The 129,502-nt window shown below is 37.6% G+C and overlaps 7 protein-coding genes across 11 annotated transcripts; 4 read left to right on the forward strand and 3 right to left on the reverse strand.

Annotated features, from left to right (window-relative positions):
- The first annotated feature begins 19,616 nt into the window (after positions 1–19,616).
- LOC123316856 lies at positions 19,617–20,997 on the forward strand. The gene is made up of 2 exons (XM_044903116.1): positions 19,617–19,700; positions 19,757–20,997. Exon 2 carries the CDS (start codon positions 19,861–19,863, stop codon positions 20,995–20,997), a length of 1,137 nt encoding a protein of 378 aa, XP_044759051.1. The 5' UTR covers positions 19,617–19,700; positions 19,757–19,860.
- A 181-nt stretch (positions 20,998–21,178) lies between these two features.
- On the forward strand, positions 21,179–22,309 carry LOC123316858. Its single transcript, XM_044903118.1, has one exon. It carries the CDS (start codon positions 21,179–21,181, stop codon positions 22,307–22,309), a length of 1,131 nt encoding a protein of 376 aa, XP_044759053.1.
- Positions 22,310–22,377: 68 nt separating this feature from the next.
- LOC123316859 lies at positions 22,378–24,477 on the forward strand. The gene has a single exon (XM_044903120.1). The coding sequence runs from the start codon at positions 22,378–22,380 to the stop codon at positions 24,475–24,477; it is 2,100 nt and encodes a 699-aa protein (XP_044759055.1).
- A 17,122-nt stretch (positions 24,478–41,599) lies between these two features.
- LOC123317125 (E3 ubiquitin-protein ligase ZNF598) lies at positions 41,600–46,185 on the reverse strand. The gene is made up of 8 exons (XM_044903510.1): positions 45,830–46,185; positions 45,400–45,743; positions 45,097–45,335; positions 44,863–45,001; positions 43,863–44,065; positions 43,653–43,800; positions 43,262–43,545; positions 41,600–43,102 (listed from the first exon to the last, which is right to left on the reverse strand). Exons 1-8 carry the CDS (start codon positions 46,010–46,012, stop codon positions 42,225–42,227), a joined length of 2,418 nt encoding a protein of 805 aa, XP_044759445.1. The 5' UTR covers positions 46,013–46,185; the 3' UTR covers positions 41,600–42,224.
- A 726-nt stretch (positions 46,186–46,911) lies between these two features.
- On the forward strand, positions 46,912–77,702 carry LOC123317414 (prominin-like protein). 5 transcript variants are annotated; one of them, XM_044903932.1, is made up of 18 exons: positions 46,912–47,201; positions 65,926–66,256; positions 66,474–66,745; positions 67,308–67,572; positions 67,627–67,814; positions 68,036–68,200; positions 68,258–68,379; positions 68,769–68,934; positions 69,292–69,589; positions 69,832–70,270; positions 70,691–70,891; positions 70,949–71,083; positions 71,139–71,297; positions 71,531–71,652; positions 71,801–71,842; positions 72,775–72,906; positions 73,106–73,204; positions 76,366–77,702. In XM_044903932.1, exons 2-18 carry the CDS (start codon positions 66,180–66,182, stop codon positions 76,397–76,399), a joined length of 2,916 nt encoding a protein of 971 aa, XP_044759867.1. In that variant the 5' UTR covers positions 46,912–47,201; positions 65,926–66,179; the 3' UTR covers positions 76,400–77,702. The 5 variants fall into 5 exon arrangements, with proteins under 5 accessions (XP_044759867.1, XP_044759870.1, XP_044759871.1 ...); XM_044903935.1 differs by having other exon boundaries at positions 76,863–77,702; XM_044903933.1 differs by lacking the exon at positions 46,912–47,201 and adding an exon at positions 51,152–51,441.
- Positions 51,461–54,491, reverse strand: LOC123317415. The gene is made up of 2 exons (XM_044903938.1): positions 53,184–54,491; positions 51,461–51,804 (listed from the first exon to the last, which is right to left on the reverse strand). Exons 1-2 carry the CDS (start codon positions 53,244–53,246, stop codon positions 51,502–51,504), a joined length of 366 nt encoding a protein of 121 aa, XP_044759873.1. The 5' UTR covers positions 53,247–54,491; the 3' UTR covers positions 51,461–51,501.
- Positions 77,703–86,136: 8,434 nt separating the features above from the next.
- On the reverse strand, positions 86,137–117,130 carry LOC123317412. Its single transcript, XM_044903931.1, has 15 exons — positions 116,816–117,130; positions 102,602–102,912; positions 91,460–91,753; positions 91,092–91,402; positions 90,891–91,031; positions 90,564–90,832; positions 90,058–90,503; positions 89,870–90,002; positions 89,380–89,813; positions 89,076–89,302; positions 88,441–89,022; positions 88,209–88,362; positions 87,889–88,150; positions 86,753–87,056; positions 86,137–86,697 (listed from the first exon to the last, which is right to left on the reverse strand). The coding sequence occupies exons 1-15, from the start codon at positions 116,830–116,832 to the stop codon at positions 86,419–86,421; spliced, it is 4,164 nt and encodes a 1,387-aa protein (XP_044759866.1). The 5' UTR covers positions 116,833–117,130; the 3' UTR covers positions 86,137–86,418.
- Positions 117,131–129,502: the final 12,372 nt, after the last annotated feature.

A 129,502-nucleotide genomic window follows, 5' to 3' on the forward strand; every position in this document is an offset into this window, starting at 1 on the left:
TACAACCAGCTTCCTAAAGTACTCAGTAGTCAGTAGACTGATCCAATGATTTTCCCTGATGCCAATTATATTCAACTAGCAGACCAGTATTTCTCAGAGTTTAATTTAACTTTGAATGAATTAGATAGGATTATTAACCTTGTGCTGATTATATTCAACCAGCTATTAACTATAAGGGCCTGCGATTATTAGATTTGTAATCCTTCAGTAGGCAGGTCCATAGATTCTTACTGATGCCAATTATATTCAACTAGCAGAGCAGTATGTCTTCGAGTACTTTACTTTAAATGTATATAGGTGAGTTAACATTGCACCGATTATATTCAACCAGATGTTAATTGCAAGGGCCTGCGATGATCAGCTTCGTGATCGCTCAGTGGCCAGTTCCATTGTTTCTACTGATGCCGATTATATTCAACCAGCAGGGCAGTAGTCTTTAACTGCTTACATTGCACTGATTATATTCAACCAGATGTTAATTGTAAGGGCCTGCGATGATTAGCTTTGTGAACGCTCCGTGGCCATCAGGTCCATTGTTTCTACCGATGCCGATTATATTCAACCAGCAGAGCAGTAGTCTTTAACTGCCGTTTGATTCAAAGATTATGAGTCTATAATCTTTGGTTTGATTTTTCACTGTTGCACGATCTGCTCAGAGGTAAGGAGTTTTATGTCACATTTTCTGAATTGTTCTTGCGTTTTTGTCTATCATATTTAGGCCCGGTACTTTCACCTTCGAATAAATTTTATTCAACGAATAATGACGTACCGACATTCGATCTATGACAAATAAACTCTTCTAATTAAGTTTCAATGACAGATTTATTCGATGAATAACACTATCTGAAAGTGAAAAGACTGCATTTTTACTAATCTCACGAATAAGACTTAATGAATGCGAATAAATTTATTTATTCGCACGTGAAAGTACCGGGCCTTAAAATAATAAATGCAAACAGAAAATTAAAAACTTGAATGAATTATCGAGTTTTACTGATAGCGAATTCCATTGGTATATAGTAGTATTGCACTAGATCAGGATCAGGATATTTTAATTATTTAATTTAATTATTTAATTAATTTATTGTTGCACTAAGTTTATAATATGCACTCAATACTCAGGTACCAGTCCATCTAATGAAATCTGCGATAATATTGAATTCCATTGGTGATATTAGGTTTAAATCTTTTGGAATTTTTGTTGTGAGTACCAAATATTTACTCAGCAAGCATCAGTTGTAACCATGAAATTCGGTATAAAACTCCAATATTCAGCCAACGGTTCGGTCGAAAAATCAATGAATAAACATAAACACCTCCACCGGCAAATTTAGATTTGGATTTAACACACCTTAACTCCGAGATCCTGATATAAATATTTTCATTGAAACTTGAAACATCATTGTATACTGATTTTCTAACAAAGCATATACAAACATCACAATTAGTCATCCATGCATGTGTTCAATACTGATAAGAAGTCCCGTTTGAATCGAAAAATAGGTAAGTCTTTTTACTGAGGCCCGGTACTTTCACGTGCGAATAACTGAATTTATTCGCATTTATTAAGTCTTATTCGTAAGATTAGTAAAAATGCAGTCTTTTCACTTTCAGATAGTGTTATTCATCGAATAAATCTGTCATTGAAACTTAATTAGAAGAGTTTATTTGTCATAGATCGAATGTTGGTACGTCATTATTCGTTAAATAAAATTTATTCGAAGGTGAAAGTACCGGGCCTGAATGAAATATGTTTATTTCTCATTTATACCAAATAAACAGTTCGACTGACATAAGGTGTAGGCAACGTTCGAGTTGAAATAAACCATAGATTAACGACAACTGTAAATTTTTCACCGCATTTCTGACTACTGGATTAGCATTCTAGAGTAAGTATATTGTTATATTCCTTTCGGAACAAACTTAGTTTTTTCAAAAAACTAACAGAAAGCAAGATCGCTGTCATCAGGGCAGCTTTATTGAGGTAAAGCTCCGTAAAACCTCTAGTTATGAACACTATCATATTGTCACTTTACGAAGGATAACACACTATTATTATAATTAATTTATTTGGAAGGCACAAGATACAGAATAGATCAAAAGATCTGAATAATACGAAAATCAATTTGAACTATGCGATATGAATGAAGAATTAATCTGAACGGTACAATCTGAACTGAACTGAGAGCGTCATGCTGCTACTTATTTATTGTTTCGGAAAATGCTGACTGGAGTAAGAATATGTTAACAATGGAATGGGGCCCTTGTATACAGGGTGGCAACAATATATATTATGAATTCTATGGTTCTGAAGGGACATAACCAAGAACAAAACCAGCAATAACCGCGGTAATTACCGGTTATTCGCTTGAAACCGATTATAATTTCAATCTATACCTACCACTGAAACGTTTGTGAAACATGTTTTCCAAATATTTCAGGAGCATTGACTCAGTTCTGCATTTGTAACATTTCAAAGAAATGTATATGCTGTATAAACTTTGTACTTTATCAAATACATACCATGATAAAAAAACTATACCCACATTATACATTTGATACAAATAAGTTTATTGGGTCAGCATGTGCACCATTAAAATACACATATATATATATATCTGTACAAGATCAACAATATATATGAAAAAAGAAAAATAAAAAAATATTTTCTGAAAAATATGACAAATTTCAAATTCATGCATTATTTTCAGCTTTCTGTCTCAACCAGCTGCCCAGGACACTTTCGAATTCTTTATCCGTTGTTGAGTAACCTGCTTATTCTTGCTGCCTCTGAAAAGCGTTCACTTGTTAAAAACACGAATCGAAAAAATGTCAGTGCCGGCTGTATATACAGGGTGTTTCATCATAAACTGGACAAACATATATGGTCGGTAGGAGATACCGGGAGAATCATTTTTGCATTATGACATATATATATATATATATATATATATATATATATATATATATATATATATATATATATATATATATATATATATATAAATCGCGAACATTGCAGAATTAGAATATTAGAATATTGCTCAAGTTGTATTTGAGCAATATTCTAATATTCTAATTCTGCAATGTTCGCGATTTTTTTTCGGTTGCCAAATTGAATTTCATTATCTTAATGAACACAATAATTTCCAAGAAGAAATTTTTCCATAAATCGAACACAACTTTTTTTTTACATGTCTACAGCGAAAAAAAACTTGTTTAATGTAAATTGAAACTAATGTAAGAATATTAATTTTCGCTACCAAGCAATTCACATAATTTGATAGTGCATTCGAATTACCGTTGCTTGGTAACAAAAGTTAATATCCTTAGATTAGTTTCAATTTACACAGGTGAGGGTAATAACACAAAATCGCGAGTTCGACTTCCAACGAAGTTTCATAAAAATTTTTTTTTTATAAATTCAAATCACCATCTGGAATGTTTCGACAGCTTAATTAGAAAATTGGGGGCCTCAAAGCGCAACCAGTTTTTTTTTATTATGTTAAGCCCGTTTGCAACAGCCGAGAATTCTCTACGCACATACGCACCTTCTGTAGAATGCAATTCAGTTGCATACAAAATAATCTCTGCCGTTTTCTTAAACAAATTTGGTAGAGAATTCTTAGCTGTTGTAAACGGGCTTTAGAGGTTCCTATACGGAATATTTGGACGGCTGCAGTAAAAAAATTATGATATTTTTCGATTCTGTTTTCATATTCGTGTTGGGTGTAACGTGGTTACCTCGGAGAAAACTTATCTCGAGAGCCAGCTCTTCTTTTCACTAGGAAGAATAGCAAACCTACCAGAGTAGCTGCTAGTCGGAGACAGAGTTCGCTGTTATCTAGGGTGGTAGCGATAACGAAATAGTCAAAATCAAATTATGTACCAGTTTATTCACACCTTCGGAAACTGATTATATATACAACGGAAATATGTGTAGGTATGAAATATGAGCGAATCGATCAGCAAACATACATTCGGGAAATTTGATCCGATCACGAGCACTTTATAAAGTTTACACCGGGCTTGCTATAAGGCATCGGGATGTAATTAATTGTATTTGTCCAGAAATGAAAGAAACACAACCAGGGCGGATCTACTCGAGACTTTTACTCGCTACCCCAAGGGCTAACGCTCCATGACTGATAGCGAAGAAAAGGTCTATTTTTAGCGCAACTACGGGATTTCACTGACGACGAGCGGTATCTCTTATTATCTACCCCAAGGGCTTACGCACCATGACTGATAGACAAGAAGAGATTTCTATTTCAACACTTATGACGCGGAATGCGAACAGGTGGGTTGACGGGACTTTCCCTTCAGTACCCCAAGCGCTTACGCACCATGACTGATAGCGAAGGGAAATTCAGACTCGCGAAACAGGGTAAAGTACGGCAAAAGATAACCGAAAGCGATACCGTACAGCAGTGTCAAAGAAGTAACCGGTGTACGTCTAATGAAGAAACTGAACGGTAAAGACGGGGACCTACCTCCTTTATTTCAAGCACTCGCAGAAAACAAACGAAAACTAAAAATTAATTCCTTAGAGCACTACTCCTCGCAACACGAAATTATTTCTAAATTCGTTGAATGGGTTGTCGTGCACACAATTAAAGTAGAATTGCAGAGAAAAGAGAGTACGGAGCGTAAAAGTGACTAAAGAGTAAAAGAGTCAAAGTCAAAAGTCGAAGTAAAGAGACTGAAGTAAAAGAGAGCGTCGCGGGGGAAAATCTGCTTTTATAGGGAAATCCCCCCACACGTTAAAAATCTGAAAATTCCAGAATGAAAAACGTCGTCAGCTCCGGTTTATGCCAGAAAAACAACGTTTTTTACATTTACTCTCCCTATCGGAATGAATGTACTGAATATTTGAGAATTAAATATTTTAAAAGGCGGAAATGTAAAATGAAATGCACTAAAATGAACTCCATAGATACATATTCGATTTATGAAAAAATTTCTTCACAGAAATTCTTCGAAAATTGTATTCATTCAGAAAATGAAATTCAATTTGGCAACCGAGAAAAAAATCATGAACATTGCAGGTTTTCCGCCGTTTTGTAAAATTTTTTTCGGATTCTTCATCTCTTCTGAATTGGCACTCGAAAATACTCAGATGTGACCAGAAAACCGTTACTTTGGGGTTTATACATAACTGACCACACTCATTAGAATATTGCTCAAATATGACGTTGAACACCCTGCATGTATCTCGCTTATGCGTCGATAACGGGATATGTCATAAGGCAAAAATGATTCTCACCCAGAATAAAATACCATTTAATGTATCTTTTAATATCTTCAACCACTGCATATCATCAATGGGAAAGTTTCCTTTTCTTCCAAGAAGAGAACATTTCTTCGCCAACTTGTCGGTCAGAAATTTTCTTAAACCTCGCAGAATATTTTCTTTTCTATTACTACCCCCTGATAATCTGAAGACAGATTTCTGAAAAATCAAACAGATGAAAAATTGTAATAACTCAGGCATCTATCATTTACCAATTGTTCCTGCATCCTGCACTAAGTTATTCTCAATAATATGTTTGTCATATTTCAATATATCCGCAAATTTTTTGAATGGTTTGGCTGGTGCTGTGTCGAAATTGTGACAGTGAACAACGATGTTTTGGTTGGGCAGCTGATTCAAAATTCTCTCAAGAATTATTCTGCTACCTGCTTTAAAATATTTTCTAGTGTTTCTGAAATGCATTACATTCGCACAAATATTATAGTATGTGTAATGTTTTAAATGAGTACTCACCAGAGTTTGTAGCAATATCAATCTGTAACAAACAATTAATGGATATGTGAAAAACTGAGACTTTCAGTCCTGAAAATTATATACGATTACCTCCATGTGTAGCGAGTTCAAAATCAGTTGGATTTCCAATCCCATCATCAGCAGGTTTATCTTTTTCTGTATTTCTCCTTTCATAAGGAGCTGGAGGTGGTAGCATCAACTCCGCTGACGTGAAGGATACTAAAATGTTGAATTATTCATAAACTCACATCCGATTTAAATAAAAAGCAGATGAATGAACCAGTATCAACAAGTGATTCATGATCTTCATCCAATGTGAAATTGGGAACATTGGGAATAATATTCCCTTCTTCATCCTCATTAGAAGAATATATGTGAAATATGTGAATGAAGGAAATCGCCAGTCAGATGAAGAAAAAAAAATTTCAACTCAAAATTTATTTGTATTTATTTATATACTCACATGGTGAAGTTATCAGATCAACAACCTTAAATTTTTCCCATGTACATCCATTTTCATTGGAGAGCCATTTTGTAGGAACAGTGGAAAAATGGTTACATCATCTTCATCCGTGAACTCTACAACTGTCCACTGGGACAGAAATTGAATAAAAATGCAAATATTGAGAAAACAATGAAGCTTGATTGAAATATATAATGTTGAATATATAGAAATGAAAAATATTTGAATTAAGTAACTAATTGTGAATGACAATATAGGGTTTTGAAATGCATTGAATGAACATTAATTAATTGAGTATTGAAATTTAATTCAATTCATACTCAATATGATTGAAAACAATTATGATAAAATGAAAGCACAAATATGGTTATCAATTTGTTGTTTCATTATGAATTAAAGGAACAACAGTTTCAGGAAACCTCATACACTTTCGCCAACCTTCACTTAATAAAACTTGTCTTTTATCTTTCCTATTAGATTCTACAATGCCTATCTTAAATGTATCCCAAGAATTACAAGATTGCATATACAGGGTGATTCAAAACTCGAGGCGAAAAATTAAGGGACATATAAAGACTGATATTGTGGATTAAACGTAAAAAAAATTTTTGGCCGATCGATGACGCTTCATTTCCGAGTTTTTGATATTAATGTTTCTGTATGCAACCAATTAAATTTCATAAATTACAGTTAGCCTAGAAATAAATGAGATGAATATCACCTGGTGACAGAACACTTATTGTTTGCCAATTTAGGAATTGCTTTGCTGGTTTAGTCCTTCTGTTAAACATGCAGTTTTCTAATGAAGAATATGCAGATATTATTTTTGTGTACGGTTTTTGTTTTGGCCACTCATTGAAAGCTTGTCAGGAGTACAACATGAGATTTCCAAATAGACGACAACCAGTACAACCACCTCGCCGGGTGTTTTCTGACGCTTATCAAAGGTGCTATGGCCAGCGAGATCACCCGATTTGAATTCTTTGGATTATTTTGTATGGGAATATTTGGAACAACAAGTTTACGCAGTAGAAATTAATGATAAAGAACAATTAATGGAAAGAATTATTAATGCAGTCGAATCCATCCAATAGGCAAAACATGCATTTAATGTACAATCTCCTTATTCTGCGTTGCCAAGCATGTATCGATGTTAATGGTGGCATTTTTGAACATTTGATTTAATTTTTTCTGTATTTCTATCAGCTATTGAAGTTCAAATCGATGACATGCAGAAATTTGTATCTCGGAAACAAGGCAATATCAAAAAAATTTATTTAACTTTTTCTACCAAAAATATCAGCCTGTATACGTTCATCAATTTTTCGCCGAGAGTTCTGAATCACCCTGTATAAAGGCGAAATTTTATCATAACTCTCTCCAATCTCCATAAAGGATGATTTGTTGATTGTCTTAAAAAATTCTTTCAATAATGAATACAACTATCTTACAGCAATACACAACTATCCTTTTCATTTCCAGCTAATGTTACATTTTCTAACACCAGCCTTTTAAAGTTGTTAACACCAATAACCAAACCAATATTACTTTCAAGTCTGGGAAATTTGAAATTAATAGGTTCTTTCAGCATATCTCTTTCTGTAAGTCTATTGATCACTTGTTGAAGATGATTTCTTGAAAATTTTACCAGTTTTTTTAGTTGATATAGGTTGTTTGCGCCGTTGGATATACAGATAATTGAAAATTTCTTGGTTTTAAAATATATATTCGTAATTACAATCTCTTGGCTTAATCTAATGTGTTACATTCGATGTCGTACAGCGCAATTAATTCAATATGCGTTATCTTCCGCACAGAAGTCATATTACACATGTTTATAATATAAAGGCGTTCACATGCAATGTACAAACCGCGCACAGGGTGTCACAAACTAAACATCTTCCCCCCCCTCGAATCCCTTTGGACTTCGAGGAACTTCCGCTGTTGGTGGTACCGGCAGGGAGCAAAGATTGTGCACAGCTCTTCGGATGATACCCTTGGATGTGTAAAGCTCAGCCACTCTTGAAACTCCATCCGATCCGGGAAACAATTTCGAAACTCGGGCCATACGCCATTTCAAAGGAGGAACGTTGGCTTCCTTGATGACAACCAGATCGCCTTCCTTTAGCCCTTCTTGCTTGATGCGCCATTTGGACCTTTGTTGTAATTCGCTGAGATATTCATTCCTCCAACGATGCCAAAAATGTTGACGCATGCTCTCGAGGTTCTGAAATCTGCTGAGCCTGTTAGGATTTGCTTGTAAGAGATTTTCTACTGGCAATGAAGTGAGTGGCCTGCCTATGAGGAAATGTGCTGGAGTTAAAGGATTAAGGTCTGTAGGATCAGAAGAAAGTGGGGTCAATGGTCTGGAATTAAGGATTGCTTCAATTTGCGTAAATAATGTTGTTAGTTCTTCAAATGTCAAATGTTTGTCTCCTAAGATTCTAGTGATATGGTATTTGGCGGATTTAATGCCCGCTTCCCAAAGCCCACCGAAGTGAGGGGAGTATGCTGGTGAAAACTTGAAATTAATGCCCTCATTTGCTGCAAAACCTGAGATTTCTTCGTTATTTGTTTTTAAGAATCTCGCGATTTCGTTGCCTGCGCCGACAAAATTTGTGCCATTATCACATAACAATTGAAGAGGCTTTCCTCTTCGAGATATAAACCGTCGCAAGCATAAAATGAAAACATCAGACGTAAGGTCGCTTGCTACCTCTAAATGTAAAGCCTTAGTGGCAAAACATACAAATAGACATAAATAACATTTTGTTATTTTGCAACCGCGACCCTTTCGGTCTGTGATGTAAAATGGACCGCCAAAATCGACACCGCTAACCTGAAATGGAGAACTTGGGATGACTCTAGAAGCAGGTAAGTTGCCCATTAGTGGATTTAAACATTTAGCTTTCATTATTCTACATATCTTGCAATTATTTATGGTGCTTCTAGCTAAGATTCTACCTCTTAAAGGCCAAAATTCATTTCTTAAATCACTCAACAAAAGCTGAGGTCCACAATGCATAAGTTTGATGTGATGATAGGAAAATAGCAATTTTGTGAAGTTATGATTTATATCTAACAAAGCAGGATGTTTTCTATCATAGCTAACCTTCGACTTCTGTATGCGGCCACCAACACGAAGTATGCCATTCTCATCAAGGAACGGACTGAGCGACAACATACGAGAATAAGAGGGTAAGTTCTGCTTATTACTTAAAATTCTGATTTCATTTAAGAAGCAATCTCTCTGGTGCAGTTTTATCAACAATTGGAGTGAAGAATGTAACTCAACAGTGGACAATGAACTTGAAAATTTATCGACCTTATTGCGCGAATTTGAGATGAAACGTAAAACGTAGGCTACAGACCTCTGTAAAGTTGAAAATCTTGAATATTTATCGAAGTTTATCAAAGAGTTAACATGAATAGTAGAATTGAGTGTAGTCGTAGCGTGTAAACATTTAGCAGTAGTTTTCTTCTCGGGTAAATCGAGAATATTTTTTGTGTTCATTGTTTGAGGCCAGCTACAAGGATCCTCAAATAAAAATGGTGGACCTTCCCACCAAAGTGTAGCTGACTGCATACACTTAGGATTTACACCTCTAGAGGCCATATCCGCTGGATTTTTATCGCCTGGCACATGCCTCCAAGTACCAGATGCAGTCAATTCTTGTACTTCACTGACACGGTTAGCGACAAAGGGTTGCAAGTTACAAGCTTCAGAGGACAACCAACCTAAAACAATCGTTGAATCAGTCCAATGATAGGAAGAAGTTATATCACAACGGAGTGATTTCGCAACCTTTGAGCTCAGTCGTGCTGACAGTAATGCCCCGCACAGCTCAAGGCGTGGTATTGTCGTAGGTTTTACTGGAGCGACTCTGGTTTTGGCGCAGACTAATTTGACGAAAATGTTGCCTGAGCTATCTATCGACCTGAGGTAAATAGCTGCAGCATATGCTGCCTGTGAAGCATCTGAGAATGAATGTAATTCTATAATAACGGGCTGATTGATGAGTATATGTCTACCAATTCCGACCTTTGATACTGTGTTCAAATTAATTGTAAAATTCCGCCACTCTGATTCTAATTTATCATCTACTGGGTCATCCCATCCCAGTTTGGATTGCCATAATTTTTGTAGTATTATCTTCGGCACGATAGTACAAGGGCTTAGCAAACCCAATGGATCAAAGAGTTTAGCAGAATTGGACAAAATAGTACGTTTAGTTACATTTTTGTTTAAGTTGATGTTTTCAACTGAAAACTGCAGAATGTCATTTAATGGATCCCATTTCAATCCCAAGACACTGGATGGTGAAGAAACATCTAAGTCCTTAGGTGTAGAGATATTTGACTGGAATTGAAAGATAGATGGGCAGTTTGTACGCCACCTTCGTAACGGAAGACCAGCCGATCTTAAAATTTCAGTGATTGATTGAACTATATGGATCAACTCAGCTGGGTCATCAGTACCAGAAAGTAAATCATCGATGTAAAAATCGTCCTTTATACATTTTGAGACTACTTCATCACTACAATCCAATCCAAGTTGGTGAAGACATCTCGTACTCAAAAATGGTGCTGATGCAGTACCATAGGTTACTGTATTCAAACGAAATACCCTAATGGTCTGGGTCGGATCATCGTGCCACAAAATTAATTGTAGTATTCGTTGCTCGGGCTCAACGAGGATCTGACGGTACATTTTTTCCACATCAGCTGACACCACAAACTTGTGCTGTCTATACCTCAGTAAAATTGAGAACAAGTCGTTTTGTACTACTGGTCCGATATATTGTATATCGTTCAACGATATACCCGTAGAGGTTTTTGCAGAAGCATCAAAAACAACTCGTAGTTTTGTTGTTTCACTAGTTTCCTTCAATACTGCATGATGTGGAAGGTAGCAACCAAATATAGGTTTAGGAATTTCAGTCATGTGTCCCAATTGTTCATATTCTCTAATAAATTTACGATACTCCTCTTTGAAAACAGGTTTGCGTTTAAATTTTTCTTCCAATTGCATTAACCTTTTTTCGGCAATTTTATATGAATCACCTAGAACTGATGAGCTCTCTTTTAGTGGTATTCGAACACAAAATCTACCATCATGTTCACGATGAGTAGTTCGACTGAATAAGTTCTCGCAGTAGTTGTTTTTGAGATTTTTATTATCTCTAGGAATTTCCTCCAGTTCCCAAAATTTTGCTAATTGTTTACTTATTTCCTTTGAGAAGTGGCAATATATTTTAGTATTTTTGTCTTTATCGTGAGTATTCCCCCTCATGGGGCCAGCTACTATCCAACCCAGGTAGGTTTCCTGTAATATAGGACCTTGATGTCCCAGGATAAGCCTATTTGGCTTAAGCAGATCCCAAAAGATATCAGCACCTAACAGTAAATCTATTACTGAAGGTTGATGAAACCCTGGATCGGCTAGGTGCAAAGAGCTAGGGACTCCTAGATTCTCGATACGCAAAGTACAATGGGGCACATTATCAGTAATTTTAGGTAGAATAAAGCAATTTATGTTCATATTAAAGTTGTTGTGAAGCGATTGTATATTTATGTTGCAATGTTCATTGACATTTAGTAGCATATTTCCCAAACCAGAAATATATTGATGATATTTTTTTATTTTGTAGATACCTAAATTTTGTTGAGCCTTATAGCTAATAAAAGATGATTGACTGCCGCAGTCCAGCAAAGCCCTAAGAATAAATGTTTTGTCCTTGTTTGTCACCCTGACCAACGCCGTGGAAAGAAGAGCTTGATTGGTGGAGACAGCAGACATAGCAATAGAAGTGCCAGATGAGCTTGCTACCGTGGACTCGACTGCAGGATTTGAAAAATTCGAATTTTCACTTGTATTTAAACTATTGTTATTAGTATTAACTGCAGATTGTTCATTTTTTATTTGTTGTATTGATTGTTGTAAAGGTAATTGCTTATGTAACAATGTATTATGTCTTCGATGGCATATTCTACAACCGCCCAACTTACATTGATAGGATTGGTGGCCGCCTCGAAGACAGTTAATGCACAGTTTTAATGAAGAGATTTTAGCGATTCGCTCTTCTATAGGCAATGATTTAAATTTAGAGCACTCATGAATTTTATGTTCTAGTTTACATATAAGACACCCTTTAGAAGGTGAAAGATCATGTGAGGACGCAATGAAGGATTTGTTATTTATTTTTGGTAAGCTATGACGTTTCTCATTGTTCTTAACAGATTTACAAGCATTCATAGTTTCTAAGACAACAGATCTCTGACGAAGAAATGAATAAAATTCTTCTAAAGTAACTGAGTCTATATCACTCCTAAACTCCTCCCATTTTCTCGAGGTTACGGTGTCTAACCTTGAAGATGCAAAATAAATGATTATAGTATCCCACTGATCAGTAGGTTCTCCCAAAGACTTTAAAGCACTCAAATTTTTATTTAATGAATCCATAATATACCGCAATCCACTGTCAGTTTCTCGCTGTAGTGGTTCAATAGCAAAGAGACACCTTAAGTGTTCATTGATAAGAAGACGTTTATTGTTATAACGTTGGCTCAGTAAATCCCAAGCAACAGCATAATTATCATGTGATACTGTAATAGAACTGAGTATAGACGATGCTGAACCTTCTAAGAAGGATAAGAGATAATGGAATTTACTGACATTGTCAATACTGTTATTATCGTGAATTAATGACGTAAATGTATCTCTAAATGATATCCATTTGTTTTGATCACCATTAAAGGGTGGAATTTTCAAAGGTGGTAATTTAAGACTATTGTAATTATTCGACTTATTACTTATGTTAGATGAAGATTCATCGATAGCATTATTTTGAAAGGAATCTAATAGTGATTGAGCTTGAGCCATTAACTTAAAACACATATTCTCAGTGATTTCACGCTCTTCCATTTGTTTAGATATATCTTCATCCAACAGTTCTATTTTTGATTGAATATCTTCAAAACTACACGACAATTCACGCATTTTATTCAATCTGATATTGACCTCAGTTAAAATCAAATCTGATAAATCCTTGCGATTCATTAAAGGCGTTAAATATTTTTCAAAAAGTGTTATACGTGCTCTTAAACTGCCTCTTTGTTTTATTAAGTCCTTTAAATCACTCATCCTGTCGACGCAGAAAACGTTTCACTCAAATAATGATGGAACAAAAAAACAACGGAATCAAATAATCAAAACAATGAATACGTTACGGTTATTCCTGATAACGCAGCTGGGCTGATAACGAAAACGGTTCTGCAGCAACGAAGCGACTTCAAATGGTTATTAATCGAGATTAACCGTTACTGGATTTTCAAATAACTGTTATGCAGCCTTCAGAGGTCAACTTCACCTGAAATGATATAGTATTTGAATTAAATCGGTCAATAATTTGAGTTAGTTGTTAGTTGAAAAATAGAATGTAATGAATTACGCAAACTGAATCATGTGAAGGAAAAATTACAAAGGAATAAACAATGCACTTCCCTCTGCTTCGGAAACGATGAATTGCAGCAATGTGGCTCGCGATTTCCCAAGGTGGATCCTCCAGAAATCTGTCGTTATTCTTGAATTTCGATGTTTTTCCACTGATTTCAAATCACGTCGGGGTCACCAAAACTGTTTGCGCCGTTGGATATACAGATAATTGAAAATTTCTTGGTTTTAAAATATATATTCGTAATTACAATCTCTTGGCTTAATCTAATGTGTTACATTCGATGTCGTACAGCGCAATTAATTCAATATGCGTTATCTTCCGCACAGAAGTCATATTACACATGTTTATAATATAAAGGCGTTCACATGCAATGTACAAACCGCGCACAGGGTGTCACAAACTAAACATAGGTAATTTTCAAATTCGAAAGCACTGAAGTTGTCAAGGCTTCCATGTATTTTATAGTCTTCACATAAGTGCAACAAATTATGCACATTATGTGACATATGTTCTTAGCCATATAAAGGCGGAAACACATTATTAAAACGCTACGCGACCCGATAAAATGTGATTCTTGTTGAGTCGAATCAAATGTATTGTTTTCTATAGAACAGAATCATACCAAAGAGTTAATCTTTGATCATACTATGAACACCTGACGCGACGCGACGCCACTCGTTTCAGACGCGTCAGCTCGCGTCGCGTGTTGGTGTTAATAATGTGTTTCCGCCATAAGTCTTCATAATATTTCACATAATGTAAAAAGTAATGAGGAAAGCTTCTTGTGATTTTTTGTTCACTTAAATTCTCAGAACATAATTATCTGATTGATACATGTAATGACATGAAATGAATATATTGAGAATGAACAGGTGAAATAATTTCTGATAAAAGTAAAGGCCCCGTATATAATAGAAGAAGTTGAAATTCTGTGGCTTTGAATCGATCCATTTCATGGGAATACATTTTTTCATTTTATTAATGACCTCCTCTGATTTGGATAAATTCTTCTCGGAAATTCTGATCTTTTTATTCCCCTTGATCCAAAATTGCACCAGGCGTTTTATCGCACCCAGAAATACAAGGTGCATGTAGTCAAGAGGAACTTGATTTACTAAATCTATATCAAGTTCCTCGAAAAGGCTATGGCCCTGATGATACTCTTTGTCAACTTCATTTCTGAAATCAGTATTAGTTCTGAGTTGTGAATCCCAGCGAGCACAAAAACATCTCAGAGATGTTAAAAGTAAGAGATTTCGAGACATTGAACATCCACTGCGATGTTCTGTTTATACATGAATAGAACTTTTATAGAACAGCCAATGTCCGCCGCAGGCGGCTATTATATGGATGTCCCTGGGATGTTACAAAAAGAACTACTCAGAAGTTTTTTTGATAGCCTTTTCATGTACACAATAGAACATTTTTAAAGCGCTTTGCGCACACGAAATCGCTGTTTGTAAGACTTTGTATGAAATTCTTTTGCGAGGCCTTTTTTCTTTCATTTGAAAGTTTGAGGATACCACATTCTATTTTAAATGAACTACAAAGTTTTTGAATGAAATACAGAATACTATATAAGAATAAAAATATTTTAATGATACTTCAACAGGTACAAAAGGAAAAGAAATCACATTTCACATAAAAAAATTGAACAACAAAAAACAATTGATAAATATTATGCTACAGAAAGGGAGAATAAACAAAAAAATATATCACATTCTATAAAACAAACATAAATAACCAAAAAGAAATATCACATTCAACATAAAAAAAACAGAAATAATAGAAAATAAACTGATTATAATATTAGATGTAGCGAAAGGGAAAATGCAAAAAAATTTATGAAAAATTTATTTTCCCTTCATTTTATCGTCCCTCCTCCTCTGCCTAATATGACTAAACCAATCTGTGGCATAGAGTTCAAATGCTTTCCTAGTGATTTGGAATTTTTTATGGATCACATCTACAAAATAAAAACAATTCAAACAATTAATTCACAAAATATATGAAGGTTAAGATGATTTTTTCCAATTAAAATAGAAGAGAAAATAGCTGCATGAAAGGATCTGGAAGATTTGAGTTGTATATAGCTCCTGACCAGGTTGATTTGCGAAAGCATTTTATTTATTTAATTATTTGAACTCAGGCCCGCCGTAAGCGGGCGTGCAAGGCGTGCCCGGCACAAGGGCGGCACGTCCAGGGGGGCGGCAAATCCAGTGAAATAAAAAATTTTCTTGGAGGTGACAAACAACGTGGTAAGCGGGGGGATAGAAAAAAAGGGGGGGCGGTTGTCCAACTCCAACTGCTTTAAAATTTTGCCAACTGTCATAGAAACATAGAAATTTTGCCATATGCGATCGAAACTTTGCCAACTGCTTTGAAAATTCTCCAACTCCGTTAAACATTGGGGGCGGCAAGGTCTCCCCATCCCCCTTAGAGAGACTTTTTCTCTGAAGGATCGGGAGGACAGGCGGCCAACATCGATAATTTTCGTATATCCACGGAATTCGGTGAATTCACGGCAGTGTTTCTTTCAGGTATATTTCCGGGAGGGGCACTGCCGCCCCCCGAAGTTCCGCAGGTGCCCCCCCACCGGCGAAATACTGAGAGCGCCTAGATCCAGTTATGGCGTAAAACTTCAAGATCGAAAAATTCACATAATCCGATAAATTGCCCTACCGGAACTTCGAATTGAGCCCTCGAGAAAAATTTTCTGAAAGAAACATCGATTCAGAAAGTTCCTACGGCATCTCTGATTTTGTTGAATATTCTACGTGAAAAATTTGCAGATGCTTTCTAGAGAAGACTCAGCATATTTAGGGCAGGGGAGTATTTACGGGGAGGGGGGGGAACTGGTGGTAATTAATCCCCCCAGGAAAGAGTTTTTCACACTAAATCCTTTCCCCGCTTTTCACTCAAGATCAGTTCAGGTCCCTCGCTAAAACTTGCCTGTACCCCCCCCCCTCGAATTGCTCTCTCGATGTAGCGCCCTATTGGGGGCGGCATAACAGTATTTGCACGCGGGCGCTCAGACAGCTAGCGGCGGGCCTGTTTGAACTGGTATTTAAAGATGGAACAATTTAAAGGAGTTTTCAAAAACAAGAACTTTTCTGGGACAATTTGAATTATTTTGTGATTCACAAGTGAGGAATGATTATTATAATCGTCGGAAGAGTAATCTTACAAAATATTCTGGGAATTATCAACGGCAGAGATAGATTATCGAAATATGTTGAAATCCTCGATGATATGGCTTCAAACTTTATAAAGTTATTTCTTGAATAATTATAATAACCTTCCATATACCATTCGATTATTCCAACCAAAAGACAATGATCTCTAGTCCCAAATACACAAATAATATTAACCACGCAGCGTGGATTCTTTTGAGGTTATATGTATGTTTCTGGACATTATGCTATACATTTAATTCATGTAATACTTACTTATCAATTGTATTTGGTTACTATGAAGAGATCGATCCTAAATTCACAATCAAAACCAACACAGAAGTAGTTAATATTATACAAATCACCAATCAACTTTAACTACGAACAGTCCACAGTCCAATCTACGAAGAAAGTGGAAATGGCGGCAAAATGAAATAGGTGAATTGTATATTGTTTATTTGGAATAAACCTCCCAAGGCAAACTATGCGACGCCAAGAGAAGATATCCACACGTTTACATTATTTTCAACACGACAGTACCTCTCAGTAGGTAGACGAAGAAATGCCACAGATGGCACAGATCACAACAAATAAAGATTTCCAATAGCCTTTGGAGACCTCTTTGGGAAGTGCATATTACGTTTCAAAGAAACATCCTCATGCCAACATTTTCGAAACATCCCAGGGATGTTTGTGCTCGCTGGGTAGGCACCCTCCTGTGTGCATTTCGTACAGCTGAAGTATCCAGTATGTCCCTTGACACACAAAACATATGCTTTTGCAGGTGCATCGCAGATTATTCTGTTCAAAACAGGGTAAAACATAATGTAACGTTTTCTTTACCGAATTTAAACTTGCTTGCTGCATTTGATTGCGGACTTTGTCATGAATGTGATCCAGCTTGTTTCTCGATTTACTAACGTAGTCCTCCTCAGCTACGTCTTCTCCAGGCTTACATCCAAACTCCAGGTCGCAAGGCAGCCTTAATTCTCGGCCGAACATTATACTGGATGGAGTTTCCTTGGTAATTTCTTGAACCGAAGATCTATATGCCATGGTGAATAGATGTAATTAATATTCATCCCAGTCCCGCTGGTGATCAGAAACTACTTTGGCTAGATTTTTTCCCATGGTCCGATTCATTCGTTCGACCATGCCGTCTGATTGTGGATGAAGAGGTGTAGTCCTTATTTTGTGAGTCCCCAATTGCCTACATACTTCTTGGAATAACTTCGATTCAGAATTTCGGCCTTGATCACAAAATGCAGCTCTAGAGGTATTCCAAATCTGCAGAAGAATTCCATGACCAATTTATCCACTACCATACTTGCCTCTTGATTAGGAATAGCGGAGGCTTCCACCATTTTGTGAAATAATCCATCGCTACCAAAATGTACTTGTTTCCATGATCTCTGTTTCGGTAAAGGGGCCTGCGATGTCGATAGCTACTCGTTCCATGGGGTATCCGACGTTATATTGCTTCCTTGGTGCTTTTCCTTTGCCAAAAGGTCCGTTAGCAGCAGCATAAACTTTGCATCTTCTACACCAATCTTCAACGTCCTTCTTATAATTTAGCCAATAAAATCGGTGCCTGACTTTTTCCAACGTCTTAGTTATCCCGAAATGTCCACCTGAAGTTTCATTATGTAGTACTACGTCTGGTCTGAATGTCTGTCACACGGCTCTTCGGCACAATCAACTGAAGTCTCTGCTCAGTTCCATCTTCATTTTCCCAACAACGTTTCAGAAGACCCCCATCAATCACCAACGTTCCTCATTGTGCCCAATACGACTTTATATTCTGGCGCAGTCTGGATACTTCTTCCGAAGTAGGTCGTCTACCGTTCTTCTTCCAACTCAGAATTACTTTAAAGTCATTATCTTCCTCTTGCGCTCTTTGAATTTCTTCAGGTAGCTAGTCGTCTTCGATTACTGTGGTCCTCCTTGAATCGATCTTTTCTTCCAGGCGCGAACAATTGCTGCAATTCTCTGAACAAGGTCTTTTTGATAACGCGTCTGCATCGCGATGGCTAGTCCCTTCTCTGTGTTCAGTGTCGAAGTCATACTGTTGCAGCCTCTCAATCCATCTAGCCACTTGTCCTTCCGGGTTTTTAAAACTCAGGAGCCATTTCGAAGCAGAATGGTCCGTTCTTAGTAAGAATTTCCTTCCGTACAAATATTTGTAGAAATGTTTTACGGACTTGATGATTGCTAAAAATTCTCTCCTGGTCACGCAATAACTCCGTTCTGGTTTGGACAACACCTTGCTGAAGTACCCGATGACTCTTTCCCGAACTTGTGATAGAACGCCCCCAATGGATGTATTACTGGCATCGGTGTCGAGCACAAATTTACCTTCAGCCCTTGCGTAACTCAGAACTGGAGCTGTGACCAGAGCCTTTTTCAATCGTTCGAAGGCTTCAGCGCAATCATCGGACCATATGTGCTCCAAACAAGAATACAAATCTTCTATAATAAGTGCCAAGGCCTAAGAAACTTCGCAACTCACTCTTGTCTTTCGGTATAGGCCAATCCTGCACTGCCTTGATTTTATCCGGATCAACTTCCACACCTCCACGTGAAACTACGTGCCCTGAATATTTCACTTCTGTTCGAAACAGATTACATTTTTTAGCTTTAGGTTGGCATCAAGAAGTTGCTGGAAAACCTCGGATAGATTAAAATGGTTTCTATGTCACATGCCAACAACGACGTCATCTTTCGTAGCCAATATTCCGCGTCTTCCTGAAACAACATTAAAAGTTTTTTCAAAAATTAGATCTCTTTGAAATATGAAGCCAAACTTAAATCTATATCGACGATATTGTTCAGAATACTAGGTAATTGTATGTGCGAATGATCTCGAATGAAAATTTTAATGTGTTCAAATTTTTAGCCTTGAAAAAGAAACAAGTCGTTTCGAAACGTCGGCGTTGTATTGAAGAACAATAAATAAAATTAGTCCAAGAATCCCAATATTCTTTCATTTCATCTAACTAAATGGACGATAACCTAAGAACAATTAATCAAGCCAGGGGTTTCTTCCAGACGATAAGAGATCAAATGGGCACACACGTGTGTAATACGTGCAAATTATTTTTGACATCACGGGTAAAACTGGCATCACTATACAACCGAAGAATATTCCTGTTAGGCTGCCGCAGCAATCGTGTATTCCCAAACCACATAATAAACAACATAAAACAAATTCTATCACTACAAATCGACGAACATCCATACAGGAGTAATGTAGACCTGATCATGAAGACATTCCGAAAATCAGTCCTAAACGTTGAGATCAAGATAACCGCCTGGAAGATCAGACAGTTTGAAGGAAGAATACAAAGACTCCGAGACCAGCTTACCACTACAATCGACAACTCAACATACGAAACACTTGTTGACATTGCTAACACCAGATTCAGAAGAGAATTCAGTAACATAAAATCCAAAAATGTCAACAAACTCAAGACTCTCAAGAACCAACAGATTCCCCCTCTGCCCATCACAACATGTGACAAATACATAGCCAACTACACGAATATTACTATATCTAATGAAGTGAAGACGATACTTGGATTAGGCCCCAAATTTGGCCTACCACCCAAACATATACCAATGGAAACCATCATAAAAGACATAGAGAGCTTCATTAAAGTTCAACCAATAACCGAAGAGGAGAAAAACACATATAGATCCAAATCCGTCAACATTGTCAGTAATTATAAAAAAAGGGAGAGACACACAAGAAGAAATAACACAATGGACAAATATTTGAAGGATACAACCAAATTCATACGAGAACACCAAGACATCACCATTAGTAGAGCAGACAAAGGTGGTGCAACAGTACTTATGTACAAAGAGGAATATCAGTCCGGAGTAGAGAAGATGTTGAGTGATGAGAATACCTACGAAAGACTACAATCAGACCCAACTCCAAAAATCCAGAGACACACCAACAAGTACATCAAAACACTTAAAGATGAAAACTATATAACAGAGACTGAATACAAACATCTAATTAGACACAACAGCATAGCACCTAAATTATACTGCCTACGTAAAGTCCACAAGAACACCCTCAGCTTGAGACCCATCGTTAGCTGCATTAAGTCCCCCACTTACAAAACATAGGCAAACACGTACACGAGATTCTGAGTACGTACACAATATTCAGCGTCAAAGATTCTTTCTCACTAGCCTCAACCTTAAAGGATATAGAAGTTCCACCAGGCTATATCCTCATATCGCTAGATGTAACATCTTTATTCACTAACGTTCCAAAAGAACTTGTGCTTTCCATCATTAAAAAGAGATGGCCATACATAAGATGCCACACGGACGTAAGAAAAGATTCCTAGAACTGGTCAACCTGTGTTTCGACACTGGATATTTTGTCTACGAGGGCCAGTTCTACAAGCAGCTCGACGGCACCGCCATGGGTTCCCCAGCCAGCCAACAATTCGCCGAACTAGTAATGAACGAAGCATTTTACTATGCCCTGGACAAATTAGGTTTTGACACCCCACTCCTCAAACTATTTGTTGTCGACACACTAATACTAGTTCCTTCCAACATGGTACAACACACTATGACAGTCTTCAACTCATATCACCCAAAAATCCAGTTCACTCTCGAAGAAGAAAAAAACATGTGTATACCTTTCCTTGACCTGTTAATAATTAGAGAAAGACCGAATTTGATAACCGACTGGTATACCAAACCAGTGAGTATCAACAGATGCATCAACTTCTATAGTAACCATAGTATGCAGCAAAAGAACAACATAATGAACAACCTCATAAGGAGGTCATTAAATCTCAGCCACACCAGGTTCCACGAGACCAATTTGGAAAAAGTGAGAGAGATTCTAACCCAAAACAACTACCCAACATACATAATAAATAGAGCGATAAGGGCACACACTCAAAATATGACTGACAACGACCACAACACTCCCAACAATGTGATCTCAAGGTTCAAGTTCCCGTATATACCACACCTATCCCATCGTGTTAGCAGACTATTCAAAAATCTAAAAAGTGGATGCGCCTACTACAATTTAAGTACTACTAAAAGATTCTTTACCCAACTCAAGCACAAAACACCCAGTACACTTGAATCTGAAGTAGTATACAAGATAGCCTGCCAAAACTGTCACAAGTGCTACGTGGGTCAGACTAAACAATGCCTGAAGGAAAGGATAAGACAACATAAGAGGGACTGTGAAGACGTGGCCAACTACAACAAAACAGCGGTTACACACCACCAGATGACTACCGGCCACAAGTTTGATTTTGATAACGTAGAGATCCTAGATAGAGAGAAGAACGGATACAGAAGGAACATAAGCGAGATGATACAGATCAGACGCAACAACACCGTAAACCACCGAGAAGACGTTGAACACTTAAGTATCATCTACAGCAACTTAATAGATGACTAAATAGATGGCAGGGAATAACAGCTTTCGCGAAAGCTGTTATTCCCTTTAAAGCTTCCCAAGAGCCAGAAATGGCCACAGTTAGTGAGAAAGTAAATTCGGAAGTGTATAACCTGGAGGCTTTGTACCATGACAGCACCAGATATCTGTACCAAACCAGATTAGATCAGAAACTGGACGAGAATTTCCTTCTTCAAGACTCTAGAAATCTGTACGGTCACATAGTAGACTCAATAAGAAAAGCAGCGGAAGAAGCTCTAGGGACACAATGCCCAAAGAAAAAGAACAATTCGATTACATGGAACGCGGAACTTGAACGACAGCAAGAAGTAAAACAAGAAGCATATCTTCGATGGCTAAATGGTAAAAAGAATTCTGATTACGAAGAATATAAGCAAAAACGTAAATATTTTAAACAAATGATCGCGGAAAATAAAAACAAGACTTGGGAAAGAAAATGTAAAGAGCTGGACACGTATATAGGAGGTACAAGATCGTCCGAGGCCTGGAAATTGATAAGAAAACTGAAAAATGAGACGAAAAATGAGGGAAATATCCAGCTGATAAACATTAGCAAGTGGAAATCTCACTTTCAGGAAGAACTATCAGAGACGAGAGAAAAATATACAACCACGTCACCAAGGAAATATGAGGTCCAAGGATCTCCTGTGCAAATAAGTGCGGAAATCGTAGCAAAGTTGGCCAAGACGATGAAGAATAACAAGGCGAGCGGTCCGGAAAGAATTCCGGCGGAACTTCTGAAGAATGGCACCAAAAAATTAATGTCTATGCTGGCGAAGCTATTCGATAGGTACATCAATGGTGATGAAATTCCCGAAAGCTGGAAAGAAGCGTGGATTACCCCAATACACAAAAAAGGCCCAAAGGACAACTGCAATAATTACAGGTGCATATCAGTCACTAGTACTATGAGTCGGCTTTATGGAAAAGTGCTGAAAACATTAATTGAGGTAGAATATGGCCCCTATGAACTTGAGGAACAGGCTGGCTTTAGAGCAGGACGTTCCTGCACAGACCACATATACACATTAACACAACTGAATGAGAAAAAAGTGGCTCGTGGGCGAGACGTACATCTGGTGTTTGTGGACCTTACTAAAGCTTATGATAATGTGCCCATAAGTAAGCTCTGGAATGTATTGGAACAAACTTCAATAAACAGCACACTTATAAAGGCCGTACAAGCATTCTATAAGAATTCAACGTCCAAAGTCAAAGTGGGAAATGAAATCTCCGATGGCTTCCCTGTCACGAAAGGATTGCGACAAGGCGATAGCCTCTCTCCAACTCTATTTAAAATCTACCTAGACCGAGCACTCAAAACCTGGCGAAGATCATGCAAAGATATGGGTATTCCTATAAGCGACGGAAATACGCTATACACACTGCATTTTGCAGATGACCAGGTCATATTTGCTCAGGACAAAGACGATATTGAGTTCATGACCCGAAAGCTTATAGAAGAATACCACAAGTGGGGACTCACAGTGAATATGTCAAAAACCCAGTACATGTGCGTTGGAGGAGAAAATGAAGATCTGATGTTGGAGGGAGGATTGAAGATCAAATCCTGCGAAGACTACGTATACCTTGGAACTGTAATAAGCCAAAATGGAAGGACTGATAAGGAAATTCAACAAAGACTAAATAAGGGTAGGAAAATAATCGGAGCATTAAATTCAATACTATGGTCAAAAGAAATCTCTAAACAACATAAACGAGATATTTACAACGTTACCCTAAGGAGTGTTGTGTTGTACGGTTGCGAGGCCTGGCAGTTGAGTGTGTTACAACAGAATCGTCTTCTGGCCTTAGAAATGGATTTCTGGAGAAGGTCAGCTGGAGTCTCTAAAATACAGAGAATACGCAATGAACGTATAAGAGAGATTATGGATGCCGAAACAACAATAATAGATGACATCAAAAAGGCACAACTTACTTGGTATGGACATGTACAGAGGATGCAGGACGAACGTATTCCCAAACAAATGTTGAACTGGATACCCCCTGAACGACTAAAAAGAGGAAGACCAAAAACAACTTGGATACAGGGAATACAAAAGGCCATGTCAGAAAGAAATTTGGCACCAGGAGACTGGTTGGACAGAGGCCGATGGAAACTAGGAACCGGAAGGCGGTTAACGCTATGAACCCGGATATATGATATGATGAAATAGATGGCAGGAATTCAACTAAAATAGTACCGTTACTGAAGTTTTATTGATGAGTCTGTGATTTACAACGTATAATTGAGAAGTTTTTTACATGTCCTTGCATATTTTTGTATGTTTTTGTGTATTTTGTGTTTAACCTTCATTGATCAGTCGATACAGAATTTCCCGATATAGAAGAGTACACCCCTGACAAAGACTAGTGGCGGCGACAGATGAACACGAACTCGACGAACGTCAAAAATTTCTATGTCACATGCCAACAACGACGTCATCTGTCGTAGCCAATAGGGAACTCTAACGATTTGTCAAAATCAGCTAAGCCTTCGTTGCCGTGGGGCACACAAGCTTTTCCCTCCATTGATTCGCATGCTGTTTTGGTCGAGTATTGTATGTTGTGCCTGTACTTTGAAAAAATGTTCTTCCCGGCGTTTGATTAGAGTGATTGAACTATAAATTTCTCAGATATGCCTCTTTGCAGTGATAATAAAAAGCTTTGTGTGCCCCACTACAACGAACGCTCAGCTGAGTTTGACAAATCGTTAGAGTTCCCTATATTCCGCGTCTTCCTGAAACAACATTAAAAGTTTTTTCAAAAATTAGATCTCTTTGAAATATGAAGCCAAACTTAAATCTATATCGACGATATTGTTCAGAATACTAGGTAATTGTATGTGCGAATGATCTCGAATGAAAATTTTAATGTGTTCAAATTTTTAGCCTTGAAAAAGAAACAAGTCGTTTCGAAACGTCGGCGTTGTATTGAAGAACAATAAATAAAATTAGTCCAAGAATCCCAATATTCTTTCATTTCATCTAACTAAATGGACGATAACCTAAGAACACTCGGATAGATTGTGTAAGTGATCTTGGAATGATTTTCCCACTACTATCACATCATCCAGATATAACAGACAAGTTTTCCAGGAGAGCCCTCTCAATATTGTCTCCATCAGACGTTCGAATGGGGCAGCAGCATTGCATATAAACCGAACGGCATAACTTTAAACTGCCACAGACCCGTTCCAATACCGAAGGCAGTTTTTTCTTTATCCTCTGGATCCAAGCCAATCTGCCAATATCCACTCTTCAGATCCAAGGCGGAAAACCAACGTGATCTCGAGATCAATTTTCAATAAGGGATAGCTGTCCTTTTTCGTGGCCTGATTGAGCTGCCTATAGTCTACGCAGAATCTAGTAGTTCCTTTTCACTAATACTATGGGCGATGTCCAGGGGCTATCGGACGGTTCGATTACAGCTTCTCTCGCCATGCCTTCAATAATCTTTTCAGCTTCTTCTCTTTTTGCCAGAGGAAGACGTCTAGGATAATGTCGGATAGGTTGTGCATCACCAGTATTGATTTTATGCTGCACAACATCGGTCTTATCTGCTCTTCCGTCCGTAGCAAAAACGTTTGAACCGATTTTCTCACTTCGAGTAGTTGGTATCGTTCGAGCTCTTGACATTTTAAGTGAGAAGAGACACCAGTTTTTCAGAATTCCTTTGCGATTTTGAGACTTCTATCCTTCTTCAGGGTGACTGGAAACATGTTGACATTGAGCAATCGGATGGGAATGCTGTCTCTTACCCTTGAAAGGTCTTCCCGAGTAATAGTCCTAACGTTGTATCGTCACAGGGCCTAATTACTCTCACGCAGCCACTCCTCGTTACATCGTCACATCTACCAATCACTATGCCTTCAGTTCGCCCTGGCAACGTGATGTCCTCGTTCAGTCGAATCCGATATATTTTGTACTCCACATCATTGAATGGAATCTCTTCACTTCCTAGCCGAGGAACATCACTCATATTGTAACCAGTCCGGCCCTTGCGGTCGGACCTTTCGAGAACCAGAGCCGTCGCGAAGTTCTCGAATAACCGCGAAGGTACCTGAATGTTTCCGGCGCCTATATAAGCCCAGCGGAGGAGCAGGTAGAAAGTACAAGTACAGATATAGTTCACAGTGCAAGCGACTAGTGGAAATAAATACGAGTGGAAATAAATAGTTGTGTCATAGTTAGTTTGTGAGTTATAAATGTATTAAGTGTAAATAAATAATTTTAATAAGTTGGACGTTTGAATCAAGCGAAGAAAACGTTACATTGGTGTCAAGTGTGGGGTTCAACATCGCTCGAATTGAATAAATATTTTTGGTTATTTGAAGTTCATGCCAGTGACCACAAGACTGCAGAACGCGATGGAGACTCAAGCGGTAATGGACTTTTTGAGAAAATTAGATGAGAAAATGGACGAGAATTCTTGTAAGTTGAATGAACAAATGGAAGAAAATTCTCGAAAATTAAATGAAAAAATGGACGAGAACTCTTGTATATTGAATGAAAAAATGGACCAGATTAAGGAAAATTGTAATGATGTGGTGAGTCAACTTACAGATAAATTGGATAAGAAACTGGAAACCATAAATGAAAAATTTGATAAAGTAGACGAGAAGTTTGAAAGAGTTGATGAAAAGTTTGACAAAGTTTATGACGATGTGAATGGAAAATTGGAAGAAATGGCAGGAATAATTGAACATCATGCCAAATTGATAGATTCCTTGAAAAGAATGCCAAACAGAACAGATATTCTGGCTTCATCACCCTACAGCACAGCGAAAGCGGAAAATGACGGCGAAGGTAGTAGAATGAAGATCAAGCCTCCAACTTTTGATGGAAAAATACCCTGGTCGACATATCAGAAACAGTTTGAAGCTGCTGCCCTGGTGAACAATTGGAACGACAACGAAAAAGCCACGGCATTAATTATAGCTCTACGAGGAGAGGCACTCAACATTCTGCAGACGATCCCAGAGAGTCAACAAGCCTGTTACGAAGTTCTTACATCGAAACTTCAGATGAGATATGCTGATGCTCATCTACAACAAGTATACCATGCACAAATAAAGAACCGAGTGCAGAAAACAGGGGAAAATCTCCAGGAGTTTGAAGCTGATGTGGCAAGATTAGTCAGGCTGGCTTATCCATCTGCTCCAGATAGCTTCCTGGAACAGCTATTAATCCAGACATTCGTGGATGGGATAAAGGATAGTGAAATACAACAAGCCCTGAGACTAGCACGCCCTAGAACCATTGATGATGCCTTAGCCCAGGCTTTGGAAATTGAGGCAGCGAAGCAAGCGTCGCATAGAGGACACCTTCGTGTTAGACAAGAGCAAGAAACAGATCGATCAGTTGAGGAGATTGTCAGAGAAAAAGTCCGCAGAATATTGCTTGCTAGGAAAAAGGATGCTGTGTGCCGGAACTGCAACAAAATGAAGCATTTCAAGCAAAATCGTTCAGAATTTGAAAGGGCTACAGCTGGGAAAATAAAAGGAGTCGCTGTGGTAGACAATGGCTCGACCAAAACCATTGAGTGTCCCCAGAATTCCAGCCATTGTTCGCTTCTGGAAGAAAAGATCAATTTAAGGCGGGCCACCGTAATCGAAGACGACTGGCTACCTGAAGAAATTCAAAGAGCACAAGAGGAAGATAATGACTTGAAAGTAATCCTGAGTTGGAAGAAGAGCGGTGGTCGACCTACTTGGGAAGAGGTATCCAGACTGAGCCAGAATGTAAAGTCGTATTGGGCACAATGGGAAACATTGAAGATTGATGGAGGTCTTCTGAAACGTTGCTGGGAAAATGAAGATGGAACTGAGCAGAGACTTCAGTTGATTGTGCCAAAGAGCCGTGTGACAGACATTCTGACCAGACTACATAATGGAACTTCAGGTGGACATTTCGGGATAACCAAGACGTTGGAAAAAGTCAGGCAGCGATTTTATTGGCTAAATTGTAAGAGGGACGTTAAAGATTGGTGTAGAAGATGCAAGGTTTGTGCTGCTGCTAACGGACCTTATGCTAAAGGAAAAGCACCAATGAGACAATATAACGTCGGATACCCCATGGAACGAGTAGCTATCGACATCGCTGGCCCCTTTCCCGAAACAGACCATGGAAACAAGTACATTTTGGTAGCGATGGACTATTTCACGAAATGGGTGGAAGCCTACGGTATTCCTAATCAAGAGGCAAGTACGGTAGCTGATAAATTGATCAGAGAATTCTTCTGCAGATTTGGAATACCTCTGGAGCTGCATAGTGATCAAGGCCGAAATTTCGAATCGAAGTTATTCCAAGAAGTATGCAGCAAATTGGGGATTCGCAAAACAAGGACTACACCTCTTCATCCACAATCAGACGGCATGGTCGAACGAATGAATCGGACCATGGGAAAACATCTAGCCAAAGTAGTTTCTGATCACCAGCGGGATTAGGATGAATATTTACATCTATTCACCATGGCATATAGATCTTCGGTTCAAGAATCTACCAAGGAAACTCCATCCAGTATAATGTTCGGCCGAGAAATAAGGCTGCCTTGCGACCTGGAGTTTGGATGTAAGCCTGGAGAAGACGTAGCTGGGGAGGACTACGTTAGTAAATTAAGGAACAAGCTGGATTACATTCATGACAAGGTACGCAATCAAATGCAGCAAGCAAGTGTCCGAATGAAAATGCGCTACGACATCAAGGCTATTGAAGGTGGATTCACCACTGGAGATCTGGTGTGGCTACATAATCCACAAAGGAGGAAAGGTTTTTCACCAAAGCTGCAGAGACAGTGGGAGGGACCGTATGAAATAATCAAGAGGATAAATGATGTAGTTTACCGGATAAGGAAGCTTCCCAGAGGAAAACCAAAGGTTGTCCATTTCAACCGATTAGCCCCGTACGCGCAGGACGAAGAAGAAGGACGTCTTGTGGAAGCCCCGTCGCTGCAAGGTAGCAGCGATTACCAGAAGTTTATGGATTGTTATGGTGAGACACGCGTTGCACGGTTCGGCGTTACACAGGAAGTACATCAAGATCTCTTTACCGTGTCTGAGGAATACTCTCTCGCTCATTGTGTAGCAAAGGACCTTCGTATGAGCAAAGGAATAGCAAGAGTATTCAGAAATAAATTTGGACGTCAGGAAGAACTATTGCGACAGCAGCCAATAATCGGACAAGCTTTGAAATTGAAGGCTGAAGGTCGGTTCATTTATTACCTAGTCACCAAGCAACATTCCTATCAGAAGCCAACCTATCAGAATCTATGGACGGCACTGCATAGCTTGAAAGAAGACCTTCAACGCTTTGGAGTTAGGAAATTAGCTGTTCCCAAGCTCGGTTGTGGATTGGACCAGCTAAATTGGCGAGTTGTGCGAAGCATGCTGGAGGTGGTATTTCAGGGGACTGGTATACGGATCCTGGTTTGCAGTTTCAACCCAAAGCAGGCCAGGGAGCCTGGAAAAACTGTGGAGTGCTACTCCCATCAGAATGGCTACTGTAGGAATGGTGATGAGTGCAAGTTCCGCCACGGTCCTCGGAGGAATTCACTAAATCTGTTCTGGGACAGAACAGGCTTAAGGAGGGGACAGTGTAACCAGTCCGGCCCTTGAGGTCGGACCTTTCGAGAACCAGAGCGGTCGCGAAGTTCTCGAATAACCGCGAAGGTACCTGAATGTTTCCGGCGCCTATATAAGCCCAGCGGAGGAGCAGGTAGGAAGTACAAGTACAGATATAGTTCAGAGTGCAAGCGACTAGTGGAAATAAATACGAGTGGAAATAAATACGAGTGGAAATAAATAGTTGTGTCATAGTAAGTTTGTGAGTTATAAATGTATTGAGTGTAAATAAATAATTTTAATAAGTTGGACGTTTTAATCAAGCGAAGAAAACGTTACAATATCCAATGGGCACCCAAGCTTCTTAACAAGGTCCAACCCCAGTATAACTTCTTTCGTGATTCCAGCTACCAGAACTTCGTGACTAACTGCTCAGTTCCATCTTCATTTTCCCAACAACGTTTCAGAAGACCCCCATCAATCACCAACGTTCCCCATTGTGCCCAATACGACTTTATATTCTGGCGCAGTCTGGATACTTCTTCCGAAGTAGGTCGTCTACCGTTCTTCTTCCAACACAGAATTACTTTAAAGTCATTATCTTCCTCTTGCGCTCTTTGAATTTCTTCAGGCAGCTAGTCGTCTTCGATTACTGTGGTCCTCCTTGAATCGATCTTTTCTTCCAGGCGCGAAGGTTCAATCCCAGTATAACTTCTTTCGTGATTCCAGCTACCAGAACTTCGTGACTAACTGTTGTGTTTCCCAATTCAATAGTGGAGACGATCGATCCATAAGTTGGTAGGTATTTCTTGTCCAGACGCAGTTCGAAGTTTGATCCTAACTGGGCGAATCTTGAATCCTTCAGCAATTTCTGGACGCACAATGGTTTTGGTCGAGCCAGTGTCTACCAGTATTTTCACATTTCGATCATTTATCTTTCCGGGATAAATTATGCTTGATAAATCCTTAGACATTATTTCTCGGATTATCACTTCGGTGGCATTTTTGGCTTGGGTCGATTTATGCCCCTTATCATCGACCACTTTTAGTTTCCCTGCTGAGGCTCTTTTTCCAATTCTGGACAGTTTCGCTTGAAATGCCCACTTTTGTTCAAGTTCCACCACACAGCATTCTTTTTCCTAACTTTTGATATTCTGCGGATTTATTCTCCGACAATGTCCTCAATAGATCGGTCTGTTTCTTGGACTTATCTTACATGAAGGTGTCCTCTATACGACGCTTGCTTCGCTGCCTCAATTTCCAAAGCCTGGGCTGAGGCATCATCTATGGTTCTAAGGCGTGATAGTCTCAGGAGGTTGTTGTATTTCACTATCATTGATCCCATCCACGAATGTCTGGATTGATAGCTGTTCGAGGAAGCTATCTGAAGCGGATAAATAAGCCAGTCTGACTAATCTCGCCACATCAGCTTCGAACTCCTGGAGATTTTCCCCTGTTTTCTGGATTCGGTTCTATATTTGTGCATGGTAAACTTGTTGTAGATGAGCATCACCATATATCATCTGAAGTTCCGATGTTAGATCTTCGTAACAGGTTTGTTGACTCTCCGGAATCGTTTGCAGAATGTTGAGTGCCTCTCCTCGTAGAGCTATTATTAATGCCGTGGTTTTTCGTTGTCGTTCCAATTGTTCGCCAGAGTAGCAGCTTCAAACTGTTTTTGATATGTCGACCAGGGTATTTTTCCATCAAAAGTTGGAGGCTTGATCTTCATTCTACTACCTTCGCCGTTGTTAAAAATCGAGGGTGTTATTATTTTGTAATTAAAGAGTAATGGACTGTATGACAAGATAATTGCGTTGGAGATGGTATAAGAACATTTATTGTATATCGTTCACGACGTTTACAATCATGTAATGAATATGTCACCTGCATGAAGCTAATACAGTAAAAGCAAACTAATATTAACAACATCTATAGACTCTGAGAGACATCATTCAACTAAAAAACAAAAGGTGGTCCAGAGCAGTTCAAATGAGAAGTTACTTGAGGTCAGACTTCGAGGAGTTCATTGAATTCAATATTAACACAACGGTTACACAGTGACAAGGCAATCAATTGAAAATTGATTACGAGAGCCTCTTTATTCCATCAGAAAACGCGAAGGTTAGAATAATTAGGGTAATGGCTAAGGTCATTACAAATATAATTTTGATTATGTAAGACTCTGGCCTGCAAGTGGTACAGCTGATTGATGGCTGAGGTCATTACGAGTATAATTTGATAAGAGCAGAGTGATGGTTTAGATTATCACTGAATTTTATGTCTCTGGGTCTCAGTCCCGTGAGTGGTTGAGCCAGGTGAAAGAAAAAATAATATTTTCACAGAGAGGTCTTCTGGAGAAAAATGCGTCGAGAGCGTCGCAACTGTCAGGAAGGCCGTGTAAGTGTAAGAACTAAGAAATCGAATACACGAATATGGTGAGCCGCTGCCGGTCAAAGGGGATAAGCACTGAGTAAACATATACGACAGCCTAGATTTCAAGCTGTGGTACTCAGGCAATTCGATGCTCGGGTGTACAAGCCGCTCGATATTTCTTGTGATCACGAAAATAAATGATTAAGTTCGGAAATCTTGAGTTTCATTTCTAACAATACAAATATAAAGAAATGCAATGTGTATGCTATGATGGTATATTGAATATTTAGTTCGACAGCTGACGACGAAAATCGGCAAGAGTTTTGCGGTAATAGCTCCCAATTAAATATCACAGAACACACCCATACTGACTTACTTTATGTTAAATATGTGTTAGTGTTGACGATGTACATGAGTCAGCACCCACTCTCAAGGTCAGATAGTGGAACATCTGGCGGCGACGGTCTTTGATTTATGTAGAATATTACAATATCCGCACTTTGGGTGACTGCTGACTGTCTCTGTTCTATTGATATGTGGCCTGAATATATTATTCTCAGATAATATTTGATATTTGAGCAGTAAATGCATTTTCAGCCATTACAAATCTGGTGAAACGACATAGTTATGGCAGCAACTTATATGGAGTACTGAACCACCCCGATTCACAAAAATGAGGTTTGATCACTTTCACACGCTTTCTGTACTTTAAAATATTCCAGTAACAATTTTCAATCATTAAAAATAATTGTAGAGTCGCTGCTAGGCGTTCCACTACCTGAACTTGAGAGAGTGGGTGCTGCAGTGGCGGCTCGTGGTCATGAGAGTTGAGGAGGCTAATAGTTTTCGAGAAGTGTTGGAACAAACTCTTATCAGTCAATAAAGTATACTTCTTCAATATAATGAAAAGTTGCCAGTTCTAAGACTAATTTTCAATGCAAGGGGATGATGCCATATGCTCCTTTGACTTGTTATGCCTTTCGATAGAACGCGGTAAATTTTTCAAATCTGAAAACCCCGTTTTGAACCATGAAATGAGCCGGTCAGAGGAAAAGTGGTATAAGTCACAAATTCCGATTTTTGAGTTATACCGATATTTGGGTACCAAAGGTTGCATATTATTCTTCTTATGAGTGGTATGAGTCAAATCGTCGTTTTGACCGAGTTATACCCATTTAATTAACAAAATTTTCCATACCTATCAATGCCTTTGGTACCCAAATATCGGTATAACTCAAAAATCGGAATTTGTGACTTATACCACTTTTCCTCTGACTGGCTCAAATATATTCTGTTTGATGAGAAAATAGTAAATATGGCCAGCAAAATAATTTTTCCCGTTTGATCGATCCAGTTAACCAATCACATTTATCGTACCAAACAACACTGAATAGAATAGAATAGAATAGAATAGAAATGAGTTTATTCGAATATTACATGTTTAAACTCTAGAAAAAACTGTGAGTTATTTATAATAACTGTTTACAGTTGTTTAAAAAAAATTTCACTCTAACTAAAACAAATTTATAAAATACTAAAATGAAGATCTTGTTCTGTCCCCTTTCCTCGTCACGCCGTTGTATACATATACATATTTCGTCTTCGTCGGGTTCACAGTCACATTCGGGAATATCTGTCACAATCGGGTTATTTTCCTTTTTTTTAGTTCTTATTTAATTTTTTTTATTATTATATATAGTTATTCTTTATGTTGAATTGATTATTTTATGTATCTTGGATCTATCTTCTGACGTCAACCAGTTCTTTATTTCCTTCTTGAATTTCTTTATGTTTCTCAGCTCTCTTATTTCCGTAGGCACATTTGGGTACAATCTAGACGCTAGGTATGTGCAGCTTCTCTGTCCTATTCTTTTTTCTGCCCTCTGTCTTTTATAGTTGACGTTTCTTGTTCTGGTCAGGTAGTTGTGCTCTCTGATGACTAATTTTATCTTCTTCTGTTTGATATTTATTATAATTTTATTTGCATAGATTTGCCTTATATCTAATGCTTTTGATAGTTCGTAAATCTGTCTACTAGGGAATGTGAACTTCTTTCCATAAATTATTTTCAAAATATATTTTTGCAAGACATCTATGCTTCTTTTATGACAATCCAAGACACCTCCCCATCCTATGATTCCATACGAGAGTTGTGATTGCACAAGTGCGTCATAAAGTATTTGGAGATGTCTTGTGGATTGGATATCTTTTCGTATTATTCTGAATCTGTATGCAATTCCTCTTAGCTTTCTAGTCAAATAATTCATATGTTGATCCCACTTCAAATGTTGGTCTATATAAACACCAAGATATTTCGTTGAATTAGTATTCACTATTTCCAACCTATCGTCGACTCGAAGGGTGCCCAAATTTGGAAGTCCAACTTTATTAGATGAAAAGGTTAGATATTGGGTCTTCTGTTGGTTTAGGGTGAGTTTACTTTGTTCGAACCATTTCTTTAGCATCCTGAAATCTTTTATTGTTTTCTGTTTCAGATTTTCCCAAGATGTATCTTCGTACATTACTATCATATCGTCGGCAAAACTTATAATTTCTCCAGCAGATTTTTGTTGAAATATATCATTCAGATTAATCAGGAAAAAGAGAGGCCCGAGTACTGTTCCTTGCGGAACCCCATATTTAGGTATCTTTGTTCTACTAAATTTCCCATTTATTCTTGTGATCTGTTTTCTGCCTGAAAGAAAACTGCGGAATAAGGTGTTTATTTTTCCTCTAAAGCCATGATTTGATAGTTTTTCTAATAATTTTTGACGGTCAACAGTATCGAAAGCCTTCGCCAGATCTATCACAACAGCTAGAATTGGAATATTTTTATCTATGTTTTCATATAATTTTTCAGTCACTAATTTTATAGCATCTTCTGTTGAAACGCCCTGGCGAAACCCAAATTGACTGTTGGAAAGTATATTGTACTTATTCATAAAAGCCACCATTCGAACTTTAATTAACTTTTCAAATATTTTCGCCACATTGGATATAAGAGTAACTGGTCTGTAGTTGTTAACTTGTGTTTTATCTCCGCCTTTGTGTAATGGTTTTATTATCCCTATCTTCAAAATGTCAGGAAAACACGCTTTTTCGAAACAATTGTTGACTAAATAGGTGATAGGTTCTGATATCTCATGTTTCACTTGTTTCAAAACTTCTGAGCGAATTCCATCATGTCTAGTAGATTTTCTGGATTTGAGGCTACTTATAACTTTTTCTACTTCTTCGGAATCTGTGGGAAATAGGAAAAAAGATTCTTGTAAATGAATTTTTTCTTCTTCGAATTCTGCTGGTTCCGTTATTTCGTTGGCGTATCTCTCTCCAATACCGCTAAAATAGTCATTAAATATATCGCTTATTTCCTGTTCATCTTCAACTACCCTATTTTCTTCTGTCCTTATGCATGTAATTCGTGTTTCCTTTTTCGAGGAATTTTGCACGTACCTCCACAAGGCTATAGTTTCGTTCTGATTATCCTCGATACATTTCTCAAAATATTCTTGTTTAGCTCTCAATATTGTTTTACGTAATTGTTTTTTCATTTCCGAATATTTTATTTTAAGTTCTTCATTATTAGGATTCTTTTTGAGTTTGGTATACATATTTTGTTTTTCATTTATTGTTTTTAATATTTTCGGCGTAATCCATTCTTTTTTAATCCTCTCTTTGTTTTTTATACGAATTGTTGTTGTATTTGTCTCTATCAGGTTTTTCAATATATTCAAGAAGTATTCAGTTCCCTCATTGACATCTTCAATTTCATATAAATGCTGCCAATCTTCCAGACTCAGTGCATTTTTCAATTTGAGGTAATTTGTGTATTTTTTTTCTTTCTTTAATATAATATTTTTCCTTTTTATTTTCAGATCTACACTCAACAATATTGGATAATGATCCGTTATCAAATTATGAAGAACAAAACCTTTGATGTCCGATTCTCCCCGTTGAAAACCCTTCACGAAAAAATGATCTAGACACGATTTACTTTCAGGTCGTGTATACTTATTTATATACGATGTGAAGCCAAAGAAGTTCAATATATTTTTGTACTCTTCTACTACATGTTCATTCTCCAATAAATCAATATTTATATCTCCTGTGATAATGTGTTTTTTACAATGTTTTTTATCCTCTAAGTAAAGCGCTAATTTTTCATTGAAATCAGTGATTACATATTTAGGCGACTTATATATTGCAGTTAATCTAATTCTTTCTTTGTTGTTCTGAATATTCAAATCTATAGCTGTTACTTCCCCCAGTTGTATGTTCTCATGTTCAAAATTTATATTTTCCTTCACATAAACGATTGTACCATCATTTCTATTGTATCTACCTTCATTATAGACATGCCGGTATCCATTTAATTTAAATAAATTTATGTCATCTACCACAAATGTTTCCGTCAGTATGATGATATCGAATGATATAGTCATTCCTTCTAGGTATACTTGTAACTCCTCAAAATTCATTTGAATACTTCTTATATTCATCTGTAGGATATCAAACATTTCATTAATCCTCCATTTATTGATTTCATCAATTTTCTCGACGACGATAGTATTATAGTCGTCATTTCGATATTGTCTAATAAAAGGGTCCATCTTGACGTTACAAATTCATCCGAATTTCAAAATTTAATTACTCGTTCCAAAAAAATGTAGTAACAACAATTATATTATTATTTTTTATTTTTTTTACTTGATTTTTCTTATTTGTTTTATTATTATTTGTTTTATTTCGTAATATTTACTTACTTTTATGGTCTGGCTAGTTTTTTCTCTCTGATGTTGATTTATGTCTTAGGGTCATCCCCACAATCTTTTCTGGTTGGGACCTATTTTTGTTGAAAAATCCTTTTTTATGTGTGGGTAATCGAGGGGTATTGTGGGATTTCCTATCTTCATTAATTTCTTCTTTTGATGTTATTTCTCTTGTTACTTCTTTCGACGTTGAAGTTGTCGGAATCTCCTCTCTCACATAATCACTTTCCGAATTTATACTCGGTGTATTTGGAGCACTCCTAGTTTTGTTTCGTTCGAGTCCGAATCTCTCTAATTTCTCTAAAGTGTATGATTCTTCCCCAATTATTAGTTTATTTCCTTTCAAAAATGATCTCTCTGAATATTTTGTTCTAGCTTCTCGTAAAAAGGACTTTAGCTTCTGTAGTTCCTGTCGTTGCTTCAGAGTTAGATCATTCGCAATAGCCACTCCTGTACCCTTAATTTTTTTAACACTTTCAAATATTATTTTCTTACTTTGATAAGAGATGAATTCTATCTTAATTGGGCTATTATCTTCTTTTCCTAATGTGTAATAATCATTTATCTCCTCCGGTTCGATCTGCACATCCAATATTCGATTGATTTCACTGCAAAGGTAGTCTGCTTTCAATGGACATCCTTTATTCAAGCCAAATATGACAATATTATTTTTGTTGCAAAACTGTTCGGTTCTTTCCAGTCTTTCTTTCAAAATTTCTTTCTCTTTTTCTAAAGTCTCGTTTTTATTTTTTAGCTCTTGAATTTCCAACCGCAGTCTTACTTCTGTTGCCGAAATACAATTCTTTACTTCGTCCTTTGAATTCTTTATTTCGTGCAGTAGATCTGTTAATGTGATATTTTCTTCTCCGTTATTTTGTGGCATCATCAATCTAGTATGTGAGCGTATGGTACTCTTTATTTATTCTTGAATTTACTTCCTTGTTTATCGTATCAATATGTGCCTGGATCTTAACCACACATATGGGATCAATGATTGTTCGAATGTTCGCTTTCCTTTCTTGAACCAATTTTCACCTTTGTATGCAGAAAATTGCCAGAATCTTGAATATTTTGATGGCTTTGGTTGTCTCCACTAAATGAAGAATTTTCTTATCTACGTTTCTATATTAGTTTCATAATTTTCACTCAACATAAACACTTGAAAAGTATCAATGAACCTGAGCCCGAGTTTAACACCTTGCGGCACGAGATTGCTTTCTTAATGTATGAAACTTCTATTCTGAAGATTTTCGGTAGACTTTAGTGTAATTAAATTTGGTGGAGGTCTTGTAAGGGTTTTAACAACGTGTACAGTTAATTCTCAATATTCAATTCCATTTTATTTTTTGATCCGTTTCAGTACTTACCCCTAACGTCCTAACAAAACAACCTATCTTAACAAGAATATATCACAAATTTCCCGAAGTTCCAGTTCTCCACGAAGTCGTTACATTCAAATTGAAAATTGAAATCATAACAACTACTGCCAGACAACGCCCCTACCGCCGGAGATCATATCAAGCGAATACAATCGAAGACGGCACGAAAGAATCAACAGGGGAGCTGTGCCTCCTCTGGTACATTTTACGGGCGAATATGGTACAGTAAGTCAGCTGAATTCTTGTTCGGCTAGTATGTGAGTCCAAAGAACGTATGCGTGAGTTACACCAAAGAGTAACCAACAAGACAAAGATAGTAGAAAGATAGGAAACGCCCTCATATCGCTAGTACTAAAAACCGACTACATTTTGGCCAGTGAAAACACATTTGACAATGAGATGGCGCTGAAAACGTATTATCAATACAGAAAAACTGTTTAATAACAGTTTTCTCTTTTATAATTGAGGGGCGCGAAATTCGAATTCTATTCCTTGTATTCAATTGCAATATTGACCTTGTTGAGACCAGAAAACAAACATCCTGAGCGACAAAACGAAACGATGGTTTTGTTTTGTGACCAGGATGTTAGTTTTTATCTGAACATTGTTTGGAATCGATTGGTATCAATGAAATACGCTGTTGGATGTGATAAATCTTTATTTGCAATCTATAAAAAATTTACAAAAATTTGAAATTATGGACCACGAATAGAGCTTTGACTAGGATACAAGAGTACATGGTTATCTGCTATAGTTACGTGAAAGGTGTTTTTTCTGTGAAAAAGTTTCGAATTAATAAACTGAGTTGAATTTTTACAATTTATATCAGAAATTGATATGAACCAATATGCAATTTACCGTCATAGGATACATATTTCCGTTACTTACATATTATTCACAAAATTTTCAGAACCACAATTGAAAAAAACCTTACAGAGTTATACAAGACTTGTATTCAAGCCCGTCAGTATAATTTCTTCATGCTTTTTCATGATTTCTGCATGGTATGGTCTCTTTATGACACAATATACAAATTGATTGACGAATGAACACTCACAGAAGGTTTCATAAAACTTTGACTTTCCAAACAACAATTTGACAGTCACCCGATTTCCAAATCGAAATCCATAAAACTTTTGCATTTCTGAATATATTGAAGGCAATTGAGAATCTTTGAATGGACGTGTAAAAGTCATAATTTCCCCTAAATGAGCCCTTCATGTAAGAGATGCTTCCTGCATACAACAATTCACGTGGATAAACTTCTCAATCGACTAGCACATGGTGTAGTCAGTATAGTGTTTGCAGGCCTTTACGCCCTGACAATTTTATCCACTTCGTAGCTCTGAAAATAAAAATCAATGAAAGACCGAGTCACATGTTACCAGTTAATACTTACATTCCCATTTTCCTTAGTAAAATTCGTTTTATTTGATCCACAGTTCTTCACCATACAATAATTTTCGAACGATGTTTTGAGGTTTTCGCCAAGAAATTATACACCAATTTCAATAATCAGCTAGAACGGGCTCGAAAAACAAAAGGCGATACGAGGTTGTCTATGGATACGAGAATCAAAACATTCAAAACCGGTTTGATCAAAATGGCCATCTGACTCTGACATTTCGCAAAATTTCATATGTCCCTCGAATTAGAATTTTAACCAGTCTTAGGGCCTTAAAAACACATTTGAAACACAGATGGCGCTAACATCACTCTAGTCGCTTCGTTTCCTATCTTTCTACTCTATAATCTTTGCAGTTGGTTACTCTTTGGTTACACTATCAACGGAGGCAGCAGGCCCAACAGCCTCCGTCCGAGTAGGTGAAATATTCACATTAGACGCGGCGGACGCGTACGCGGCCGGTGGATTGTATGATTGTTATGCTGGATTTTTATGAGCGGAAGACCGAAAAATGAACTTATTTTTATCTGAATATCTAGTTCAGGTGTTCGGAAAATTTATATAGAAATTACTTTCTGAAAATGAGGACATGCCCGAAATGAATGTATTTTAGCTCTAAGCTTTATGAGGAGGCTTAGCCTCCCTTGCCTCCTCTGACGAGCCGCCCTTGGGGTGCTGACTAATGTACCTACACCCAAAGAGATTATAATCTTTGCCTACACCCTTAATACTAAATCATATTTGATTATGAGCCATTACAAAGCTCTTGCCGATTTCTGTTGCCAGCTTTCGGACTAATTGGTTCATTTTAATTTCTGATAAATGTATATTGTACAAATTCAACTAAGTTCATTAATTTAAAACAACCTATTGCAGAGAAATAAAATCTTCTACGTATAGCAGATCACCATATACTAGTCCTAGTCAAAGCTTTATTTGTTCAATTTTTGTAAATAATTTATAAATTGCAAATAAAAATATAGCACATCCAATAGCGTTTTTCATTGATATTAATTGATGCCAAACAAAGTTCAGATGAGAACTAACATCCTGATCACACAACACAACCATACTTTTTGTTTTGTCGCTCAGGATGTTTGTTTTCTGGTTTAAACGAAGTCGATATTAAAATACAAGGAATATTATTCGAATTCCGCGCCCCTCAATTATAAAACAGAAAACTGTTAAACAGTGTTTCTGTATTGAAAGCACGTTTTGAGCGCCATCTCATTGTCAAGTGTTTTTTCACTGACCAAAATATAGTCTGTTTTTAGCACTAGAGATATGAGGGCGTTTCCTACACATAATTCTATATGGTCCTATGAATTCCTATGAATCTACTCTATAATTTTTCGAAGACCCATTTTTGAATTTTATTCTCGACATCTCTTTTATATAAATATTTTAGTGACTAGAATGTTATATGATCTTGAAATTAACATCAGGATTACTTTCAATAATCATTTTAAATATGATGCACATTATGGCATATTACAATTATTGGAAAATTAGGCCTCGAAAGGCATTCAACTTGAGAATGAAATGTTAGTAAACCATAAATATTGAATATCAGTTGCTCCAATCGAGAATTTATTCGAAGGAATAATAAAGAAAAACTGAATTCTCCAAGAGCTTTTCAATTCTTTACAAATATATTGAACAAAATACGATTGACATTAGAGTCATGATATAAGATTTTTATTCATTTTGGGCCATAAAGTATATCATACAGTTGTTGCAGTGGGCAGTTAGAATGTTTTTTCAAGTTTCAATCAGACACGATTAGGTGTAAAAAATACTTTATTTGTCATCTTTGAATTTACATTAGTCATAAATCTGAATATGCCTAAGTAGTAAGTACCTTATAAAAGTAAAGAATATGTATATATATATATTTACATTTTTACAAAATGTAATCGAAGTTGATAAATGAACTAGGGTAAAAAACAAAGACGAAAATAAGTAGGAATTTTGATTCTGAAGAAATATGGTAGTGTTTCAACTTTTTTGAACAACAGTTGATGTAATGTAACAAAGAAAAAACGGAAATAACAAAGTAAAGATCAAGGATTGATTAGAATGAACTGAAAAACTACTTTCTAATATATTATAGCCTTATTGAACTAATATTTATAATTTATACAAACACCAATATTCAAACTGAAAAAAAAAACTAGTTTGTCCAATGCGGGATAAAAAATATGATTAATAAGATGGGGAAACTCAAATAGGAAAATAAGAAGCAAAATTTGGTAAAAAAAATGTCGAAATATAAATATTGCATTTGGAGGGAGTCCAAAATGAAATGCAACTTCTCCTTAGTGATTTAACAGTAACAGACTGTGGAACATGATTATTTATTGAAATATTCTTTGTTTTTTCAAAGCAAAGAAAACAGGAACAAAAATCACTTATTCCATGAATTCTCATTGTTAACTTTGCTCGTCATTCTACTTGTGAATTGATTTTCGAATGTGTGATATTTATAATGATCGGTCAGTTCTTTCTTGAAAATTACCTGTCTGCAATTCTCGCAAACCAGCAGGTTCTTTTTGGCTTTTCCGGCAAGTATGCCATACAGTTCTTGCTGCTTCTCAATATCAGGCAACAGTACCAGCATTTCCGGGAAGAAATCCTCAAAGTTGGGCCCAAACACTGTCTTACAATAATCATAGAATTTCTGACCACTCAGTTGACCGTTGTGGAACTGCACAGACCGATTCTTGAATTCTTGCACTACCTCCTCTCCGCTAACCATCCGCAACTTTTTGACAATGTTCTGGTTCCTGACTACAGCGTTCATAGGTTGCTTATAATTGTTTGGCTTTGAAACAATCGAAAAGGATTGACCTGAACTAGTTGTGAAAGTCAAATCGTTAGGAACTCCCAAGGAAGGAAAATCGGAAAATCGATTCCCGAAACCAGGCGGAGGTGGTAGTTTGAAGCCTGGGGGAGGCTTTTTCACCTCTTTTTGACTGTCTGAACTAGACCCACTGTCTGAAGAAGCGTCTCCATTAAGTCTAACTTCCGAATTCTCTCTGTTTTCACTCACTTCATTTTTGGAGTTTGTCCGTTTGTTCTCCTGTTCTTGGTTGTCTTGTGCGGACTTTGCTTTTTTCTTTTTTTTGTTGGTTTTGCACTGCTCTTGGTTTTCTTTTGATGTTTGCTTCATTGTATTGGCGTTGTTTTTGTTGTTATTCGATTGGTCTTTCGATAGCGAGGTTAGATTCACCCAGTTATTTGAAACAGGAACTTTTATGCTAGACGTCTTTTTGTTTTGCTTACCTAAAGTTGATATTAGTTTATTAGTTTGACATTTTAATTTAGACAGAAAGTTTTAAATCGACAAAAGGAACTGGAATGAAAGGATGAATTAATTCAGTTTCCTCTCCCGATATAAAACTTTCAGAGTGGCTTTTCGAAACAATAAATATTTCAATTAACCTTTTTGGAGATCAGGAAATTGACTCAGATCTTTAGGAGGCAGTTGAGGGGCAGGGGCCACTTTGTTGGGTTTTTCTGATTTCTTGGACTTCACCTGAACCCACTGCGGTTGACTGACAGCTTTCTTGCTGGATCCCCCTAGAGCAGGAAAATCTTCGATGGATCTCTGATTTTTCGTACCTTGCGAACTCGATGCAGTTGTCGTGGTGATCTGCGTGTGGATGCTTCCGTTGGACTTGTGATTGACTTGGATGGACACCTTGGGAGCTTTGGAGTCTTGATTACTGCAAAGATTATCAATGTAAGTTTCAAAAAAGGATGAATTAAAAGATAATGACTGAGATGACTGGAATTGATATAAATTCTAACTTGAATTCAGTTCTTTTCTTACTTGTGTACGCTGAGTAAAACAGTGCTCTCTCTAGACGTCGAAGGTTTCCCTAAGGAGGGAAACTGGTTTTGTTTCCTGCTTATGCTTACTTCTGAATTGCTGCTTGCAGTTATCGTAACTCCAGATGTTGGTCTATTTGACCTATTTCCTGAAAATGATTTGATTATATTTATGAGTTTCAAGGTAAGTTCCATTTTCCTCTAATCTCACCTAAGCTAGGAAAATCATTCATGTTTATCTTCGAGCTGTTCTTTTGGGCAAAACTGGTAGTATGTCTAAATTGAGGGGCGGAGGAGCTCGACGAGCCTGCCAAGGCTGGAAAATCCATCGGCGTTAGGGCGTTGTGAAAGATACGATCTTGACCGCCCCCTGGAACTCCAGGTTCATGACCTACAGCTCCTTCTTCTACTAATCTGACGATTAAAGAAAAAAACATCTTAGCTGGCAGATCCATATCTGTAGATATTTTTCATGGGTAGATAAACTTTGTCAGCATATGCAACTCATCAAAATGAAAAAACACATAATTTAGCATAACCGGTAAAAGAAAAACACTAAATACAAAAAGTCGGCAAAAAATCCCTCTGAAGATATCTCATCTATAACCATCATCAAGGCCATCATGCAATCTCATTGTTTTGTCCCATCAAAATAATTCATGAAATCCTTTGGAATCCAAAAAAAATAACTCGAAAGATGTGAAAACGACACTTCATCATTGGTCCTTCGCAAGTTTTAAAATATTTCTGTTCATAATTACTCAAAATGAAAAACTTCAGTAAGCAAAGGCATTAAGGCTGATTCATGCTAGACCGTGTCGGGCCCGGGCCGGGACCCGGACGGGACACGGTAAAAGAATTATATGAGAAATTTCAATTGACCCATCCGCACTACACCGGTTGGGACACGTGCCGTGCCCGTGTTTTCAGAGAGGCGACCCAGTTGCAACGGCCCGGAGTCGGTCCCGGCCCGGACCCGACACGGTTTAGCATGAATCAGCCTTTAGTCGGCGATGTATGCTGTAACGAGTTTCCTTTCTAGCAGTGAAAATTCGAACTACACCTACAACATTCCATGTTGAATGTTTTTGAAGTCGAAATTCTCCAAATTTCCAATATATATCACTGATAAATACATATTTTGATGTTAATTTGACTGCCTCCAATGTATCACATGATTCATTTTATAGATTAGTTAGTTACAAACTAACCTGTTCTCCCTGTTTTGATCACCATGGTTTTTCCTACTAGATGAACTTCTTGGTGCTAAGGTAAAAGCTAATTCCAAGGTCCTAACTTGTTTTGATGCAGTTTTCCCGAGATGTCTACCATGAAATGCAGCAATATGGGCTAAAAATGTTTGATAACAACAAAAGGGGAAAGACTCGTTATCATATTAAATCTATTTGTATCAGGAATAATCCTGTAATCAATTGAAAACTTACCTTTCAAATCAATCTCAGTCCTGTATGCCGATGCTAAAGGAACTATTTTACATTCACCCTCTTCACAAAAGTAATGTTCTTCTTTGAAGTGTTTCTGTAAATCAGGGATGTTCTTATAATAGAGGTGTCTACCATCAGCATCACAGAAATGACAGAACAAATGAATTCTCCTCATGTGGCGGTATAGTTCGTCGCTATCCATGAAACGAGTGTCACAAAATTCACACAGAGGATGCCCACTGAAGATAAAAATGAAATAATGAGATTGAAAAAACTGTTGTTGAAACAATTTCCATAACTTACCGATGAGAGGTATTATCAGGATCTCCTTTTCTACGATGCATTCCCAGCTCTTGTCGGGTATAGTGCCTTCGTTCAGAAGAGAATATTCTGACATTCTCGATACAAATGTCGCAATAGAAGAGTTCGTGTTCCCTTCTCATATGATCCTTCAACTGGTTGAAGGTCCTGAAAGGCCAAGATTGGTCTATGGGACATACTGAACATCTATGCTCCAGAATTCTATTGTACTCCTTCTTGATCTCGTTTGTAGCGAATATCAAACCGTATTTGGGATCCTGCTGACTAGTTTTAAAGTATTTTCCGAAAAGAGTAGTAAACGACTGGATCTCTTTAGTGAAAATAACCTGGAACAACCAAATTACATAATATGACAAAACATCAATTTACACGGAAAAAACAACAACCGATGGTTCCACGGTTTGGTAATCACCTTGGGCATTTCACCCCTGCATATTGGGCACTCATTCTGTCTGCAAAGTACCCTCATCCTAGTAGAACATTCGAAACATACTGCATGATCACATATGCCCACTGAATATATGTCGACATTTTTGAAGCAAAGGACGCACAAATTTTCGTTATCACATGAATTTCGGGTGTTTGACGAAGACATTTTTTTCGGGATTGTAACTCAGATTGATGGAAATTGCTCAGTTTGAAAATAAATCACACATAACCTTTTTCTGTCAGTTTGGAGTTTGGTGGAAAGACAGAAAGACATTAAAGTCTACGCAGATTCTTTACGTCAAAAAAATTTATACCACGTCTAGTGTAACGAAATGTGTCCGCAAGAAACAGCCAATGGCCAGGTGGCGCCAGAGATTACTCTAATCCAGAGGTTTGTCCACAGATTACAGAGTAGGTCTCTGTATGGGGTTGTCTCTGTCCAGAGACTCTGCTATAATCTTTGGCGCTGTGAAGCAATAAAGGAGATAAGGATAGAAGACAGAGACAACCTGTTGTCTCTGATAGAAGATGTATTCAAAGCGTAGATATCTACGATTTAAAGATTATTGAGTAACCGCTCTGGTAACTTTCGGTTACCAAATGTCATTGAACTCTATGGGAACTCCCATAGAGTTCAATGCCAAATGTGCGTATGGTCCGTAGGCTTCTATATCTCTGTCCGTAGGTTAGAAACCACTGTTGGATCTGTGTTCTGTGTTAAAAACACTCAATGCGTATGGTCCGTATATACAAGTTACCAGAGCGGTTACTCTAGTGACAGATATTGAACCGAATTGTCAGGAATTCGACATATACGGACCGCCCACTTACTAACCAGAAGAAACCAAAGTGTATATACGGACCACAGCCAATGTATTCGGGTTCGGCTTTCTGACAGTCCGAAAATTGTTCTAGGACTGCGCAAAACTGTTGCGCCCTAGTATTAAATCCTCTGCGCAGTTCTAGAACCATTCTCGGACTGTCCAAAAGCCGAACCCGAATACAGCTTCTATGTCTATGATCAGTGACAGTTGACAGTGACAATTCTGTCAGTTGTCTCTGGCTGGCATAGATCCAACAGGCGCAGAGAAATAAACATTGGCTGTGTTTCGCTCTTCGTTGTCCCGTCTGCCCAGTGTCTCCGTATTTCCCTTTGTCCACTTTAACGTTCGTTAACATTGGATTTATGAGTTAAATAAACCGGAGACTGAAGAGATAACGGAGCTAATTGTAATCGTCAGTGGAGAATTAACATTTGTTATAGTGTCGTTCATTGCATTGGCCCTATCAGTATTTGTTTTTGTTGTCAGAGTTAAGTGACATGGGCAGAGCCAGTGGATGAATGTTGAATTGGGGTGAGTTCTGAGAAATTTGTCCGGAAGTTTGCGAAAAGACCTGGTTGAATAATTGGGGTGTGTTTTCCAAATGGAAATCCGCGTTCATTAAAAAAAAACAATGATATTCAAATGTCGTCTAAAATTAGAGATGGTCTTTCAGATAGGAGTCAAATCTCTTTTTCGTGAAATACCTACTATGAAGGGAATTCAAAAAATAAATTACCGACTTAAACTTCTACCAAGTAAATATGTGTTGTGCATTTCACAACGCCCTTCGCGCAGTACAGATTTCTGTCCAGAATTCTCAATAGAGTTGTTAGGATTGTACAAGAGATTGTAAGGGGAACAATCGAATGCCGAATGGAAAACATAATTCCCGAGATAATTCCACTTTCAAGTTGGTTCTGGGACTTTTTCAAAATTAATATAGTGAGGAAAAGGGGATTTGTGTTTTTTCAGATAAGCATATTATTTCCATTATTTGTTATACTTCCTAAGGGGGGAATTGAGATATGAATCTAAAGGATAATTCGATTTTATAAACAATCCTCGAAACAATGTTGATAATTTAGAATCATTATTCATTAATCATTTATGAACAAAAAGAAGAGGACTCGGAAGAGGATTTCCAAGAAATCTCCTCAAGATCTCTGTTGGATTTATTTTTGATTTGCTCCAAATACGCAGTTTTTATATATACATATATATATATATATATATATTTTAGAAATCTACCTATATATATTTCTTGTTTTTGTTTTCGAATATATGTATTCTTTCCACTGCTGGCTATATACACTATTCGATTATTATATTGGAAGTAGCCACTTGTGAGGACATTCAAATTAACTTAATGCACATTAATACAGAGTGCAAAGTTCAAATGGCACTGTGAATCGCATTCCAGATAGTTCTTCATAAGGGATATACAGAGATATCTCTGTATATCACTATGACCTAGAGTCATTCATTTATTCTAGATGGACAGAGAGTGAACGGAAATGGTGCCTTATAATTGGGATTTGAATAACGAAAAATATCGAAAGCCTTCACGCTCTGTTGCATCTTTAAATCTGTGCGATTTGTGTTCGATTCGTTGTTCAGATTTTGAATTTCAATCAATAGGTACGATCAATTCGTTTAGAAGGCTCAAAATCAGGCAATGAAATCTGAAAAAAATTGAACGATGCCGTCCCGTGTAGGTGTGTTTAAATACTTCAAATGGCGATTGAATACTTATCTCTCCAAAGATGCCACATATAAATGGATTCTGCAATATCAAAGGCGACGAAGACTCTTTCGTTAAATTATGGCCAGTTGGCCAATGCTCATTAGCATTGAATCCCCGAACCGTCGGTATAGTGTAGTCTTATCTATAGCTCTTTCTGGGAACCGTATACTTTCTTCGATTTGCGAGTTGAAAAGAAACCCCTTATGTGAACAATCTGATGAGGATCTATTGTACCAGAGAAGAATGATATTTCGATATGTGCGAGATAAGTGTGGGGTAATTATGCATATTCGGGCTTACGTTTTTTCAATAATATGTTGCATTACTGCAAGGAGAAAGCGAAACTTTATTACAAGTTAGGTTCGGAAATCGAGAATATCATATGTCTGGTATTCTGGTCATTCCGTTCTATAGCGACCTACAATTTTATTCTTTCCCGTTCTCTAGAATTTTTCAGTACTTATGTCCTTCTTTGGACGTGAATCTGCCGGTAATCTAGTTCGATTGAAGGGGGTCCATTTACCTAATGTTCTGTTTGCTGTTCTGTAGAATATTCAAGACAACATGTACAGGGTGGGCAAATTTCGATGTTTTAGCACTACAGTTTTCTGGTTTCGAGGAAAATTGAGATATTTGAATTTTTTTTTCGGTGAATATATTCTATTCACAATGCTCTTCAAGACCTATATACCACCTGATTTTGTCGGGCACGAATTCACCCCCCACTACCCCCAACTTGTGTGGTCCCGTAAAATTATGCTAAGTCGGGAAAAATTGAGATATTTGAATTTTTTTCTCAGTGAATATATTCTATTTACAATGCGCTTCAAGACCTATATACCCACTGATTTTGTCGGGCACGAATTCACCCCCCACTACCCCCAACTTGTGTGTTTGAAAAATTATGCTAAGTCGGGTAGAATTGAGTCATTTTAATTTTTTTTTCAGTGAATATATTCTATTTACAATGCTTTTTAAGACCTATATACCCACTGATTTTGTCGGGCACGAATTCACCCCCTACTACCCCCAACTTGTGTGTCTGAAAAATTATGCTAAGTCGGTTAAAATTGAAATATTTGAATATTTTTTTCAGTTAATATATTCTATTTACAATGCTCTTCAAGACCTATATACCCACTGATTTTGTCGGGCACGAATTCACCCCCCACTAACCCCAACTTGTGTGTCCGAAAAATTATGCTAAGTCAGGTAAAATTGAGACATTTCAATTTTTTTTCAGTGAATATATTCTCTTTGAGATGATCTTCAAGACCTATATACCCTTTGATTTTGTCGGGCACGAATTCACCCCCCACTACCCCCAACTTGTGTGTCCGAAAAATTGTGCTAAGTCGGGTAAAACTGAGATATTTGAATTTTGTTTTTGTGAATATATTCCCTTTAAGATGCTCTTCAAGACCTATATACTACATGATTTTGTCGGGCAGCAATTCACCCCCCACTAACCCCAACTTGTGTGTCCGAAAAATTATGCTGAGTCGGGTAAAATTGAGACATTTTAATTTTTTTTTCAGTGAATATATTCTTTTTGAGATGATCTTCAAGATCTATATACCCTTCGATTTTGTCGGGCATGAATTCACCCCCCACTACCCCCAACTTGTGTGTCCGAAAAATTATGCTAAGTCGGGTAGAATTGAGTCATTTTAATTTTTTTTTCAGTGAATATATTCTCCTTGAGATGATATTCAAGACCTATATACCCTTCGATTTTGTCGGGCACGAATTCAACCCCCACTACCCCCAACTTGTGTATCCGAAAAATTATGCTAAGTCGGGTAAAATTGAGATATTCGAATTTTATTTTCAGTGAATATATTCCCTTCAAGATGTTCTTCAAGTCCTATATACCCCCTGATTTTGTCGGGCACGAATTCACCCCCCACTACCCCCAACTTGTGTGTCCGAAAAATTATGCTAAGTCGGGTAAAATTGAGATATTTGAATTTTGTTTTAGTGAATATATTCCCTTTAAGATGCTCTTCAAGACCTATATACCACCTGATTTTGTCGGGCACGAATTCAATTTTACCCGACTTAGCGTAATTTTTCGGACACACAAGTTGGGGGTAGTGGGGGGTGAGTTCGTGCCCGACAAAATCAGGTGGTATATAGGTCTTGAAGAGCATCTTGAAGGGATTATATTAAAAGAAAAAAAAATTCAAATATCTCAAATTTACTCGACTTAGCGTAATTTTTCGGACACACAAGTTGGGGGTAATGGGGGTGAATTCGTGCCCGACAAAATCGGAGGGTATATAGGTTTTGAAGAGCATGTTTCAGATCTTCCACCCTCTGTGTTTTTCGTTCTGCCAAATTTACAGACTCAGACTGTAGGGTTCTGTTTTATTCCAGTGTTTTACAGATCGTGAAATGGCAGTAGATGTTTGCCTCGATGTTTGCTCTTCTTCAGAATTTCCAAGGCGAAATTCAGCCAATTGATTAATTCAAACACTCTGAGATCTCTTCTCTTACAATAAATAAAACATAGAAAAATGCTTGTAGTTCGGCATTTGTGGATTCTGTTCTACTCCGTTCTGCGAAAAAATGAACTATACAAAGTTTTACGATTATTTACTCTCGAATAATACTCAAATTAATCGGAAATTCCGTGAAATTGGATCTATTGTATTCTTGGACTGATAAAATTTAATCGTTCAAAATATCGGTCATAAATTATACCCACATTACTTGTGTTTGGAGTGACTAAGTATCAAACCAAGATTGTGCAGTTTGTTGATTTCGCCACATTGATTATTGTCGAATATTTTCTTTCTATCTCCCTCAAATTTGGCATTTTAATTCTGGAACTCAAAGCATTTCTGTTATTGTATGGAAGTCATCGGGTGCGAAAAACTCGAGAAAAATTGAGTTGACCGCAGCAAATAATAGTAGTAGTGCGAAAAATGTGCTATATCAAGCTTCAGGAAACAGGTGAAATATGCACTAGGCGTTGAGCCCATTACAGAAAATTGAAAATTAATCATATCTGGAATCATCGAGGTAATGTATTTTATCAAGTAACACGTTTATAAAAAATATGTTATTGAAGAGACTGTTAGATTATACTTGCCGTTCAGAAAATGTAGAATGCCTGTACCGTACCAAAAATGTATCGAATACGTGACCCGTAGTGTCACTTTCGTGGAAAGGATGCGATGTAGATGTAGATGGTAGATGGTCTTCCGGGTTGGCAGTACCCATTTCTTGTCTACAAGGGTTCATTGTTCTTGATGACCTTCGAGGCAGAAAAAGGGAATTCGGTGGATTTGAGCCATTTCCTGTATCATGTAGATGTTCATTTGTCCGACCCATTGGCACAACAAAATTTTTGTTTACGATTTGACGTCGTAAATTTGCAAGAAACTGAAATAATCAATATTTTCGCATTGTGCTGAAAAGTTTTTATTACCTGTTGAAATGAAACAGACAGGGAAATACCAAAGGGAATATTTTATGCAGGAGATCTTCGGAATAATTATATATTATTATTATTATTATTGAACAGTGATTGAAGATCAGGAAGTGCCTATGAACTCACAGAATTTCTATGTATTGTTTTAAATTATTCTACCAGAAAATTCCGTTTGCCTGTGTGCACTGTTCAACCAAAAATTATTGGTTCTATTTATTTAACTCTGTGCGGATTATGGTGTACAAACAATACCAATAATACTTATGAATATCGAACAACCTTGGTCTACATTTCTTTCAAAACAACAATAACGTATAATCGTTAGGCGAAACTGTCGCCAGATCGAAAATTGTGACATTATTTAATAATCATTTTCTTCGAGAATCATTTCTTGTGATGTATAGTATTGTCTTGAGTCATTATCGGCAGAATCCTGACGTTAAGTTCTTTTCCAGTGAAACTGACGTCACCTTTTCTCAACTGAACTTACGCTCATTTAAGCAATCTTGATTGTCGTCTACTGAATAGAAAATGTGTAGGCCGCCCTTTATCTGTTGGATTTTAACATTTGTAATCACAAGTGTTGTTGTCTGATGAACTAGGATATTCTGTTTCGGAGGATTACAAACTTTTAGTTGTGCCGTAAAGTGTTCAACTAGGATATGAATTTTAGTGTACCGTGTGTCCAGAGGTGTGTGCTCTTTAGGAGTTATGAGAAATGTGTCAGGTAATAGAAATAAAAAGAGCATTCGAGAGAAAATTGTTATTTTCTGTCAATGGTGAGAGAAAAGCGACACACAGCGAAGTATGTTTTTCCAACTTTGACACCCTATACACCTCTTTGCTAGTATCAACTTACAGTGCGAACAAAATTTAGCTGAATCGCACTAGCAGACCAGAGTACATATCACAAATATCGATTGAAATTTATTCTAGGAGGATTCTGCATTTCTTAATAAACATTTTAGGTTTCTATGCAGTCTCTGTTTCTATGTATTGACAATTAATGTCAAACAAAAGATACAATTCGGAAGATTTTCGAAAATTGATTTTCGTCTGATGAAGGAGTCTGATATAGACTCCGAAACGTTTCAACATAAAATTATAATTTCAACGTTCTTTATTTTCAGTTCATTGTCAGGCAACAATTTTTTCTAGTTGATTTGCTCCTGAGAAATTAGTGCAAGAATTTACGCAGGAGCAAATCGTTTATTTCATTTTTAATTGATTTTGTTTCAGAGATTGGGAGTGAAAACCCTAAAAAGTTTATTAAGAAATACATACCAGAAGCTCACGACAAGCGCACGACTCGTAATCCAGTTTTTCCTACCTTATCTTCAAGTCGAATAGTTGAAAATTTGTACCACAGATGATCAGTATCCCTGTAAAACATCTTGTTAACAGGAAAACAGTCGGGTGTAATTAGATTGTCGATAACGCCTTATGGAATCCGACATCGATAAGTTGTCGATAGATTGTCGACTCGATTGTCGATCGATCGTGGTACCAAGCAGGAGATCTACTTAACTCGATTTGCCTTAAAGAAACAATAAAAATAATTTACTCAGGTCAAGAACACCAAACTTCACTAGCTGTATTCGGGTTCGAACAAGAACCGTTCTAGAACTATCAGGAGTTTGCGCATTAGAATGTACTTGTTCGGGTTTTTTTTTGGACTGTTCTTGGACTAACTTCTTCGTGTTCGGGTTTTGTCAGAATCATCCTGGGACGATCCTAGAACTATCCAAATTCAGTACCTGAGAACTGATCTGGGATATTTTAATAACGTTTATATCGCGTTCGGATTTTCATGAAATGAGAACCATCCTCGAACAATCCTAGGATTCGATCCTAGGATTCGATCCTAGGCTGCAACTGCGCAGATCTAGAACAATTCTCGGACTGTCCGCCATTCGAACCCGAATACAGCTACTATTGATCAGTTGAATCGGTACTACCCACCCCTGCAGGGGCAATTTCCGAAAAGGTGCCCGAGAAACAGATAGTTGGTCAGTCAGGTATTGATTTGATATTTTTCGTTCTGGTAGGTCCCCGGACAAGTGTCAGTCGCCCTTACTCACAAGTACCACTCTTTAACCACAAAACTGTGTTCAGACTGTCGCAGCTATTGTTTGAAACGACTGAAGGTTGTCTGTGTGAGGGATGTGCCCTCGCCCTGGATCCGCCAGTGCACCCCTATCTGTGATGGGTGCTAACCTCACTTTTTTCAAACCGTCAACTGACTGTTTTTTTCATTTGCGTTTTTTCAACGTCGAAGGTCTCGAATTTCTGAAGCTTTTCATATTTCTCATCTGGCTTCCGGGTTGGAAGTATTCGCTAGGTACGCTCCAGTTATATATTCGCTCCAGAATATAGTCGTCTCTCGTTTGGGATTTTGGCCCAAAAATATGCAGCTATTGGCTCACAGATAAGGATTTCCCAACTCTCTAAATCAGTTGTTTATACAGGGTGTCCCGGAAAATGTGGGAAATCTTTCGGATTCAGATAGAACTTGAAAAAATAAGATGACAAGTTCCCATAATTTTTTTTTCCCAGCGGCCCTCTCAACGAAGATACGACCTCCTAAATGACGCCACTGGAAATCCATTTTTTTTATTGTTGTATAACACAAAATGAAATTTTTTTGTTCCTTCAATAACTTTCGTATCACACTTTTTTGCAGACAAAAAAACTAGACTTCATGTTATTTTTAATAGAAATTAAAAAATTACTTACTTCTTTCATTATTTTTTTTTCGAAAACGGTTCATTTTATCGACACTGAACAAGAGTACCTTTTCTTTAGCTTAATGTTCAAGGTATCCAAATTTGTTATTTTTAGCACCTTATCATAGAGGGTGTTGAAAATGTAAGCATTAAAATGTACAACCCAGTCCGCCCTTGGTAAACTGAACAAGCCAATTGAAATTTGAGTGCAGTGATATAAGAGGTCCTTACTACCATTAATCATATCAAATTATATCGAGTAGTTTGAAACTTATTCCACTAAAATGGATTTCCAGTGGCGTCATTTAGGAGGTCGTACCTTCGTAGGGAGGGCCGCTAGAAAAAAAAATTATGGGAACTTGTCATCTTCATTTTTTATGTTCTATCTGAATCCGAGAGATTTCCCACATTTTCCGGGACACCCTGTATACCTATGTATTATGTTTGTTTTGTGAGTCCTGTTTAGTGTTTGCTTCTTTTTCTTGTATCAAGAATTTTATTTCTTTTCTTATTTTTGATAATAAAATATTTGTTCAACTTACTGCATATTATTCTTTCTTTGATAGTACTTTCTGTTGAATTCAGTTATTCAGTAGAAGTTTGCGTCCCACAAGAATGTATAGATAATTTTTCGGTAAATTCGTAGAATCATTCACCTTGAATATCGCCTAAGGGGTTTTTCAGAAGGCTACTTTCACAATTCGTCTGTATTATCGAGAGCAGTTGGTCACCGACACCGCTACACCGTTTTTTCCCGTTTCCGATGGATAAGTACGCTCGCGCATCGCCTTGGTGGGTATGCGGTTTGTGCTTTTCTAACGTCTCCGCGCTGTTGTTGAATGTTGAATGAATGTTACGATTAACTTGTGCGATTTGGGGGTTTCTTTTGTTTGTTGAACTGGTTCGCATAGATTCTGCTGTCGAGAATTAGAATGGATTTCATCTTATGTAACAACTCGAATGAGGATATTTCATCTCGCGCTCGGGTTCGTTATAATATCTGAATGCATCGTATGAGACTACAGTGACGCTCAATCAACCTGATATTTTCTTGAATTCATACTTTCTGTCAATATTTTTGTGCTGAGCCTTTTTTAAGGTGGATGGAACCCATAGACATATTTAACACATGGACACGGCGCATAGAGAGAGGGGGTGCGGCCGAAATAAGATAGAGCTAGTATGGGCGAGACATTCGTTTGCACTTCGTATTTATCGAAAATTTCAGAATTTTTTCATAAATTTTAGATCAACTTTGAATGTCGTATCCTTTTTCTATTATGAAAATAATAATGGTGTCCTCGTAGAGTGCAATTAATAGTACGAAATGAGTTGAAAAGACAGATAAAGTGAAATTTCACAGGTATAGTAACTTCGAATGTATTAATTGATTGATTATATCATAGTTGAATTTTTCATTTCAAATCAATAAATGTATGTCAATTCTTCTCTCATCTAGATAAAATAATACTCAAGAAGCATTCGAGATTAGAAGAGAAAATAAATGCCCAGAATGCGAGCTTTTCCATTGGGACAAAATAAAAAAATGCTTCCTAAAAATTATCCTCAGTTGAAAAATTACTATTTAATAATAATTAGTATGCTGATTGTAATGTCTATTTTTCAACCTTTTGATCAATATTGATTAATGAAATATTTTTTCCGATATTGAACCAACAAGAAATCAGAATATTGTGTTGGCTAAAAATGTGTTGAATTGTTTTTATTCAAATCAATTTATTCACATACTTTTCATGAACTGATCTGTTGTATTTTCCGAGGAATAGTTGCCGAAAGCAAAAATTGTGCCCTGTAGTTCTAATTGGATCATTAAACGCAATCTAAATGATACTAATATTCGTTGAGTTTTTCATATTCGATTATAGGTACTTGTTTTTATCTCTAACGGGCGCCAATATACAAATATAGCTCGGAAATTAATTACTAAAATAAAAGAATTATGTTTATAATCAATTATCGAAATATTTCATTTCTAATTTTCCCTATTTAAAAAAAAAATCGAAATAAATCGTATGCGCTTAGCGCTAAGGCGTTCTAAGGAACGTTTTTTTGCCCATACTAGCTCCATCTCATGTTGGCCGCACTCGTGGCTATTGAAACTCACTGGAAGGGCGCGTCCATGTTTTTTATAGGTCTATGATGGAAACCTTGTAATGAACTCGTACCGAAGAACACAAACTTCATCTTCACCATTTCAATCTGGTCTTTTCTGGGCCACCTGTACTACTCTAAATTAGATTGCAGGAACTCAACAGTTACCGCACTTTACTTTATATTTGGAGAATATGCCATAAATGGTACAAGTAACCATATGTGTTAGTAAAATTTTAAAAACAAAAATATTTTTTAGGTAACCGTCCGGGATGTACCCACTTCCCGGCCACTTTTGCTTTGAGAAAGTAGCATTTTACGGCCTAGTCCGGGAAGGATCATGTCGTTGTTGAAAGTTCATATGAAATTAGTTGTCAAAAGTTTACATGTTTTTTGATTTCAATTCGCAATAAAATATGGAAGGCAGCAGCGATTTGTATTCTACCGGGGTGCCGAAAAAAAATTGTACTCAACACGCCCGAAATTTTTTTTGGCTCACAGACTCCTGGGACTTGACTACGGCTCGTCCTAGAATTTTGTCTATTCGTCCAAGAATGTCCTATTTTCCGGATAGTCTTAGATACGATATAAGAAATATATACCCTCATCTGTTATTCGATGATGACAAATGTTATAAGTTAGACAATATGTATATGCATTGATAGATCGAAAATGGGTTGCCTAGCTGAATCAGGGGCCAATAGTGTTAAATAACGTTAACTTTCATCAACTTTTTTTGATCTACTACCCTCATTTGTTATTTATGAAAATCCAGCATAAGTCGACAGAATATTACACGAGGAATCAAGAAAACATGGGTTGCCTAGTTTTCCCTTGGTACTCCTATGAGGTTGTCGGGTACAAAGAGGTAGACAACCGTCATTTATATACCCTCATCAGTTATTTAATTAGCTTTTTTTTAAATGAAAGGTTACTTTATTCCATATCTCACAGTATTAGGTTGCCTGGTCAAAAGTGGGGCACATCCATGGTTGCCTAGATTTTATATGTTAAGATTTGAACGCTAGAAGGGTGATCGACAGAGAGTTCAGAAAGTTGATTTTTCCGATCTTAGGAGGGTGCTCCATTGATTAAATGCTGGAATTGAAACAGATACATACATACTTTCATTCTAATACAAATACTCTTGCCCCAGGAGCCGGATCCGAAATCAGCAGATAAAAGCTTCAAAAATTCGAGATTTTCAGCGTTAACCAAACGCAAACGTAAACAAATATACAGCATCTTTTGAAACTTTTAAGGGGTCTCTGAAACAATATCAAATAAAAAATTAAGATAATTGACAAATTAATGTCAATTGAGAAACTACAATTCAGAAGATTTTTTAAGAATTCGTCTGATGAAGGAGTCTCATATAGACTCCGAAACGTTACGAAGTTACCATATTGAAGTTCTATTTTTCGTTCATTGTCAGGCAAAAATTTTTTCTATCTGATTTGCTTCTGACGAATTAGTGTAAGAATTCACGCTGGAGCAACTGATTGATATTTCACGAATTAATGACAGAAGGTAGTGTTTTTGGCCCCGGTTTTTATGAAATTCATTTTAATATGTTTTTTTTTAGGACAATCGGCCCGAAAAGGTGGAAATCCTAGTCTGCTTGTCAGAAATATCAAAATAATAAGGAATTCTTTTTACTATAAATATATGAAAGAATTTTAGGCAAAGAAAAACGAATGTGCTGGCTGGGGGCTGGGCTAACTTCCGATATTTTCATTTTTCGGAAAACTAACGGCAGAACGTAGCACATACCTAGCACAATTCAGAACAAAAAAACATCGAGAATCGATGACAAAAAGAAGTATAAAGCTGCGTTCACAATCAATTCGCAGGCCAAAGTGCACTTCGGCACGGAAGTTTAGCAGATGGCGTTCTCTGTTTCCATTCATAATGAGATTCAAGATTAGCATGGAATTGCAAATTGGCAAAATTTTTTGCAAGCTGCAAACTATCACTTCGGCAAGGAATTTCGTGTCGGCTATGGATGATGCTGATTCTTATGTTTTGATCAGTTACAGGTTTAATTCATTTGAGTATTTCGTCCGAAGTTTATTGCGAATGGTAAAATTCGTGCCCACTTTCGTGCCGAAGTGCAATTCGGCCCGCGAATTGATTATGAATGCAGTTTAAGTCTAAAACATTAACTGACAGCCGCTACATTCAGTAAAATAATACATAACCTATAAAATCACAATGAACTGTGTTGTGCGCATGCGTATTGGATTCATGAATCGGATGATATCCCAACCATTGGCTTTGTTTTGGTTCGCACTTTAGGCGGTTCCGAATCGGTTCAAAGTAGTGGAGCAGCAATGGTATGGGAAGTTACACGCATGCTACGTGCGAGCTTACGCTGAATGAATAAATGTGCGACTGTTTTGAACCGTTCTGGAACCATCCCAAAAGCGAACCAAAACAGTCCTATTTCTAACTTCATCGAAATATATCTAGGTATATCCAGGGTATATCCCGATATATCCATGCTGTATCCACAAGGTTGTTCAAGTATATTCACTTGTGATTACCCTCTAGAGTGGACTTTTCTGCCCAGTCAAGAGAGCTCTTTGCTTTGCAGCGTTCCAGCTTATACTTTGAATCAAATTGGAAAATTGGTGAAATTAAGGCTTATGTCATAGACGTAAAGTATAACAACTAAGAGTAGATGTCATAAAACGAGTTCGGTAATACCATCCGAGAGCGGATGGTTTTTTTAGTCACGTGACCACAGATCGGATTTAGATTTATCTGGAATGATAAAGAGGGTAGATAGGTTCCGCGCTATATGTTTATTTGTTATTTGTGTCCCCAAACGATATCTTCCATAATTCTCACTCCTTCAAAACCACCACGTCAAAATTAGACTAAAATCGCTTTTCTCCGTCTAAATACCCCGAGCGAAATTTTCATCCGATCGTTCAGATTTTCTTTGCCAAACGGTCAAGATGTGTAACGCCTCAATCTGGATGTCATAAATAAACGACCGATCGAGGGCAATCTGAGCGGTCTGTGGTAATTGCCGAAAGGGGTTACAATAGGTCAGCAACAACGGAGGAAAAATGTCATAGAATGGAGATGCAACAATATACAATATGAATAAAAAAGAATATCAGGTTGAATGCCTGGGTAGTAGCATCAAATTTTGTGCTCTTCTGCACAATGAAGACTTAGCTATTTCTTACGACGATCATTTTTATCCTAAAGAATCTGTTTACCGATAACTTCTGTAATCGTTTCAGTCGTTCTATTCGGATGTTTGTTTTCGTTCGGAACATCAATAGGACCATCCGCGCTGACATACTATCCTCAATTCGATCTGAGTCTGATGTGACTCACATCTGACATCTCGAGGCAGATCGTCAGCAACTTGTTGAGTCCCCCCATAATGATGAGACATTTTTATCGACTACTAAACGTTGTCCGCGTACAACTCGCTGGTTATATCGGGTTTGGGACGAGTGTCGGTGGTCGGGCCCTAGGTAATTCTTTTTTCGTGGATGGAACTGGAGGACGTTGCCCCCTCTAGCGGAAACGGCGAACGTTTGTCGTCTGTTCTGCGAGGACGACTTGAACGTGACTCATTTCGATTTTTTTAGCACAGGCATAATTATTATCTCTAAGTAAGGGCATTCGTTAAGTTTCCAATACAAAACGTCAACTGTCAAAATTCAATGACCTACTACTAAGAAGAATTTTTCTTTGAAGCTCCTTATTGGAGGAAAAAGGAGAAAAAGGAGTTACCAATTTGGTGGTATCGAAGAGTGTATTTCTTTCGTCCATGTAGATATATTTCGATCGAGTGAAATATTTCATGTACATTGTTTACGTAATGAAAATAATGATGGCGATCGTTAGATGAGCGGTAAGTGTAGTTTTTCGCTCAGCTGAGCCTAAAAACAAGCGGAAACGGAAGAGAATCGTATGTCACCTATGAAGGTCTTTGCCTGCCAGAGTGCCCGAAAAAATCGTTCTGTTGGTAATGACAAGGTCGTCACGCTAATCTTGCTGTCATCCTCATGATAGAGGTTATCTCTCATTTTGAAGCTGCTGGATTGACGAACTTTCTCAACCATTTTCAGAAAAAATATAATACTCTGCGATATGATATTGTATGTATTACGTTTTCAAACGATGCAAAATGGCTGCAGGACTATCATCGATTTTATTCGACTTTCTATGGCGATTTCGCCTCATGATATCAACCTGACGTCATTATACAGATGTCTAAAACACTGGTGTTTGCACTTGTTATTTTTCGCAAGCATCAACATTTTACCAAATAGGGCATATGGGATTAGTTTCGTTGCGGCGCAACCATGACATTTAGTTGTTTCTATCCTTGTTTTGCCGAAAAAGTCCAATGATACTCTCTCGTTTTATTTTTGCTGCTTTCCAGTGAGGTGCGCGAAACCCTGGAGCTTCATGCCCTCGCTTAATTAAACTGTCAAATTAAACTAATCGAAGATTATAAAGTTAACTGTATAATCTCCGAAACTAATATGACAAGTCCCGTGCTCCACTTCTGTCAGTGCATGAAGCCGCTGAAATTGTGGTGGTGCATCAAGGGAGAGGAGAAGGAAGCTGTATTCGAGTTCGAACAAGAACCGTTCTAGAACTGTCAGGAGTTTGCGCAGAATGGTCTTGTTCGGTTTTTTGTTGGACTGTTCTAGGACTAACTTCTTCGCGTTCGGGTTTCGCCAGAATCATCCTGGGACGATTCTAGAACTATCCTAGGTACTAAATTGACCTGAGAACTTATCATGGTGATGAAAAGTTCCTTGCAGAATTTGCTGAAAATATCGTACCAAATTTGTTGATTCCTGAAATTTTACTAGATAGAAAAATAATTAATAATATATAAAAATAATGAATAAGGTTACGTTGGGAAGACAGTACCATTATATCCAAACAAACAAGATTTCAATAAGATAATTTCAACAAAAGTTTTTCCACAAAAGAATTTCAACAAGATATTCTGTCCGAATTCGAATACAGCTGAAAACCCCGGCTTGACGCGTACTGGAACGGTTTAAAATGTTTAAATCAAAGATTATAGAGTCTCAACATGGTGTCTATACTGTGCAGTATAGAGACATGGTCTATACCATTAACTGGAAAGGTCTTTTTGTTGTGCTTTGATATCGATCATAGATAAGAGTAACTTGTAATCTCGATCGATCAAGGATCTCAAAATATGAACTGGATCATTTTTTCAGCTGCTAATAAATATTTCTGATTTACACTTCAATCTGCAGATATTTCAACGATATCGAATTAGAACCTACCTATTCTTCGTTAAGATAAAAAATAAAAATTAAAGATAATTTCTGTTGACAAATAATTGTATTCACGAGAAGGTTAATTCAACGTGATTTCAATGGTCGCATTCAGCGGACGAAACAGTTGCGCAACTGTTACCAAACGCTAGCGTAAACGTTCGGTGACATATGCGCTACATTCTCAACACGTTCTGGAGCGGACGCCACTTTTGGGAGCGGATTTGATTTGTGCTAGGTAGCGGTAGCGGAAAGGAGCGAAAGTTGGACTTGAACTGAGTAGGTAGTTGTTATTCAGTGTGGAAGATGCACGAGCTTGAGTTTGTTGAGGAAAATGAAATGAAAATTGATGGAAGGTAATAGAGAAGGATGTTAAATAAGTTATAGGAAATATACTAGAGCAACAAAGTAATTCGTCAGAATTCTAAGTTATGTTTTTCACAAAAAAAAACTGACTTAACCAGAACAAGGTTAACGAAACTTAAAAAATCCGTTTGTTTACGTCTTTCCTACAGACTTCTCAACTCTTCAGCTGATAGTGACAGCTCGTTGGACTACCTTATCCTATCTCGGCTTGCCAGCGAACGTTCAACATGTTCCCGACCGCTACCGCTACCGATGGGTAGCAGAAGCGTTTTGCGCTCCGTCCGCTGAATGCGACCATTAAAACACTGTTGATTGCGGAAATATCCAATATTTTTAGTTGAACGAAACGGGAGTTCACACACTACACTCGTGAAGAATATTCGTAGAATTTAGGATTTATTTTGTTCCTTAATATATGCTCATAATTCACATAACGTATTTCCAATACAGTGCCTTGAATCAAATATTGCAGAAGTTGCTAATACTGTTAGCTGTATCCTTCCCGACCGTTCGTCTTAGATTTGATTTGCCTCAATTTCCAACAACAAAGGGTGATAGTTGAAGAACACGAAATTCTGAAGCTGTAGTTCTTGATTATCCACACAGAAAACTGAACGGCATGTTAGAGAAAAGAAAGTCCCGCATTTTATCCCGAAAACAATACATTTTCATTGCTTATAAAATCGACACATTGGTAAGTCATAGGATCGTATTCAAATTTTCAAATATCCATTGACAATAATGTGTCAATCTCTTAAAAGTGCTTACTGTGGTGGGAAAAACGAAACTGATCGTATATCCCAAAAAAACGTAAGTGATTAGTTTGATTTGACATGTGGCGACGTCTCTTTTTTTATATGAAATTAATAATTGCGTGAAATCCAAAATATTGATTGTGATCCTTGAGCTCCGATCAATAGGAAAGATTTTGAGAATTTACCATTACTGCGGAACGGAAATTTCATAACGAATTCATCATGCCAAGGTTCGCGCCTGAATTGAAGAGCTGAGGCGTACATTCATAAAAAACGCGAACCCTAACATGCTGCATTTGTTATGGAACTCCTCTTCCCCTGTGATACAAACTTGTCGGTACAAACCTGTCGTCATTATATTCTTGTATGTATTTTATATTCAATGTAGAAATGTACAAATATATTTGCTAGCAATGTATATACAGGGTGTCTGGGTGTCCCAAAACTAGTCACCACGATAGATTAGACCAAATACTATCGAATGACACCAACCTTGACAATTTTCGAATTATTTTTTTAAATCACAGGGCCAGTTTGTGATTAAGGGCAGCGATTTTAGTTATTGTATTATCACCTCTTATTACAATTATTCTAAGAAGTCAATCGAAGAACTCAGTTAATGTAAATTAAAACTTTTTTTTTACATAATTTTCATTTCTCAGAATAAACCCCCTCTAATTAATATGGGCGAAAAACGCTATCCTTAATCACAAATTGGCCCTGTGATTGAAAAAAATATTTCAAAAATCATCAATTTTAGGTAAGGTTTTTTTGGAAACGGTACATTTTCGCTGAACCAATGTTGGTCTCATTCGATACTATTTGGTCTACTCTATATGACGTTTGATTCACTAGTTTTGGGACACCCTGTATAATACATTTTACCTTGGGTACTTTGTAGACGGTTATCTGGCGTGAATTGTTTAAAAGTCCCCTTCTTCCGTTCGGCCAGTGAACCACACCCACGGACGCTACAATAATTCACCATTTGCTTAAAAAATGGAAAATTTGCTAGATAATCATACCTATAATCTGTCACCACTGGTGGAAAATTCAGTCAACTTTAACCAATTTGGTTAAAGGAATTTATTTCCGACTAGCGACACTAGCGCATATATTGGAAAAATTAATTGTCTACTGGTACATGATTTAGGAGGACAAAAAATCTGTGGTCTGCAAGCAGCGATCGTTCTCCTTAATTTTTGGGTTGGCAACGACAAGGATTTGTGTTTGACTCAACTTCGCTTGGTGCTTCTTTCTGGCGTCAAAGAATTTTGCTGAAGTTCGCGGTCAGTTATCTTTCACGAGGTTCTAACGGTTTTGATAAATAACCGACATGAGGATCCAGCTATTGAAGCTCGAACATTCTAAACGATAGGGAAATAGGATTTGAACACGCAGTTCGGATAAGAAAACTTCTTGATCAACTGTGATCTCCGTTTATAACGAGCGTTCGATACTTCAAGTAGGCTGTGAAATTTTGAAGGATGATATTCTGTGCTCGAAATAAACTGTCAGGTTAACGTTTTGTTTTTTTTTATAAATCCGCTCAGCACCATGCTCAGGCACAGTACGTGAATCTTCAAAATTCCAGAGTCTACTTGATTCTTTACCCCCATTAAGCTAGCAGAACAACTTTTGAAATTTGAATTTTTTTTGCGGCCATAATTGTGAGCTAATTTATTACCCCAATTAAAAAATTTTTATTCTCCAATTTCTGGAGAAATAGAGAGTTCTGCTAGCGTAACGTTAAGCTAGCAGAACCCAGAAGCTAATAGAAAATTTAGCAGAAATCTGACAATATCATAATTTTAGGATCTCATTTGAACCTACTGCGGATTCCCCTTGAATGAGTTAAAAAAAGGGATTTGCTAGCTTGACGGTAAAGCTAGCAAAACAAACCGCGAATACAATATTCATCCAGAATCTGGTCACACCATGTTTTCAGGCTAATTTATTACCCTAGTGAGAGTATTTTTGCTCTCCAATTATTGGAGGTTCCGATAACCCAACCCGTCGTTAGCCGGAAAAAAACCGATAATGGATTGTTTATCCAGAATCTGATCACATCATATTTTCAGGCTAACCTTTAGTTTAGATTATTTTCCAATTGAAAAATTTTTTGTCCTTCGATTTAATCTTGGTAGCATAACTTTGATCTTGAAGATCTCGCAATTTCTCCCACAATTGGAGGACAAACATTTTTTTACTTGGGTAGTAAATTAGCTTAAGGTTAGCCTGAAAGTATGATATAATCAGATTCTGGATTAACAATCGATTATCAGTTTTGTCCGGCTAGAGACGGGTTGGGTTACCATAGCTCTTCAATTTCTCCAATAATTGGAGAGCAAAAGATTTTTCACTAGGGTAATAAATTAGTCTAAAATTAACCTGAAAGTATGGTGTGATCAGATTCTGGATAAATATTGTATTAGCGGTTTGCTAGCTTTACCGTCAAGTTATCAGAACCTCATTCAAGGAAAATCCGCAGTAGTTTCGAAAGTCTAAAATGAGCCCAAAATTATTATATTGACGGATTTCACCTAAATGTTCTATTAACTCTTGGGTTCTGCTAGATTAACGTTAAGTTAGCATAATCCCCAATATATCCAAAAATTGGAGGGCAAAATTTTTTTTACTGGGGTAATAAATTATCCTAAAATTATGGCCGCATAAAAAATCTAAATTTCAAAAGTAGTTCTGCTAGCTAAATGGTGGTAGGTTCTTTTTCTGTTTACATGTCGTATCACTTTCAACATCTATTATTGTAAAGTATTTCATTCCTACGAAATTCCTAAGACGATATGTTTGTTTTTCAGACCGTGAACAGCTGTTACCTCTCCACTAGTTGACGAGGATCTTCGAACGATTGCGAAATACATAAACAAACATAAGAATCTGTTTCGATGACTATCTAATCTCAAGACAATAAGGATCTCTGCTCATCATGTTCCCTTTCAGGAAGGGAATCACACCGTTCTCAATTATGTAGTTTTTAAGGAAAGCTCAAACACAACAAGGAAAAGATTCATATATTTCTGTAGTCTGTAACAACAAGAACGTCGAGTGAGAGATGGCTAACGTCAGGAACAATTCAGAATCTCATCAAAGAGGGGATGGTTCTACCAGAAGATCCATAGGTTTTTACAGGTGAGGTTACTTCTTAATTGCAGGAATTGCGTGGATATCTAACAAGCTTACAGAAAAATTGTCTAGGTCAAGGCCTAGGTCATCGGTTTCAGACACAGAACGTCAAACTTCAATATTTTTAATAGCCCACTTGACGAATTTCACACCCCATTATGTCTATCCACTTTTGAAGTTCGGGAAAGTTCTTATACCGCATCTACATAGCAATTTTTTTCAGCTTTTTGCTCACATGTCTGGTTCTCCTCCTGGCCGTTGGCGTCTCTTCCAACGACAACGGCGACCACTTCATCAGGAAGCTGAACAAGATCGGAGAGAGTCTGGACAAGGCTCTCAGCAGCGCAATGGACCTGAAGGAACCGAATTACACCAAAATCGACATAAACGTTACGTACGCCAGCATCTCCCGGTACAACCCGAGAGGTCTGGGAGAGCTTTACAACATCACCAAGATCTTCATGGGTACCATTCTGAGGGAGGCGCTTCCGAGAAGTGAGTAAATGTGGTTCGGTGGAAAGGACGAAGACTAGAAATAAACGTCCACAGTGCCGCATCACACGCAACGCACGGATCGCATCAAACGAATTTTAGTGTGCCTTATATAGCAAATCATTTAAGTGCGTCGATTGATACGCATCGAAAATGCCGACAGCATTGCTCATGCAACATTTTCGATATTCTAATGCTCTCCATGCGTTGCGTACGGTGCAGAACTGTGGACGCTTACCTTGAGGCTGGGCCCTAACAAATCCCGAGAAATTTACTACGTTATTTTTTTTTAATATAACTTAATTTTGATGGCTGGAAAACTACGTTTGTAGATCAAAAAATAGTATTGAAAAAAATATTAATGCATATGAAAGACAGTCGACTTATCAGCCAGTCGACCATTAACCTCATCATTATCATCGCACACACGCATTATGTGCAGCAATTGTTGACTGGCCGCCTAGTGGTACCTTTCTTATGCATAGTGCTTCTAATTTTACCTGGATTATTTTTGAAACATGTATGTATTTTTTGATTAACCGAATAAGTCAAATCTTGCTTCTAGATGTCTTCTCCATTCAAAACAACAGTCTACGTGTTAACTTGGAAGACAAGGTGCTCGATCTGATAGTTCAGTACTCCATCGTGATACTCATATGCCTTGTGGTGGTGCTACTAGGTGCTATAATGCCAGTATGCGGCTTGTTCTTCTGCTGCTGTAGGTGCTGCGGTAGATGCGGCGCCAGATCAAGGCCTTACGACAAAAAACATGATCTCTGCAGGAGGATATATCTGGCGACCTTGCTCATCATCTGCGGAACTCTGTTATTGTAAGCCAGTGAATTATCCGTACTTTCGGCGGCTCTGTATCGTGATTTCTTCAGGTTTGGAGTGGTATGCGCATTCGTGACCAACGCTCGATTACAAGACGGGATCGAGAATCTTCCGCAGGACATACGCACATCTGTTCGAGACACCGATAAGTTCCTGAACAAGACCAATAGTCAGATTGATATTCTGCTGAAGAAAAACTTCCAGGAGTTCTCGAGGAGCATCAAAGAGAGTCTAGATGGTAAGTGTTAAAATATGAGTTCTTCTTCTCATGAGGAAGGCGCAATTGGAGGCTCGAATGACGCGATCTTTCGCTTCGGTGGGAATCCAAGATCAAAACTGATGGGAACCCTACCGCAAATCGGTATATCCACCGGTTTTCGATTAATTCTACCGAATTTTGTCACTGAATTCATTTAGAGAAAAATAATAGAGTTCTAACGCTCATATTTCTTTCTACAGAATGTTCCGATATAGTCTTCAACGAATTGGAACAGATCTCAAACGCCACCTCAATGGATGACATAAAGAACATAGCCGATCAGTTTCCGCACATCAGAAACGATTACGAACTACTCAAGAATTCCACCGACGAGTTGAGGATTTACGCGTCGCAACTGAATGATGGTGGGTAAATCGAAAAAATGAAAGAATCAATGAATACTGATCATAATTGAATTCCAGCCGTAAGGAGGATAAAGAGGGATCTGTTGGCCTTGCTCAAAGACTGCGTGGGGAAGTTGGAGCAGTGCAACACCCTCAATAACGACATCGCGAAGTTGCAGACCAACGTGGACTTCGACAAAGTGAGGTTTTTTCGAAGTTATTTCATACGCGTTGTTTATTCAAATTTTTCTGGTATTTCGGCGTCATTTCGCGTATAGAAGAGTGCTTTAGGGAACGGTTCAGTTCTCCAATGACGCACCGACACCGCCACTTTAACTGAAGAGTTCTTCTGGTGTAATTTTCAATTGTAACCTTATAATATTGGCTTATCCAGTGTTTTTCTTATTTGTTATCAAGTTTAGTCATTTGCATTCAATTTTCAATTCCTCTTTTCACTTTATTAATTTCACACGTGTTTTTCCATGCAGTACGTAGACAGATATTTCCCGAGGGTAAGTTCCTAACAGCGTTTTGCGTCATAGATCACATAATATGTTAACATCGTTTCATTCAAAATTTTCCTTTCCAGCTTCCGGATATAAACGCTCAAATCAGGGAATTGGACGAAATTGTCGACAACACCAATTGGGAAGAAATTTCCAGGGGCAAGGAAAAGCTGGAGAAAATACAGAGGGACATCAGAAAGGCCGTCAAGAATAACACGGACATAGCTTATGGAAAAATAGAGGAAGCTGGTGAGTTTAATAGCGTTTTCTATTGGTGAAACTAGTGCTGCTGGATCACAGAAAATCAAATATGAATTATGATATGTCGGAATTATTGCTCTGTTTTCATAGTATTCTCTCAATGGGCAGCAGTTTTACTAGCGAGATTTACTATTACAGCGAATTTCTTTGAAACGATTTTAGATTAACAGCCCATTTCCACCTTCTATGGTGAAAGAATATCAACGCGTCGCAGTTCACAGGCCGCTTTTTCGGCCATCCTGTACCGGCTGAGTCTGTCAAATATGTTGTTTATCATTTAATCGCGTCGGATCATCGAATAATGAATTCTGTATCGCAATATAAAGTGATGGCTTTCATTTCCAGGTAGGATGATTGCGAAGAACGCAGACAAGATAACGTCGACAGTGAACAAGTTGCGCAGGGAGTTGCACGAGATCGACCGCGGCCGAAACGGCCAAGACTCTGTGTTGGACGTTGCTCAAATGTACATCGACCAGTTCGACCCTTACAGGCAGTACGTCAGCCTATCCATATGCTTCATACTTCTCGCAGTCACCCTTTTCGTGTCTCTGGGCCTCATCTGTGGCATCTGTGGTAAGAGGCCAGGAGGTTACGGCGACGATTGTTGCAACAAGGGAAGCGGCAGCCAGTTCTTGTTGTGGTGAGTAGGCGCACTGAGATTTGGGATTAATTTAAGCAATATACACAGTGATGATGCGGTTGATGCTTCATTTCGAATGCGTCGAATATTTTTCGCAGTGATTCGAAAGGGCTTCGAGCGAGCAGAAGTGTGTCGCGTCTTGTAATTCTCATGTGTGCGTCGATGTCATGAGCAAGGGATTAGATCCTACTAAAACCTTCTCCTGGCCAACTTTTAACGATGGTTTCTCAATGTTCTTCCAGCGGCGTGGTGTTCATGTTCTTCTTCACCTGCGTCATCGCAGCTGCCACCTTGATCTACCTCCTGGTGGGCACCGTCACCCAGGAGGCCGCCTGCAAATCCTTCAGGAATCCAGCGTCCAGCGAGCTGTTCAGGCTGATCGACCAGGTCGACCTGAAGGACCACGGCCTCAACGGCAAAGTCAGCCGCATCATCGAACGCTGTCATCGCAACCAGACCCTCTATAGGGCGTTCGACCTGAAGAGGACCTTCGACGTCGGACAGATCAAGAAGTATATCAGTGATTTCGACATCGAGAACGCGCTGAACGAACTGAACAGGACCACGTCCAGCATCGATTTTCACGACGTCGTGCTACTTAGGCCGAAGCAGCTAAACACGCTGAGGGAGATCGCTGAATCGGAATTTGCCAATGTCGATTTCAACAAGTTCCTGGACGAGGTAAGACAGGTTTATTTGTCATGGCGAGTTCATGCAGCTTTTGTTACGACTAAGAACTAAGACTTCGTGATGAAGTTACACCCTTCCGGAAGTAGTTTGACTGGCGGAGCGCAAGCCCCTGGGAAGACGAGAACGGAGTGGAGAATGAATCCTATTTCAATTGGTGGATTTAATGATTGGGCAAAAGTGACTTTCATGCTCCCTATTTCGAGATACTGAATGAATTTGTGAACTCGGATTTAACCTTCAATAAGCTAAAACCTTAGAGAACCTTGTCTTCGACCAGAAACCAAATGGCGCACACGCCATCTGTCAATTAGGCTTAGTTCATAGGAAGGCTGCGTAAACCTCCAATAAGTCCCTGATTTGTACGTTTTAAACGTTCCGATTTCGATTTCGACTTTTCCAATCGCTCAACAGCTCAGTGCCAACTTCACCAACGTCGATTTGAAAATTATCACCGAAGAATTGGAGGCTGCTAAGAGGAGGGTGCACGACATTGCTCAGACGGATCCCAGTGCTGTTAATCTAGAGAGGGGCCTCGACAGCGTCATGGTGCAGTTGAATTTCTACGAGAGGAACGTGGTCAAACCCATGCAAGCCACTGCCGATCGAGTCAGGGTAAGTGACGCAACAGTCTAGCGTGGATACGCTATATAACGCTAAATCTTCCAACAGGTGACGGCTAGTAGTTTGGATACCAAACTTCGCTTGGGTCACAGCAGTTTCAAAGAGGGCATGACTGACCTAATTACGAAAGTACAGCAAGCCCAGAATTCTCTTAAATACGAAGGCCCGAAGATGATCAGACAGGTGGGTTAGATCTGGCAACGTGATCCCAGAATTTTCGAATAACGTATCATTTCAGGCCGCCGCTGACTTTGCTCAGAAGATCCTCGATCAGGTGGAGAAATATATGGACCGCGTCATAAACAAGACGGAGAATGAAGTGGGTCAGTGTGGACCTCTGAGTAACGTCTACAACGCCACGTTGACCACTGTTTGCGACAAGATTGCCCTACAAATGGTGAGTGCCTGTTTTTCTATAACTGAAAATTTCCATTTCTCTGCAAAGTAGCGTACACACATATCTTTTTTAAACACTCTTCGGGAAGTTATATATATTTCGACTATGACTTGCACTCACACCCATACACACAAACACATACAGGCACACGCACACCATACACACACCCACACTATACACACACTCACAGACACATTCGATACATGTTTCAAGATGATTACGATTTCTTTCAGAACGGATTCTGGTTCACCCTCCTCTGTTCCATGCTGGTGTTCTTGCCCACCATCGTGATATCGGTCAAACTGGCCATCCTCTACCAGAAGCAAGTACCCTTCAGCGACTATTACATCGAAACGTAAGTGTATTCCTTTCATGTGACACCGATAAATAGCGACGTGGTCTTGTCGACACTCTGATTTTTCGGCGAGAATGCGTAATAAGCATGTTTGAATATGTTTTTTTGTCGTCCTCGGTTACAGTATGTTTTTTCTATTATTTTGCAGCGAGTATTTGTATGCCGCAAATGATAACATACCCCTGAATAGGTAAGTGTCTTGCGTAAGGTTTGCATGACTCAACTTTCGACGAAAAAGTTTTTTCCCGATATCTTTGTTGTGACTCACCAATAGTTAGATCAAGAAGTGATCGTCTTGATGATTTCGTATTTCAAATGGCTCTAGAACCGATTTTTTCTTTTAAGATCGCCTTAAGCCCGTTTGCAACAGCCGAGAATTCTCTAGAAAATTTACTCGAGATTTCATGCGCCGTGAATTATGTACCGTTACATACGCACTTTCGGTAGAATTCTCTGTTGAGTTGCGTACTAAATAATCTCTGCCGTTTTCTTGCGAGAATTTTGTAGAGAATTCTCGGCTGTTGCAAACGGGCTTTTGACTTGGAAAGGTCGTTAGAAAAATAATGAGTGTCTTTTAACTTCATCGTTTGTGCTTATGTCATTGTTCTGCTGCTGTTATTGGTGTGTTGTTAACGAGATTAGCTTACTTTATTTTTATTACCCATCTTGTTTCATGTTTGCATGTTTGAAGCTTTTTTTATGACAAATCGATTGATATTCGTTAGAAATATCATGTGATATTTTCAAGAATGCATCGATTGCTTTCAAGGTTTTTTTAGATTATACATTTATATACAGAAATTGACTAAAACATATTGAACGCATTGGATGAAGATGCCTAGTATACTTAATACTTCGAGTTTTGCCAGTTCCTTTTTCATTGATGGCGACGTTTTCTAGGCTTAGAGGTACTTGGTAATGAGAATATGAAGATTATTATTTTTGGTGGGTACAAATCGATAAAATCTGATGATTTGAATATTGCGAAGCAAGATATTCGTTCGTTATTTTTGGCTTGAAGATCCTTAATTTGGATTTCCACATAGTATCCTTCGCTTGACTTGCATTGATTTGGTTAGAGTAGTCTGCCATGTAGTTTATGAATACCTAACTTCATTTTAGCGGTCGAGGTGGTAAAGACAAGCGGAAAAAGAAGACAAAAAGGAGAGAAGACAGAACGCAGTTAACGCAAAGAACGGGGAACCCCGAATTAGTGCCAAGAGATGTGGTAGCAACTCCTTCGGGGGACGCAAGGTAATTTCCTATCAGAGTATATCGACTGAATCTTTGACTTTTACATAAATTTATGAAGTGTTTTCAACGAACCTACCATTTACAAAGATTCACCCTAATCCAAACTTTCACGGTGCCCCATTCAGCAAACTATGTTGACTTATTATCAGAATCCGCTCAGTTAATTCACCCTCGATTTCATGTTTAAATCTTAATGTAGGAATTGGGAAGAATTTCCTGCCGGTGGACCTCCTCAATATCAAAGGGCCCCCACGGAATACGAAAGACCACCTCCCTATTACTACCCTGGTACAACCACGTGAGTATGCTCTAGTTGACGTTTGGTTAGTTATTAATTTTTGCGCAGTTTGATGATTTCGACAGTAGCTGATTAACATTTAGTAATATGATAACCTGCGTCTAGTGAGTAATCCTCATGTGTTTCAATCGCATCGTAATCACTCCAAGAACCACGTGGGGCTCCAAAATATTTGAATACCGATTTGGAAACAAAGCATTTATGCAAAATGTAGATAGCGCTTGACGGCCAGTCCTAAATATCAAAGATCACAGATATGCGCAATGGATTATCAGTTTTTCGAATAGACCGATGGATGTTCGTTTAGTCAATTATAGACCGTTTTCCACTCCACAATCTGTCGCAAGTTGGTCTAGTTGAATACTGGTTATAGTCGGAGAGCTGGCAACAAAAATCGGCAAGAGTTTTGTAATGGCCCACAATTAAATATTATGTATTTAGTATTGGAAGGTGTACGTGAGACAGCACCCACTCGCGTAGTGGAACAACTGGCGGCGACGCGCTTTGGGTATGAAAATTACCTATTGCTCTACAAGTGTTTTGAAGTAATTGGAAATTGTTAGAAAACTAGTTTATAGTGTGTAGAACCAATAAAAAACTGGTTTTTGCGAAACGCGGCGGGTCAGCACCCCTCATAGATTGTCGGTGAAAGAGTTTTGTAATGGCTGAACAATGAAAATGCATTAAATGCTTGATTATCATATATTATTAGAGAATAAAATATTCAGTGACTGATTAATGGAACAGAGGCAGTCAATATAAGCTCATAGTGCGTAAACTCTAATTTTATGTACATCAAAGCGCGTCGCCGATAGGTGTTCACTACCTGACATGAGTGGGTGCTGACTCATGTACAGGGTGGGCAAAATTGGTGATACCTGCACTACCACTTTTTTTAATCCAACGAGATGGAGGAAAATACATGGCATATTACGGTCGTCTTTTTTCGAGAAACTAATAATGCCATAAACTGCATTCCTCTATCTTCTTTTGTTTTCGAGTTATAATTCAAAATTAAAATTTCAACTTTGGTCATTATATCAGTTTCTGTTCAAGCTAGGATGTTGAAATGAAAACATTATATAGACAATTTTTGATAGCAATCCAGTGGCGTACTATGATTTTTTCCAACAGCTATATTTGTTGAGCTATAACATAAAGATGTGTTTTTTCTTATGAAAACAGTAGTTTAAAATTACTTAGAAAGACTGAAAGCGATGTATGATATACTTCTGAAATGGTAAAAAAATAACGATTCTTTCCAAGTCATTTCAAACTACTGTTTTCATTAGAAAAACCACAACTTAATGTTATAGCTCAGCAAATAAACCTGTAGGAAAAATCATATTACGCCAAAGGACTGCTATAAAAAAAGTGTCTGAATAATAAGGATAAATTCAGATGCATACCACCTGACGATATGAATATCAACAAGTGTTACGATCTGAATTGAACTAGCCAATTTGCCATTGTCAAGGCCCCAAATGGAGTACGCTCCACCGAAGAAAACCAGATGCTGACCATGGTTTCGGCCTCATTTGGCCTCGTCAGAGCAACATAGCGTTTTTCCACGGTAGATAACGTTTGGAATTGAATAAAGTTCCATCAATTCCAAACGTTCTCCACCGTGGAAAAATGCTATGTTGCTCTGACGAGGCCAAATGAGGCCGAAACCATGCTCAGCATCTGGTTTTCTTCAGTGGAGCGTACTCCATTTGGGGCCTTGACGATGGCAAATTGGCTAGTTCAATTCAGATCGTAACACTGATATTCATATCGTCGGGTGGTATGCATCTGAATTTATCCTTATTATTGTATTCATCGCCTTTAGGCGTGATCCTTCTTTTTTGTCTAAGTAATGTTTTCATTTCAACATCCTAGCTAGCACAAACAGAAACGGAAATAATGACCAAAGTTAAAATGGCCCAAACTTAAATTTTGGACTATTAACAAGCGTCGGCTCTTGCGGAGTTTAAAGGCGCTTGTTATGCGCTTCCTTTTCGGAAAAATATTTTGTCGTGGGGAAAATTTCTGTGCGTTTGTAACGCTTTGTTGGAGAGACGCTAAAATTACAATTTGGAGGATACCGAGTTCAATTTCGTCAGGATTCATCTTATCCTCGGTGTTAAGAAGCCTTCTGATTTAGGTCAAAATCGGAAAAACGGTCTTTGAGTTATTCGAATTTTTTCGAAAAAATATTGTTGTCGACACGCTACAGTTCACAATCTTTCACCTGTCGACTTGAAATTTTGCACATTGGTGCTCACCTGGGCCATGACGAGGTCGCTAGATTTTTCGTCAGAACCGATCCAGTCGTTTTCGATTTTTTTGGAATTTGTCGGAATTTCGGGCTCCTTTCAGAAATCTGTTGCTAGTCAGCTATGAGGATTTTTCGAACTAATTGCATTTCACGTTATAAGAGCAGTAATTTGGGAGCTTATCGTCGACGAAAAACTCGATATTTCTTTTATAGATATATTCACATCAGAAGATGCTCTATTGAGTAGATTTCTTTCTATTACATTACTCTACAGTGCGCTGCCTGGTGTTAATTTTTGTAATCAAATCAATATCTATAGCCCGTTTGCAACAGCCGAGAATTCTGTGGAGAATTCTCTACAAAATTCTCGCAAGAAAAATGCAGAGATTATTTTGTATGCAACTGGACAGAGAATTCTACCGAAAGTGCGTATGTAACGTTAAATAATTCACGGCGCATGAATTTTCGAGTAAATTCTCTAGAGAATTCTCGGCTGTTGCAAACGGTCTTATGAACGGAAAAGGTTTTTGGTGTCCTGATAAGAGTTTTTATGAACTCATGAATCAATCACCTTGTTTCTGTGTATTAAATTTACCGATTTTGTTATTCCCTTCCGAGGTAAAATATACTTTTAATCTTATTTATTCAACTTTGTGGATATCTTGGTCGACTGGCCGACGAGTGCTATCTCTTTCTCATGCGTTGTGAATCCTATATTTATAACGTTATTTATCGAATCGGTATTGACGAGCTTATTTTTGAGTCCACGAGGTTCTTCAGATCATCACCTAATCCTAGAAGCCTTAGTACCATCGCAACCTTAGAAAAATCGAGCTTTTTAGGCTTTGGGAGTTGTTATGGCAATAATTTGAATTTTCTGAATTTTGAATTTTTCCTTTAGGTGTCCCCCGTCTGCTCCCAGCGCGCTGGAGTGATAAATCCATGTCATACAAGAAAACTGCTCAAGAAATATGTTAGTTTGGTCAAGCTTAGCAAATGAGAGCAAAATTTCAAAATTGACAACTGTTCATCCAAAGACATTTGAGATTCTAAGTTTTATGAATTAAGTTAGTGTTTTACCACAGTTTGAACTTCGAGGTAGATAATAAATTTAAAGGGAGAGGAAAACATGTCGAATTTTCAAACGAAATTATTTGTAGAATTGAAGCATTCTGTTGTTTACAATTGCTCAAGACGATGCTGGATTTAGTGGTCGAGCCATTCGTTGTGTTTCTAGTCAATCCACTCATTTCTTTCGGCTCATGAGAGGTTGAAAAATTTTGAATGCTCGGAAAAGGAGGTTCATTTGAATATCGAAATGTATGCGTATCCCCCTTTTCCAGTCCGATTTGATCGAATAGGCTTATAGAAAGTACGTTTTACTCTTTATCTTTTTAGGGAACAACCATAGGTCACCGGCTAGAACAGTGGATCTTAAAAGTTAGACTGATTAAGCTCCTTTACACCTATAGGTACATCACGATATATCCACCTGTTTAAATTTGTTGTTGATATATTCCCAAAAAAACTATTGTCTTAGTATAGAACGGTGGACCTATAGCATAAATGTTTACCTCAAATGTGAGTGATCATTTTTAACAATTCGCGCTCAGAGAATCAAAATCATCAACTTCGTTTTTATGTGATAAACACTGCCCATGCCCTTTCTCGATTTCAATTAAATTTGAACCTTCCAGAAAGGTGTGAGATATATCATTCGTTTGCCATTTCTTATTGAATATATTATATATTTTTAACTCTTGTATATTACTCGTGTCGATTTAGGTTGATTTAATAGGATAATTTTTTTATGTAATATTTAGAAAATTATATGTTGAGGGAACACAAGGCCTCGGAGAAGTTATTCAAACGGTTGGCCATGGAACTGATTGATAGATTTTTATACTTGTTCGATTCAGGTATTCCTTTGTCTTGCTCAGAGATTGGAATAAATATTTAACAAACCGTTCGAAAAAATTTGGGGGACGAATCAGACTGAAAAAAAAACTTTTAGTATTTTATTTGCTATGTTTAGTTTAGTTTTGTGCAATATGTTCACGTCACACGAAATTAGGAAGCACAATTATGTGACCATATTTTTGAGATGTTAATTTTTCTGGTTACTGTGAAGCATGGATAGATATTCCCATTTTGAACAAATAAACATTGTATAAGGACTATTTTATTTCATGTAGTATGTAATAAGCCTTCGTATTATCCAATAAATTCTTCTTTATTTTTTGGATTTTCTTGCTACACCTGTTTGATTCTCCATTGTTTCCCCGAAATCAATTTTCAATATTTTCCTCCCAAATAATCAAATTCAGCCAAGTGAAGCCATAATAATTTGTAGTTCTTTATCTCATTCGTAGTGACCGCCACACGAAGACAGATAATCACGAAAAAATCATTCATTGGCCATTGGACATCTATCTGAATAGTCAAGCTAAGCCGCATTATATCATCATTGGTTGAACTGTATGGCTGCGTTTACGCAAAAATGATTCGGGCAAAAATAACTCGCTTCGAGTGAAATTTCGCACTTCCCAAATCAAAGCGCAATTCAGAGGAAAAACTTTAGCGAGTGAAGCCAGCCGCCTTCGGTTTTGTTTCCGTAGTTAGTTTGGAGCACAGATTACAGAGTAGGTAGTAAGTAGGGTGGATTGGAGACTGTGCACCACAGGACCATCATAGACAACCTACATTACGAAATCCGATGAGCGAAACCCTTTGATGCGCGAACAAGAACCGACAGACCTCCGGCTCACAGCGGAGGCGTCTACACTAAGGAAATTTCGCTAATGTAAACGCAGCTTGAGAAATGCGAGTTGCAGAGACATACTTTTCAAACTTAAAGTTATAATGCTATTTTGAATGAGTTCCTGTTATGTTGATGAAATTTTATCCTTCCAATTAAAAAACTTTCTTTCAGGAAGTATGAAAAAATACCGAAACATTTCGCAAGCTACAGGTGTAAGTTATATTTATTTGAGCAGCATGCATTAAAAATATAAATATAAAAATATACTGTTATGTGTGTTTACCAGGAATACATTTAATAATATTTAATTCTACTTCTAAATAATGAATATGATGATAATATTCTTCAAGAAAATTTCAGTCAATGGGAGATTTAATACTAAGTGCTATAAGAGAAAAATAATTTTGGTTCACTGTTAGTGATCTGACATGCCAACGATGAATTTACCTACATATACAGGGTCTTTCACGAGGAACCTCACCCATATTTATACGGGAAACTACTGAACGTATTTTCATGAAATTCAGCACTTATAAGTATTTCACGATGCTGATGAAAACTAAAATATTTTCAAGGCTTGAGCACCTCCGGTTTTTCCGGAAATGATGTCAACTTCCGTTTTTCAAATTAGAACACCATTTTTTTATTGCAGAAATAGATTCCTTAGAAAATTTCAAGTTATTTTGATGTAACATTTTTCAGTTTTGGTTGGAAAATTCTCTCTGAGCGGGAAAATTCGAAAAAAAAATCGAAAATAGAGCTCCGCTGAAACAAGAATAACTTCGAGGTTTTTGGATGGACAATTTTCATTTTTGGGATTTTTCAAGATGTAAGATTGATGTATCCACTTTGAAAATCGAAATCGCGATTCATGATACAGGGGGTGAAAAAATCGCTTTCAAAGTTAGGGATGACAAAATCGTAAAAAATCAATTTTTTCAAATTAATGTGAGTGTATGCATCACACCCTTGCCCTAAAGTGGATATTTTCTGAGTTATTCACAAAAAACTGTTTTTCGTCTTGAATTTTCAGCTATTTCTTTTCCCTTCACGCCAAAAAGATGAAATTTTCAGGAACTGTTACTTAAACCATGTTTTAGATTTTACTACCCTAATATGCAAGAGAAAAAAGTTACAGGTTGTTCCTAAATAGATGGCGAATTTTGATTCGAATTTGTATCGGAAACCTCTTTATTTCAACTAATCGGCCATCGGTTTTCTCTCCAGTGATAAATAAATAATTCCTTATGAACCATATGCAAAAACTTACCGTGTTTTACATTCTTTTTTTTTAATGATAGATATCATTAATTACATCTGCCAAATTCCTCTTTATTCAGTAGCATTTTGTGTTTACTATTAATTTGGTGATAATTCGTATTAAGTTATAAAATCGATCACTATGCCTAATTTTACCAATGAAGATTATTTTTAAATCTCATTCTACTTCATGGAGAATGTAATAAAGTTGTAGATAGAACGATTCGACTGTTCATTGAGAGGTTTCCTGACCGACCCAGACCAACGAGAGATACCATTAACAGAACCATGACAAACTTGAGAATGGTCAGTGGCAAAAAGACGCCAGAGAGGAAATTTGGACACCTTCAAAATGGTAAGAAACTACAAAAGAATACTGGGAGGGAATTATAAGAATTATAATGCCGAAAAAGTTGATTTAGCGGTTAGAAACGTTAAAATACGGAAGTGTGTGGTCTACAATTTTAAAAATATCCAAATGTGTTGTTTTATTCAAAATTTGCATTGAAAACCTCTGAAATATGCTCATTTTAGTAGTTTGGTGTCCGAATTTATTACTTCAATTTATGTTCTTCCGAAGCTACCCCACTTGACAGTACATATATATCCATAGATTAACTTAAGAATATAGATGAGCCACTCTACAGTGACTCTAACGAGACAGTGGCGACAATTGTGGTCTCCTTTTTCATCGTTTTATCAGGAATATGGCGGATTTGGTCACGTGACGTGACGTGAGCCAATCCGCATTCCGAATTAAAGATCATAGCATTGAAATCTGTGCTTCTAAGTAATTATTATTATGACTTTAGCCTTGCGGCTTTCACACTCCTCTCCAGAGGAAAATTCACTTATCCCAGATATCTCAGATATCAAAAGGATTAAGCTCTGTTGGAGCCCTTTCCAGGTTTTCGGGCTCGTGGTGGTGGTCGGGTCCAGGTCGCTCCTCGGCTCCCTGCTGTAGGTTGGATTCCTGCTCCACCCGCACTTCTTGTCGGATCAGACGGTGTTCCTCTGCATTCCCCATGTACTTGCGTACAGTTCTCGCCGTTCCGAGCAGTACCGCCTTCTGCATGACTCTATAGATATTTCCGTCCAACTGAAGTTTCCTCAAGTTCTCTAGTAGATTCTTCGGCATCAGGCCTGCAGATGAAATGACAATATATGCTCTTTCCTGTTTTGGTTGATAAGTATGGTGAATTATATTATTATTCCTCATATGCATGGTGACTAAGTTTTCTATAATCTTCAACAGTTTGGCAATTCACTTTCACAGTATTGTCTGCTAATGTTTTTGGTGAACTTATCCATTTGAAGAATTCCACTTATGTTGGAGATCATCTCGGGGTAATTATTAACTCCATAAACAAAAATTGGTGGAGGGCGAGGAACCTTGGTGATTGGTTCATCTGCTTTATTACTACCTTCATTTTCTTCATTCAGACTACTGAACCTATTATTTGTTGGGATTTCATAGTATTTCGAATTATTTATTTTCCTTTTCTTCGCTGGTCGTATTACACATTGCCATCTTTGTTGTTTATTGGTTGATTTATTTATTTCGCTTACGCTGAATCCTGCGAATTCTTCTTCACTTGATGAGGACATTTCGCAGTCGCTAGGTATATTTGAACCATCCTGTACATTTCCAGTCGACAGGGAATTTGTGGCATCTGGTGTCGAACTCATAATTTATTTAATTTTATCTCACGCTATCTGCGATTATCAGTTCCATCCACCATCTGGACTGATAAGGGATCACTTTATTCCTTGATTTTGATTCGATTTTCGTGGACAATTAGTGAAAATATCTCCAATTATCGCGATTATAAATCCTTTTCTAGGGCGATTTTCGAATAATTCTTAGCAATAGATCGATCAATCCAGGTTTTTATGCCCGGAGTCGGTGGCTGTTTACTACTATCACACTTTTTGCGTTGGAATAAGATTTTTATATCTGGAGCTGATGTTTACGCGGCGACAGATGAATGACGAATGGATTTTATCACATGATAAATTTTTTATTTTCGTCAATTCTTTAAATGATACATCATTCCTCAAAATTATAGCCGCGCCTCCATGTCTCGATGATTGCCGACAATAAGAACTTGCCACGACGTAGTTTCCGATGAATATTCTATTAAAAATATCATAGGAAAGCCAGTGTTCAGTTATACACCCGTCATTAATATTTTGTTCATTCAAAAAATATGTAAAGCTGTCAATCTTATTACCCAAAGATTGTAAATTGATGTTGGCTAAAGTAAAATAATTATTGCTATTTTTGGTTGGACATATATTAGCCTTTTGAATTTTTGTTTTTTGTGTTAGTTCACATTGTGTTTGCTCTGTTTTGGCGAAAATTTTATCTCCTTACTACAACTCCTGTGGGCCAGATTTCATGTCGAGTTACATTTTCTAGTATTCCAAGGTTGAATCCAATTTTGAACGATTTATTTTTACTGAGATTGCTTTCATGTTTTTTAATTTCCTCTATAAGAAAATTTTCATTGATAAACTGGTCTTCTAAAAATTTTCTTCTGTCGTGCTCCCGTCCACATTGCCAATATATAACCAGGCGAGACGTTTAGCACCCCTGAAATATTTTCATCATCTCTGCTGCCCTTAATAATTGGAGCTCCTGAGTAGGAAATCTTTTCATCTTGTATTCTGCGATTTTTACTATTTCTTGAGTACATGGCACCATCTGTAGTAGTTATCTTCAACTTTTCATCGATTTTATCGATATCTCTTGTTGTAACAGAAATCTGTCCCAGAACAGATTTCGTGAATTTCTCCGAGGACCGTGGCGAAACCTGCACTCATCACCATTCCTACAGTAGCCTTTCTGATAGAAGTAGCACCTCACAGTTTTGTTAGGCTCCTTGGTTTGCTTCGGGTTAAAATTGCATACTAGGATCCGTATACCAGTCTCCTGAAATACCACCTCCAGCATGCCTCGCACAACCCGCCAATTGAGCTAGCCCAGTCCACAACCGGGCTTGGGAACAGCTAATTTCCTAACTCCAAAGCATTGAAGGTCTTCTTTCAAGCTATGCAGTGCCGTCTATAGATTCTGATAGGTTGGCTTCTGATGGGAATGATGCTTGGTGACTAGGTAATAAATGAACCGACCCTCAGCCTTCAACTTCAAAGCTTTTCCGATTCTTGGCTGCTGTCGTAATAATTCTTTTTGACGCCCAAATTTGTTTTTGAATACTCTTGCTATCCCTTTCCTCATACGAAGGTCGTTCGTTCCACAATGAGTGAGAGAGTATTCCTCAGAAACGGTAAATTAGGTCTTGATGTACTTCCTGTGTGACGCCGAACCGTGCAACGCGTGTCTCACCATAGCAATCCATAAAGTTCTGGTAATCGCTGCTATCTTGCATCGGAACATCCACAAGACGTACTTCTTCTTCGTCCTGCGCGTACGGGGCTAATCGGTTGAAATGGACGACCTTCGGTTTTCCTCTGAGGAGCTTCCTTATCCTGTAAACTATATCATTTATCCTCTTGATAACTTCATACCATCCCTCCCATTGTCTCTGCAGCTTCAGAGAAAAACCTTCCCTCATTTGTGGATTCTGTAGCCCCACCAGATCTCCAGCGGCGAATCCACCTTCAATAACCTTGATGTCGTAGCGCATTTTCATTTGGTGACTTGCTTGCTGCATTTGATTGCGCACCTGGTCAATGTATCCAGCTTGTTTCTTAATTTACTAACATAGTCCTCCCCAGCTACGTCTTCTCCCGGTTTACATCCAAACTCCAGGTCGCAAGGCTTTTTACTTCTCGGCCGATTATATTACATTATATTCTTTCATTTCATTTCATTATACTGGATGGTGTTTCCTTGGTAGATTCTTGAACCGAAGATCTATGTGCCATGGTGAATAGATGTAAATATTCATTCCAGTCCCGCTGGTGATCGGAAACTACTTTGGCTAGATGTTTTCCCATGGCCCGATTCATTCGTTTGACCATGCCGTCTGATTGTGGATGAAGAGGTGTAGTCCTTGCTTTGTGAATCCCCAATTTCCTGCATACTTCTTTTAATAACTTCGATTCGAAATTTCAGCCTTGATCACAATGCAGATCTAGAGGTATTCCGAATCTGCAGAAGAATTCTTTGACCAATTTATCAGCTACCGTACTTGCCTCTTGATTAGGAATACCGTAGTCTTCCACCCATTTTGTGAAATAGTCCATCGCTACCAAAATGTATTTGTTTCCATGGTCTGTTTCGAGAAAGGGGCCAGCGATGTCGAAAGCTACCGGTAAATTAGGGTAACTTCGGACAGTACGGGTAATTTCGGACAATTCGATGTAAAATCAAATTTAGCGGCAGTGCCATCTCATAATGGTTAACTGAACATGTGTATCCTTATAATTATGTTCTCTGTGATACAAATTAAAGTGAAAATGCGTTGTAGTGGTAGTGTTTATTCCTCGTACAGGTGAGTTTAATAATAAATAAAAATTAAACATTCATGCAAATCACCATTTATAACTAATACAAACTGCTGCATCGAGCTCCATGAAATCTTCAGATTTTTAACTAGAGGAGTTGCTCTTTCAGAATATGTATCACATTTCCATCTACGGTTAGTTTTATTGAGAAAAAAAGTGTGACTATCGAAAAATTTCCAAGAAGATGGAATAAATTAAATGATCGTCAAGACCGAACGGATGCATTGAAATCCATAAAATCTTCAGATTTTCATGCTCTTTCAGAATATGTGTCACATTTTCATCATCTACGGTTAGTTTTATTGAGAGAAAAATTACTCTAACGGTGACTATCGAAAAATTTCCAAAAAGATGGAATCAATTAAATGATCGTCAAGAGCGAACGGCTGCATCGAGCTCTATAAAATCTTCAGATGTTTTACTAGAGGAGTTTTTAATGAATTCCAGTTTTCTGAGAAAATTGGAGTTCATTTTAGTGCATTCCTTTCATTTCACATTTCCGCCTTTGAAAATATTTAATTCTCAAATATTCAGTGCATTCTTTCCGATAGGCAGAGTAAATGTAAAAAAACCGTTTATCTGTGATTAACGTTGTTTTACCTGCATGCCGTTGAAGATTTTGACGTTTTTCTGATGTTGATATGCAATAAGCCGTAGCTGACGACGTTTACCCCTTTACCCCCAGGGGGGGCCATGGCCCCCCCTGGCTACCCCTGCGGGCGCCCATGGGTTCATTGATTCTCCTCCTTTACCATAAGGTCCGTGCACAAACCTTGCATCTTCCACACCAATCCTTAACATCCTTCTTACAATTTATAGTCAATAAAATGCTGCCTGACTTTTTCCAACGTCTTAGTAATAATAATAATAATAATCATCATTTTATTCTCCAATATTAATTGTTAAACAACGAGAATAGGAAATGTTAATAACAGAATATAAGAAAAAAAGAAATAAACATGCGACATTCACCCATATACCTTCACAGTGAGAAAAATTCATTCACAGTATATGGTTCACAATACACAAATGTGGCACAAATTATTGCACCCATTTTTAGGAACAGAAAACAAAGATGTTGGGCTAACTGTTTTCGTGATTTTCGATTTTCTGGGAAATGAGAGGAAATTTTGCGAAAATTCGAAGGCAACAACTCAGTACATGTATAGCACAATCTATTTTAGGCATAAAAGCCTATTCTTCTTTAAGTTCTTGGCTGGCCCATTCCATACATTTTGTAGAATATCTTGAGCACTGTATGGAATTGAAAAAAAAATCTCCACAGCATAACAAATTTTTTTCCGAGAATCGAAAAGTGGTGACACTTCTTTACAGTAGCATATTAGTTTGTTCAGGGAACGAATAACCTGCCATTCCTCAAAATCCCAGTAATAATATAAATAAGCAGAAAAACCACACGGAGAAATTAACTACGTACAACAATGTTGATGACATGAACTTCAAAATTAAGAACAAAATTGTTTATGGCCACGCTGACGTCATGTGACTACAAAAACTCGACTATCTCGAAAACGGTTAATTTTTTTGTATTTGGATAAGGGTACCTTTTTCATGTAATTTTCTTCGCTTTATCGAATGCTTCCATTTTTTTTTCACCAAAACGAATACAACGAAAGAAGTTGTCCCAAAAAATCATAGCTCATCCTCTAAAAACATCCTTTATAATAATATCAGAAATGTAGAATTGTAATAAAAAATGTATTTTAACTACCTACATGAATGCACGAAATTTCAATCTTGGCATCCACCGTTTAGAAGTTATGCAAATACATTTTTTCAATTTTATCAACTATGGAAGGATATATCTCCTATAACATGCATTTCGGGCCATGAGCTTATTTATCAAACTATACTTATTTTCCGATCAAATCAACCCATATACTCATTTAGATAGTCTCTAATGCATTGACCCGTTGTAAACGATAACAGTTAAATCATCTGTTGCATTTTCCGCCGGCTCGTGTCGCCTACCACAATCCCTTACTTGGGATTGAATTATGTGACATTAAACCATTGAACTTTAGTTCAATGCATTAAACTTAAGGGGATGATAACTTCGCCATCTTGAATATTTTTTATACTTGTATGTCTGTGTGTTTTAGTTTGGGGATCAGAGATTGAAGTTTTGTTCAAATCGAAAATGTAATAGATATCCAGTTAAAAAATAAAATATTTTATTTAAATACTCTTCACTAAATTCGTATAATCAATCATTCCACAAAACTTCGACATTATTATATCCATACTTCCACGTATCAGCTCAAAATTTCGACGCCAATACCAAAACAAAAATTCCTCGTCGTCGGTAATAACAATAAAACCATATACATCGGTGAATGACCACTCGTATCTACACAATATACAATTTTCCTCGCGTTCGCGTAAAGTTTCTTTGTTATTTTTTTATTTTCTTGAATGACACTGTTTATCACAACCGCCTCACTTGGCTATGAAAGGCGTTAAATCGGGAAACTTGAACCCTGCGAAAGGGCCAAAGTCGTTTCTGAAGTTGTTGAAATTAGTCCTGCCAATTTGTCGCGCCCTAAGGTGCCTGGCCGGTGGGGGTATCAAGCCCGGATTCAGATTGGACTGCGATCCGCCCCTGTGCAAGAAGAAACCGCACTGCGCTGTACACACCTCGTCGCGCATGACAGCCTCCCTGGACCATTCACGAAGGAGCTGGTTGCAGTCGGTCACTCTGAGAGAAGCACATTGACCCTAGAAAAAAAATTGAAGCTCAGTACCAACTCCAAGAGAACATTCTGGAACGTACCCCGTCGTTGTTGCAAATGCAGCTGGTACATGGGGAGGGGAAGGCGCTCTCTCCAACCTGCACGTGCCTATCACCTATAATGCACCCATTGCTGGCACTCTCCCTCCACGCGTTAAGATCTATTGAAGGCAGACTCCTACAATCAACCCGCGGATTCAAGAAGTTAGATGGTAAATCGAAAGCAGCTCTCTGGATATCGCCTGGATGATCCATGTTGTCGCAGATCAACTTGGCAAGCGTGGATTTACGTATCTCGCCGAGCTGATTCTCCGTGAAACGAACTGTGGGATCGATATTCTCGTACCTGAAATTATTTCCCACCTCAGAGATAGATTATATTATTGGTACAAGTTTTTATCAGCTATAGAGAAATTACCATAAATACCATATACTTGTAATACATGGACTCACTGTCACATGACTTTTCAATAGATCGAGAGGTTGGATGCATTAGAGAGAGAAGGGCTTATGCGTTTTAATCGAATAAGAAAGTGATGAACTGATTCCGTGTGGGCAATGTCAAAATCATATAATGGATATAAACAAATATGTGCCGCAGACTTTGCCTTCAAGGTGTTCAGACGTTGAGTATTATTCACATTATATTTTTTCTTGAATGAAACTCACGTAACTATTATATTTTTCATTTCGAAGGAATGTTATGGAATTCCTGTTTGCCTTCTCGGTAGTTTGTTGAAAATTTATTAAGGAAAATTTCTACAATTTTCGCAGACTTTGCCCACAAGTTGAGTATTATTCTCATTACATCTATTGTTGAATGAAATTCTCATATTTTTTGACATAATTCATTTCGAAGGAATGCTAAGGAATTCTGTTTGTCTTCTAGGAAGCAATTTATTAACACGCATAAACTGTGTTCTATATACTTTTGACAGCTTGCCCACAAACTCTCCATCTTATTCAACCTACCGACCTCTCTCTCACAGGCGGAGTCCATGTTATTATAAGACTATGATAAATACAAGCGTTACCATGAGGACTGATATAATTGTCACGGTAACAAGGTGGTTGTTACGGTAACCAGTTCGGTTGTCACGGCAACCAACTTGGCTACTCAGTAACAATGAGGAAATGTAATCGAAAGTGAAGGTGCGCCCCCCTTTTTTTGTGCTCACCAGAATCTGTCGCATTTTCTCAGTTGCCTGAACTGTATGGCGATGATACAAGCGAATGTTGGTCCCACAAGTCCTCCCTGTAAAGGCCTTTCGCTCATACCACCTGGAAATAGGTCGATGTCATCTACGCTTGCGTATATCCTCTTCAGCCTGGCTATCACTTCTGGAGGAATTTCTCTGCTTAAGTCGTCGAATGTAGTTGCCCTCTTGAGGTTACATAGCGCCCTGTAATTGTTGTAGGATGGTATACCGTGGTCTCTTGCTGTAATGAATAAGTGTTAGCCAAGAGGAGATGCTTGTATTCGAAGAATTTAACGTACCTCTCTGTATATTCAACGAAATCAAATCTATGCCCGAGAAGGGTATTTTTCTGTCTTCGAACAAATGGTTTGTTACTTCTCCTGTTATGAATTGATCCAATGATTCCATTGGCGTTGAAACGAGACCCCTTGAAATTTCGTCCACCATTCCAGGCTATTAATAAATTCAGTGAATATTATAACAACTGGGGGAACTGAAAAAGAAGAAGAAAAAGAGATCGAAAAGACTAACCTGCATTATCATATCGACCTTGAAGAAACCATCTCTCAGCAGAATTGGAGGGTCTAAGACTTGATAAGCCGCGTTCATCCTTGGTATGTGAGGTCTCAAAAGGGAGTGTCCAATCCTATAGGCAGCGGCCGCGAATTCATTCAATATGCTCGGGTTGCATTTGGGATTATACTCCTTGTAATATCCTTGTGGCAGCAATTTCAACCCGTACAAGTTCATGGCGTTCCAACTCAAGAGACGCGGTAAGAATTCGTTGTAGGTTATGTGCTGATTCTCTGCTATCAAGATCCTCCTGGCATGTTCGAATACTTTCTCATCGTCCCAATGTGGGTTTATTTGACGCAGACCCTCGCAAAGTCGGTTGTGTTCTCGAAGATACAGCGTGTGGATCACCGTCAGAGCCGGCTGTTCTGATGCCCTTCCATCTCCGGCTATGAAACATAGCCCCGAAGCTGATTTACATTCCGGATGGGAATCTGACTGAGGAAGGAGTTCCCTGCCTCTCACTGGATGCTGTGTGGCATTCATCCTACCTCTACCTCCCTTGAGAGCTTTGAGCACACAAAGATTTTCACCGTAAACCTAGAAAACAATTGTTAATGAAGGCTGAAGGAGTTTAACGTTCGTAGACTAACCTGAGAGGCATCCAAGAAAGCTGTGTTCTGGTTGACTTGCTCTCTTGGTCCAAGACTCTGTTGGCCTGGTAAGGACCTCATGAAGGGAAAGCACAATCTTTGACCAGACGTAATGTTAACCTCAGGGTAATAATGATCCCCAGGAGGCACTGGGAAAGGATTGCATTCAGGGTGCACAGTCCTTGGACTGTCGCAAGATCGACAGTTTGGTATAGATTCATGGAAACCTGTTCGAAATCAGTATCAGTTGTGTCAATAAAAATAGGGTCCTTGAATGCAACCTTGAGTAACACCAATAACCCACCTTTATGAATTGGAGTCATGCTGAGGTCGTGGTCTAAGAACTGAGCAAACTGCATAGTAATTAAAGTGTATCTCGAGTGAAGGTTGCTTATATCAGGATGTATTACAGATGAAACAATCCTCGGAGAAGGCAGAGGTTGTCCGGTAGCCCCCACAACTCTTGGTCTGGATATACCGTCATCGTAAACGCTCGGAAGCAACCTGGTGAAGGTTGTTAAACTTTTTCCCCAGCTAGGTTTGGCCAGGTTGTTGCAATGGCCGGTCATAGTCCTGAAAGGAGTGCCTGGGTCACATGGTCCCGTGTCATCACAAGTTGGATCGTCAAGGAAGGAAGAGGCTATCAGTGATGAGATATCTACGTTTTGAAGACCATTGGAGAGTTCCTCACGGAAAAATATACTGTTATCGAAAACTTGACGTTTTCTTCGATGATTCCTATGGAATGATTGAGAATGAACATCTAATGATCAATTCAGATAGAACAGACTCACAGTAAAGAGTTGATAATTTCATTGGAAGCAAACTCGAAGAGTAATGATGTGTTTGCGAGTTTTAAAGCCGCTCTATTGGCTTTACTAAAGGAAGCAGCTGTACCAACTGGAGATTTCGGATCTGCGCTTCGTCCTGGAAATTTAGACTGATTAGTTTTCCTCGATTTATAACGTTATATACCACTTACCTTCTTTCCAAGATTGGAACTCGATCTTTCTGCGTTCCAGAACCTCCTGTTCTGCTTTGGACAAGGCTTCCATCAGTATATCATCAGAAAAATCGGCCATATGGTCCATTTCTAACCACGGCGTCATCTGTGGCATCGAATAGTGATCACAAGAGATCCTTGCGTTCAAATATAGATCCTCCTGGATGAAGGCTTTTGGCTGAATTTTATCCAAATAGTCTGTGTTCGCGCATAACAGTCCAGCAATAGAAGTTTTCTTGATCTCTGCGAGTTGATCCGTCGTGAGGGAACTTGGTGGTAGATCGTTTTCGTACCAGAAACGATCGGCTATCTTGAGGAGGATGAATTGTTGTTTGAGTACATGGCTTAAGGTTTTTCCAACCACGGCACCAGGTACAGGTTTTTCCAGGACTGCTCCGACCAAGAAGTCTATATCTTCAGGATCCCTGTAAAATAATCAGTTTCTGATTGAATTTGTGCCGGCGTAATTAGGAATCTTCACTTACATATACAGATATTTCATCGCTTTCACATATTCCCTCTTCATTCCCATCTTTTCCAAATCCTCGAATTTGTACTTTCTCGAAGAGTTTTGGGCGGCATTCAACCAAGCCGTGTAACCAGGAAGACCATGGTCTCGACCCATGTGGATGAACAAGGATGCAGTGTCCCAATCCGACCTCAAGTTGATGGCCATGTGCAAGCTAGGCACTTGGGCTGGCGATTTGATCAGCATATCTATCATTTCCGCGAAATTTGAAACGGTCTCATTCATCTATAACAAATTTGGTGATGAAACTGATAATGTTTGGCTGTTCGAGGTAGGTACTCACCAAACTGACGGGCATCAATGACATGAGAGCTGGAAGTGCGCCAAGGGCCACGGCGTTATAAATTCCTGCCTTTTGGGAACTGGAGTATTTGGAGAACCTCCCGTGGCTCTTCAGTTTCAAGTCTGAGTTGACAATGGCTTCCTGAAAATCGTGTATTATAAAGTTGGAAAAAAAAATCGTTTTGGACCCCATTCTACTCACCTCTCCCAGTACAATTGGAAGAAATTCGCTGTATGTGATATGTTGTATTTCAGCAGCTACAATCCTCCTGGCTTCGTAGAAGATAACGTCATCCGGCCAGTGGCGGTTCAGCTGTGCTAGATTAACCGCTATTCTGTTGTGCTCTCGCAATATAGCGGAATACAAGGCGTTAGTTTGGCAGGAGAAGCAAGAAGATATGTTCACCAGACCGGCGTCGTAAGTTCTCAGCTTGGAGATTTGAGCCTCCGTACTACCGTATACTGCCGAAGCGTCCAAGAACGCGGAGGCTAGGTTCATTTGATTCCTGTATTCTGCAAAGTTACGCCATTGTGAGCAGGCTGGTAGAGGTGGTGATTTGAGAGTCTTACCGAAGTTGCATTCCTCCATTTCCATGGTCGGTAAAGTCCTCATGTATTCCTTGCATTGTTCCGTCGTGGACTTGACGTAACACTCGGGGTGTTTTTCGACGGTATCGCCGCAGCATTGTGTAACTTTCAGATTACCTGTTCCGGCCAAGTCGTGCAGAAGGAACTCTCCCCAGGCGCCGAGTAAGGCGGTTACGGATTCGTGGTTTTCTATCTGTGTGTTCTGGATGGAACGTGCTACTTCTGATACGCTTGGTAGGGCATGGTTGCTGATGGATTGACGTGGTTGTGAGATACCTGAAAGAAAAGGCTGTAGATTGGGGATTTCAATTGTTGTACATCAGTGGGGGGTCCGGAACCAGATGTCCGATTTTGATGGGAATTCCACTATAGTGTGAAGAATTTATCCCAGTAGGTTTCTGTATGTAATTCATTTCTATGTAATGAAGAAATTACAAAAATATGGATTTTTGTCAGACAAGTCGTCTTTCAGGCTTTCATGTTGTCATAAGAAAAAACACAACTTTATGTTATAGCTTAGCAAATAAACCTGTAGGAAAAAAATCACAGTACGCCACTGGATTGCCATCAAAAAAAGTTTTTGTATGATAATGTTGTCATCTCAACGTCCTAGCTTGAACAGAAACGGAGATAATGACCAAAGTGGAAATTTTAATTTTGACCTAAAACTCGAAAACAAAAGAAGATAGAGGAATGCAGTTGATGGCATTATTAGTTTTTCACAAAGAGACGACGGTAATGTGCCGTACATTATCCTCTATCTCGTTGGGTTAAAAACAGGGTGATACCTAAATTACCAGTACCAAAATTGGTGATACCTGAACTACAACTTTTTAACCCAACGAGACAATTGAATGTGCCATAGTGCCATTCATGTCGTGTTTTTTCGAGCAACTAATAATTCGAGTTATTGGCCAAAATTTAAATGTAGGCGATTTCAACATTGGTCATTATCTTAGTTTCTATTTGTGCTAGTATGTTGAAATTAAAACATTATACACACTTTTTTGATAGCAATTTAGAGGGGTACTGTACTTTATTTTTTTCCTACAGGTTTATTTGCTGAGCTGAGTTGTGTTTTTTCTTATGAAAACAGTAGTTTAAAATAACTTAGAAAGGGTCCACATCTTTTTAAAGTTTCAGAAATATATCATACATCGCCCTCAGTCTTTCTAAGTCATTTTAAACTACTGTTTTCATGAGAAAAAACACATCTTTATGTTATAGCTCAGCAACATACCTGTTGAAAAAATCATAGTACGCCACTGGATTGGTATCAAAAAAGTGTCTGTATAATGTTTTCATTTCAACATCCCAGCACGAACAGAAACGGAGATAATGACCCAAGTTGAAATTTACATTTTTACCTATAACTCGAAAACAAAAGAAGATAGAGGGATGCAGTTGATGCCTTATTAGTTTCTCGGAAAAAGATAACCGTAATGTGCCATGCATTTTCCTCTATCTCGTTGGGTTGAAAAAGTTGTAGTTCAGGTATCACCAATTTTGCCCTGTACAACCGTGTAGAGCTCAAAATGTAAAGAAGTCGACGACGGGATAAATTTAACTTACAGCAAAAAAACACACGGGTGTGAAGGCAGCAACAGTTTCCAGCAACGGCTTTTTAATTTTCGCTTTTACTATCCAGAATGTAAAGATACCCGTTGTTCGGGGTTTTTTGATACAAATGGGTTATTTCGAACATTATAAACACAGTCTATAATCTATAATTTGTGCATCAAAAACTACCCCCCTCCAACCCTCTGAAGTTGAACTGTCTTGATGCACTAACAAGTGTGAAAAAAAACCGTTGCTCATCATTTCATCCTATAGGTCGTGTTCAATATAATGGTAACAACCCATTTCCATCAAAGAATTCTGAGCAACGGTTTTTTCAAACTTGTTACTCCATCAAGAGAGTTGAAAAAAAGCAACCCATTTCCATGGAAAAACTCCAAGCAACTGGTTTTTTCACTGTGTACCAAGATGGTTCAATTTCGGGGGGTTGGTAGGGTTAGTTTACGATGCACAAATTATTTCACCCTAGACTGTGTTTAAAATGTTCAGAGTAACCCATTTGTATCAAAAAACCCCGAACAACGGGTATTTTTACATTATGTATTCTGTATATTAAAAGCAAAAATGAAAAAACCGTTGCTGCCTTCACACCCGCAAAATACACAAACATTTCAAATCAATTCAAAATAATGTTCCATTTGAAGAAGATTTTCGACTGGCACGGAAGGAATTAATAAGAACGGCATTCATTTCTGACGAAAAATTCTCTTTAAAGCATAGTTTTCTAACGAATATTTCGCGAGATATGACAGGTTACAGAAATATGAATTTAGACGAGAAACGTGACTACTTCGAGGCGAGTTCAAAGAGGGTGCAGGATGATTTCGATTTGAACAAGGATCGTAATAAGTGATAACGTCGTATAGGCCGTAGCGTAGGGAATTGTAGAGTTTTTTTAGGAAGGTTGCACGATTCTCAACAAGCGTTTTACCAAAGAGTAACCAGAGTTGGTTACTCTTTGGTTTTACTATGAAATATTGAGCGAGCGAAGCCGCGGGTTAGAGGTAGTTAGGAGTATGATTCTATGTTTCTGAAATTCTGAATTTGCGATTCTTTGTTTCTGTATATCTCGAATAAATGAGTCGCGATGTGGAAATTCTAGTCCCATAAAATAGTGGAAATAAAGATCAATAAATAATAAAGAGATTAATTAAGATGATAGCATTATGTTTTGTGCGTTGAAGCAGAAGATTCGAGCATTAAGGCGGTCGTGGACCGCTTATGTCGATTACATCGATAATACGGAGTTTTGACAAACGATGTCAGATTGTGGTATATGGCTGCACTTTCTGCGGTGGGGAAAGCGTCTGCAGGTTTCCAAAGATGTAAAAAAAAATCGTCAGGTGTACATACCCCAGCGTGTCAAATTAAGATAATGTATATGCCCTACGTGTCTCTGATAATAAATTCATATTAATCTTAGTTGCTTGGTGAGGCTCGCCATATGGAAGAGTTGAAAATGGCGAAAAAAAATTTAGAACGTGTCAGCTGTCAGATATTCAGAGTATATGGACCCAAAGGAAGCTTCTTTTCAAGGGACTGACAATTCGGCGATCCTTTGAAAATGCAAAAAAAATCGTTACTTGAACATACCCGAGCGTGTCAGATTTTCATACACATGGTAAAGTACGATGTTGAAGACATGTTGGCCAATTAATCTGACACCAATCTGGGCTGTTTCCTTAATCTGACAGTTTGAAGATGATAACAAGGCTTTTTTTTAATATCTCCCTTTCTGATATCGATTGAAATTTATTTTGGGAGGATTTTGCATCTCTTCATAAACTTTTTAGGGTTTTCACTCCCAATCTCTGAAACAAAATCAATTAAAAATGAAATCAACGATTTGCTCCTGCGTAAATTCTTGCACTAATTTGTCAGGAGCAAATTAACTAGAAAAAATTGTTCCAGTTGATAAAACTCTTGAAATAGTGAGAACAAAATTGACTTATGATAGAACCATTTATGAAAATTCGAAATTGACTATTGATGATATAATGGAGATATTAGAAGTTTGCCTGAATTCCACATATTTTCAATTAGATGATGTTTTCTATAAACAAAAATTTGGTATGGCTATGGGTTCTCCTTTATCACCAGTAATGAGTAACATATTCATGGAATCTTTCGAACAAAAATATATAGACACATACCCACTAAAACCAAAGACTTGGTGGCGATATGTAGACGATATTTTTGTGATTTGGCAACATGGTAGAGATGAACTAGAGAATTTTTTTGATCATATCAACAACAAAGAACCTACAATAAAATTTACAATGGAATTAGAACAGGATAACAAAATTTCATTCCTAGATGTTTCAATAAAAAAGTTTTCGAATTATTTTGAAACGAGCGTATACCGAAAAAAGACACATACTAATAGATATTTGAATTTTTATTCCAATCACCAAGTAAGTGTCAAAAGAGGTATCATTAAAACACTTTATGATAGAGCTAATTTAATTTCATCTACACCCGAAATTAGAAATAATGAAGTTCAACTTCATTAAACATTTTCTTAGGGATAATCAATACCCAAAAAATTTTATTGAAAAAACAATATTAAATTTAGAGAGAAAAATGACTAACCAAAATCGTAATAATGATCAGGAACAACCAACAAACCGTCAAGAACAACCAAATTTGTTGAATGTAATTCCTTATGTTAATGGCCTTTCAGAAAAAATAAGAAGAATCGGTTCGAAGTTCAACATACGAACTGTTTTTAAAACGCAAAATGATTTAAGATCTAACTTAACAAAAACTAAACCTTTGAACGAAAAACAAAAATCAAAAAATTGTATTTACAACATACCCTGTATTTGTGGTAAAACTTATACAGGTGAAACGTCCAGACCTCTAGAAATAAGAAAACGCGAACATAAAAATAATATTAAAAATAGAGAAATTAATCGATCACAAATCGCAGATCACATTTGTTCTAATACGGGAGACCACATGATGGATTGGGACAACACTAAAATTTTAATGACAGAACCAGACCATTTTAAACGAAAAATTAAAGAGTCTACGTGTATTCTATTAGATCAAGATAATAATTTGGCAAATTGTTCGATAGGAATAGATCATATTTGGATCAATTTACTAAAGAAGGAACTGTCATCCGGTAATTTCAAAATTAAATGAATCAACGTTTCTGTGCAGTCTCTGTTTCTGTGTGTTGACAATTAATGTCAGACAAAAAGCGACAATTCAGAAGATTTTCAAAAGTAGATTTTTTCGTCTGATGAAGGAGTCTGATATAGACTCCGAAACGTTACAAAGAATTATAATTTCAACGTTATTTATTTTGAGTTCATTGTCAGGCAACAATTTTTTCTAGTTAATTTGCTCCTGACAAATTAGTGCAAGAATTTACGCAGGAGCAAATCGTTGATTTCATTTTTAATTGATTTTGTTTCAGAGATTGGGAGTGAAAACCCTAAAAAGTTTATGAAGAGATCTCCCTTTCTGTACCTCTAATCGTTTCATTATGAAAGTTGTAGATAATAAAACTCTATACAACTTTTGTCTAAGTCAATTTTTCATACCCTTAACCGTTTTCGAGCTAGAGGGTGATAAAGCCGTAGAGCTTAGCCACACATGCGAAAAGCCAAGATCAATGTAGAAACCCAGTCTAATGTATATGCATTCATCGCCATATATCTCAAAAACGTACAGGCGTAGAAGAAATTGCTTCGGACAAAATTGATAGGAAAAGTTATTATCTACAACTGTTTTAATAGGTGCTTTCGTTTGCATAAAAAGTGTAGCACTTTTCTACACTCGAGTTGATTTACACCAGTGTAGAGGATGTGTAGTTTATGTACACATTGTCAAAAGGAGATGTAGATAAACTACACCTCCTCTACACTGGTATAAATTCAATCAGCAAACGAATACTAAAATCGAGTGTAGAAAAGTGCTACACTTTTTATGCAAACGAAAGGACCTAATGAATGCGAAAACAATTTAGAGCCCAGGAGAGAAGATAATTCATAAAAACTGGTTTTTGTCTTCTTTATGGCCAATTTTTATTGTTTTGGCTTTCGGCTTACTGAAACTGAAACTTTTTCTGTTATTCCTGAATCATGAGCTTCAAATTGAAACAAAAAGCCACCGCGTTCGGGAATGTACGTTTTTTTTGCAAGTTTGGCGCGCATTTTCGTCACGCTTAAATTGTCACATTAAGAAAGTATATACCTTTCAACATGTAATTAACCACATATATTTTAACCTGACACGCTCGAGTATGTACAATAATCGTTTTTTTTACGATTCTGACAGGCTGTCCTAGACAATTCCTTCTATATAAAGGTCTAATTTTTGGTATAAAAGTATATACTTTCCAACATGTAATTAACCATATATTTTAACCTGACACGCTCGAGTATGTACAATGATCGTTTTTTTTTTCGATTCTGACAGGCTGTCCTAGACAATTCCTTCTTATACAGGTCTAATTTTTGGTATAAAAGTATATACTTTTCAACATGTTATTAACCACATATATTTTAACCTGGCACTCTCGAGTATGTACAATGATCGTTTTTTTTTACTATTCTGACAGGTTATCCTAGACGATTTCTCCTATATACAGGTCTAATTTTTAGTAGAGGTACTCTACAGGGTCCCCTCTTGGGCTCCCCAACTACTTGATTACAGATAATAATTATAATATAACAGTCTGAAGCCGAATCTACAGAAATGAACGTGAAAAATAATTACAGAACCTTATATTATGTAGAAGGTGGAGACGATTCGCCCTGTATAGGAGTGGTTTCCAGTGAGTAAAAGGATAATTTGTAATTTTTCCCGTTGATTGGTTTAATTTCGAAAAGTGCTAATGAAGCTGATTTATACGATGATCTTGTTGGATTGCGGTGAGAGTGAAATTGCTACAAGTTGAGAATGTTGTCGTGAAAGATTCTACAAGATCTTGGGTTGAACTTGATTCGGAACTGTGGAAGTAAAAGTTGAATCGACAGGGTCGAATTATGGTTCAGCTGACAACTGAACGAAATCCAAAATTTCACCTCAACTGAAGAAGGTACATGATTGTCCCTAAGATAAGTTCTCAAACCACTAAACGTATGAATTGTTACCCTTTGGTGGGCGTCTGGCAGCAATGCATTCAAACAATCTTTCTTGTGGGTTAAAATTGAATCAAGATTATCGCAGGGTAGTCCAAATCACCAATAGCAAGGTTGGATGGCCGTTAAGAGGTATTATGGATCTTGATTCCACAACAATTCGACACGAACATGTCGCCTTGAACCTGTGTTGAAACGCCTGCAAAATTGTGACAATGGTGTTCATATCAAGTTTTTGAGGATTTTTCTCTTCGTTTACACGGACCTATAAAGACCATAGACTATATAGAGAGAAAGAAAGTTTTTATATAAAAGTTATTCCTTTTTTAACACCTCAGAACATTTCCTCGAAATTCTTCAGTTTTCTCGATATGATACCCATCACTTTCCAAGAATCCTAAAACTACGGCCCTGTCCGCAAACGATGCGGAGAAAGTACCGAGTCCAGTATTCTCATCGGTGACGTCATCGACGCGAATATCAATCCAATTCTTTATGAGTTTATGGCCCTCGGCAAGCCGATTAACCGGAACGACAAATCTCTTGCCTTTTAAACAACTGATCACGTGCGCCAGCACTTTCCCTCTCGCCAGCCCGGCATGAGAGTTCTCAGAGTTCGTGTCCATTTCCTGTCCAATGCGGATGACGAAGGTGTTGCTTCCAGTGACGATACTATTGCCCGAACTTGGAACGCTGCTTTTTTTCAAGGACATTCGACTTCTGAGTACTATGTAGTCTACTGATGACTTATCTCGTACAGATCAACCAGTATTTATCGTTTCAAACCTTGTCGCTTCTTTTCCCACTGTGGGTTCAGTATGTCGTTTGAACTACTTCTCACTTGACCTAGAATGCACTTGGACTTTGCAACTACTGATTGTTTTAACTACCGCCCTTTGGAATCAACCGATAGTAGAAGTAGAACTACCGGCAACCTAAATCTACCTGCAGAAATATATCCTTAGTATTGAAGAGTCAAAAAAGTGGATCTACCTCGAAGGCAGATCTCCTCAAGGCGAGAATAGATTAGAGAAAAAAAAATTAATCGCATTGTCAGAAATAATCATGGTCATCCCCATAAAGTGATTCATAACCTAAAATCGTCCAGGTGAAAGTTGTCTCATATCTTCATCTCCGAGATCGATACAAGTGCGCTTGTTTTCTAATTTCTCCACACAATCGCATCAGTTAAGAAAGGTACTGAAGAACTGGATGAGATACGAGTAAACCTGTACAACTCAAATTATTACTCCGGCGCACCCTCGCACACGCTTCAGAGCAGCGTTTCGGAGAAATCAAGATAAAAATTGGGTTTATGCAAATGGCTTCGATGGATGAGGCGGATAGCTTAACGAGGACAAGCGAAAGTGGAAATATAAACAATATTTCTTATCACGCTTGGATCGTGAACTCTTCATAATCGGATCTTATTGGCATGGGAGATCTCACGTTCAAATAGCTCAGCTGTTCTTAACGGCATTCAGCAAAAGCCACGAACTTAGAGAGTTGAAGTGCGCACAGAACGTTAGCCTGAACGTAAACGTTAACGTGACAAATAACGTCAAATATAACGTTTACGTGTTGTAATGAAATTTGAGTTGAAGTGCTGCTATCACGAAATGTCAGACGTTGAACATAACCTATCAATTTGGATTTTGATTTAGTTTTGCTGGAACTCCCTTTTGTCTAATATCATTGAGTTTAATACTCAATGCTAATATTGAGCCTCGACATATTTGGAATATTGATGTTCTAATGATTATATGCATAATAAAGAGAATTTTCAACTTGGAAGTATTTTATTATCAATGAAATGTTTAAGTGTTAGCCTTAAGTTGAATACTCAAAGGTGTTAGAGTCTGTTAGAGACATGAGAATCGCAGTGGAGTTTCAGCATTTCCTTACTGAATGTAATCTGATAACGAAGTTTCAAAACTTAATCCTTTTGATAACTTTAAAATCAATGCTGATTTCCTATAACTTTTCATTAATTATGAGAAAATACATGGGAAATGTAAACAATGACCGTTTGAGGTTATTGAGAATTGCATTCAACAGTCAATATTCGGCCATTCGCAAGTCATCGGTGCTACTCGTTTAACGTTCGGTTAACGTACGTCGATGTTTAAAGTATACGTGGGAGACCGCTAGTTCACGTAGAAGGCCTACGTGAACTAGCGGTCTGACGCTAACGTTAACGTTAAAAACTGACGAATGAGCATGCGTAGATGTCAATTACATATAACGTTAACGTTTACGTTCATGGCAGCACTTCAACTCTCTTATATCTACCGTGAAGTTTTTTCATTTGTTATACCGGGTGGCCCACTCCAGACACAGCGCTCATTTTGAGGGAGTGAATAAAGATATTTTGAAAATATTTTCTTGAGGTGTGTGTAGGGTGTTCAAAAGCAAAATTTAAAAATATTGTCATATACCGGGTGTCCCAGAGCTTTTAGGCCAGCAGATATCTCAGTTACCTGCGGAAAAAAAAAATTGAAAAAAATACTTGTCGTAGGAGACCATACGCTCTTTCATGCAGCATAGCAAAATCCACCCCCTGACAAACAACCCCCGAGAAACCACCCCTAACTTTTGTTTTTCAAATGGCACCCCCATGTTTGTTTGGCTTCAACTGACAGCTCTTTTTAATTCTCAATCAATGATATATCATAATATGTAGTTGTAAAGATAGTCACTCGATAAAATTGAATTCGTTAGTGGGTACTGTTAATTGGACTGATCGAATTAGTCCACATTGTAGAGACAAGAAAAAGTGGATGTTGAAAAATAAGAGTCAATAAAATGTTAGATGTAACACTCTGTATTTGACCTCAAAAATGGAATGGCAAGCTCAAATTATGATGATTTTCTTCAGATCACTTTATACCTTAGAAGGACCATTCACGAGATAATGGCGAATATGGTTTACTAGTTTTGAATTAAAAATCGAAAATTGCTCAGAAACTATCAGGTTTAAATGTAGGAAAATTTTATGAAGATAGTTTCGAAATTAATTTTTACGTTCAACGAGATATAGAAATAATATTTGAAATAAGAAAGTTTCCGACGATTATTTGTAGCTGATGTTTGAGAATTAATTATGATCACCCTGTATATTCCAGAGTTGAAATTTTCTTTTATATGTAGGAGTAGCCAACTTGTCTGCTCGAAAAAATTCTGCCTGTATCGCTGGCGTAACTAGTTTCTTCCTTAATTGTTATTATCTCGTAAAAGGTGCTTCTGAGCTCTAAAGTTATCTGAAGAAACTTCTCATAACTTGAGCTTGCCATTCCATTTTTGGGGTCCAATATAGGGTGTTACATTTAAAAAAGTGAAACTTTGGTCTATATCTTTGTTTTCGAACATCCTGTATATATGACAATAATTTTAAATAGTGTTTTGCGACATCCTACACACACCACAAAAAAAGATTTTCTATCTTCATTTAATCACTCAAAATGAGCGCCGCGTCTGGGGTGAACCAGCCGGTATAGTATAAAAACTGAGCTTATTGTTTTTATGTTATCTACTTACCAGGGATCATCATTGGTGAATTTTGTTGCTCTTCTCAAGAATTCGAGCGAGGTGGCAGTCAGCACCTCCTAATACAGCTGTCCATAAAATAGAATCACTGTAGCTCCTCACACAGATTAGATTTCTTCAAGAAATCATGGAAGTGAATTATGAGGTTTTAATCTTCTCATCAGCCTTCCGTTGCTTATCTCTATTTTATATTTAACTTGATCTTTTGATTTTCCTACGCTCATAGAGTTGTGTCTTCGAAAAAATCCTTAATAACTGGAAACAAACCGATCTCTGGTGCCGTTTCAAGGTTACCAAATGTATAGTCAATTGAACTGCTAACACATTTATCCACTTTAATGCCTTTCTGCGATACATCTACCCAAGTAATCCCTAACATTAACATATTGCAACGCCTATTCTGGGTATATATACAATGAGAACTGCATACGAACATGTTATTAAATCGCATTTTTGTAGAGTCCGTTCCACCGCACTGGGTCAATGCTATTCCACGTTTCTCCAAGTTTACCTTGGTAAAATCATCGCAGAATCTTTTCTTTTCCAATTGTCTACGTATTCATTAGACGATTCTCTCTGCCTCTTGCGTAAAACCGAAGATATATTATTTACATGATAATGCTTTTCATGGTAGTTGGTAACGGTTCTCTGTTTCAATTGAAAATTTTTACGACGTTCATTGTTAGATAACTGGAGCGATTTTGATCGATTCGAAGCACAAATCCGATGATATGTTTCGAAATCGCTTCTCTCACGATCTATGGTCCGTTAACGTCAAAAATTGGGCGCACGATCATAGAACCGTGTATTTATATACGATACGTTGGGGTGCGTTCCGCTTCAGCGAAAGTACATTTTTTATGTAAATAAGAGAAAATGATAGAAGTTACTCAATCCTTCTCACCGTCAGCGTAAGTTGGAGGTAAATATCTCAGAAATGGAGTTCCTCTACTACCCCATCTGGGATGTCTGATGTTGTTGCATTCCCCGTTTGGTCTCCTGTATTTTCCCGGTGGACAAGGTATAGGATCTTGTTGTGCACATGTGTTCTTTTGTTTTCCATTAATTCTAACTTCCTCTTCTATCTTCAACGCGGTTTGTACGCCAAGTTTTAGCTCTTCTGGAACGTCCTTAGTGTACTGGCTGATGTTGAAAGACGAGTCTGCCAAGGACGATGTCAAAGATAAAAAGGCAAAGAGGGTTAACGTCAAATGTCTGAAAGCAGAAGAGAAGTGTTATTAAGGAAACATCAATATTTTTATTCGGACTCATCAAAACACGATGTAAAGTTGTATGGTCGAAGTTTCATCATCCAATCCTAATGGATCATCGATGTACATAAAAAACACATTTTAAGGTGCGTAAACATAAAAATAAGGAACTTGAAGAGTCGAGTAGCAGAAGATGGGCACATCCTTGACTTTTACCATCTTCAGCGCGATAATCTAACGCTAAAATTATACGCTCTGTCACAATAGCCTTGAATATTCAATAGTCAATAAATTCCTCAACCGATTGGTAATTTGAAGACGGCATCCTCATTCTCAGCCTCCGTTTATTTCGTGTAATAAAAAAACTGACATTACTTTATTGTTCCCGCCATCTTTTAAATGTCTGTTAATTGTTTTCTTCGAAATGAAGATGTATATTAGCTTAATGAGATTTTCTGAAAATGGAAGTTTGAGAAAGGAAAACAACTACTATAGACATCATGATGGAATTCCTTCCATATTGTTCATCAATTTCAACGTGAAATTAACCTTTTTTCAACTTGAAGAAATTTAACGGAAATACGAAACTAGAAGGAAACTTTGGTTGATGCACTAGCTAAAAGTTGGTAAATTAGATCTACTAATTAAAGAAGAAGTAAAATATTAACAAATTGTGATAATTTGAGGGAAACGCGTTTATCCCGGGAGGAAACTGTATCGTTTCCACGTTTTTCATACACGTAATGAAATTCTGGAAAGTTTTTTGGTTTTTGTCATATCTCACGATTCTCACGGCAGAGAAAGTGCAGGTTGTTGGTACCTCTAGATGTTCATTTATCACGAGAGGTGATGGGATTTCGCGGTTTCCTATAGTATAACTTGCAGATTGACGAAATCGGAAGAAGAAGGCGATCTGCTCTGAAAACAATGACGAGGATGACAAAAATGAAAGCGGAAAACCCTGAAGATGTTTCAACTACTGTTAGGTACTCGTGGAGAATCATTGATTTACCTTTCAGGTCTCAAGTTTAAAGGTTTATAACCATTAGAATTTCTTTAATGAGCTTACTGGCCTACCAGTTAAAAAGTAAATAGGAGCTCTTCCAAACCGAATCTACCCCACATTAATACGCGTCGGTTGTCTGAAAAAATACGCTCAAAATGCATATCTATACTCCATTCACTTTTATTTTAGCACTCAGTTGGCCATGAGAATTTGACGCATTTCACTCTGTAAGTACTAAAATGTGGGGTTATGACGCTTTATTTGCATGGTCTTGTTCTTTTCTATGTTTTACAAAAACTCACGCTGCGTCACCTCACTAACCTGCGTTTCTATATTCGCGCCTGGCCTTATAGATGCTCATGGAGTTATCCTAATTGATGATAGAAAAATTCTCGAAAGATGGAAGAAGCATTACTCTAAGGTCTTGAATCAAAATAACGATTCGGATTCATCTATTTTAGACCGGCTCCCAGCGTATAGTCCGATGACATCGCTTGATGAAGAAATCTCAATGTTGGAAAATGCGATAAAAAATATGAAAAATAATACCAGGTCTAGACGGTGTTCTAGTGGAGATATTCGAAGCCCTGGATAAAGACATTGTACATTGTTAATAGTCTCCTAACACTTTTTCGCAAGATCTGGGAACAAGGAGATGTGCCACAAGACTTCAGAGAAGCTGCATCAAACTCTATACGGACGAAAGCGATACGTCAAATTGCAACAATTACAGGGGCATATCGTTGCTTAGTGTGGGCGGTAAAAGTCTCTCGAAGATTATGGCTAATCGTCTGAAACGCAACAACGTCATATGAGACAAATAATGCACATCAGATGGTTCCACAAAGTTTCAAATGAAGTCTTGCAGCGGGTGAGTTGTATATCAATTGAGACTCAAGTAACGAGGGCCCGACTCAGATGGAGCGGCCACATTCTGAGGATGCAAGACACAAGCCTTCCCAAAATAGCTCTCTCTGTATGTCGAATTAACAGAGGGAGTTCGGAAACCAGGAGGCCAGTATAGGCCGTTTGAAGATATACTGCATCAACCTCTAAAATCAGTTCATGCCAATCATGACTGGGAAAAACTAGCGTTAGACAGATCACAGTGGAGTTCTTTTTTGGTCCACCGTTATAATATAATGGAGACTCGAGAAGACTACAGCGGCGGCCAGATCTGGTTGGTGACTACTGACTATCTATGCCCGGAGTGTGCAAGTATCTGTAGGTCATGGTTGGGTCTCTTCACTCACAGGAGGGCATTCACTAACGTGACCATTCATTTTCTGACTCAAAACGGGACACTGGTTTATTTGGGTCAATATATATGTATATATAACGGGTATTCAATGAAATTTTTTTTTTATTTATTCACAGAAAATGAATTATCAGGTATTACAAATAAAAATATTTCCCTAATGTTTAGTTGTATTTATATTTATCAGGGGAACAAATTTCCTTCAATACTGCTTGTGATGATTCTGCTCGTGATTTTGTAAGAGTGGAACTCTTGGCACGTTTTTTTTATATTCACCTTAGTTATCAACATCGTCTTTAGAACTGGAATTTGCACAGAGACTAGACTCCCTTTCCTAATCTAAGAGAATTTGTAACTGGGTATTTTCAGATGTCCACAATTTGTTCATCATAGAAAATACTCTTTTTACTGGAGCATTTGATGCCGGCAAACAAAAAAAATATTCAATTAAAATACTAAAGTTCTCATGCCGAAGATTGTTGGTGTGAAAATGTTTGGATACTTCCAACCAACGAGTTTCCTTGAAAACATTTAAATTATTCCATTCGATTATTTTTTGCTCTGTGATGTACATAGTTTGAAATCAATGAAAATACGCCAAAAACTTCTGAATCTTTATTAGAGTCAATATATTCCTTCTCAATTAATATATCCAGAGGTTTTTGAACATCTTCCAGGAGGGTATTTTTTTTAAATCTACCCAATAAAATATCTCCATTTTTTTGGTAAGGAAACGAGTCCACTGCTCCAAATATTTACCGGCCAGCTCTTTAATTTTAGCGCTGTTTTCGAAAACGGGACAATTTTGCGTCCCGGAGTTCAGTTCGGGGACACCGGGACATTGTATAAAGACCACTTTATACAATGACCGAGACAAGCAATCAAAAAAAGGGACAGTCCCGTTCATAACGGGACGTCTGGTCACGTTAGCATACACTCGCAAGTAGCCCTAAGAAATTAGAAATTTGAAGGCACTGATAGTTTTGTCTTTTTGTAGATTTATTCTCGGTAACGGAATACAGCAATGGATGAAAGAATGAATTGGGTTTTGAATCAGCGCTATGTTGTTCGATCTACGGTGTAAAAGATTCAGAAATTACGTATTTTATCACTTTGTCGAATCACTTAGGAAAATATGAGGTCGAAAATATGTGACGAACATAATTGACGTTTATAAAAACTGACTAAAGGCATACCAAATCTAGTTATTGACATCAGACATGAAAAACACAAGAAATCAGTTTTAAAATATATTCATCTTCACTATGGAAGAAAATTTAATTATTGACACATAATATGCAATAGCTTGGTTAGAGTTAATGCTGGTTATATTCTGTGGCTAAAGGTTGGAGACTTTACATCAGTTAAAGATATCCGAAAAATAAACCCTCAGATTAAATGCATCTGATGGAGCAGTAGGAAATGGGTACCTCTAGAAGGAATTAACGGATAATTACAAGTATGTTAAATTCTTCAACAAAAAATCATCTTGCGCCAATGGAAATCAAAATAATTGAAGGAAGTTTCAAGGCAAGGGGAACTTCACTTTTAAACAAAAATTTCACATTAATTAACAATTAACCTCACAACTGGCTAGTATTTATGGCTGTTTAAAACTTTGATATAATAATAATTACCTATATATTTATTGATTCCTTAAGACATTTACAATGTATGGGACAAGTCAAATGAAAAATAGAAAAATTTATTTTCTGGAACCCATTCTACGATGACATTGATCGAAAATTCTGTAGTAACTTGCATTCGTTCACCCTAAAATATAATTCTCAAATGCTACCACTTTTTTGGTTCTCCTAATAGAAAAAAATTCTTTGTCATCCTCTTCCTTCACAATTGTGGAGACATTCAGCTAAAATATAAGTCGTTTAGATTCAGATAAAACAAATAAATTCACTAACATTGAATATGTTCGCCACCGTCTGATATATTGTAGATATTAGAATATTAGGGTTACCTACCATTTGAATGAGCACACCTGAACACTAAATATCTTAACACAGAACGATTCAATATTTATTGTTTAATTCGGAAGCACTTTTTCAAAAAATTGCTATTCGGTTGGGGGACTATCATGCAGTTAAATTTATATTGCAAACGATAAAAACAAATTTTCGATATCAAACAATCCGGATATGAGACGGAGCTAGTGATATATTCAACTGGTTCAACAAACCCCAATCTATTCCCAAATCATTCATAAGACTGATGAGTGAACTCATTGTATAAGATGCGCAATTCTCATTGATATCCTTTCAAGAAGCCTTCGTGCTTGAAGACAATAAATAATGAACATTATAACCCTTGGACATTATTAACCCAAATTCCGTAGCAGAAAACGAAAGGATTCTTCTGCATAGCAAATAGAGAAAATGCAAATGTCCTCGGGTACAGATGCATATTACCAACGGTTAGTAGAATTATGCAATGTTGTACGCTAATTGAATGAACAAATAACGTTGTTTGATGGATGAGCCATGGAATCTAAGGAGCAAGAAAAAACGGAAAATTATCGTATTAATCTTTCAAATTGTTTGGCATAGGAAAAATATTACTAGGAGTTTTTATGTGATCGTAAATTCCTTTATCGATATTCCTTTTCAGATGGTCATTGAATCACAATTCAAACCTAACCCAAACTAATCTAACTTTTGCCTAACCTGTGCGAATCGAACCTAACCTAACAACAGAAGGTTATGCTACTCAGATCGAATTGTCAAGAACTATGCACAGATCTATTTAGAAATTGGCATTATGCACCAACGAAAAGAGACGACGTCTCTCATTCCATAAAGTCATCTTGCGCAACTATAGATCACTTTTCCAATTAAAAAATTAATTTCTTGAACATTCAACTGATAGGTACAAATAGAAACTGGTTCGCTCCTGATTTGAATCAAGGAGTCGATGTGATTTAAACGATCTCTTAGGCGTTGTAAGTTGACATCGTTAGCAGATCAAGGTTGAACATGGGTTTTTTAGTTTGACCCGTTTCTGTCCGAACGTTCTGAAAAAGACAATCTGCTAGTGAGTTTATGCATAATAAACTGATAAAATGATTCGGATTCGCTTTTTGACTTTTTTCTTTATTGTTGTTAGTAAATTCATTGTGGAACTTTGTTAACTTCAGGTGAAATCTGTATTAAAAACACAAGACTACTGAATTATTCCCAAGTCCGATAATCAACATGAATCATGTCAAGCTGGTATAGGAGTACCTATACCGCACATATCAACACAAAATGAATCACAAAATCATTCGTGGTTTTCTCAAATACCTAACAAAAAATGAAAATTCTCAAATTGAGATATTGAACTGAGCTCCTTGTAATATAACTATCAGTAATTAACAGTTAAGTAGCTGCGGCGGTCATTCATTGATTGTTTGTTAATGAGCATTGTTTATAAACAATGAGAAAGTTTTCAGAATCATAGAATGAATTTATGTATCTCGAAATTTATGGACATGCGGATTTCAAAGCCGGTTCTCAGAAATCATTATTGAAATTTGTAGCGACTACGATGATTTCAGGACGAGTTCCGATATTACTGGCCGCATTCGAATAACAATATATATCTGGAACGACTGGCAGAAAGCCATAGAATATGTTGGGTATATTCATTCTGCTTTGCAAGACTCAATTATGGACATTTAAAAAAAATGCGCCTTTTTTCAAAGAGCCATCAGGATGCAAACTGGGAATTTGCATTCAAATACCCATTTATTCGTCATAACAATAACATAATTATTAATCTTCTGATAGAAATCGACTTCAATGTGAATTACCTACAACAACGGTGATGGTCTTTTGAGAAATTGGGAAAGGTAGGTACCTAAATTCCAAAACTTATCAACTTTCTCGACCAAAATAATGTGAAAGACAAATAGATTAAAATATTAATAAGCAGATTGAAGAATGAAGAAATCGAAGCAACTGAGTATGGAATTAAAGACATGTGAACTACTGTGTGTGCAGCGTATTAATTACTAATTGCTAATTTTGATAGTTCGAGAAAAATTGATTCTAAAATTTCATATCAAATGATCGATGAGCGGGCTTAAAACAATTTTTTTTCATAATATAATAAAATCTCAGTTTATGCTCATGCATAATGTATCCATACCTATTTCATTATTCCATAAAGCCGGAATTATATTTATTTCGTTCTCAACAATAATACGTATATATTCATTTCTGGATGGTCGAGATACGACACTTCTATGGGCCCATGCATGGGTACCTAGCCAACTACCAGGCTGATCAGAAAGTATATGGCTGGAAAGTAAATCAACACGAAATTAACTATTCGAGATTCACAAAGAGCATTTTTTACCTGTGAAGGACGGCTCAAAAATATTTTGAATTCCAAAAAGATATCTATCTAACCCTTTCTATATGCAATTGGTGAGGATATCACAGAAATTCAAGAAGTAGGTATACGGTATACAAGTGTACTTTGATGGAATTCGATATAAATTTTTCTATGTCATAAGGATATCTGTTCAAAAATGTTTATTTCTTCGGGCAGAACTATATAATTTGTGAAAATCGAGAGAGAGAGAGAGAGGAGGTAAATTTTGTGGATCGAAAATATAGATCTTTATTTCTACTTTCGAATGTGCACTTTCTTCCACTTTTCTACTATTAAGACCAATAGAAAAATCTTGGTCTATTCTGATCATTGTCAATTCAACCATTTTTATTCAAATAAGTATGCAACTCATCAATATCAATCGTTCAAAATATATAATATTATACCGGAAAAACATTAAGGCCCGGTTGTTCAATTCGTGTAAATCCTGGATTAATTTTGACATTTCCGTTCAAATCTGTCACGTTAATCCAGGATCAACTTTAATCTCGGTTTAAACCAGAATTGAACAACCCAAAGTTTTGTCATCATAATTCAAGCTATTTGAACAAAGTATAAAATTCAACTTTTTTTTTCAACCTTAAAAAAAAAATTCAGAGGGGGTTCAATTTTAAATAACTCACACTGCATAGCATGCTTTCAGATTGATGTTCGTTGGCATCATATTGTATTCGAGCATTGAATCAATGCGTCGCGTCGGGTTGGTTGGGTAATGTTGACATGGTCATAACTTAATTTTCGGGTTATCGAATCAATGTGCTGAACTCACACTTTATTCATTTGACAGTTCGAGAAACATTGATATCATCAATATCCTAGAGTCACTAATATTGTTACTGCTGTTGATGGTTCGATATACTCATGAAATTAAATTGTTGGTCATTAATACAATATATACCAGTCACGTATTCTGCCGTTGAAAGAAATGCCCCTCATGGATTGATATAAGGTTTTGAACATCAGATAATCAATAACAGTAGGTAGGTACCTACATCATAGCAATGATCTGAAGCATCGGCTGAAAGAAAATGTTCAAATACATTGTAGTAATTATGTTGTTTATAATATTTACGTACATGATTCGTTCTCTTCAAATTAATATTGAAATGATGTGGCCAATACTTGATGAAAATCCATTACATATTCAACTTGAAACAGATTATACGATTTTCACAAAATGAGTTTTTAAATCATGACACGAATGGATTTTCATTAAGTATTGGCCACATCAATATAATATTTGAAGGAAGCTGATATTTCAAGTAACCCTCACCTACCTGAAGATGCTATTGTGCTAGCGAAACACGTGTCGTGGTAAAAAAACTCATTTTGTGAAAATCGTATTTTTCGTTCTGTGTCATAATGGATTTCTCAGCGTTTAAACATCCGTAAATTATATTAGAACCATATAAAATCCTCATTGGGAGAAAGCGAAACAATCCAATCCGTTTTTTATGATCTATGTTATCGTATTCTTTCGTCTATTCCAAAAGGTAATCGATTCATACATCAAACTGGTTTCATCGAAAGCGAACGAGAGCGATTTATAAATTATTGAAAGATGGGTAATGTTATGCAATGAATTATTACCAATGTTATATGAAATGGTGAGCCTAAAGGAAAACATAAAATGTAGGATTAGGGGGGAACAGTTTGAAACAGATAGAATATGGTTAGATTATGCGACAATAAAAATATATAATATCAAATCATCGGAATGAAACAATTAATGAGTTTACTTCGAACAACTTCTCTTTTGAGTTTGGCCTTAGCCACTATTGCATCAGGGAAGGGTGAAACTTAAGAACTTAAAGTTCAACAAATTATTACCGGTCACATTTAATCTCGTCAATAAAAACTTTATGCCTATAATTAACTGACTCTGAGATCACTGGCACATAATTGCATTCTGCATCTAGATGACTGTCCGCCTTATAGCTCCGTCTACAAAAATAATAATATGTAAGTATTATTACTTTTCTATTCGATAGTTTCCATAGCCGTAGGAGGATTTTATTCTATCGCCATAAATTGATATCAAGTTTGATGATCGACTGTATATTTATACTTATTTTTTAAGTAGGTACATGGAAGAGTTAAGAGAGGAAAACCAGCTGATTCCGGGGTTTGGGAAATCGCTATCTCTGAGCGAACAGTTGCATATTGGGGGACGCGAAAGACGGATAACCGGAGCGTGTCCAGCAAATACTCCCGACCCGGTTGCCATAAGGGAAATAAAAAAAAGCATCAGAAATTCGAGATTTTTAACGTTCACCAAACGCAAATGTTAACACATCTGTGTTTGATAAAACTGACAATAGTGAGGTTAGCACCGATCACAGACAGGTATGGGGAGTACCAATTCAACCGTTTGAAGGGAGAGCGAGGGCCGTAGGACCGAGCTCGGTCGAAGGGTCAATTGGCCCCCAAAGGTGGATCTACCGAAAAGGTTAATATACCTACCAAAAAGGTAGAACTGTTACTATAAAGAACATATTATCAAGAGCAGAAATACGGAAGACGATCGCTTAAGAAAGGCTAAAATAGTAGGCAATGAATTTTTTAGTACCCACATACTGGCACCTACTGGTAAACTCAAAAAACGTCCTCTAGAGCCCCCACAATGTAAATCCCTGATACGCCTATGGCTATCACTCCGAAACGCCGGGTCCACACTCCACAGATTGATATGGGGCGAATTCAGGTGCCGGATGTGCTCATCAATTGTCGACTTCGAATTTCGGAAGAGAAAGTGGAAAGTCCCAAGGACGCACATAAACATATAATGAAACAATTATATGTGCCAGTTCGCTCACCTGCTCAAATTGTTCATCGAATACGCTTTACTTGCATTTCTTCGACTCTCTTGGAGTTTCGCCTCATTAGTCAGTTTGTCTCGTGTAATTTGTTCGTTACAGAAGTTCACAGTTGGTTCTCATTGTCATAAGACTATCTGCCTGGTTAAAGAAGTCGAATATTATAAATATTTTCGTTAACGTATTCTTGCACTTCGATTGGCAACGTGGGGCTGCGTTACTATGGTGATAAGTGATAACCACAGAAAAGAGAAACTTCGGGCCTCTTCTCTATTGGCCTGGCTTGGCTTTTCATGAAAATCCACAACGTTGCCAAAGTGATGATTCTGTTCGCCCTTACTTCACCTACAACTTTTAGAACTGAATTTACTCTTATATTCCTAAATCTTTATCAAGGTGGCAGTCAGCTTTCTCTTCTTTCAAGAAAATTTCACAATCGTCATATCCTCAAGATAACCAAATACTTTTATAACTGGGACATTTGACTCGAATGATTTTGGTACTTCATCGAGCTCTGTTGAAACTATAAATCGACACGTAAACAAAGTTCAAGATCACCGAATACAATGCGAGAAGAGAATGAAGGAATCATCGAAATAATACCCGCAACGCTCGAGAGGAAACTTTTGTGTTATTCGTATCTTACAATCTGAGGATTTCGCGGACTTGTTTGACCTCTACGGGCAATTTGATTCACATTATTCCGGATAAATCCGGGTTCAAATTTGATCGATCCGGGTGTAGGATCCTGTTAACAGAGCGTACTCTGTTAACAGGATCTTCTGTGGGGAAAAAAGAGAATTTTCTTGGTACATCATTATGTTTCAGATATGGTCTATATTCATAAAACTAACCTATAAATACTTATCTGTAAAAACAAGATTGCTCGAACAAAATTATTAGCGTAAAACTGCGACGTAAATGTACATGGGGGTACCCAGGAAGTGGACAAATTAGAAATTCAATCGTTGGGAAATATGGCGATATGTGTGTAAGCAGATAGGTCAGTTGCGTAACCTGAAACCTACATAGATCGTATTTGATAGCACCGAATTTTTGTGGTTTATTCTTTGGATTGGTCAATGCAACGATGTTCACTGGAATTTTGATTGACCACAGCAAATTAATGTGTGTTTGTTGTTTTGAAAAAAAAAATTTGAATTGAAATAAGGGTATTATTAAAAAAATATTTTATGCGGATTTGATGATTTCACGTGGTTTTTACAGAATTGGTCTAGTCTTGATTTGAAGCGGTTAGCTTCACTTATGTTAGCATTAGCATATTATTACATAATTCTGATTATTCATTCTGACAATAGATATCATACCGTGAACGGTGCTAATTTGTGTCTAATAGCAATATTTGTGGAATGTTGGTCACAGGAAATATTGTGAATATACAAAAGCTATTGTGAATAACGCTATGAAGCTTACGATTATGATGGACAATTCCTTATACCAAAGAATGACATGATTGAAAACTCAACCTAATTCAAAACCAACATCAAATATGAATCAATGACAAATTGATTAAATCCAATAAGATTTTTAGATCACATGAAGTTTTGAATGAGCTCCAGGTCGCAAATGCCTTTAAAAGGTGCTGTTGATTTGAATTACGGTACATTGAAAGCAAAGTAATCATAATAATCTTTGATTGAAAGATTGAAGCCCTCTTGAACCTTCACAACTACCAGTAGCTAGAACTACCGCTAATTGTAACTAACTGGCGTTAGAACTACAGGTGCATAAATCTGAATCTGTTAGAAACCTTTCAGATTGAAAAATCCAAATGGTGACTTCATCTGAAAGTTTCAGATGAATTAGAAAGTTTCCCAGCTCACAACAGGTCTCGGCCTCTTCGGACTGAAATTTTTCCCGGCGTAATAAATCAAACACCAATAGGAATAATTATATGGATGTCCTTTCCTGTTAGATGACGAAATAAAAAAAGGAAAGTACATTACTATTTTTGGATCGTCGAGTGTCAGTGCCTACTCTCATTTTCACTGTCGAGAAATAGATAAACAAACAAGCCTGAAGTACTTTCGCTTACGATTTTACAAACAATTCAAACGCGCTCGCAAACAAACCGAAAAAAGTGGGTTAAGTGTCTGAGGAAGTTGATCTCAAGAGATGTTTTAAAAACAATTTTCACCCTCGAACACCAACGACTGTAAATGACTAATGTGAAAAAACACCTGGCCTTATCGAAACTCCAATTTACCTAATCATTTTCGCCATCATCAAGGGCATTTCAATCTTCTTGGATGCCGATGAAATGACGTCAGATTGAGTATCAACTGACTCACAAAATTCTTGTTAATCTGGTAATGATACCTAGTCGTGGAATCAAGGATTGAATGTGAAGTGCACGTCCGAAGTGTAAACATCAGTTTCATTAATCGTTAAAATACGCTTTTAGAGACTATCTTGAATTCGGATGATTGTTTAAGATCGTATTTATTTTAACGAACATACGGAATTTTCGATCTGCAGGCGCTCACACAAGAGATTTTCATTTTAAGATGACACTTTAGCTCAATCGTGTACATATACACATCTCATCTAGAATATTTTTTGAGATCTTAACAAGCTCTGACAAATAGATTCAATTTCCTGGTTCAATAAACGAGTAGGTAATTTATGCGAAATAATTGGTCAACTATAATTCCTTACTATTTTATGGGACTGTAATGATTGCCGAGTACAGGTCCCAAAACTTGAAAAACGTAAAAAAGTAACCAAACTGGAAGTGAATGCGTGGAAAATTCAATCATCCATGGTTTGATCGAAAGTGATTTCAACGATAGATTGAGCGGGCAACCAAATTGATTGCTGATTTTTTGGTCAGAGAGCCAGGTATATGAGATTTAAGTCAGATTGAAGGCTAGAACAGCTATTTTAGTGATTCAATTAAGTACGCGATGAGGTAGTTCGACAAGGATTAATTAAATACTCGATAATTTATGGAAATTTTTCAAATCCTCGTCATAAGATATTTGAAGGGTGATTTCTAGCCAAAAAATATGTGTTTTTCATATAAATTTTTCTTCTTAAACAGCCCCTGCTCAGATATAGCCCCTTAAAAATGGCACCTGAAAATTTATTTTGAATTTTTTCTCAGAAACCAAAAAACTGACAGAAATTGAAATTGAACAGGCGCATTCTATGGAAACGTGAAGGCAACCTAGAAATTTTTTGTGGCATTCCCCTATAATGTCAGGGATATTCGCCTACTAGTTCGATTCAAGTTTGAAGATAATTCCAGCATATAGGTATGACTCACGCTATGTAGGTGCCTACTTGTGGATTAATTTTTTTTTCTCAAAAATTGTTACTTTCAGAAGACAGAAGACCTTACTCGTCAATAATTAATCAAGCTATCAAACATTTCTGAATGTTATAAAATGAATAAGGAAAAGTGCTCTGGTTTTTAATAGAATGGCAAATGAGGTGGTTTCAGAGGTCTAACCTAACCCTTTGCTCATTTTCTGCCCAAAAATTCGAAATTTTCGAACTCGATTTTTGATTTTGAAATGAACGCCTAGGCATTCCTGATTATAAATCAAGGAGTATTTAGATCCAACAAGTAGGTACAACAGGAAATATTGCATTTTGGAAGTTGCGATTTATAAAAAATGCTATTGTATGTCGACGATGAAAATTTAAACAAAGGGAGACATGCTCTGGATTCTGCTCGCAGTGTTCCAAAACCTATATCTACATACCAAACTTCCGGATATCCGAGACAATTTTCGAAAAAATCGAATTTTTAAAAATTGTTACTTCCGACTATAATTCGAAAGGCTTTCAGGAATACAAATGACGATGGAAGCACCAACTCTTTCGTAGGTGGGGAACTTGAGAACGACTTCTCGTCTTTAAGATGTCTGCTCAATTTCATTTGTGGTAACTGAGAAAAAAACTAAAAATTGATCTTCAGGTACTATCTTCAGAATGAAAGACTCATAATATTTTTTGACAAGAATATAACCCTTCAAATTTGTTCCAAACAGTTCATTCACATCTTCTATAAGTTCGGTTAAACAACAAAAAGGTAACAAGTTAAAACACTGGAAGAGGATATAACGAAAATTTAATCACCTAAAGGCCATTTTTTGAACACATCCTGAAAAATTTCAACAGCTAGAACGACGAAACATTTTGCTGATTCTTCATCAATCAAATTCGCGAATATGAGATGATAAATTCATGGAAATTCGTTGAATTGAAAGTGATTTCAACGATCGGTTAAGCAAGAATTCTAATCATACGTGGATTTTTGAAAAGACGAAGTGATATTGATAAATCTATAGAAATTCAAGGCTATAATAGCCTCTGGAGAATTTTAATCGCAGTGAAAACATATTCAACGAATTCCTCAACGTTTTATGGGAATTTATACGAATCTGATGAAATAATTGTTCCTCACCTTTGATTCATCCTCATGTCGATCCCGGGGCCCTCCAAAATTCTCAAAAAACAATAAATTCACCCCTACACCGTAAGCATACCGGGGGTTTGAACCCAAGACTTCCGGTCTAAAAATACGCACTCCTCGATCACTTTCCCCGTGCAGAAACAGAACAGTGGCCTCTCCAGAGCCTTCCGTACGCGCGCTATCCTTGTGGTGCACTGCGAAGACGTCGACGACGTTCACGAGAAGATTCTAGGAGAAAGTGTCGATGGCAAGCGAAACTGCGGCGGGGTCCGACCGTGGTCGTGAGCGTTTTCGTGGATTGTGAGGTGCACCGGGCACCCCATGCATTCTTGTATGGATTCGATAAGGTGCATGGCTCAGGTGGAGGAAATGCATACCTGGAAACGGGTTCAAAATATTATCTGTCCGAGATGAAAAATTCCACCTAGTCTAGGCTTCACCTAAAAAAGCTTGCTTCTGTTAACCTTAAAATCAAGGTTTAATAAGTACATAGATTAATCTAAGGTTTAATATCGGAGAAATGTTTTGCAAATGTCCTTCAAAGCATTGGCGGAACAATGAGCACCAATGTTTGTGGTGGGCCCGGAAAACGGTAGGTATAATTGCTTCGACATTGCTGACCAGACCGGATCAATTTAATTTTAGTCTGTAGAAGCAGCGGCCCAATCCATTCGTTTCATGCCATTGACAAATTGTCGATAAAGTGTCAGAAGTTTTTTGAATTTCTTCCCCGTTTTTTCAATTTTCTACTGAATAACCACTGGTATATCTATGGTAGATGATTCCCCAATAAAAGGGTCCTGTAGCATTCTCCAATAAAAGGGTCCTATAGCGTTCCTCGAACAACTGAAGAATAGATGAATCATCACTTAGAAGATTGGACCTGGTCGAAAGACCCTCCCAGTCAAAAGCAAGATTTGGCTATTATTAATTTGAGTACTGAAGGCATTTCTAACGACGAGGGTGATCCTCCACCAAGATCAGCAGAAGATTTTTGAAGCAGAGATGATATTCCTCCCAATGCAATTGAAAAACAAGTTATGTACCTATGATTATTTATTTTTTTCTTCAGTCATCATCAAGTCTTGGAATAAGTTTGGATGAAGGATTTATTATTCACTTTTTTCTCGTTTTCTGCTCTGTTTCTTTGTTTCAAATATTATTTCGAAATGAAAGTAGGATAGAGAAATTTTTTTTTAATGGAAAGGAAGACCTTCAGTATTGAAAGCTTATTCTGTAAATAAATTTGTCATCACTACACTTCTCACGGGGAGACAGGGTTTTTTTACTGAGGTTTTACCCTAAGCTCTTGTATCATACTCCAAATTGTATGGTCCCCCGTTACACTAACCTTTGCTAAAACTCATGCATATGCTATAGGTATTGTTTGATATCTAAAAATGTATTGCTGACATATATATATATATATATATATATATATATATATATATGTATATATACTATACTACCTTGCGGAATGAGCAATTAATTCGGGATGCTGTGAGAAAGGGAGTTCGTCGCTAATACGTTAACCGTATTAGTCCGGTCCGATCCTATGAAGGGTTTTTGTAGCTCTTACACTTCTACCTCCATAAGTACATGCATCAGCCTTCCACTAGTACGATAGGGAAACCCAGAGGCATTTAGCAACTTCTTGTTGAGTTGAACCTTCGTTTAATCATTACACTAATAGTTGGGGTGCCCAAAAATGAAATTCGGGATTTACTCGAGCGTGTCAGATTATTATAAGGGGAGGCACCTTGGATCTTTTAGAGTACGTTATTTTCTAGAATAGTCAAAAAACGATCATTGTACATACTCGAGCTTGTCATATTAAGGTACCTATATGTGGTAATCACATGTTGAAAAGTATGCATTCTCTAAGGGCCTGTTCCGATATTGCTGGTTTTACTGGCCCGCAATCGAATAACAATAGAACTCGAACGACTGGGCCAATAAGAAAAAAGTCACGTGTACATTCTCGAGCGCGATGGCTTTTTTCTTATTTTGAAACAAATGATTCAAGAATAACGAAAAATTATAATCTGACAGTTTCATCAAGCCGAAACCAAAGATTATAGAGTAGAAATATAGGAAACGCCCTCATATCTCTCTAGTACTGGAAACCGACTACATTTTGTTCAATGAAAACACATTTCATATGAAATGGCGCTGAAAACGAACTGTCAATACAGTTTAATAACGGTTTTATGTTTTATAATTCAGGGGCGCGAAATTCGAATGCTATTCCTTGTATTGAATTTCACTATCGACTTTGTTGAGACCAGAAAACAAACATTCTGCGCGACAAAACAAAAGTATTGTTGAAAGTTTCAATCTGAACATTGTTTGGGATCAATTGATATCAATGAAATACGCTGTTGGATGTGTTTTATTTTCAATTGCAATTTATAAAAAATTTACAAAAATTCAAAACCATTTCATATATTATTCTGCAAATGGCTCTGAAATTAATATTTTAACCAGGCCGAAACAATGAAAATTGGCCATGAAGGTCACAAAAATAAGTTTTTTTGAATTATCTCCTCTCCTGGGCTTCAAATAATTTTCGCATTAATTATGAAAGTTGTAGAGCATAAAATTTTCGACCAGTTTCATCCAAACTAATTTTTCCTTTTTTCAACCATTTCGAGGGATATGATATATGGCGATAGATCACCTACATTGTGATTCTGCATTGACCTTGCCCTTTCGCATGTATATGGTTTAGCTTCTCACCCTCATCGCCCTGTAGCTCGGAAACGGTTGAGAGTATGTAAAATTGCTTCGGACAAAAGTTATGTAGTATTTAATTATCTACAACTTTTATAAGGAATTTGAAAACGATAAGAGGAGCAGGAAGGGATATATTTGAAAAAAAAGGATTGTTATCACCTTCGAACTGTCAAATTGAGAAAATCCCTCCTGATTAGTGTCAGATTGATGGGTCGACACGTCTGCAACACCAAGATTAACTATTATTGATATTTGCATCCAAGAAATCAGTAATTAGAACAGTGATTGCGGGAATTTGGATAGTTTTTCTTTTTTCAAAACTTTAAATAAAATTTTGAGAGAAGAGAACTGTCCAAATTCCTGCAAACACTGTCAGATTCACATGAATTTATCTTAATCTGACACGCTCGAGTATGTACACCTGACGATTTTTTTACATCTTTGAAAACCTGCAGACGCTTTCACCACTGCTGAAAGTGCAAACATCATAGAACTTTTTTCCCCTTTCTACCATTTAATTTTCAAAATCCACTAGGTCTTCAGGACGCGCGAGTAAATCCCGCTTTATCATCGTTTGCTCCCCACTATAATTGGTCAAGTTGGACGGCTACTGAGTTTCTATTCTTTTAATTAAGCTGTTAGTGTCATGAGGATCATATTTTGTGTTTTTGTAATACGTATGCCTTTCCACATGGTGTGTAATAAATCTGAACACCTTGGAAAGCGAATAAGAACTATATGACTGCGTCTACTGCTATCGCTCCTCAAGAAACAAAAACGAAATTTAAATATTCTTCAAATTTCCTGACTTCTCCCTACGGTTTGGCCTTACCGCAATTTTCATTCTATGAACCAAAGGAGAGAAAATGTGAAGTCAACGGTTGAAAACAAGTCAAACTGCTCATGGTCCACAGATCACCGACTGCAACCGCATCTGACTGGCAGAAATTCGCATCTAAAGGAAGGTTGCCAACAATTTCATAACATAAGATCCTTCTGCTCTGAACTCCCGATAAAAACAACGCACCCATCAAAACCGCCATTACACAACCAACTTCCTCCAACCAAATCACGTCCACAGCTCCAACCATAGACCTTCAAACCCCGAATTCCTAACCTCAAAAAAACTCCCCCACTGAGAGCTTCCGTCCTTCACCCACACACACAATTTCCTATTCTTCTTGCCTTCATCGACCTCATCATTATTCCATCATGTTCTTCAGTGTTACACAACGCAGAGTATAATTGCAGAATCCATTAGCGTTGTTAGTTGCAATTGAAAGTTTCTAAAGTAATAACACGGAGTCACATGCCTGGAATTTCGTTATTTTGTACGGCGAAGAACCTTCACCAAGTCACATGATTATTCGTCGATCGTTTCCTTCTACCGTGTTGGAAATCGTTTCACTCGGTGGTTGAGTTGAATGGAATCGTTTATTTGTCTTGAGAGGATTGTTTGTACTTTGCGTCAATGCGGATATCAGTTGGCACAAGGATTCAATCACGTGGAACTTCCTTGCATGGCACGTCCAACGTCTATGTTAATTGTTTATTTTTCGGGTAAATATTATATATATATATATATATATATATATATATATATATATATATATATATATATATATATATATATATATATATATATATATATATATATATATATATATATATATATATATATATATATATATATATATATATATATATATATATATATATATATATATATATATATATATATATATATATATATATATATATATATATATATATATATATATATATATATATATATATATATATATTTTTTTTTTTTTTTTTTTTTTTTTTTTTTAAATCACCTTCAAGGGTTGGCAGTTCCTAGTGCCGGGCAAACTGTTTTGCCAAGGCATGTCAGATTGTTGTGAGAAATTTCCTGACCGTTCTCACATTCGCGAGTATGACCTCCTTCTGTGCTGTGCTGATGAGGTCCCCATCTAATCCTAATTTGAGGGTATTCTCCACCAAATGTTTTTCGACCAACCCGTTGGTCGAGATTATCAGCGGCATTATTGTTGTTGTTTTAAGGCTGTGTATGGTTTTCAACTCGAAGGCCAGATCCTGATATTTTGTCGTCTTCTCAACGTATGCCTTGTATAGATTGTCATCGGCCGGGATTGTCACGTCTAGAATTTGGACTGATCTTTCTTTGTTGTTAAAGAGCACCATATCTGGTCTATTATGTTTTATGGGCCTATCGGTGTCGATGAATGTATCCCAGTAGAGCTTGTAGTTGTTATTCTCTAGAATACTGGCTGGTAGGTATTCGAAGGGTTTTTTTAGTTTTTGTATTAGGCCACATTTTTTGGCGATTGCCTGGTGATAAACCCTTGCCATAGCGTTGTGACGTTGTGTGTAGTCCGTTGGTGCCAGCACGGGACAGGATGAGGTGATGTGCTGCACAGACTCGGTCGCATATAGGCATTTTCGGCATTTGTCAGTTGGTATATTCCTCCCTGATATATTTTTTATGTAAGATCTTGTTGGGATCACTTGATCTTGTATTGCGACCATTCTACCTTCCGTTTCGGGGAACAAATATCCGGCTCTCAGGTAAGTAAGTGACTCCTTTTTATTCACCTCGTTCTTTTCTAGGTTTCCAGGGTATCTTCCATGTAACGCCTTACTTAGCCATTCCTGGGACATTCTCTCAAGGGTGTTTCGGGGTGGTTCCAGCTGGCCTGCCAGGTTCAACGGGCTCAAATTCTCATCTTCCTGACACACTGTCTTCATAAAAGGTGAGTGTTTAGATAGAAGATAATCTCTCATGTTGGAAACTGCGTCATTGTGCACTATCTCCAGGTTTTTCATTCCTCGGCCTCCTTCGTTCCTTGGGATGTATAATCTGTTCACAGATGCGTGTGGATGGTGTACGCCGTGTCTGGTTAGGAGGGCTCTTGCTTTCCGATCAAGGTCTTTTAGATCTGCATTCGACCACTTAATTACTCCGAAGGAGTACTCTATGCAAGGTATGGCCCAGATATTTATAGCGTCAAACATTGGTTTGGAGTTCAACTTGCTTTGGAGTACTTTTTTGAGTCTCGTTAAGAATTTTTCTTTGAACACGCTCTTCATCTCAGTGGTCTTTATTTCTAGGGCTTGTTGTACTCCTAGATACTTATAGGAGTCTTCTGGTCCCAGCCCTGGAATAGTTACATCCTCTATCACCCGTAGACCGGCACCCTTCTGTATTTTCCCCCTTTTCACGTGTATTACCGCGCACTTTTCAAGGCCCATCTCCATTCCTATCGTTTCACTGAATGATGCCACTATTTTAAGCTGTTGCTTTATCTGTTCTTCATTCGCAGCATATAGCTTCAGATCGTCCACATATATCTGATGACTAATTTTTATATTCCGTGCTTTGTGGACGGTGTATCCGTAGGTTTGGTTCTTAAACAGCTTGCTCAGAAGGTTAAGTGCTAAGCAGAACCAGAGCGAACTGAGTGTATCGCCCTGAAAAATACCTCTTCGGATTTTTATTTGACTGGTCTTATAATTTTTGTTTTTTGTGTTGACTATCAGTTGCGTTCGCCAGGTCTTCATCATATGCTCTAGTAAAGCTATAACTGGTTTTGAAATTCCGTATAGGTGGAGTGTTTTTTTTAGCCAGGAGTGCGGTACCGAATCGAAGGCCTTCTTATAGTCCACCCACGCTACCGATATATTTCTTTGCTTCTTCTTCGCCTGCTTCGTTATAATGAAATCCGTGACCAACATCTCCTTGCACCCTCGGGCATCTCGTCGACATCCTTTTTGTTCGTGTGCCAGTATATCGTTTTTGTTAACATGCTTCCAAATATGTCGCGTCAATACTCCGGTCAATACTTTATAGATTGTAGGTAGACAGGTTATAGGTCTGTAGTTTTTCGGGTTTGCTGCATTATTGCTTTTTGGTAGCATATGTGAGATCCCGAGAGTAAAGAAGTCTGGGATTTTGGTAGGGTCTTCGAGGGCCTCCTGGAACAGTTTTGCAAGGTGTTGATGCGTTGTTGAAAAGTGCTTCCACCAGTAATTTTGGATTTTATCTATGCCGGGGGCCGACCAATTGTTCGTTTTCCTCAAGGTGGCTCTGATGTCTTCTTCTGTGATGTTAACGTCATCCATACGATATTTTGATGACTCTTTTTCGGCGTCTTTAATCCAGTGTGCACCGTCATCGTGGGTTTTTTCTTCCTCCCATATATCCTTCCAGAACTGGTGCATGTCTTTTTCGGTGGGCGGGTCTTCTTCTGCAGAGGTTTCATGTTCGAGCTGGCGGAAAAACTGTTGTTGGTTTTTATAGAAGAGTTGATTGTTTTTGTATCTTTTGACTCTCTCGTTATAACGTTGAAGCCTGCTTCCTAACACTTTAATTTTTTGTTTCAGCCTATCATGTACTACGGTCACACTATCCTTGAAAGAGTTGTTCCGGGCTTTTATTCTGAATTCGGATACAATCCGGCGAGTCAGTTTCACGACCTTACTTGATGGTGATGGCATGTTAAGGTAAGTATGCACTATACCAATGTTTTTTCTAATATCTGTGATTTTTCTTTCCAGGCGGTGTTTCCAAGGTGGCGTATTTTCTTGTTTCTTCTGTTGTGCCTCTGTGATCTTCATTCCCAGATCAGTGCAAACAGTAATTGCACCTGCGTACACGAGGTCTGTCATCTGTTCCAGGGTCCCAGTAGATGGTAGGTTTTTCTCTATGATTTTGTTTACTTCTTGTACCTTTTGTAACATGGTCTTTGACCCTTTCATTCTAGGGATTCTAGGTCTGTTTTCAGGCGGTATTCCTGCATACAAAAGGAAGTTTTTTTGAAAATGTTGTTCCAGTTTAGAGTGTTTGCCTTTGCTGTCTTCTTTCGTTTTTGGTGCCTGAGTTGAATCCTCAACCGTGAGCTGTTTAGACAGGTCACACACTGCACCTCGAGGGTAACAGCTAAGCCTGATGTTGTTGAGTTCGATGGAAGTGAACTTGTCGTTGTTTAGCAGCCACTTAACTCTATTCGCCAAGAGATTGGTGTAAGAATGTTTTTCTGGATTAACTTCGTTCCAGGTTTGGGTGAGTATCTGTCTGTAATTGTAATTTTCCCTCAGTTCCAATTCCTTCGCAATGTAATGAACACGCATTAACAGGACATTCTGTTCCTCAGTCCACCGTGTTCTCCCATCTCGTCTTTGAGTATCCTCAGCGGGCCGCGGATTTGCCACGTCCAAGCTAGGGGCTTTTTCTCCTTCGGAGAAGACGGTATTAGGAATTGCGGTACCATCTCGGGGGGCTGCGCCGCTTTGTCCACAGTTACCCCCAACAGGCTCTTCCTCCGGACGGTTCCGAGAAGGGCCAGCCCGCTGCCCCTCACCGCCCTGGTTTCTACTTCTTGTGACAGGAGCTTCAAAATTTCGTCAACTTCACAGGCTGCTGACCTGTGAAGCTGGAGGACTCAGGTACGCGGGGACGTCACCCCCCGAAGGCCTAAGCCCCCCTGCGTTATATATATATATATTATATATATTATATATATATTATATATATTATATTATATATATATATATATATATATATATATATATATATATATATATATATATAAAGTTATATTTTCTCGGCTTGTTAAGGGCTTGTTGAAAGAAACTATTGTTGTTCCTTGTCTGTATTTCGGAACTCTATTGGGTTCCTCTTCATGACATTATCAACTTTTTGGTAATAAACCAGCTAAAAACGAAAACCACTCAGAATGAAATAACACAGCCACATGAGTTTCACTTCAAGCTGGTTTATTACCAACAAGTTGATTATGTCCTGAAGAGGAACCCAACAGAGTTCCGAAATATAGACGAAGAACAACAATAGTTTCTTTCAACAAGCCCTTGACAAGCCGAGAAGATATAACTTTTTATATATAGATTTTTAATTATTTATTTCGAACATATATTCTTGAAATTCTGTATTAAAGTGGATTCTCCGAAAAATAAACAATTAACATAGACGTTGGACGTGCTGAAGAAGAACCCAATAAAGGTCGGAAATATGTATAGATAAAGAACAACAATAGTCGTGTTTCTTTCAACAAGCCCTTAACAAGTTGAGAACCTATTTTGGCGGTATGTGCTGGGGTGAGTTCACGCCATTTGAAGAATGGCGTGCTCTTGGGGTGATTGTTTCGTCCCACTGCTAGGGTCGGACTCATCAGGTAGGTTAATGAACCCTAGCAGCTACCTACGACAATCGCCGAAGCAGCGTAGTTTGTGCCTGCTATAAACGCCGGTTACGTCGAGGGTATCGAGTGTTGCGTCGCCGGTGGCGCCATCGTTTGGCGTATGCTGCACCGCAATAGACGTATAATCTACCCTGTGATCGCAACCGTCGTGCGCAGTGATGCCATCGTTTGGCTACCCTTGGTACCATCATGGTGAGATGAAGTATTCCTCTACCATGGGTACAACTACGCCGCCACAACACTCCCCCACCAGCGGCGCTGACTGGGGAAGCGATGCGATACGGTAGGCAGGGTACCGCCGTTTACGAAGATGGGGAAGGGCGTCTAGAGTAGCGTCAGAAATACCAGAGATGGGAGCGTGCATTGTGAGCGAGCTATTGTCTCAACCGGTCTGGCCTTCTGGGATACGTCGTTAAGACGGCCCTCCCTCATCACGTCGGGGTCACCACTTTGGCGGTATGTGCTGGGGTGAGTTCACGCCATTTGATAGGGATGGGCGTTGAATCAACGAACTAGTTGAAAAAACGGTTGACGTACAATCAACGTTTCAACGGTTAACCGTTCAACGATCAACTAGTTGAAATTTTCGACTCGTTTGTGTTTAGTTTTTTTTGTACCCTTCCCCTTTCCGTAGAATAGTAGACCGTAGAACGAACAACGAACCAACGTCGACGTAGGTCGTAGAATAACTTCGTTGTGTCGACGCACGAGCTAGACAGACGTTCTAGATCCCGACCCGATTCGAAGTTCTAGTTGACGGAACGAATGAACGACGAAACCAAAACCAACCTTAAAATTTGTTTTTGGTTGTAGGACCTTTCGTTCGTTGGAAATTGAACGAATAAAGTCAAAACGAATGAAAATGAAACAAATGCTCATAGTTTGGAGGACGAAGTTATGTCCGTTTTTGTTTTCGGTTGTTAGACCTTTCGTCCTTTTAATTAATTAATTTGGTATTATGAGAAAGTGAGAAATGGATTAAACCCAAAAAATTGATAGAAATTTTTGATTCTTATGATTCTCACATGCTCATTATTTTATTCGAATAGTGCATTATAACTTTTTTTGCAGGAAGATAAAAGTCTGAAATAAATGCTTTTTTTTCTTTGTTTAAGAAACGAATAACTTCATTTATCTCATAATTTTTTGAAAATGTTATCCTCTTTGACAATATTATAGTACACATATCAATTATTGCTAAGTAGTGTGGAATGTTAAGCGACGATCAAGCGAATATGCCATAACCACTAACTAGTAGTCTACATAAAGTAAGTCATGGGTCTGTTCTGTGGTAGTCTAGTCTAGCGGTATATCGTTGATCGGTTAACACCGTTTCAAGTTCAAGCGTCTATTCCACCACTATACAATTGACGTAGTTGATGCGTCAACTAGTTGACGAATTCAACTAGTTGATCGACTAGTTGATCAACGGAAAATAACGGTCTAGTTAAGTTAACGAGAAATTCGTCGACGACCCATCCCTACCATTTGAAGAATGGCGTGCTCTTGGGGTGATTGTTTCGTCCCACTGCTAGGGTCGGACTCATCAGGTAGGTTAATGAACCCTAGCAGCTACCTACGACAATCGCCGAAGCAGCGTAGTTTGTGCCTGCTATAAACGCCGGTTACGTCGAGGGTATCGAGTGTTGCGTCGCCGGTGGCGCCATCGTTTGGCGTATGCTGCACCGCAATAGACGTATAATCTACCCTGTGATCGCAACCGTCGTGCGCAGTGATGCCATCGTTTGGCTACCCTTGGTACCATCATGGTGAGATGAAGTATTCCTCTACCATGGGTACTGTTATGAAGTTGTGTTCAATCTTTGATTTTACTTTTGGTGTAACTGTACATGTGTATAATATGTTTGTTGTACAGAATGTACCTGCGCATTTTTGATAAATTGAATATGTTCAATAAACCAGTCTTCCACTAAACGTGTGTCAATGAATACCTCAAAACGATATAACATGGCGCAGTCGGTGTAAAATTGTGAATATCAGTGAAATAATCAAAATGGGTGATTATAGAGGTTTACCCCCAATGGACTTCTCCGGAAATATTTCAGAGAATTGGAAAATATGGAGACAGAAGTTCGAAAATTACTTGGTTGCCACCGAAGTAGGCAAAAAGGACGAGAAGATTCAAATCGCACAATTACTGCATTATATAGGCGAGGAAGGTTTCGTAATTTACAATACTTTCACCTTTGATGACGAAGATGAAAAAAATAAAATAAAAACCATCCTGAACAAGTTTGAATGTCATTTCTTGCCAAAGAAGAACTTATCATTCGAACGATACCGGTTTTTCACAAGGAAACAATTGACGAATGAAAAAATCGAACAATATGCAACTGATCTGAAAAACAAGGCACGTTCCTGTGACTTCGGTGATTTGAAGGATAGCCTAATAAAAGATATTTTCACTTGTGGATTACAAAATCAAACTCTTCGTGAAAAGTTACTACAGGATGATCAGATAGATTTAGATGGAGCAATAAAATTTTGTGTGACGATTGAAAACTCTAAACAACAGGCCAGTGTCATCACTCAAGAGTCCAGCTCGTCGTTATCTTTGGAAGTACAATCTGTAAGAAAAGCAAAAAAACATCATCAATTCAATAAGCGGCCAGGAAAATACACCAACCCTAATGAAGGACAAAGTCAAAAAGCAAGAGAACAAAATAATTCTTCTGGTAGTGGACGCAGACTCAGCAAAAATAATGGAATTTGTTATCGATGTGGCGGAGTACACGGAAAAAACCAGTGCCCTGCGTTCGGAAAAAAGTGCAATTTGTGCGGAAAATTAAATCATTACTCAAAAATGTGCCAACAAAGAAATGTAAATACAGTGAATTTAAGTGAAAATAACCCAAACGAAAATGAGGATTGCTTATTTATAGGGAATATCGATGTCAATGAAAATGATAGTTCTTGGTATGTCTTGCTAAAAATAAATGATGAAATTGTAAAATTCAAACTGGATAGCGGAGCACAAGCGAACTTGATATCAATGAAAATATTGAAACTAATTAATTTTCCTTCTGATTTAATATTGAAAAGTGATAAAATTCTAAAATCATATACAAATGATAACTTAAAAATCTTAGGAAAATGTTTCTTGAATTGTCAGTATAAAGAAAACAGTCATAAATTAGAATTTTTTGTGGTTGAGGAAGATTTTCCGTGTCTTCTCGGCTTGAATACATGTATTGATTTGAATTTGTTGAAACGAGTGGATACTTTAAATGATAATACTGAAATAAACAATCAAGAATATTACAGGAAAATTATTAATGAAAATTCAGATCTCTTTGCGGGATTAGGATGTCTTAAACAACAATATCACATCAAATTAAATGAGAATGTAACTCCTATAGTACATCCTCCCAGGAGAATACCTATTCCGATACTTAATAAATTCAGAGAAACTTTAATTGACTTGGAAAAAAAGAATATTATAAGAAAAGTGGAAGAACCCACAGATTGGGTAAATTCAATAGTAGTAGTGAGAAAAAAGGATGGTTCATTACGTATTTGCTTGGATCCAGCCGATTTAAATCGGGCAATAAAAAGGGAATATTTTCCGTTGCCGACAATTGATCAAATAATTCCAAAAATGAATGGTGCATGTATTTTCAGCACATTAGACGCAAATTCTGGATTTTGGCAAATACAATTGGACGAAGAAAGTTCGAAA

This window comes from Coccinella septempunctata, chromosome 7 (genome assembly GCF_907165205.1).
Source record: "Coccinella septempunctata chromosome 7, icCocSept1.1, whole genome shotgun sequence".
Lineage (NCBI taxonomy): Eukaryota > Metazoa > Arthropoda > Insecta > Coleoptera > Coccinellidae > Coccinella > Coccinella septempunctata.

Coding starts and splice junctions, on each gene's coding strand:
- LOC123316856 (XM_044903116.1), top strand. CDS start 19,861: ATGGACGATAACCTAAGAACAATTAATCAAGCCAGGGGTTTCTTCCAG.
- LOC123316858 (XM_044903118.1), top strand. CDS start 21,179: ATGGCCATACATAAGATGCCACACGGACGTAAGAAAAGATTCCTAGAA.
- LOC123316859 (XM_044903120.1), top strand. CDS start 22,378: ATGGCCACAGTTAGTGAGAAAGTAAATTCGGAAGTGTATAACCTGGAG.
- LOC123317125 (XM_044903510.1), bottom strand. CDS start 46,012: ATGTCTTCGTCAAACACCCGAAATTCATGTGATAACGAAAATTTGTGC. Junction 45,336..45,399: donor CCTGATAATACCTCTCATCG/GTAAGTTATGGA, acceptor TTTTATCTTCAG/TGGGCATCCTCTGTGTGAAT. Junction 43,801..43,862: donor GAATGATTTTCCTAGCTTAG/GTGAGATTAGAG, acceptor AATCATTTTCAG/GAAATAGGTCAAATAGACCA.
- LOC123317415 (XM_044903938.1), bottom strand. CDS start 53,246: ATGTTTTACAGGGATACTGATCATCTGTGGTACAAATTTTCAACTATT. Junction 51,805..53,183: donor CTATTCGACTTGAAGATAAG/GTAGGAAAAACT, acceptor TGATTATTTCAG/TTTCTTGCAAATTTACGACG.
- LOC123317414 (XM_044903932.1), top strand. CDS start 66,180: ATGGCTAACGTCAGGAACAATTCAGAATCTCATCAAAGAGGGGATGGT. Junction 69,590..69,831: donor GGCAGCCAGTTCTTGTTGTG/GTGAGTAGGCGC, acceptor ATGTTCTTCCAG/CGGCGTGGTGTTCATGTTCT. Junction 70,892..70,948: donor CCACTGCCGATCGAGTCAGG/GTAAGTGACGCA, acceptor ATCTTCCAACAG/GTGACGGCTAGTAGTTTGGA.
- LOC123317412 (XM_044903931.1), bottom strand. Junction 89,814..89,869: donor GAAATTATCAACTCTTTACT/GTGAGTCTGTTC, acceptor ATCATTCCATAG/GAATCATCGAAGAAAACGTC. Junction 87,057..87,888: donor AGAAAATGCGACAGATTCTG/GTGAGCACAAAA, acceptor AAATAATTTCAG/GTACGAGAATATCGATCCCA.